We start from the raw sequence: 141,595 nt of genomic DNA, 5'->3' as shown, positions 1-141,595 counted from the left end.
GCGGGCCCAATATGATCGATATCCACTCTACACAGGAGTTCTTGAGTGCTCTAGGTCAAGCTGGCGATAGATTAGTAATTGTGGAGTTTTATGGGACTTGGTGTGCTTCTTGCAGGGCACTATTTCCTAAGGTAAGCCTTACTTCTTCATCGTCCTTTGTTGGGAGCATTCCTCTCGGATACTAAGTGCTGAATTTTGTTGTCTTAACATATGGTGATGCTACAGGGGGCAACGATTTACTGAAACTATAAGTATATCAATCAGAAATAATTTAGTTGCCTGTCTGATCGAGCTTGAGATGATAAACTCTGTTTTTTTATGAGTAGCGGACTCGTCACCAGTAAATTGACTTTCTGCCCTACAGTCAGACTTTCAAGTGTTTCAGAAGTTAGAGGAATTCATGTGAATTGTCATTTTATATCACAATGCATATATATTTGTTTCATGTCAGACCATGTCTAGATACCTATTCAAAAGACAGCGGGAGTTCCTGGTCTACACAGAAGAGAGTTAGCAACATTCAAGGCCTTTTTGACATGTCTCCCACGTTGACACTGGTCTAGGAATGCGGTACCATGTTTAGGGATGCATACAAATTTCCATCAGAAAAGTAGGTTCAGGATCTAGTGCAACAGATGGTGTCCAATTTGAGTTTTCTTTGAACAAGATGGTGAGATGCTTAGTCCAATAGGGATCTCCTTTTATCCTCTTTGTCCACATAAGCTGGTGCATGGTCTTATCATCAGAATCAGATCAGACATATTTAGTCTTTGGATATGAAGTATTTGTCCAACTGTTAATTTAAAGATTAGATGAATGCTGTAATCCCTTAAAACCATAAAATACGGAATTTGTGCTGATATGTTTGTCATTATATATCAGCTCTGCAGGACAGCTCAGGAACACCCTGAGATCCTGTTCCTGAAAGTCAATTTCGATGAAAATAAGCCGATGTGCAAGAATCTGAATGTAAAGGTGCTTCCTTACTTCCACTTTTATCGTGGGGCCGATGGACAGCTTGAATCCTTTTCATGCTCCCTCGCTAAGGTCAGTTGTTGATTAATTTTACCTGCAGTGAGCCTGATGAATGCTTTTTCTGGTTATTCTTTGAATGATGATAATAAAGAGTTGGTCTGTTAGGATCTTATTGGAAGGAGATCGCCCTGTAAAATTAAGCTTGTTTAGAAAAAAATTGATTGCAATTCCTTTCTCTGCCACTTATGTAGCAAACATGATAATAATAAACATTTTAGAGTAGTACTTTTATGGTCAGGGTTCACACTAATGCTAAGCGTTCTGTTTCATTATCATGTATTTGACATTGTCTATTATTAGATTGTAGTAAACTTTTACTGGGCCAAATGGGAGGTGTTCCCACATACCTAATGCTGGTATTTTCGTTCATGTCTACATTAAAAAGGGTAGGAAGAGTAGGAAGTTGCCCCCCTTTTGAGAATTTTATCGAGCAAGAAAACTGTGAGCATAAAATTGATAGTGGCAAGATGGCATATTCTTTTGCAAACTATGGTAGTTGAAAATTATATTAAAATGGATGACAAAGTTTTGATTGAACCAGTTGAAAATGGGTTAACATGTTTGTTATACACAGACAGACCTCTTCCTTGATTGATTAGTTAAGACTTACGGCTTTGGAACTAATGGGTGAAAATGTTGATTTGCATATCAACATGCACTAGTTCATATATTATTCGTTTAAATGGTCAGAATTATCATATGTTTGGTTTATTAGCACTTTAATGTTCGAAGGCTCAGTATGCACAGTTTTACATTCGAAGTATAAAAAATGAAGATTTTAACCGAATCAATGATAAATTAAATACTCTATTAGATACCATTTAACTTATAATAAAATTTTAAAACACTATAATCCCTTAATTTGTAATAGAAATTAGATTATTGTGGAAGAATGGCTACTATTTAAAATAATAACTCATCCATCAATTTAGGATAAAACTTAATTATAATTATTCAATTAAATCAAATACAAAATTAAATATTTTATATTATATAGCATCTAATATATAATATTGTACCTGACTAGTTTGACCGACTTTCAGCTGCTGACTTTGGTTAAAGTAATTTTTAAGTATCCTTTTCCTACACAAAAAATTAATAATAATAATCTATCCATTATTTTTTGACGAAACTTTATTCCTTAATTATAATTAATTGATTATTTAATTTAATTTGATAATTCTTAGGGAAGAATTGCTCTCAGTTACAAATTAAATATTTTTACAATATATACAAGTAAAAATAATAACGCATCCAATAACTTATATTGAAAGTTTAAAATGACAACCCACAATATGTTAATTAGAATTAATTGATTAATCAATTAAGCAATGACTGATAAAGCCTGATATTCAATAAAATAAAAGGCAGGTGAAATCGTAATACAATAAAACAAGCATATGAGCAATTGGCGCAATGCACGGGCACATGACTAGACAGGATAATTTGCCAGAAAGATGGCACACGAAAGGGGAAGGGTTATAGTTACTTTTTTCCCCTTTACTTTGCCATCTACCGACTTTGGGAGATGCAGAACCCACTCGATCTTTTTTAGCTGTGTTTGTGATGTACACAGTTAGCTAATACTTTGAACCTGTTTTTCCAAAATGTAATTGCAGTTTCAGAAAATAAAAGATGGGATTCAACAACACAGCACAGCGCGTTGCAGCATCGGGCCGCCTAGAGGAGTCGGTGACCTTAATCTCGAACCCGCTGCCTCTGGCTTGATGGACAAGGCAACAGGATCTTCTGCTGCCGCATCCTCCTGAGGCCTTTCTGGCTATCAAGTTGCTGGATTATAACGTATTCTGTATATTTGGATTGGTCACTCGTTTGATTTTCAGGAATAGCAATGGAATTCCATTCTTTGTAATCTCTCATTCTCGCCCTAGCTACAGTGTATATTTATCATCTCAACGGTTGAACTCCGAGTTATTGTCCTATGTGTATAAGCGAGTCGAGCTACTTGTACCTTAGAACGGAAGTAACTGAATCAGTTTCATCCAACAGTTGCTTAATGACTTGTAGCATGCTATTGACTTATCTCGAGCGACATTCGAACTCTTATGAGTTCCTATTTCATCGAAATGGACTCAAGCATGAAAGACGACGAAAGCCGACAGCTATTCAAATGAGTTTCGAGTACGAAAGAGCTCGACCTGGATTACAGGCCCCTCCAACCCACAGAACAGATGCAAAGAGCCCGCTTGGAAAGCACTGAAGAGACCGATATGATATGGTGAATGCGTCCAAAATTCGTTAGTGGATGGTGGGTCTCGCCGCAGCGCAACAATCCAAATCAAAAATTACACAAAAAGTTAGCTGAAACTGAAGGAAAAGAAAGGTCTCAGGGCATTGGAAATCCGATACAGCGCATTTACCTTCAAAGCACACAATCAATTTGCAAAAGCAGCGATGCTTTGGACCGATTCGACTCCATCCGATGATGATGACAAGCGATGTGCGATAAGCTTAAAGAGGGTCGAAATATTAAATGAATGGAAGGATGAAAGGGAATCTTGCTGCTTCTAGGATGTCCATATGCAGCAGCAACTATTTAATGGATGGACTGTTTCCCTTCTATCTCGAGCTGAAAGGGACGCATAACGTATCATTTTATCGGGCCTCAGCGCTTGGATGGTTTGACGACTCAAACTATCCGATGGTTGGTGACCACTCGATGACAAGTCCGGTTGTCAATACCATTTTTTGAGATCATCAACCAGAAAAAAGAAAGAGCAGAAATAAAGAAATAAAAACGACTACTCATTGTGTACTGTATAGTTGGCTGTCTGCAGAGTGCATGAGCTAGCAATCCATTTCATAGGCGCTTTTGTTGTTATAAAAACGAACATGTAGCTTAACGGCAAATTGAGCTCCCAGTGGATTTGAAATTCACTAAAAGCAAGCGTACTTAGGCCAAGCGGACACTAAGTCAGCAAGAAAGGAAAAATCTGAAGCAAAGCAAATGGTGGAGGAATTCTCAGAAACAATTCAAACTCTATGCTTTCTTAGCAGTAAAAGGGCCAATGATTCAACCACAATGACTCTACAGAGTTTCTAAAGTTTCAGCCATCAAAGCTACAGTTGCACTCGGAATGACCCGAAGTCCGGCATCGAGGTTAACACTGCATAATCGAAAATCCGGGATAAGACATCGAAGACACGGTATTCCACGTCAGTATCTTTTCAGCTCACTCCGGAACAGATACGATGTTTGGACTTAGCATATGTTCTTGTTAAGAAGTTTCACATAAAGTGGACATTACACTCGATGGATCGAATTTTTTTCCATTTCTCAATTTCCAATCTGTTCATGAGATGATATTCGAGCGGTTGGGTTCACATGGAGGAAGAGACCTTTTTACAACCGCACACACAGTGGACCACTCTGAATTCGCACCCGGGGGACACCACCCCGAGCAGCAGCCTCGCCGTGTGCTCCTGCGTCACGGCGGCCCCCTCCTTCTCCACTAGCACCGCCTCCACGATGTTCTCGTACCCGCCTCCGCCGCCTGCTATGAATGCCACCAGCGCTGCCTGCACTGGGCCGAAGCTCGGGTTGAAGGCCGCCGACTCTGCATAGGACCCTTTATATACCTTCCCTGCAGAGTCCAGCAGGGCCACCCCCGAGGGGCAGCCGCTGTACGGCGCGTGGGATTTGTTCGCCGCCAATAGGGCCGTTGCAGCCAGATCCTTCTCGTCGGTGTGGAACCCATTGGGGAGGGAGTCCCTGGCGAGAGAGAGACCGCTGTCGATGGGCTCGAGTAGGAGCGGGACCCCCTCGGGCAGCAGGTCGGCGGGGTCGAACCGGTCGGGGAGAAGCTGGGAGAGCGGGACGAAGGACGAGGAGGAGGAGGAGGCGTTGCTGCCAACAGGGGCATTGGGCTCGTCTCGGGGGACGAGGATGCGGACGTCGGAGGCGGAGCGGAGCTCCTGCAAGAACTGCCGGCAGTGGCCGCAGGGGGCGGCGGAGACAACCAGGAAGCGGAGGGACGGCTCGGAGTGGAGGGAGAGGTTGGTGAGGAGGAACTGCTCGGCGTGGATGGAGTGGTGGAGTGGGAGGCCGGGGAACTCGATGTTGACGCCGAGGAAGATCCGGCCGGTGGGGCCGAGGCCGACGGCGACGACGGGGAAGTTGGAGATGGGCGGGCGGGCGAGGGACTGGGCTGGCCGGAGAAGGGTAGGGAGGAGGTCGATAACGGAGGACAGGCCCGATCTCTTGGCCATGGATTTGGCCTCGGCGGCCTCGATTACGAACTGGGGTCGATCCATTTCGATCTCAAACGGCTTCCGCTCTGCGAAAGATTGAATCTTTGATGATGGATGGGACAGTGAGAGGACAGGAGAGGACGGGAGGAGGAAGGAAGCGGAAGGGGAAGTATTTATAGAAGTGGTGGAGATCATGATGATGATGATGATGATGATGATGATGGAATTGAATTGAGAAAAGGTTCTGAATTTTTGGAGAAATTATTATATGATGTTCTGATTGACTGTGAATTTTTGTTTTGTTGTAATTTTTTGGGTTCGGTTTTTGTTCTTTCCAACTGGATGGTTTTGTAGTGAAGTGGAGAGGGGAAGAGAGAGAGGTGGAGGTGGTAAGGAAGAAATGCGACGCGTCTCCCCAAAGATGGGAGAGTGCGGGAGAGGGCAATTGGTCTTTGTTTTTATTTTGTTAATATTTAATAATACATGTATATAATTAATGGATCTTTGCAAGCCCTTCAACATTTATTCTTTTATAAAGATTTTGAATTTTAATCCTATGATTTGAAAATATCTATGATTGGAATTTCTGAGAGTTTTATATCTTGGTGGATCGATTCTGTTTGAACTAAATTGGTCGTGACCTATTAAGTATTCATCTATATATAAGTATAAAAGGAAAAAATAAACAAAATAAACACATCACATTAGCATTGAAAATTTTTCATTCAAATAATCTATGTGTAACGCGGTTCTAAAACTACTATAATTGTAAATAAATTTTACATGCATTCCAGACATTGAATATTTGTTGAAAGCACTTCATGGTAGGATAATTTCGACATTGTAGCGGAGATTAGTCATCTTACATATAGGGAAAAAAATATATATATATCATATGAAGTATGAGGGGTACATGGAACCAACACTGACGGTGTTATCGTCCCTTTTGCGACGGATGTTAATAAGATATTAAGCATGTTGTCGTTCTCTTACGTAACGCGGGAATAATCTTCAACCTGTCCTTGGCATGATAACTCTATTTTAGAACAAATTAAATTAAATCACTGTCTTTAAGTTGGCTGCATCTTATTTGAAATCCCAATGAGGATAGGACCATGGCCTTTTCTAATAAGTGGAGAACAGACTTGGTTGGATCCTACGTGTTATATTTTTTGGCCTTTATATGAACCTTTTTTTTTTCTCTTGCAAATTTAGATAAATGACCCCCTTTTTTTCCTTAAGTAAATGAATGGTAAAAGTATATATTTTTCAATTTTTTTTTCCAAATCAAGCACAAACTTTTAAATTTTCTATAAAATCATCATATTTTATATATGTTCCAAATTTTAGCACGCAACCAAACTTTGTCAATTCTTTTGGTGTGATGCTAAAATGGCATTGTCACATCATTGATTTTAATGAAAAAATAAGATGGTAATACGATATTTTGAATTTTTTAACAATATAATATAGCGCATATTGTAATATTTTCATAATACAACGTGAGCTTTTGAATTTTTTATACGCCACAGCATACAATCTTTTTTCCATCAAAAAACTTAAGGAAAGCTGGTGTGGCATCCGAACAGTGTGCCAATGTAATTCTAGTAGGATCCAAATAATTAAATAAATAAATAATAAAAGAAAGAATTACAACATATAAAGCGATTTTTGACCTTTTTCATGAGGTGGTATAATTTTATTCGTTGCCACCGCACAACATTAAAATTTTGAATCGAGGCATCCCCGCCAGCCACTACTTCGAATTTGAGAGATCCCAATCAGGATATCTCATAATGAAATATAATATATAAAAGTTCGTTATCAAGGTCATTTTTTGCTAGATTAAGCTCATACAAAAAAATTTGAAATCAACATCCACTTTATCTACTAGGACATAAATACAAAGCATGTAGTAATTTGCAATTCATGAAAATCGACAATGCTGAATAATTGATCAAAGTTTCCTAAATTTAGAAAGGCACACCAAAAAATTTTCATGGTTTGAGCTCATCGGCAACCTCCATCGAGAGTAGGTGGCTGGCAGGCACACCCTCACCCCTTCTTTGAACATAAACTCAGGTGTTTTTTTATTTTTTTTTCATTTTATTTTACAGAAAGTTGACAATGTGTTATGTGATGAAAGATTCGAAATTTTCATGTCGTATAGTGAAAACAAAGCAAATAGAGTTAAAAAAGAATCAAAAAAATCATGTTGCACAGTATAATTTTTTCCTTTAATTTTATTTTATTTAATTGTTTGGGTCCCATAAAACTAGACATGTAAATGTATGGATGTCATTTCAGCTTTCAGTCCATTTTTTACTTGAAATAGACTGTATGTTGTAGTGTAGGAAAAGTTCAAACTCCCGTATTATATTTTGAAAATATTACGATATGTACTAAAAGGTTCTAAACATCCTATTGTACAATATTATATTGTCAATCTTTTAAAAGAGATTCAGTGAAACAATATTCTGAAAGAATTTTTTAAAAAAAAAAAAAGAAAGAAAGGGAAACAGCACCTCGGTGCTTGTTGGGGATGGGGGCCTCGACAGCTTGAGGTGGTAATCGTTGGCAAAGCCTCCACCTCCGAGATTGAGATCTTCAGTTGTGATCTCAATCTTGACGAAATTTCAGGGGTGGTGATCTCGCCGACGGCCACTACCCTCAACAATGCACCCACCCACAGCAAAGGTCGAGGGTGGTTGTTGGGTCTTTTTATTCTTTTGTTAATTTTTATTTATTGAATATTTTTTAAAAAAATTATTAACATAACAGTGCCACGCCAGCATTCAAATGAATAAATTGGCAGAAATTGAATATATGCTAGAATTAGAGTAAATATGAAACATTATATCAGATTTAAAAAATAAAAATACGTCTTAGTCTCGGAAAAAATTGGAACATACGTGCTTCTTACGGGCCATTTTACGTGCTTTTGATAGGTAATTTACCTTGCAATGCCAAATTCCATAAACTATTCCAAATGCCACTATTGGCCGGGAATCTTCAAGACCATTGACCACTATATCTCCATGTCAGAATATTAATTAAAAACTAGGCTGCCACACTCGTGGTGTCAGGGGTCGAAAAAAAAATTTCTACAATCTTTTGGTTTATCAGATTCATACTAGTGTGTAACTGACACTAATAATAAAAATTACTATTTTCTACAATTTTTTGGTTTATTCTAATTACTATTTTATCGATATAAAAATTATTAAATTTCCCTGCTAATCTTAATTTGCATTTTAAATAATCTAATTAGAAACCATGACCACATATAATAGGTCTTTACTACCTTGATAACTTTAAGTGGACGAACTTTACCTGTAGTAGGAGTCTGATATTCAATAAAAGCATCTTGTTATCACAACCGAGTCAACCAGGCAAGAATTAGTCTCAATCAACAGATTAGCTAAAACTTGTGTTAATAGACAAAAGGACATTTCTAAGATCATAAAGAAAAATATACTACTTAAATTGGAGATACATTGAAATGGTCCTTTTACGTACATGTGTTAGTTTTAGGTGATTTGATGCTTGTGGATTGGAGATAAAGATTTATCTCTTAATGGATTGACTCCATTCAAACCTATATTAATTAGATTTGTTACATTTTCGAATATCAGGTGGTGTTGCTTGAAAAAAATGGTTTGTATACTTACATTAACTAATAAATAAAAAATTGAAATTAAAAAAAATTATTGGTCCCGTGTGTGATATAGATTTTTTTAACTTATTTGCGTTGATTTTAGATAATTTGGTATTTGTGATTGGAGAGAGAGCTTTATCCCTTATGAGGCTGATCTCGCTCGAACCCAAATTAATTTGATTCGTTGAACTTTCGGATATTAAGTGGTGTTAAAAAAATGATGTATACTTGCATTAATTAAAAAAGGTCGAGGAGTGGCTCCCGCGGATGGGAAAATCCAACCCCTCGCTCCCTCAGGAGGACCGGGGTGACCCGTAATAATATTTTATACAATACAATATGCACGTGGATATAACTACAAGAAAATTAGATTTCACCACTTAACTAGATAAACTTTTAGATTAGATAAATTAATTATGAGTCCATCTACTTATACTTTGTGACTCCCTGGATAATTTATGAAGCCTTTTTTTTTTTTTACTTTGAAAAATATTTGGCAGTTTTCCTAAAAATGTCAAAGTTTTGATATGGTTTGTGATTTTCGACGGGTTGATAATTACAACAACAACGACAATGACTATATTATTATTATTATTATTATTACTATTAGATACATTAACAAAAATTTGAAATAAAAGGAGAAGTTAGACAAAAATTTGAAACTTTAAACCTTTTTCTTCTAATACTTGAAAGTTGGGATACTTTTATTTGGTGGGTGGGGGTAAAAAAGTAGGGATAAATTTTTATTTATAAACAAAGTTCGCCATTCCAAATGCAATTGCACCGTACTATAAGGATCAATTGACAGATTGCAAGTGTTCCAAATTATAACCGATACTGCAACCTGAATTCCTCACTAATTTAACGTCAAACACGTGATTCCCATGCACATATTAATGCAAAATTTAATAGTGGCCCAGTCGCAATCTTTAGCTCAATAAAATCAACTCCTTTGATAATTTTTTAAGCTAAAGCGATACTTTTGTTGGGGAGTGATTCAACCAAACAATGAATATAGTAAAGCGAAAGAGAGAATAAAATTATGCACAAGATATACGTGGTAAAACCATCTCCTTACGAAAAGAGATAATTTAACAAGTAAAGGAGACTCTCTGGTGACTATTTTTGAGCATCGGAGGAATACAAAATGATTGCATCGCTTAAATTGTTCCCGATATACAAAATCCCTAGTAATATTTTCTAAATACAATGTTTTAAAAATATTACTTTCCTAAAAGATAAAAATTTGAAAATAATAAAATTGGGTTAAAATTCAACACACATACAGCAACTTCGTCTACAATACATGGACATAATCTATCTATATATTAAGTAAAGTTGAACAAGGTGTAATAAATAGTAGTATAATAGTAAATATATATATATAATTATGATTAAATAGGATTTATTAATAAATGCATATAAATTAAGAGTTTATAAATAAAAGTAATAATAATTTTACTATATAAGTATAAATATATTTGGACGTGCAATATTTTAATTTTAATATATTTTCAAAATTTATGATAATTACGAAATTATCCTCAAAGCTTATGGTATATACTAATTTTTTACCAAAATGGAGAAATGATAATTTTGAAAAAGTTACATCACTAGTCCTTATTTAATATAGTAGTAATATACGAACCAATCATAATTCTTTAAGATATTTAGATATAATTATTAGATATTATACATTATCAAAAAGAAAAATTCTTTATGAAAATTTTGAAATTAAACTAAGAACAATTAAAATTTTAAATTAAGTAAATACAATTATATTAGTAATAAAAATCTACTGCACCGCACGGGCAAAAAATCTAGCTATTAACATATACTTAAGGTTAATATAGATGAAACATTAGATAATTTTTTTTTCCGTCCAGAGTAATGGCTAGTTCACAACTTCACATGACAGAAAGGTGCATGCATATGTATATATTATTATCACTGTCGACAGAAAACGATATGCGCTTTCTGGGAACCTTCTCTAAACAGTGGAGCATCTCAGCAGAGCTTTTTCGGTGCACCGCTAATTGATATTCAAAAACCAGATACACCCCCGTCGACTAATTTAGAATTGAGTTATTTTGTCTCGCTCAGCGTAGATTTTCTCCATTACAAGTAGAACTTATGTACCAATGTGCAATTTCTATTCGTAGTTATCAAATTTCCATAGCTACCAAATCTGTATACGTTGAACAAAATGTGATTTTCTTATCGGGGGAGCACTGACCTGATCGTATAAGTTGGCGGATAGTGGTGGGAATTGGGAAAGTACACAAATTATTAGCATATATTGTCCTTTACGAATTATGAATGGATCTTGATAATTGATATCTTCATGATTTTGAAAAATACGTGCATCCATCGGTATGCATGACCCTTAAACTATTATCACCTTGAAATTTTATAGAAAAGGACATGTGAAGAAGTTGTTGAGTAAAAGCATAAAATTAGTCAGAAAAATCAAATGCCCTCATAATTTAATTGTCATAAAATATGATATCTTCCAAGCTGGCCATGCCCCCAGAAACATGTATGTTAGATCGCTAGCATTAAACAAATGACTCCATTTAACCGTTATGGGTTGAGTAAGATGATTCAACATTTATTTCCTTAATTAAGGTTTCAAAACTTAGATGATTCAACACTTATTATCCTTAATTATGGTTTCAAACTCAAGTATTGTGAATAGAAAAAATGACATATTGAAAGAGTCTTAATTACCCATTAGTGGATCGATCCGACTCGAACCGAGTTAGAGCCCATTGACTTTCCAAGAAGGGCACACCGAAAAGAAGAGACTTTGTTCATTCAACAGAAAGAAAACTTCGGTTGCGTTTGATTACATGGAAAAATTGAATAGGAGGGAAAGAGAAAAATGAAAGATAAAGATCTATTTCACTTATTATTGATCAAAAATCGCTTAATAATTAAAGAAATTTGATTAAATGAAATAAGTCATTTTTCACTTATTGATGTTAGTTACTCACCACAAAACTCTCTAATCATCCTTTTCATTCCTTTTCTCTTTCTATATGTTTCTTTTTTTAATTAAGTACTTAATTTTTAAGTACTTAATTTATCAAACATCACTTATTTTCGTTACATGAAGACTCATAAGAAAAGAGAAATAGAGAGTTTCATGAATGAGAATTGAAGGTAAAATTCCGTAATTACTAATCGAGAGCTGTGAATTGTATTGACCCTTTTCTTAGAAATTGAGTCAAAGTAATTCCATAAACTACACGCAGATTTCCCGACTATATTTTCTCTTTTCGTTATCTTTATTTTATTATCATTAAACAAGTGTCCGCTCAACATCTACATGCTGATGAGAAAGAACCAGGAAATGCACAGTATTAATAATTAATTTTATAAAGTAAAATTTAGAAGAAAAAATATGTCGTTCTGGTGAGACCTCATGTTTAACTAATTAATAAATTGATTAAATATAATTTATTTGCTTTGATGAAAATTATTCTGCAAACTGTCTTCAACAATGCTCCAGCTTGTATAAAATTAAGACCAAAACGTGATCATCTGGACCGTAACCTGAAACTTCGTCGCGTCACTCATCTACTATAATATTAATTCACAATAATAAAAGACAAATTCAAGATACCTAAAAAAGGAGACTTATGAACTCAGTTTAATGATAAAGTTACACAGTATTTTTTATATGAAATACTGACCAAATTTCTGATAAGGACATGTATGAAAACATCCTCTTGCTTCTCTTTATGGTTAGAGTTTGCTGAAATAAGAATCAAGACGACAGCTTCTTGCATGTAAAATTGACCAAAATGGGGCATCAATGATCATATGACGTGACATCCTAAGACTCGCACTTTGTCTAGCGCATATTCCACGGTGGGTTATACTAATGTCCAGCCGCCGAATGCTTTCCAGCGGCGGCTGGAAGCAGATTCCTACCGTCAGATCTCATCTAATAGATCTGACGGTGGAAAATGTAAATCAGCTCCTCATATTGAAAAATTGCCAAAATATCACCGAATTTAATAAAATAAAATCATTTCACCCAAAAATAAAATAAAATCATATTCGTTCGTGTTTCCTTAACAAATCTCAGAAATGAAATGGGTGTCGCGACACAATCAGTTGGATGGTCCAAATCGTTTGCGATGGTCCGATGTCACGCACAAGATTAACTGAAGTAGAACGCGATTCTGGAAGAGGCGAACCTAACTTACAAAGGACGTTACGCACAAGATTAACTGAAGTAGAGCGCGATTCTAGAAAAGGCGAACCAAACTGACAAAGGATTAATTTACTGTCGTAAAACGATCTCTTGAAGGGTGATTCGTCCTCGACATCTATTTCACCGGGAGAGAGAATGTGTAAGCTGTTTACAGGCAGAAATTCAAGTTCGCCAACTCTCATCGCATCGAACCATCGAATGTCAAAATGGGAAAAATTCCTCTTTTGCAAATATGTGTCATCCTTCTTCTCTTCCGACAATCCCAAGAGATGCGTTGAGTAATGGTTAATAACAAATGGCAAACCATAAGAAAGAAATGTTAAACCCGCATTGCAATCCAAGTCGTAGTCGCACTATAGGAAAGCACGTCTCTGCAGGCGATTCTTCAAACTGTACATCTACTATTGTTAAGCTCCATAACTGTACATCATCTCGAACCTAGGTGGATGCAACACTCAGGTCGTTCCCTCTGCGTCATCTATTATGTCCTCATATGAGATGGGTACTCTCATCCGATCCTTGATGGGTTTCGGAGTCTCATCAGCATGGGGGTGCCCAGTTCGATTTTCTACCCGAGGAGAACCATCAGAAGCCTCAGGAAAACCAGCCGGATTTCCCTCTGAGGTTGGATTTGGAGATGCCTTATTCCCTTGAACTGCTGCTCGTACAGCATTCTGCGGCTTAAATTGCCTCTGCAGGAAGATGAAGAATGAAACCTCACAACCGCTGTTATATGAAGTTCAGTATTGATGAAATCTTATCGAGGAAACACATCGAAGGGTAATTCCCTTAAACAAATCCAGAAGATCCACTCATCATAGTCAAGAGCCAGCAAAAGACAATGCAGAATAGTACGAAGTAGCAATGGAAGAATCATCTAATGACCACCTCACAATCTGAGACAGCCTAATAAGATATCTGTCTGTTATCTACTTTGGTATAGGCAGGACAGCTTATAAGTTCATTCTACACAATTTTTACTGACAATTTCCTATAATTTTAGCAACACATAGATCTTACTAAGTATGTGTTGATAAAGAAAAGAATGTAGAGTTCTCAATTCTGAGTGCATGTGAAATAACATTAGCTGAAAGCATAGTAGCATAAGCAGTCGTAAAGCATACTACATAAGATACTTTGGATATATAAACTACGCAAATTCACTTTTCCTTTTTTCTATTTTCCTGCTTGTTTTGCTCTGTTTATTACTTCACTCAAGTACAAGCAGAAAGGAATAATATGAACCTCAAATTCCTTGGCCCTCTTCATAATTTCTCTGTAGGCATTCGGTTCTCTTACTTTGATGATGCCCCAGAGTATCCCCCCACCTGTTTTTTGGCGTTTCCCATCAGCAGTCATCTGACCTCCACAAGCCTGAATTGCATCCACCTGAAATCAGTTAATCTGTTTTTTCAGTTAAATGATAAGTAGCTATTGATTAAAGCTCCAATGAGAGGCCTAAGAGCAAAATTCAAATACATACTAGGGATAAGTCTTACAAGAGATATTCAAAAAGACAGCGGATAGATAAAAGCAGTGCAAACTCATTCTGCCAGACACAAGAACTCAATCACCAAGCTATCTTGGATCTTACATGCTCAAGATTTTAACCTTCTAATTGGAATCTTTAGCAAAATCAGTTACACAGTGACCAATGATATCATTCATGAGCGACCACTTTCTTTGATTAAACCCTAGTTATGATGTGCCGCTTAGGCTTGATGTTAATACAGAGTATATATGAGAAAAATAAAGTCTAAAGTTGCATCACCTCAAGCCAAAGTGTTTTGTGAAACAGAACAATATGTGCTGGCTTGCCTCAGCTCAACTAAGGTCTATTAAAATGACATGTAATGCTTCGAAAAACTCTAGTACAAATATGAGATTCTGAGCCTCAAGCTACTTTGAGAAGACTCTGAGATATTAGTTCCACAGTTAAAAGAATCAGAGCATTATATTTATACATATAGTTCAGGCATGGATGCTGCTGGGACCACAAAACTGGAAGCAAATACCAACACTGAAGGAAAATTGGCAAAGGGAAGAACTGGTTATAACCTTCAGCATCACCACTTAGGAAGAGGACATATGATATAAATATTAAATGAGAGCATGAATTGACTCTTGTGAATTTTTAGATGTTCGAAGACAATAATCCTATGAGGATACCAAATTATCACCCAAGGATAAGATAAGCTGCCCTTAAGACACTCGCTGGTCAATTTCTTAATTTCAGAGAGGATATGGGAACATGTAGATTTAAAAAATAATTGAAAGCACCAGAACGTAGCAGAAAAACGGACAAGCCATAAAACAGAAACCATGTCTACTAAGCACTGAAACTGTGAGGGGAAAAGGCAATAGCAGCAAGAAGTCTCATCACGCATGCAAAGCAGAGAAGCCCAAACGCCACCAGTAAAACCAATCAAAATAGTATACTCTGACATCTTCCTCAAAGAAGTGGTGATACACTGCCGGAAAATTGGCAAAGGGAAGAACTGGTGATAACCTTCAGCATCACCACTTAGGAAGAGGACACATAATATAAATATTAAATGAGAGCATGAATTGACTCTTGTGAATTCTTAGATGTTCGAAGACAATAATCCTATAAGGACACCAAATTATCACCCAAGGATAAGACAAGCAGCCCTTAAGACAGTAACTCACTGGTCAATTTCTTAACTTCAAAGAGGATATGGGAACATGTCGATTTATAAAATAATTGAAAGCACCAGAACGTAGCAGAAAAACAGACAAGCCATGAAACAGAAACCATGTCTACAAAGCACTGAAACTGTAAGGGGAAAAGGCAATAGCAGCAAGAAGTCACATCACGCATGCAAAGCAGAGAAGCCCAAACGCCACCAGTTAAACCAATCAAAGAAGTATACTCTGACATCCTCATCAAAGAAGTGCCTATGTGAATGCATATTATCACATTCAAAGAACACGAGATCACCATACAGATAACTTGCACTTTAAATGCATGTACTCATCATCAATATACCATTAATAGGTTGAACCTCACAGCGTGTAGAAAGGCCATATACTCTACCTCTCTGACAAGGTCACTAAGTGCAAAAACCCCGAGACAACAGACAGCAGTATACACCATGTAGGATTTCTTTTCCCTCAGTCTTCTACAAGTATCAAGAACAAATCTGCAGAAGCTTACCTCAGCATCAGCGAGCAAAACAAGACAAAGATTGGATATAAAGCATATGAATGCTTCCATTTCCTTTGCATTTATCATCGAAGCATAAGGAAATATGGAATAGCAAGAACAATGCCAATGACAAGATCAAGTGTGATTATGAGCTGAAAAAGAAGTTAGCAGTAAACATCAAAAGAAGAGAGGCAATGCCCTGAGACATTTTCAGTTGGGATGTTTCCCATAATTCCCTTAGCAAAACACCACATCCCACAGTTCATGTAGCACTAAGAACCACAGAAAACCTCTGCAGGCAGAGCCCCAAAAAGTATTCAAATTCAAATGCCAGATAATGGCAACATCTCACTGTAAAACACCAAAATTTCAGCTCAAGTCTAAATGAAAAGGCCCGCAGAACCATTTGTTTCACTACCTGTTAATATCTGTGACATTAGGCTCAGGGCCACTCCTCTTTTTCTTGTTCTTCGTCTTGTTCGCCCTCTGTCTGCGGTTTTTGCTTTCCTTCTCTTGCTTTAAACCCTCAGAATCATGAACATTTGACTGCCCAGGATCATTCACAATATCGGGATCAACTAACTCACCCTCCTCTGCATCAAGCATCTCAGTATCTCCATATTCATCCTCTGCCAAACTGGCCTTTAATATCTTTCCTCCCTCCTCCATTGTGAGAAGCTGAATCAACACATAGTTTCGAAAGGCACTAGCAACCTCATCAAGAATAAACCAATAAAATGAGTAAATTCATTGTTATACAACTATCAAGAAACCTATATACATGCATGCATACATACATACATACATATATATATATATATATATGACAAGGAAGCAGAAACGGTTGGAAAAATCACAAATTATGGAAGGAAAAAGAAAAAAGCTACAGATGATAATGGACAGAATGATGATCATATTCGTAGAGAATAGGATATGCTATCATGTCCATATGTGTGAGTTCTTCCTCCTCAATTCTCTCTATTGATTATGGTATCAGAGCCACAACTGGCAATTCTTTTCTCAGCCACACTCAGCTGATTCTTGCCCTTTCAGACCCATGTTAGGCCGTATCCCACCTTGCCAACATCTCCATCTTCACCACTTCTTCTTCTTCTTCTTCTTCTTCCTCCTACATCCTCCGACCTTCCCAGCATCCCTCTCAAATTAAATGCCACCAACTACTACCTATGGAGGAATATCATGACTCCTCTACTCAAGACATATGAGTTGCTTGGCTATGCCAACGGCACCTTACCACCATATCATAAACAACCACTGCTGATTCGACGAAATGAAATTAATTAAAATTAAAAAAAAAAGTCTGTTAAAGTTCGAGTAGCTGGACTACGACATCTAGAGAGATTAATATTAACAACAAACATCATTCAACAGTCAATTTCATCTTAAGCGACCGGTGTCAGCTCAGCAAATTAAAATTATATTGATCTCAAAGCAATATCTTTTCTTCTTTTAAAATATCCAATTCACAATTTAATAATCCAAATCAAATCAGCAATTCATGATCGTAGTAAAGAGACAAATGATTTACAAAACAGCAATTAAAGAAAATTTGACCTATCAGCCACGCTAATAATTTTATGAATAATGCTCAAAATCAGCTAATTTATTCCAAATTGAATTGACTAACAGCCACGCTGCCATCTAATCAGCAGTCAAATGACTACACTACACTGTTGAATACAGTGGGGGACAGTGAAGGTGGAGGGAGTCTCACCGCCTGGAAGGGGGAGGGATCAGCGGCAGCAGCAGCTCAGCTCGGGCTCCAGCAGGGGCAGATCGACTCGACTGGGAGGGCAAGAGAGCAGCAACAGCAGGGGCTCGGCAGGGAGCCGCAGCGGCTCGACCGACTGGGAAAGCATAGAGCAGAAGCAGCTGGGGCTCGGGCTCGGGCTCGGTGGACAGCAGCAGTGGCTCGGGCTGTAGGGCTCGTAGGGAGCCACAGCGCCACAGCAGCTCGGTCTCGACGTTGGGAGAGTGGACAGCAGCAACCTGCCGGCGAGACTGAGTGATAGAGAGAGAGAGAGGGGGACGGTGAGGCCGAGCGGCTGGACTTCGAAACGACGTAGCTTTTAGATTTTAAACAAAAGCGAAACTTCGCTTTTGGCCCCTTTCACCTGACCTGACTGGTTAAAAACGGGTTTCTTCCACCGATTTTAGTGAGTTGACTCGCGATTCCCTTTTTTTTTTTTTGGGGCGGGAATGATTCACGATCCTACGTACATCCGAGTTTACTCAACGAGTTCTTATAGTTTTTATTCGAGCGCCGTCATCTACATTAATTTGAATGCTCTTCGTTTGCAGATTTTCTTAAAGTTTCTATTTATTTCTAAAATTATTTTTAATTCACGAAACGTCAATTAATTCTCAATTACCATAATGCAGTTCACATATTAGATAATTTGATATATGGGGAACATTAGTGGAGAACATATTAGGAATAACCAAATAATGTACGGTTAAGAATAGTTTCAAATTTAATATAATTTAGCGAGTTTGCGATATTATTTTATTATGAAAATAATTTGCGCGAGAGATTTTTTTTATTTTTATTTTTCCCTCTAGTAATTGGGTAAAGATGAGTCTTAAGTAATCGCCGGGCTCACATTCCCTTCAAAAGTTCATGGGCCGCCTCCCATACGTGATGGGAGAGGTTTCCCGGGTTTGGGCCTTCGACTGGACCGAGCCCAAAATGCCATCTCCACCTATACCAATTACGCATCCTGCACAAATTTTACTTCAAGAACATGCATATCATGGGATAGATTTTCTAGAGATGGATGCACGCCCACGTAATCGCATTTTGCATCACTACTCTACTTAGATCTTTGGTATGGCAAGTTAATCAAACGGACAACCTCACTCGAAGATCCAAATAAAAATGAATTTAAAAGAAAACGAGGACAACCAAATTTGGAAAAATGAATTTTGCACTACGGTAATGTAATTTTTATGACTTCTAATTAGATGGAAAGAACCGACGGGAGTTAATTCAAGCGATTCGTGATTTGTTCTCCTTAAACAATGTTTCGAGTTCGAGTCTTGTAAATAGAGAAAATTTATACCGTGAGAGTTTTATTTTTTAGTGGGCGGACCCAACTTGACTGGACTAGTCGGAACCTGTTAGACTTCCTAATGTTAAGGTGCACACAGAAAAAAAAAAAGATGAAAATATTGGAGCTTACTTCCAATCTGGCTAGGAGATAAATGCAAGTGAATGGGCGCTTAATGCACAACAACACCAAATAGACGGGACATTTTAGTTTTGATTCTCATGGATAGAATTTTTTGTAATTCATTATCTTCTTCTTCTTTTTTCTTCTATCAATAAATTTCTCTTATAATTGAATAAATAGGTATAATAAAGGGTGAATAACTAAAAACCATGATTTTTTCACCATTTATCAACTTTTATTTTATCATGAACCTTTTTCTTTTTTGCCGAATAAAATCATGAATTTTGATTTTCTTCACATGTCTGTGATTTTCTTCCCTCGTTGGTGAACTTTGCCTATTTTTCCCGTCAGCAAATTAGACAAAAACTAGGACGGACGACAAACGTTAAAAAGAAAATCACAATCCATGATTTTGTTTCTATTAAAAAAAAATTCATGCAACGATGAAAATACTTAAAAGTTAAAATTCACGATCTTTCTTGGATCATCATAACCCCCATGATAAAATAGTGCGCTGAATGCATGGCGTGATACATAGATATATTAATTAATTAATTTTTTTCTGTTGTTCCGACCGGGAAAATGGCAACTTATCTCCAAAGCCAATGTAGACCGACTCCGAGGTTTCCCCTTGTTTTGGCGGGTCTCTATGCTTCTTCGACTGCCAATTCGGTAAATGCATACTGTTCCTCTGCTCCCAGCTCTGCTCCTCGCATTACCCAGAAGTGGAAGACTATCGGCAAAACTCCTCGTCGACTGGTACTGGGATTCGGAGCCTCTTTCTGGGCCCAGTCCTTGAACATGTCCGCCCCATTTGGCGGGAGCGGGAAGTTCCTCGCCTCTGCAAGACCTTCTTCCTCCATTGACCAGGTGGGTCTCAAGCCTCTACACTTGTTTGTGCTTGCCTCTGCGTATTTTGTTGTTGGACTGTTTGAATTGTCCGTTTTCTTGAAGCTTGATGAATGATGGGTTTGCTTGCAACTCGGAACCCCTTTGAGAAATCAGTTTTGGTGTGATTTCGGCGGTTCTGGCTCCTGTTCTTATGGGACCTCGTACTTTTATGCATTTGGGAGGGACTGAAGATAAAGCTGCCTCCTTTGGGCTTCCTGTCCATAGGAAGTGCCCGTTGATTGGCACTTTTGGAGCTGAAAATGAGGCCAAACGGGGCTGCTGTTGGTATCAAGAATAGTTCGGGATCGTATAGTCTACTGGGATTATTTGTTGAGGATGATTAGAACTTCTGGTTAACCCAAACCCCAACGAATCACCAGGAGATTATGAATGTTGTCATTGTCAATTGCAGATGTTCCATATATGCTATACCTGTCGTAGCAATAGGTACAAATTACTTCAAGAGATATAAAAGATAGTGCTACAGGAACATTAGTTGGTGTTAGAATGTTACCTGGGGTAACTGGGGAGGTAACTAATACTAAGGATGGATACAGAATTGACTCGGAGTAGGCTCTAGTCGGGTGAATCAGAAGATGGGATAGGGATGCTTAAAGGCCTTAGCTGTCTTTCACCTTCATTTTCAGATTATTAAAGGACATTGTGTTCGTTGTCAAGAATCATGTGAATTGTCTTTTGAAACGAGGATATTTACGAGTCCTAAACCTTATGAAACTGCAGGTTTTGAAGAATGTCGAATGGCCGGAGCAATTTCCCTTCAAGGACGAAGATTTTCTGCGTTTTGACGAGTCAGATAACATCCTAGACATTTCAATTGACTCTTCATCATTACAAGTGCTCACTTGATCCGTGTTTCATGGCCTATAACATTCTGTCCAGTATCGACCTCTTTGCAAATCCAGAGTCATATTGTTGAGATTGTCATGAGTTATGATTGGCTCAAGAAAGTCTCTTCCACAAATTTCCTTATTGCAAGTTTAAAGGAATGGTGATTATTTCTAATTTACTGTCGTCTGCCTGTTTAATAAGGGTAAGTACATAAGACATGTCAATGATATTCTATGCAGGTCACCAGATTCTTTATTCTATGAGGCTCCTCGTTTTGTAACACATATTGATGACTCAGCAATTCGTGCATTAACTAAATACTATTCGGAAGTTCTTCCTCCCAGTAACACTCCTGGAGTTAGCATCCTAGACATGTGCAGCAGTTGGGTGAGACTTTTAAACTCTTAAGTGCAGTCTATTTTATCTAAGGTATATAATTTATTTGCATCATCTAATGCTTTTTTTATGAAAAAATTGTCTAGGTGAGCCACTACCCAGCAGGATACAAGCAAGAGAGGATAGTGGGAATGGGTATGAATGAGGATGAGCTCAAGCGGAATCCTGTAATATTATCATGATCTCATCGTCCATTTCTCTCCGGTATTTATATCTTCGAGATAGATATGCATGCAGAGATCCTTACTAATTTCAAGCTCTGTCCTTTTAGGTCCTGACGGAGTATGTTGTGCAAGACTTGAATGTGAACCCCAACCTTCCATTTGAAGATAATTCCTTTGACGTCATCACTAATGTGGTATGAAATTTGCTTTTACTATGAGATGTTTCTGTTTTGATCATCCCCAACAAAGAACTTGCATTAAATTGGTGAGTGGGCAAGGAAATAGGACAGGCCCTTGAAAATTCTTTCTTCGTGATTTTAGTAATATAACATGCACTTCTCTTCTAACAGGAAATTCTTCTCAACATTCATGCAGGTCAGCGTAGACTATTTGACAAAGCCTCTTGATGTCTTCAGGGAGATGCGTAGGATCCTTAAGCCAGGTGGCCTAGCAATAATGAGGTGATGGATAGATTAAATTTAGCGTTGTTTTGGAGATTCTCGTTTACTTTTCTGCTTGTCCAAGCATCTATAGTTCATGACTTACTCTGATGGATTTGGAGTTTTCATTCTCTTCCTTCTTCAGCCAGTTCATCCTCACGAACCACATAAAAAACACATCACTAACTTCTGTTGCATTTAAAATAAAAAATTTGCAGCTTAAATTGAGATGCACTGGAAGAAACCAATGTTTTTCTGCAGTATCTCCGAATACCCTTAGTTGTTCTTACAGTTTGAGAACATGAATATCAGAATGTTTAGTGGAGATGGATGACATGACTACAGTTTTGTTGTGACGAGATTGGTTTTATTTATCCCTTTTCACTCATGCTTTTTCTGTTAAAGCAGTTTTTCGAATCGTTGCTTCTGGACTAAAGCGATCTCTATATGGACATCAACTGGAGACACTGACCATGTCATGATCATCGGTGCATACTTTCATTATACTGGAGGTTTTGAACCTCCTCAGGTGATAACTACTGTTTTCTCAAGTATATACTTTTCATGTTGAATGCCTCATCTTTTTGCTGCTTAAGAATGTTATTATTGCCCATGCATGGAAAATTCCATTAAGTTCAATCTAAGTCCAAGCAATGTTGATCTCCAGGCTGTGGATATCTCTCCAAATCCTGGGCGATCCGACCCAATGTACATTGTATATTCTAGGAAGCTCAATACAGCTTGAGAAGAAGAAGCATCCCTCAGTTCTCTTTCCCTTTTTCTCGGTGGTCCCCCTGTTGTTTGCAGTGAGTACTATGAGTTTCATGCAACTTATGTAATCCAATTGGCCACCATTGTACATGAGACGAGTAACAGATCCATCACCTGGTCATATTATTCTTTGAATTCATCTGTGATATTTCTCCTAAGAAACCTATCGCTGTGGACCTGATCATGTTCCGGGCATGCATCGGGACAACGATGCCAGAGGTTGCAGGTGGGTTCTGTCAATTTTTTTATATATAGCAGGTTGCTTTGAGAGATTACAAAGATCATGAGAACATTCAGAACTGCAGATATTGTTTCGCTCGGTCGGTCAGTACCTTGCTATAAAACCAGAACCTTTGGGTTAACATAGCATTGGGAATTCTATCTCAAAACTCAATCAAAACTACCTTTTACCTGCTTGTGGGGAAAAGCAAAGAAATGAAATAGACCAGGGAAAAAATAAAAAACAAAAAACTATTGCCAAGTATATGTACAACTTGGAATTTATGGGTAATGAGGCTGGTCGACTCGTAAACCTCAACCCAGTTTTAGAGGTCTCGAGTCGTAAACTTCATCCCAGTTTGATGAGGTCGTGCTTTAATCTAGTCTTGAATTCCACCAGTGCTCTTGCAGCTCCTGCATTTGATTGAGGTTTAGCTTGGGCTAGGATCTATATGTACTAGTCCTAAGGGCAATTAGGTCCCAGCGTTTGCTGTCAAAATTACTACAGCTTGCAACATCTTGGCAAGCTCGAGCTCGAGCTGTAAAGACCATTGCTTAGCTCAGCTTCTGTTCAGCTCGAATTTGAGAAAACATCCAACCGTTTGCGAGTATCTAGCAGGCATTACCTTCTGATGTTTTCCGGGAAATTCCAGATAGAAAGATCGGTTTAGAAACAGAAAAGAATGCATGGAATGGTCTCTCATATAATAGAATTGAACACAATTTACATAAGAAACAAAGCACAGAAACATATATACACTGATCGACACACACCCACACGGAAAGAAGCTAAGTAATCCAACCCAACAAGACAAAGAGAAGGGACTATTTTCGAGTGTGCTTCTAGTCTAGACTCTATCTACCCAAAGGATCTTTTCTGAAATCCGAGACGACTTCGATGGTTGTAACGGTTGACTGCTGGATAACTGAGGCCAAGTTCATCTAGCCCACCCTTGCTTGTACCTATGGAAGAGCTCCTCGGTCTGGGCATTCCTGAAGGCGCTACACGCGATGAGGTAGACCCAGATGAGGACCACCACGGCCACGATCAGGATCACGTTCGCTTTCCTCCACTCTTTCCGGAGGTTCCCCAGGAGACCGGCCTTGCAAGAGTTGCAGTTGTAGCAGAGCTGGCTCTGGTCATTGTTCCACACGTAGCAGTCCGTGTCTGCATTCGGGTTAACCGGGTTCGTCCACACCGTCGGGTTCACGTAGCTGTAGCCGCACGCAGTGGGAGGTTTACAGCATCCCGACTGTAGGAGAATAAGAAACAGATAAGAGAACTGAGAAGCAATAGAAGGTTAAGTGACCAATTTTTTGGATTTTCTTGGAACTAACTACGGTACTGGACCGACTGTCACTACTATTTCTAAGATTGCAAGTAATATATTCATATCGGAACAAAGTTAAGCTTCTAAATCAACTAGCAGGGCTTCAGTGGACACAAGGGCGACATGGTAAATGGAAAATCTACAAGCATTCATGCGTATGCTTGTAAACTAGGTGTACGAAGTTCTGATGCTTCAAATGTAATCTTTTTGCCTTTGAAGGGCTCCATTTTCATGGTAGGTGGTTTGACTAGAAAGGTGTGCAAAGAGATATACAGATATAATTATTTATCAGTACTAGGCATATTATTTGGACCATTTGCAAACTTGTCTATCCTTCAGATAAATATTTGATTCAAATAGTGAATGTGTTTCCTGAGGAGGCTTAGGTAGTATCAATCGGCCATGCCAGGAAACCAACTAGGTTATGTATTCGACTCTCATTAGTGAGATTTATCTCGCCCCTTATCAGTAGTCCTTTTTTTTTTTCCCGATGAATGTTGTCTATTACTCAACCATCAGAATATATGCATCAGTTTCAAACAAAGCTGCACAAAAACATCAGTTTCAACCCTTATCGCTATTTAACTTGTGCCTCTCCCTCACTAAAATCAAATTGTATTACTTTTCGGGAAAAAAAAAATAGAAGAGGGGAAAAAAAACAGAGAATCAGAGCAAAGGGGAACTTTTATTTGGATGAGGGAAGAACAGAAGAAAGTTGAGAGAGAGAGGAGAAAACAAAAACAAAAGAACAAAAGAACAAAACTCACCAAATTATGGGTCACTACTACATGTTCTGAAGCTGGCACCCATTAAACATATTCCCTTATTAATCTTCTACAATCAAGACAAACCTTCGACTTCCACCCCCACAAACACCCCCCCCCCCCCCCCCCCCCCCCCCCCCCCACCCTCTCTTGATTAGTCCATCTATCTACTAACAACACAGTTTGAAGTAGAAGGCAACTTCACATGCGGTAGGCGCTGCATGACATCTATTTTGTGTATTGGAATCAATGAGGGACCCAAGCCTTTTTGACTCATTCAGATATCACTGTCTATCAATCTCGTGACAAATCTTCTTAGTTATGGCTGAGAATTCAATTGCCCACCACATAACCTGAGATGTGATGCCATCTAATGCATTCTCATCTCTATGCTTCTTCACTTAATTAAATATAAAACCTAATAATAGGCACGCGCGACACCGCACTTCACTCTAAATTGCTTGATTTGTTCTGTGCCAACCTAGTGGGTTCTACAGAGTATTCTAAAAAGCAAAAGTGGGCACTCTTCATTTCGAGATTATTCCGTTCATTTTTTCGATTACCTTCTTCTTTCTTCATCGTCTTCACCGAAAAGTGAAGAAAAGAAGGAATACATTCCCTGGACATAGAAGCCAAAAGCCCTTTACAAAAGATGCTCAATCTTGCCAGCATCATCAACATCAACCAACTAGAAAGCAGATTCTGACAGGGAAATTTGACGAACCCAATTCACATTTTCTCTCGGAGGCTTACATGGCGGGATATTCATCCCGCATTTAACCCCTCAGCTCAGAAGAACAAAGAAGACAATTAATGTGTTCAATCTTGCACATGTGTCACTTATTGCTCTGCTCTATGCCCACTCTGCTTCTTGCTACTTTGGATTTAAAGCCAAAATGATACCCCTAAACTTCAACTATTTCTCCTGTTCATTATCAGTAAATTGATATAGACCATAACTTTGTGACCATGGCCAAGCCGACGTCCAAGCGGGATTAGTCTTAGTCAACGAGAAAAGTCGCAACTTTGCGAAAACAGAGGAAAGCTCTGTTTTTTAACTGAGCAGAAACAGAGCAAAGGGAAATGGCGACTCTGTGAAAGAGACAGATAGAGGGGCTTGCCTGAAGAGGGGAGATGCGAGCAGCGAAGAACTGATCGGCCGTGATGTAACCCTGGTTCAGCTTAGTACAGGTATCGGACTCGGCAAGGCAGGTCCTAATCTTGACCCAGTGCTCGGAATCGATGAGGTGGTTCCTCAGCCAGGAGGAGAACCCCTCGAGCCGATACTCTCTGTAAGCGCGGCCAGGGACGGGGTAGCTGCCATCGGGGCGGGTGACGACAAAGGCGAAGATGAGGATGATGAGGAGGAGGCCGATGAGGAGGGCCATACAGAAGAGGTAGACGGCGAGGAGGCCCTGCTTGTTCCAGTAGGCGCCGACGAAGCCGGCGAGGGAGACGAGGAGGACGAGGGTTCCGAGGATGACGATGGGCCACCGGAAGTAGTGGGTGCACTGGTTGTCGGCCTTGGAGGCGAGCCATATGCCGGCGGCGATGATGGGGATGGAGCTGAGGAAGGCCATGAAGTTCAGGAAGGCCGTTATGTTATTGCTCACTCCCATGATTCTTGGAGGCTGCTGCTGCAGAGAGGCTCAGAGATCTGTTAGAGAGAGAAGGAGACAGAAACTGAGCAGCGCAGAGAAGGTTTAGAGAGAGAGAGAGAGAGAGCGCTTGGTGCTAAAGCTATGGTACTAGGAAGAGTGAGGGAGGGAGACGGGGCAAGGTGATTTTGTTGGTAGGTGATTTTGTGAACTTCTGCTGTACCGATCGGGAACGAGGTCCGAATCACTTTAGATCAGTATCGAAAATGAACATAATTCAATAATTAAGAGCACCCGCAGTACCGTGCCGTTGTGGTAAAAGTACAATTTTCGCCGAGACGACGACGACGACGATGACAGGGCAATGAGGGGAGTTGTGGGTTGATCCGATTCGATGCTTTGTTTGGGGCAGTAGCTAGGCTTACGGGACGAGGTGAGATAGAGGTGGGTGGGATGTCCAATTTTTCTACCGATTTGATTAGTGTGAGTACATTTTGATGTCGAGCGAGAAGTCAAAAGAGCAGAAGGAGAAGAGGGAACATTCTGGAGGGATGACATTGGGGAAGTTTTATCTGGATAATGATTCATTAAGAAAAGGGAAAGGAGGGGAAGGGAGGAAAGGGGAGGGTAAAAATTAACCACTTTGTATAGCCCATCAAGGGGAACGAAAGGGAAAAATTAGTTTTATTTGAAATAATTTAATGGGTGAAGTTTTAATTTTTTTTTTGAAAAAGGTCAAATTTGATCTTCAACCTTGAACTCTTTTTCTATTTTAATCATAAACTTTTTCTTTGACTGAATTTCATCCTCAATCTTTTTCGCGGGTTATGAGTTCAGTCCTTTCATTCAAAATTCCGTCCATTTTCCTGACATGTATATTCGTCAAATGAGAATGTGCCACGTGCATGACAGATCACTGCTATTCTAAACCGATTGTTATAGAGCAAATTCGATTCTTTTTTTAATCAGACCTGTAAATCGAACTAAAATATTTTCGATTCTTTTAGGATTTCAGCCATCTCTCGGTGCGTGAGACAATAAAAGAGAAGTGATGGCTGAAATCCTAAAAAAACCGAAAATATCTTAATCTGGTTTACGGTTCTGATTAAAAAAGGAATCAGATTTACACTATAATAACCGGTTTAGAATAGCAGTAATCTGTCACGCATTCTCATTTGACGAATATACATGTCTGGGAAAATGGATGGAATTTTGAATGGAAGGACTGACCTCATACCGCGCGAAAAAGATTGAGGACGAAATCCAGTTAAAGAAAAGGTTTAGGACTAAGATAGAAAAAAAGCTAAAGGTTGATGGTCAAATTTGATCTTTTCCCATTTTTTTTTCACCTCCATTTAACCTCAAAACAGAGTTGAAAGAAAATTGAGATTTGGAGAGGAATCAAGATAAATAATTTGTCACTCTCTTTCCCCACCATTAAATTTATAAAACTAAACATGAGAAATTTTTACTTCCCTTCCCTTCCCTTCCGCTCCTTTACCCCAATCCAAACAAAGTTACTTCTTCTTCCTTATCTTCTGCCTAGTTTTCAGTTCTATGATGACAGCAAAAAAACGACTTCGTTCTGTGTCAATGACGATGATGATGAATGACGTTGTAACCGTATTGGACCCCATCGAGTTCGTTTTCATCCCCAGATTCATCATCTTCTCAAAAAGTAAAAATTATGATATTGGCTCTTCGTCAAAAGCTCCTTTGATGATTCATTAGAATTCTATCCGACAAATTATTACTATATTATCTATCTATCTATCTATCTATCTATCTTTAGGATAATTCTGATTATTCTACAAACCACTGTACAAAAAATTAATTTAGATTATTAAAGAAAACACAACACGATGACACACGCTTATTGAATCTCTTTTATCGTACTAAATCCATGAGTCTTTTTAGATTAATGTATTAAATCCATTAGTCTCTTTTATTTCTAAAAAAAATTAATTTAACTTACATGAATCAAACGCTAAGAATAATTAATCACTTTGCCATAGATGGATGGCCAACATGAGTTGGTTCAAGTTATTTGGTGCTTCTTACTCTTAAGTAAGGTTTTGAGTCTTGTGAATAAAAAATAAAAATCCTTGATCGGGTGAGTTTTGTCCTTTAGCGGGTTAGCTCGGCTCGAACCAGGTTAGTTGGAATCCGTTGAACTTTCGAATATTAAAATGCATCTCGAAGAGATTAAATCAATGGAGTAATACAAAATTTTCTTCCATATGACTTTTTTTGGGGGGAAATAATGTGTAAAATGACATATTTTTCAATTTTCTTGAATCTAATAAGTACTTTTATAATCTATCTGTTATAGATATTTAATTTCGCCCTCCAATCGTGCAATAAGAGACCTTGATTTGTAGTTTCACAAGTTTATGAGTCTCTCAATAATGTGCTCTTCATATTCTTGCATTTAGTTTTTAGGCTCAAAAGTAATTAAAAATTTAAAGAAAATGAGATGTGAATATAGGTTTAATGGTGTTGTAGTGATAGAAATATGGCTAATTATGCCCATTGTCCTGTATCTAAAACTCTCCATCCAACTTCTTTTTGTTTTTATTATTTTTTCCTTTTTATATTTTATATTTTAGTTTTTTTCCTTTTGTTTGTTGCATGTTAGACTCATCCTTCAATCTTCCTACTTTTTTTTTTTATCAATACCTTCTCTCTTTCTTTTGTTTACATTAGATAATTGACTAATCTTAGATAGCTACATACTAGGGATATATAGAGTTGTATAAAAGTACTGATTCTTTTCTTTTCAGTATAGTTTTTAATTTAAGTACTAATATCACTGTATAAGGAGCATTTAAAATTTGTATATATTTTCGAGCAAAAAAAAAGTCGTATACTTAATCGATAAATGGCTATATATATAATTTTCTTCATATTTTTATGGTAAAATTCATATGGTATAATAAAGTTGGTCTCTAGTTATTCTATATGAAAACTACAAGATACTATCTAGACTTTTTCTTTCTTATTTTCTTGTTTTCTTTAAAATCATAACTGTTTGCTCCAAATCTAGCAGTGTTTTCATCAATTTTTTTCCCCGTTAAGATGCTGACGAGTCATTCCATGTAATTAATTTCTTGGATAAATGACATGTAAAATCAAGTACTTTCTAACTTTTTTTCAGATTTAATACTTATTTTGAAACTCTTTTTTTTTTGTGAAACCACTACTTTTCAATTTACAAATTCTAATGGTACGTGCCACATCAGGGAAAAGTCGAAAAATGCCATTTGCCCAAAAATTAAATACACGGCAGTGCCATGTCAGCATTTCATGAAAAAATTAACAAAACTGATGACGTGCTGTATTTAGAACACAAAAAGAAACGTCATTTTACAAAAATATTAAAAATACACATTATCAGCTTGGGAAAAAAAACAAGAATGAAAAAGTACGTCATATATCTTTTTGACTTTTCAATTTGAGGGATTTCAAAAGTTTATGTTATTCGCCAATTTCGGGAAAGGGGCGGTGAAGGTTACGTACGATTACGACACCGACCGACCTCGACGGAAGTAGCCGGACCAAGAACGCGAATATGTGTGGGGAGTCCCGCGGCTTCGCGGATTCCGATTATGCCCCTTTTTCCCCACTCGCACCGCCCTACTCGCCTTTTCCGAGAGTCGCGGCTCCCCCCCCCACGTGTGGGCGCCACGTGGCAAACGCGTCATCCCAGCTACGCGCCGCAACAGAGACTCTTCACCACGCGCCATTTTCCCGCCCGAGGCTCTCTGTTTCTTTCCCGCGCTTTCTAGACTTCGACTGGTTTTTTGGGGAGAGGGAAAGCGGACCGGCGACTGGGGACGATGGAGAGGTGGGTCCCACTGTTCAACATCTTCCTCCACTCCCCCACGCCGGAGACTGACGCTTCCCGGTGGCTGCAGGAGTCCTTCAACGCTGCTTCCGCCGCGCCGATCACCACTGCCTCCTTCCTCTCTCTGCTCGCGGAACCCCAAACTGCGATCATCTCCGGCTCGTCTTCATCGTCGCCGATGAATCCTCAAACGAAGAGGTTTGATTGAGCCGAATCCTTTGTGCTTCCGGCAAGACCTGAATAGCCCGACTGTGCGGGATTTTACTGAAAAGAAATGAACTTTCTTGCAGAATCATGTTTATGCAGACTTTGCCCAGCTCAGTTCAGTCGCGGATACTGTCGTTCCTTGCTTTTGAGCACCGGAGGTTCTCTGCTGGGGATTTGTCGAAGCTTGCCCGAGGCATTCTGAGCAGCGATGGGGGGACTGACTTTTGGGTGGAGAGAGCCGCGCGTCACCTGTTCGACGTCGTGTCCCAATCAAACTGTTCACGTGTTCTTAACTCAAGTTCAAACTCTGTGGAAGAGGGTGCGAGAAATGAGTTTGAACATGTTCCGGGATGGCTAGGGAGCATGTTGGGTGGGAAAGGGACGGTCTTTCCCTGGCTTCCTGTATCTGTGGAAGATTGCAAAGCTGGATGTTTAGTTGGTTCATACGACGATGATAATGACGATAGTTTCATTAATTTATCGAGTCAGGGGGAAGAGGATATGGTGGCCGTAGTGAATGATGTGGAGGTGGTCAATGCTGTTACTGATGAGGATGTACCTTTGGACCCTGAAATTCGGGCCATTGCCGAGGATTTGAGAGTTCAGTTTTTGAATTTTGAGTCTACCAGCAGAACCGTGGCATTAGCAAATGAGATTCGTGGACTGTGCTTAAATGAAAGAGCTAATTCTCTGGCCATTTTCGCCTTGATTGAACCTTGGAGAGGTGATGATGAAACCACTTCCATTTTGATTTCGAATCTCACAGATAAAATTGAGGAAGATGAGCTTTCCTGGCCTAGTCAAGTTCTTTGCTCGTTTGTGCTTCCGAAATTTATGTTTTCCGAGGACCCAGCTTCTCGTTTGCTGTTAACTTCAGTAATAGAATTTTGTAAGCTTCATCAGAGGGCTGCTGAGTATGGACTTGTACTCCCTCTTATCCTCCGAAAAGATGGCATTACTAATAACATAGGTGACATAACTTCTCGGGTTATTCGAGAATGCCTGCATCCTGCTCATGTTACTGCTCTCTGTCAAAAGCTCTTTTGCAGCAGGAAAGAAGAGAGGAGATTCATGTGCCTTCCATGCCATCGATGCTTCATTTCAGATGAACTGGTTTGGACAGAATGGACGTTTGTTCTGCTTCAGAATATATTGAATCACAATGTTCATTTTACACAGGACTGTGTAGATGAGATTGTCTCACGGGTTGAGGAGCTATCTGAAAGGTTCTCCGAGTCTTTGAAGTTCGGAAACTTCTTGTTGTGTTTAGTGACCAAGTGTTCTTCCTCACTGGTGTCTCATAAGCTGGCATTAATTAATGCAGTTGGACGTACCGATACTCTCGTGACTAAGCCTGTTCTGTCTAAATTATCAAGCTTATAGTTCTTCTTTGATTTACTGATATCTGAGCTCAGCTATTCTTGCACAAGTAGTGAACTTTTCAGTATCCTTCACATGTTGTAGCGGTATGTAGGTTCAGAACCATTCAGATGTCATATTCAAGATCCAAAATTGACACTTGCAGTAACAAAGTCTTGTATTTGAAGTATTTTTGAAATAGTATTCTTCATGTTTCTGTACTCAAAGAAGAGACATAGCTTGACAACAGGAAGACTAGTACATCGCCTTCTCTTGGAATTACAAATCACACAGCAAGAAAAAGAGCAAAACCATACCAAGCAAAACCGAAAAGAATAAGCAAGTGGAAGTCTTCAAGTAGAATTCTTCTCTAGACAATGACGCCGTTACAGGCACTAGTCATCTTCTTCAAGGACTCAAACCGTGGTTCTTTGTCCAGGAACTTGGTGGTAGCATACAATTTCAGGTAGTCTGCAAAGCTGAACTGATTTGGGTATAATAGCTTCTGAGCCGGAGAAATTATGGCATCCCCTGCAGGGTTATAGAATGTGGCGATTGAGAGCCTGCTTCCATCCTTAATGGTCATGACCCTGTGCAGGGCACTTTTGTACCTTCCGTTGCTGAGAACCTCAATCTGATCCCCCGTGTTCACAAAGATCGCATTGTTCTTCGAAGGCGGTATCTGGACCCACTCCCCATCCTTGAGGAACTCAAGCCCCGGGACCTGGTCATCCTGGAGGAGAAGGATTATTCCACCAGCATCAGTGTGCTCCCGAAGCCCTCTAACATTCTCGGGCTGAGGGCACTTGGGGTATTTCGCCACCTTCGTGCCTACAGAAGGGCCTGTCTTTCCTGAGAAGGCCTTCTTTATGTGGTGCTTCTCCAGACTGAGATTCTCACACATGAGCTCAGAGAGCTTTTCTGCAAGCTCGATCAGCTGAGCTATGTACTCGTCCATTGCCTTGCTGCAAAATGTGATATTAATAGATCAGTATATATGCATATGGATCTAATCTTAAGCTGTGCTCTGATATATGTTGACGGGGGGCCAATTGAGTCCCAGTGCCCAATTTTGGCATAGCTGCACAGGATCAAGGAGGTTTCAACCGATTCAGAGGAACCAGCCTCGTCTATGTCCAGTTCTTTGTGACATGCCAAAAATGCATATTAACCGGTGCAAATATCCTATATTTCACATTATGAGCTATGTTTGTTCACATTTGCCGAAATGTAGAACCCAATAGATGCCATTTATCTGTGAATCATGCCTTGACGGGTGCAATGTGTGTATTGCTTCTGATAAAAGAGTATTTGGTTTACCTGCATGGATTAGGCCGTCATTGCACAAGAAGCTTTTAGAAAGTCAGTCTAATTATCTGATTATACCATATCAGTTATTAAGGTTTTCCTCAACTCACCGGAGATCCTCCGAGAGATTCTGGAACTCATCCATGTTGGACTTTGGCCGATGCGAGATGAAGAAGCTGCTCTCCCAGTCCATGTTCGAGGTACGCCCATTTCCCAAACTTTTCACCACCTCAGACTCGTAGAAGCTTGCCTTCAGGTTGTTCTCGTAGTGGGAGTTCACGAGATTCTTCACCTTCTCCATCAAGTCCTTGTTGACTCCATGGTTCTCTATCTGCAGAACACAGCAAATACCATTTCTTTCAACAAACAGCAACTCGAAACCCAGTGAAAGCACTATTTGAGATTCCCAAGTTGTTCTTTACCTTAAAGAAGCCCCATTTCTCACAAGCATTATGGAGGAGAGCCATGGTCTTGCTCCTGTTCTCTCCATCGAGCTGGCTAAAGTCAATGACCGGGATCTCCATCTCCTTCTTGGGCACTTTAGTTTTGCTCTGATGCTTGCTTTCTTTCAGTTTGAAGTGGTAGCTGAACTGAGAGGGGTATTTATAGGCTTTTAGATCAGACATGGAAATGTGGAAATAACTCTTTTATGCAATATTTAAATTCTAGGCAGCAGTTAGATTTTTTCGAGGAAAGGTTAGTTACCGGTTAACGGTAACTTCATATTCTAAGAGAGAAATTTGTGCCATTAAAGTAGCCAAAATTGTCAGCAAGTCCAAATTCAGTTAATCCATTAATCCAATCCCATGTGATTCCACCTTGTCCAACATCTACTGTTCCTACAAAGTCAATCTCCCTCTCCCTCTCTACCTTGCAAACTAAGCATTGTCTTTTTTAAGATTGTTATGGAAACCCTTTCCTGATTCGGTGATTTGCCTCTCGAAATTGTTGGTCCCTGTCTGTCTCTCGCCCCACCTTCCTTCTCGACAGTTTTCCATCAAGGGAGAGGGTAAGGCGGTACTTCATTGCGTCATTGCTGACTCGACCTTAGAGAAGGCCGATTCTTCTTCCTTATACTGCAAGTTGTTTTTCAATCCCGTTTCTGTCCCTAAAGTTCACGCAAACAGAAACTAAACACCTACGCGGAAACATGGGATAAATAGAGTACTGTCAACTTGGCCTTATATTTTATCTGATGCACATTTCTCTGGGGAAATCTCCTTTTCGATGAAGCTTTTCTTGAATACTATAAATCATTGAGGTCAAGCAAAACTATGGGCAGTTTTGGACCAAACTTCAGCTGTATCAAGTAAATTCCCTGAGAAAAGGAAACCTCGACTGAGGACTAACCTAAGGACGAAGAAACGTGGAAACTTACCCCTCTAGGCTGTAGCCCAGGATTCTTCGGTGCAATGGGGAATATGGGGACTGCACTGCACATAGTATTCGAGAATTCTCGACGGGAAACATAGGCTACGGAACTATGGAGAAGCCGAGAAGGACTAACCATGGATCTAATGTGCAATTTTCTTGTACTAACACGCTTTCTTTTAGGCCTTTTGAATTGAAACAGGGATTGTTTTGGAGTCAATCATCCAATCAATGAAGGCTCTTTCGAGCATGCTTTGACCCACCAACCGGATTTCCGACAAAATAGAATCTATGAGAAATTCTTGACGGTGCTACCCACCGGTTTCCTTTATAAAATGGGGACCAAAGTTTGGTCTGTCTAAGCTGTCTTCCTGATGGATTTTCTTTACTTTGGAATTTCACTTCATAGGTCACGGTAAGGTGCATCAAAATACGATGATTGAGCGATGAAATCACTTGTTTGGACCACAGTTTAAGGAGGGTTAGGCAAAGTTTGGTCTGTCTAAGCTGTCTTCCTGATGGATTTTCTTTACTTTGGAATTTCACTTCATAGGTCACGGTAAGGTGCATCAAAATACGATGATTGAGCGATGAAATCACTTGTTTGGACCACAGTTTAAGGAGGGTTAGGGAGAGGTGGGTTATGGGGGGTTATAATACAATGTATACTTGCGATCCGAACAAGCTAAAGGGTCTCCATGGAACAAGATAAAATCGTGGTTGAACACGCTATGTTCAAGTTCTGAATCCAACGGGAGAGAATAACGCTCGAAAGAATGTGTTTGCTTCAACTTAATTAAATAAGCGTTCAAAAGTAATTACAAATTAGTTATAGGGGAAAATAAATGGGAGAAAGACGGAAATATGAAAGATGATTGTCTAAGTTACTTAATTATTAAGGCAAAAATCATTTTTACTGAACACATAAAAAATCTTGACTTAATGAAATAAATTATTTTTCACTTATTTGTACTTTTAACCTTTTTATAAAATATTTCATCATCCTTATCATTCCTCCCTTATTCTTATAAATTTCTTCTCTTAACCAATTAAATACTTAATTTTTAAGGACTTAATTTATTAAATGTCACCTTAATTGAGAATTATAAAAAAAGAAGAAAAAGAAAAAAAAAAGATGGGTTCTCTGTGGGCACAAAAGGAATTTGCTGAAGGAAACAGAGTCGAATCACTGCATATGCATACAAGGACAGAGGCAACCTGTCCTGTTATGATAAGAAAATCATATTAAGCATGTTCATGGCCACCTCGTATTTAAAATATATGTGGCCTTTGGAATTATGTTCATATGGTGTTTGCGCTTTTTAGCTTTTTTCTTGCAAGTGTTGAGTGGGCAAAAGTTAAACTGCCCTATGCTGCCTAAATTATATGTTACATATGCTATCATTGAAATCATTGGGTTGAAAGACTCGCATGATCGTCACATCGGAGAGAAATAACTTGACGCGGATCTGCCCATTACGTAAAGCAACTCGAATCTACTGCTTATTTTTTTGGGACTAGTACAATAAGTACTACATAATTAACCTCTAGTGGATTGAGAGGGTATGTGTTATAAAAATTCTAGTTGCAAATTTTATATATACTAGTTTAAATGCTCTTAGGTACTTTGATTCTGGACCTTTGCATCACATCTCGAAGAATACCAAGAGACAAAGAACGAATTAACTAAAGCTTGAACTTCGACCAAGTGGCTAGTTGAGTTGCTAGGGGAAGGTCTTTATCCCATACTGTAAGGATTCAAGACTCATTGGGAGTACCTCATGGCCAAGGTCGCACCGACGCCCTTACATGGATTAGTCTCAATATAGGCCGAAGAGAACCTGTCATCTCCGGAAATTGATTGAACTTCTATATGGATGTCACGACTTGTATCTCAATGTAGATGGTAGAATCAGACACGTATTTGTTGGTACACTGACGAGCAATTCTAGAGTCGTTCTACTTCACCATGAAACTTGACAAAGTTCTAATAAAGTTACAACAAGGAGTTAATAAAATGTTTTAGGATGTCCATAATATGTCATATATTGTTAACAATTATTACATGACATTTATTGGCTGTCTGCTATATTACTGTGAGGTAGTATATATAGTTTCAAATTTTTCGTAGTTAACAAGTAATCCTGGATGATCTTTCGGTGCCCTTACTAGGCATAGAAGGCTCTTCGAGTTTGAAGCTGATGAAATTCAATAAGTTGAATCTTGAACTGAAGGAAGAAGTGGATGAAGATGGATCAGGTCCCAATCACCCCCATGAAGAGAAGTCGATTTGCGGGTTGCGGCCCAGTTTTGCACCTCTGGTACTTATAATGGATCCCAACAAATTTAAATTTGAGCTTAATCAACTCACTTAGACGTAAAACTCTTCCAAGCGTGAATTTACTTTGGTTATAAAAGACTCGAATCTGAAATCTTACTTCAGAGAAACATGCATCGAATCACTTTGAACCGCGTTGCTGTCCTCTATTTGACTGCTCTTACTTCCATTTAAGAACACTGACAACCGGCCATTTCACAACTGGGAAGCTGAAACATATATCAATTAAAGAACGGTTAAATACGCTTTGCCCTCCGACCTATCGGATGAAATTAGATTTACCCCCCGACCTTAAAAATTTGGCAAAGTACCCCTACACCTAATTCGAAATAAGCAACGTGACTTCTAGACCGAATTCCGGATAAAAAATATCACATGCTGTTCACATGTCAATTTGAAGAGGGAAAAATTGTCACAAGAGAAGAATTTGTCAAAAATTAGGCCACATATTGTCTTTAACCCTACTTTATACTCCCTGTAGCATAAGTTCTATTAGAGTCGAACAGTGACTTCCTGAGATGCAAGGACAGAGCCAGAAAATGATCTCAAGGGGGGCAAGGCTAAAGTCAATGTATATATGAATGGAATTATATTTAATTTGTCCATATCTAATTCAAACGAAGAAAAAAAATTTAAAAATTAATATAAACGTGTATAAGTTAATTACATGAAGATTAAGGAGAAAATTCAAATGAGAAAGAAGTTATCTATTGCTTGTGGTTGCTCTGAATATTATGCTCAATTTAATTTCTTCATCGTGATTTTCTTGAATTCTAGAGTTTTGCTTTTGAGAATAAGATCCTACAAACTTAAAGTGAAAATCGGGTTTTGACACTCTTAATATTTCATAGATATGTTTTCAAAAGCTTTAAAATTATATAGAAAATATCATATCAAAATTGCCAAAATTTTCTCTAGTCTAATAAATTCAAATTTATTACCAATAAATATTTGAGAAAATATTCTATTATTGGAATATGATTATTTACTGTTCGTCCTTGAAATTTCTAAAATATATAATCTTAGATTTGCAATAAAATCTTCACATCTCTTTCATTCTTTTGCTGCATATGATTCTGAGGTGGCTTTCTTTTCTTGGCGAGACCTGGGGCATTTACTTCGTTCATCATATAATATTATATTCTAGGGGGGTAACTTCGTTCATCATATAATATCCCTGCCGAGACGAACTTCCCTGCACCATCAACGGTGGTCAAATTTTTTTGGTAATCTAAGGCACAAGAATTACATTAATCTGAGGCAGCTGCAAAGGTGTGTATTGGCGGAAATGGGATTTTTAGAAGGAAATTAAAGTATGGCGGTGGAATGGAAAATGATAGTTGGCCAGAAGCTTGAACAATTACTAAGCTTAAGCTGCTCAACAAAGAATTTGACCACCTGGAAAGTAAATTGCTCAATCTTATCTAAAATTATAACCACCGTAACTATGGTGCTTGTGGTGTAGGGAAGTTCGTCTTGGGAGGTCGCTGTTCGACTCGAACGGAACCAGTGCTGCGATGAGTATAGAGGAGGGTGAAGATGATATGTGCCCTAATTTTTAGAAAAATCTAATTTTTGACAAATTCTTCTCTTTTGACAAGTTCACCTTCTTTAAATTGACACGTGAATGGCATGTGACATTTTTTACTAGAATTCTGACCGAAGTTCTATTTAGGAGTCACGTTGTTTATTTTGAATTAGGTGAGTGGGTACTCTGCTAAATTTTTAAGGTCGGGAGGCAAACCTAATTTCACCTGATAGATCGGGGGGCAAAATGCGTTTAACTCATAAAAAAAAAGAAGCAATTTATAAAACTTACTGGAACTGTGAGTAGCCTTACAATCCAGGTTAATAATTAAAAAAAATGTATAATTTTTTTACATTTTAATAATTCCAGCACAATTTTTTTCTTAACTTAAAAATATATAAATTTTTGATTTGACAACAATTTTACCACAACGTCAAATTTCCGTTAATTTGGATAGAATTGAGGCCGCAGAGGGCGCCGACCGCCCCAATCGGGAGGGTGGGCGTCGGTGACCTCAATAAGGGGTGGTGGCTGGAATCGAGGCCTCCACTACCCGGGAATTGGGAGAACCCTCAAATTGGTAATTCTCCCGATTCCGACGGGTGGAACCACGACCCCAGTCATCATCCCCGATTGGGGTTGCCGATGCCATCTCCCCCGATTGGCGTCACCGGCGTCTTTTGTGGCATCGATTCCGTCCAAATTAATGAAAAATTTGATGCTGTGCTAGAATTGTTATCGAAAGTTATATGTATTTTTAGGTTAAAGAAAAAAAATTCGTGTTAAAATTGTTAAAATGTGAAAAGTTAGTTTTTTTTTTTGTTATCCACCCTTAAAATTATATATGATGGATTGGGAATCCATTTTAAAAGAGGGGACTCAATTTTCTAAAATAATTATACATATGCCATCGAAATTTATATCGGAAAACAGGACCATTCCATACATAAATTTTCAGCACACTTCATGAACTTTCATTCTGATAAACGAAAGGCTAATTCAATAGCGGCCTAAAAAATGCATGTGCCAACGCAAACAGCTAGAAATATTGCATTTGTGCGTATAGCGATTGTAGTTTTGCTTAAAAACTACGTATAGAATTTACACAGAAAAAGGAATCGTCTATAAATCTATATTAAAAATAAAAGAAACAAAAGAGGAGTCTCTAAAAGTGGAACCAAAAAATATTTATGGTCGGTATTTTGTGTTGAAATCAGAGCAGCTATTTCACACATACAGATGACTGAATATTATATTACATATATATGAAAAGAAATATATGTGTATATTACTACCCACCTTATATTTATAAATATAAGAATAAATAAAAGGTGGCCAGCAATAGACATGGCATGGCCAACCCTTGCGTACTGTTTGGCTTTTCGTCTTCGACGCTAACACATTAAACAAATTGAATAATCAGTGCAAAGCATTGACCCAAACTAGGTCTGATATGTTTCATATCGAAGCAGGTATCATGCTGAAGCCCAAAAAACATACACACTTCAACCAAATGTTTGCGGAGACATATACGCAGAAGAAATTCGGATTTGGAACGGTTGAGGTTACTATGAGATTTGGAGCCGTTTATTTTAAAAAACTAATCTTGCAGATACATTGTTATCTATTTATTAATTCTCTAATAACAAGGTATTTCATATAAGATTGATTTTGGAACCACTAGATAATCTGCCTTCCATAATATAATATATTACGAAAGATTATCTTCTATACGATAAAACAAGAGTGCTAATGATCTACATACAATTCACTGCGTATTGGAGCATATTGCAGGAGTCAAGGCAATTATTCGCACTAAGAGGTGGATTTCCATTGCAACTCTCTCTATTATTGAACCGACGAACACTCAAATTTATTATCTTATTATGCATCGGTATAATTCGACCCAGCATAGAATATTTACGAACACATGAGGGGAAGATGGAGCTTGATGAATATTAAATTGGAGGCACGTCCCTATATAATATTTTGAATGAGAAACAGACACTCACAGATCCGTCTTCTTCTCGTTCTACAACTTGCTCCTTGTTCTTTCTCTAGTGTTCAATGATCGTATATATACATCTGATAACTGTCAGAAAATGAACCATGATTTCCAAGAAATCCCATAACGATAAAAGAAAACGATAGACTATTTTAATTCCCCACCCCCCCGGCAATCAGATAGAAGAGAAAGAATGGCTGAGAAACAGGCCATAGATTTAGGCTAAATTTCAAGATAGAGCACGATATTTTAAAAATTTTTCATGACATAATACGACGTCAATTTTCCGTCGAATCCTTAATGGAGAGCTGATGCGGCCGATGTTATGAGCCCACCATGCACAACTGGACCTATTGTGGGTCCTGAAATTTTTTACAGTATAGCGCGAAAACTTTAAAAATTTTCAGGGTGTAGCACATATGGTATTAAATTTTTTTCACAATATTGCTCAAATTTTTTTAAAAAATTCACAATGTAACACATATAATATTAAGGATGGGCCCACAACGTTGGCCACGTCAGCTTTCCGTTAAGGAATTGACGGAAAATTAACTTTATGCTATGCCATGAAAAATTTCAAAATGTCGTGCAATTTGGTAAAATTAATATGATATGTACTATGTGTTAAAATTTTTCAAAAATATCGTATTAAACAGTGAAATTAACCTTTTAAAAAAGTGAAGGGTATTTAATAATAACTAATCCCGTGCCCCTCCTTAAACATTTCCATTTGTTTTTGGACTTTTTTTTATGTGTATCCTGCCATTTGAAAGCCCATTGAACCACAACTAATCCATTTCCTTTACCGATTTCCACAGAGTACATACATCTCCTCTCTTATACCACTATTGGTTTCTATACCATGATAGCCTAGGGTTCTTAAAAATTTAATACGCAGTGGAATTGCCTAGGATCATCAATCCTACGAACATGCAGCAACTCACGTAATCGGTTCATTGGGATACCTCGTTTTGCGAGTTGCGATCCTCGCGAGGTAGTCGATGTAGCATATGGTGGCACGGGCTAATCAGGGTTGTCCCAAACCTGCGGAGGAGCTGAGAATGATGGTTGATCATAGGCCTCCTCGCGCCTTGCTCGGCTATGTGTCCGTGGTGGCATGCACGAGTCCAATCGTCATCTTGATCGTCACTTGCCTCTACCCGATCTTATGTTCTATTCCTCTCTCACTCTCTCTATGTTTTTTATTGTGTGGGCAATCGAACATGGGTGTTTGATCAGTTCTCAAGCGCACCTAAAGTCTCATCTCATATGTTATATATAAGAGTAAATGGGCTAAGCCCAAGCGGGCCTTACTTAAGCCCATGTCCAGACTTATCATTGGGCTTAACCAACCACATAGAAAGTAGGTACCAACGTACCAGTTGAGAATGAGGCCTGAGGAGGGACCTAGGACATGTCTAACCCTGCTCCTAAAATGACCATAATGCACATTAAGGTCACTCTGACTTTGGTTATTACCACTATGTAAACGGAGCCGCACTCCATATTAAACACATTGTTAATTACAAAGGCATGTCGTGTCGAGCACAACCCTTATGCTTGACTTGTGTCTCTACATGCTGTCCCTTTACGTAACACCCAAATGGCTATTACCTCATCAATTACATCTTATACTTGTAGTATCTCATCCAAAAAGCAAGCATTCCTGAGTATCATACTTGTATCCCATAGGCCAATAGGATCTACAAGTATTCTAATACCCGACGTGACCCAAAGCCACATCACAAAGCGTTTAGTTTCTAGATGATCAACTAGAATGATCTAAGGGGGCGATTAGTCTGAACCAATATTGATCGGCGTAGATCCTGTATCCCATATGCACGTCCCAACTAACTATTCATATATGCCCAACATACATATCTATTGAACCATAAAAATCACCCATGGAATGTCAAAGCATAATGTCCTAGCTTCATAAGTTCATCTACATATGCTCAAGATTAAGAACATATGAACACCTTACAGCACTAGAAGTACCTGATTCCTCTTTGTGATAGCGTTCATGAATCACTTCTACGTTGTCCCATTCAATGCTAACCACCTACATTAGCTCTATAAGTCCGGACCCCGTTCGATGACCAAGGCAAGCCATCCCACTTACGCAAGAGACCCTCAAGCTATGACTTTTACATGATGAAGTGTCAAGCTTCATCAACCGGTTATGAACATATACTTTAGGCTCAAGTATTCATGACTTATACCTTCCGCACGTCCAAGTATATCCAACATGTGCATAAGTCACTTAATTGATCCAATGAACCTTATAAAGGCACGCATCATAGAAACTAGTATATATGTTCGATTAATGAAAAATCACACGATATCCATAATCGAAATGTCAAGGCATAAATAGTCTTTCAGGCATACTATACTGAATTGGCTCATACCAATTACGAGATTGGCAGTACCAGTGGACCAAATCCAACAGTATTGGGAATAGTTGATATTTAGCTAGCGTGCTTCTCAAGGAGACGTTGGTTGTTGTGGGTCTTTATCGGTGCTTTGTACGTCGGGTTTATTCTCTTGTCGACGTAGTTACTTTATTGAAATTGAGAACATGTTATCAAGGTGCGCTAACATGTTGTCATTTTACTACTGAATTTTATCGAACATGTTGTCAATTGCATTAATAGATTTTCATTTTGCTACTGAAGGTTGCCAAAAGTGTTGTCAATTCGCGTTAACATGTTGAATGCCAACGCATTTACTTCTAACGACGTTTTTTACATCGCCTTATTGTTCACATTTTCTTGAATTCTTTTTTTGCACCGGCTATTGAACCCAAAATAGTTGGCATATGAATGAACTCCCTTTTAAAATCAACTGAGCTCTCTCCCCCCTCCCAACAAGTGCGCTTCTTGGGGCTCAAACTTATGTTATTCTCCTTAGGAGTGGAAGTTACTTACCACTCAACCAACTCTTTATGATTAAATATTATGAAATTTAAAATAAAGAAGTTGAAAGATAATTTTGTCCATTTGACATTGTTCTCTCCTCTCTATTTCCCCACCACGTCAATTTCTCCTTATTTTGCTCACTCCTCTCTCAACGTTCTATCAAACTAAATTTGTCTCTTTTTTTTTTAAACATAATCTTTAACTCTCAATTATTTTTCTCACCATTAATTCTTTATCTTTTTTTTAATCAATCAATTCATCCACGAGAGTATTGGGAGAAAATATTACAGTTTTTGCGTGGTATGCGTTAGTAGAATCTAGCCAATGTATATATACATTAAAAAATATCTTTTAAGTTGAGGGGTATAGCTGGAATTGGGGAATGATATCAGATCTGGTCTTTGCCCCTTGGTTTGGTTTGCTTCGAGAAAAGGTGAGGGCAACGGCAAACGATCATGTGCATCCACCCGCCCGATCCCATAACCCAACGCTTTGGCGGTTAGCTTACCTTGTCCTTAGCAATCTTATGTTGTTTATATATTTTTATTAATGGCAAAAAAAGTTTATTTATTTATATTTTCATTTTACTTATTTATTATAATAATGAAAATACCATGTTTCAATAAAAAAATAAAAGACAAATAATATTTTTTCACGTGGAAATCACAGATGATTGAAATGGGCCCATGTAAAGTGGAGCATGATAGAGTTATGGACCTCATGGTCGAGACCATTCCGATCGAATGGGGTACCATCCAAATAGAATTGTTTGTTCCTTTTAGAGTCAAAAGAATTCCTTAATTGTTTGTCCTGCAGAATTTTGGTTTTAAAAGGAGAGTGGCTTGATTAGTTTGTAAATGTGATTTTAAAATCACAACTTTAACTTAATTCTACCCACAACAAAATAATATAACTTATACAAAGTCAAATAGTGAATTTCATTTATACCGCTCTTTTTCAAAATCAAAATTTGATTTTAAAATCTTATTTTGAAACCAAACGCATCATAAAAGTATTTTAAGTTGGATTTCCTTGTTCTTTTGTTTAAACTTAGCATGACAGTATGAATATAGTTTGACGAAACTATATTATAACCGATATAAGAACGACCTAAATTTAAACATGTAAATGCATTTCCGAATATTTTTATAGGATAGTTAGTTAGTATTCTTGACATTTATTTCTTCTTAAATTGAATATACTATAACCATGTAACAAGAGAGAACGCCATGTTTTCTCCTTTTCGATTGATACAAATCACTCATGTAGATCACAATGAACCTGACTCATGTAATAAGTGAGCGAGCACTAACATTACGTAAAACGAGCGCTCAAAACCTTTTCCGTCGGGTCTAATGCCAAATTGATTGGGGGCGCTCCTCTAGTGGCTTTTACATTGAGATTTCTTTTTTCATTTCACTCGTACACCACCCGGTATACTTAAAAGACGAATGAACCCCTACTAATTCAGAAGTCCTATGCGTTGAGATTCTTATACGTACCAGTGCATTTCGTGGGCTTTTGTCTAGTAATGAACATAAAACTGCTATCTAATGCAATGGCACTTCCCCTTGACCCATAATGAAGAGGTTCTAATCCGGTTCTCTTTAGAGGGTAACGCGTCATCCTTATTCGTTTTTGTGATAGCTTACTAGACTCGTCAACCCCCTTTATAATTTGAAAAAGAGTAAATTGAGTAAGATGAATAAAAGGAGGCCCCCATTTGGGCTTTTCTGTGGGTCGGAGGCCCAGTGGGCCGTGCCTCTGAAGGGGCCCAACTGTTTGATATGATCTGCTGCAGCCTGCAGCAGTACGAGATATCATCGCTCATCAGAAAGTGTTTTTTTTTTCCCCTTATTACTTTTTCCTTAAAAAAGAAAAACCAAATTAAGTAAGGGGGTGGAGGGTACAGTCAACAGTTGACCTCTGCAAATTTGTTATTTAGAATTTCCAGACAGCAGACCGCACACGTACGTCAGCGCCCCGCTGCTCTGTCGATGCGTGTACCAGACGCGCTCCTCTTAGAGCGTGGAAGCGTCAATGTTGGCCCCACTTCGATTTTCTCTTTTTTCTTTTCTTTTAATCAGTATACCCTACTTCGATTTGGACAGGGTAACGAGTTAGTAATATAATAAATTGATAAATATACTCACTCTTCCCTTTTCCCGCTAAATTTTCCATACGGCACCCAAGTAATTAGAGTGCGCCGCAAGTACGCAGCGGCAAATCAAGGGATTTTGTATGCAATTTTCACTAACAATTTTTTTTTTCATTTTTAATTTCTATTTACTTGGTCATAACGTCTCTTATAATTCTTTAAAGAAAGTTCTTTAATTACCAAATAAGGAAAAAAAATATTTTTAAGGTGAATATTTGCAAGTGGACTTGTTTCCTACTCTAGTTGCTCATTTATGGTTCGCCCATTATTTGTTGGATCCATACTGGAACAACTCAAATTTAAATGAATACCGTTGGCTTTTTCACCGACTTGAGTTCATTTTAGATAATTCAATACTTCTTTTTCTTAAATAAAATATAGGATACGAGTTTTATAATTGAAGAAAATCCATGACTGTGGATCGATATGGGTCGAACTTAAATTACTCGCATTAATTGCATTTTCAGATATCAAATGATGTACCCTTGAAAAAAAGCATGTATACTTAAATTAAATAAATATATAAAACAAATAATTATAATTATTAATGAAAAGGAAAGGATGGACGAGCTCTCTCTATTTGGGGAGGATGGACCTGCTTTAAGGTTTTACTATAATTAAGCATTACTAAATTTTATTCTTAGTTTTAAGAATAAAACTAGTTATGTAGCTTGAGTGTTGCGCGTGTATATATATATATTTGCTTTTGAACAACTTTTGTCGGGGTGTGGCTTTTTCTACACCTTTAATGGCTAATCCACCCCATTTATTAATGATTAGACAAGAATACCCTCTATTTAATAAGGCATTAATTTACTTTCCCTCTCTTCCCAATCTTCTTTTCCTTTCGTGCTATCATGCCAAAATTAATCTCATATCCTTTCCTCTTGCACAGTGATCAGCATGTTGGGAGAAAATGTTTTTTAAATACCATAAAAAACAAATAATTAGTACATAACGATGCCTTTTCAAAATATATATATTTCATGAAATTTGTTCATAAAATTATCTTTTCCTAGAAAAGATGGAATATTGTTTCTGAAAGTATATGTAACTATGGGATGGAGATTATTAATACCTTACTTTTTTCAATATTAATCTTGTTTAATTGATAAAAGATTAATAGTCCATAATTTTCAAGAAATTCCTTCATTAGTGATCGTGAATGATTGATTTTTTTTTTCAGCTTTTTCGATCTTATCCATAAAAGCAAGTCTTATAAAAAAAGCATTTTTTGAAAATGAATCGCATATGTGAGAAGAATTTACTATTTTATATGTAATTTGCTTTTTTATTTAGGAGCAAGGGAACCAAGAGGGGAGAGGGGCGCTAATTTTGTGAAGAAATTAAGGAGAGTTTTTTTTCCAGCTTATTCGATCTTATACATAAAAGCAAGTCTTATAAAAAAAAGCATTTTTGAGAATAAATTGCATATGTGAGAAGAATTTATCATTTTATATGTAATTTGCCCCTTCTTTTAGGACCAAGGGAACCAAGAGGGGAAGGGGCGCTAATTTTGTGAAGAAATTAAGGAGAGGGAAGAAAGGAAACTAATATCTTAAGAGTCGAGGATATCTACCCCAAACATTTGTAAATGGAGTGTATTAGCTATTAAGGGTTTGGAAATAGCCCCACCCTTTTTGTAAATTGAATTATGAAAATAAGTAAGATCAAAATTAAGAAACGTAATCGAGAAGTTTTGGGAGATAGGTTGTTGCGTGGATTCGGAAGTTTAATGTAAGATGACACAAGGGTGTACTCATGATGAGAATAATTTTAAAATTTTTATTGATATATAAAGATATTACCTCTATTTTAAAAAGATAATTCTAATTCAAAATGTCCATAAATTGCAATGGTCTAGATTTTTATCCTTATTAGGTCGGACTCTGCACGTTGCAATGGGACTGAAAACAGTTTCTTTTAATAATATGTTAATCACATTACTTAGATTAATGCAATAGCTTTTATAGAGACTCAAGTTAATGATAAAAATAATTTATATACAAAATATTTTAAATCTCTTAAGAAAGTATAGTAATCCATGTTTAAATCAAAATGGTATAAAAATCAACGTTTCTTCCCACTTAATCTCAAATTTTCAATTATTAATATTTCGTATTAGAAAATCCTGTTCACAATATATTAATATTAGTAGTTCACCAACCTTCATTCTTCCGTAGTTTCACATTTATTGATTAATATATGTAATCCCAAAAAGCTTACTAATTCTTGTAAAGACGCGAATATACTTAAATTTTTGGTTAATATTATTCGTCCACAAGATAAAATTTGTATTTTATTATTACATATAATTTCATTTATATTTTTACATTATTGTTATGTAATTAATCCAATGCTATGTATTTTTAGTAAATGATGTGTAGTTTACTTACTATTCTTCCATTGTACTCACATGATTTTGATAACTTTTACTATTGTTTTAGTCATATTAAGATAAGATAAATCAGAGCTGGAATTGAATGTCATTAATAACGGCTAGCTCGAATATATTAAATCTATATGGCACCGTTTATATTTAGGGCACTAAAAAAGGATATAAATGAAATAAGTAATATAATTAACAAATCACAAACTCATGCGAAGGAGTATTTGGAGTATCCAACGCTAAAGTAATGTTTCATGGAGTTGGAGAAAGTTGTTGAACTTTAGAGATATTGCTAGACCAAAGGCTAGTTATGAAGTTGGGGATGGGTCTAGTATTTTCTTTTGGCATGATAATTGGAGTAAACACGGCCATTTATCTGATTATTGTTCCAATGGTATTCGATGCTCTCCATAACTCCAGTCTAATTCGATGCTCAACAGTGTCATAGAGAAGGGCAATGGAGGTGGCCAAGGTGTACTGATGGTCAGGCTCTGATTCTGCAATCCATCATTCCCAATTGTGTTTTTTATGCAGCAGAGGACACGGTTCTTTGGGGAGGGACAGACATATATGTCTTGGCTGATGTGTGGAAGAACTTGAGGGGTAGAAGGCATAAAGTGGGATGGCATAAACCTGTTTGGTTTCCTGGGCATATACCTTGGATTTCTTTTATTGTTCGGCTATGTATTCTAAATAGGTTGGCTACTAATTTGAGAGGATTTTCCAAGGCAAGGATTCTGCTGCTGATATACTGTTTCTGCAGATTACAGAGCTGGTGGTGCGAGGGATGGTTGCTGCTTTACCTTATTTTTCGTAAAAAGTTGCGAGTAAAATTTTGGAAGCTTCAATGAAACCACGGATAAAATTTTGCAAGATTTTACGGATATTTATAGTTCTTTCATGTACATTTCCAAATAAAAAGTGGAAGTTAGCTATTTGAAAATTCCAATGAAACAGTCAAATGTAGGGCATGCAGTATTTGACATGATATGATAACACGACATATATACAATATGGAGTTAAGCGGATTTGGGTTAAGGCTAAATGTGTTTCGTGTCTAAACCGGTCAAACCCGTTTAGACACGGTAAATAAATATGTTTAAACGGGTTCAACCCTTATAACTCGTTAGACTAATTTATATTATGTGTTATTGTGTTAATATATTTGTTTTACATATTGTATCAATTTATAGAATAAAATACACTAAAATCATCTAAATTTGTTTATAATCACTCGTTTATGGTGCTTTTATCATATCAATCATGTAGTAACGTGTAATTAAAGTTAATAGTGTCATGTCATGTAGGTATAATATGTACCTAAAGGTAATAGTGTCATAACGTGTAGGTAAGTATACATAAACATCTAGACACGCTTTATTAAACCGATTAGACGTGCCGTATCCAAGTCAACCCGTAAGTAAACGTGTCGTATTTGTATTTGAAAATCTTGACATGTTTATTAAATGTGTTTTGTTCGGGTTTAGAGGTTTTGACACGAACCCGTTTAGACACGACCTGTTTAAACACATTGCCACCCCTAGTTGAATGTAACTTCGAAAGATTTTTTGGATATTTATAGTTCTTTAAAAAAATAAGTGATATGTACATTTCAAATAGAAAGAGGAAGTAAGGCTATTTGGAAGCTCCAAAGAAACTGTTGATTGAACTTTTGAGAGATTTTTTGGATATTCATAGTTATTTGAAAAAAAATGGTCAATACGTATATTTCAAATAAAAAAAAGAGGCATTGATCTAAAAGGCAAAAAAGAGGAAGTGAGGCTATTTGGAAGCTCCAAAGAAACTGTTGATTGAAATTTTGAGAGATTTTTTGGATATTCATAGTTATTTGAAAAAAGAAAGGTCAATACGTATATTTCAAATAAAAAGAAAGAGGCATGATCTAAAAGGCAAAACAGAAGATGACAATGAGGCCCGAACCTCATAACCAAAAGCTAAAATGTGCGTTCTCTACTTCCACACCAACATCTCTCTCATTTCTTTTATTTACATGGGAGACTTTTCTAATTTTTGTGTTTTTAAAAATAAAAAGAAAAAATTTTAAAAAACTTATAAACTTGACTTCTGCCCTCCTCGATTTGCGGAGGGATCAAGTTTAACGCTTTACTAGTAGATGCGTGTCCTCAAAATATAATAAGGATATGAACTGCCGGGGATGAACACATTAATGAGAGATACTAGAAGAGTGATCTATAAGAAGTTGAAAGTTTACCTCTTCTATAAGGAGTTGAAAGTTTACCTCCAAGACTATTGTGATGCTCTCCCATCTCACTTTTCAAATTTTATATATTTATATTGATTTTTTTTGTAAATTGAATTTATGAATGTTAATGAGATCAAAATAAAGAAACATAATCTAGAAGTTTTGGGAGATAAGTTGTTGCGTATGTGCGTACTCGAATTTCATCTCGTCAAGGCTCGCATGCGTGCGCACGATCGCACGGCTTGAGAGTATCCACTTTCACAAGGAACGCAAATAGACGGACCTAAGAAGGAGTCGTCACAATGAAAGATTGAGAGAGAGAGTTTGATGGAATGATTTTCACATTAATCACTATGAGTGTTGTACATCAGTATATATACAAGTAATTAGAGGATAAGAGAGAAAGATACTATACTAACTGACTATCCTATTTACATGGTCTGAGGATTTCTCTGGTACAACAACTGAATCAGTTGAAGGAGAAATATCTGAACTGATTCCGTTAATACTCCCCCGCAAACTGGGCGTCGATAAGGATCAAAGCCCGAGTTTGGACCGAAACGACTGAAAAGAGTCTCGAGACAGTGACTTCGTGAAGATGTCAGCAAGCTGCAATGAAGAGGGAACATAACGGGTAATGATGTTGCCTAGGGCGACCTTCTCCCGAATGAAATGATAGTCGATTTCAACATGCTTAGTTCGAGCATGGAAAACTGGATTGGCAGTTAGGTGCAAAGCAGAGATATTGTCTGAAAAAAGCAAAGACGGCTGAGATTGTGAAATGCCAATATCTCGAAAAATGAAGGAAACCCAGGTGAGCTCAGCTGCGGCAAAAGCGAGAGCGCGATATTCAGCTTCAGCAGTCGAGCAAGCTACGGTAGGTTGTTTCTTAGCACTCCATGAAATACAATTAGCTCCAAGGAACGTACAATAACCCGTTGTTGAGCGACGGGTAAATTTACAACCTGCCCAGTCCGCGTCAGCAAACGCAAAAAGGTCCAAAGAACTATTGGAATGAAACTGAAGTCCAACATCGAGAGTGCCCTTGATGTATCTCAAAATTCTCTTAACTTGCTGAAAATTTGTCAAAGTGGGAGCATGCATGTGCTGGCAGACGGAATTAACAGCAAAGGAAAGATCGGAACGCGTTAAAGTGAGATATTGGAGAGCTCCAACAACACTTCGGAATGTAGAAACATCACTGTAAGGCTTGTCACCATCCTTAATTGTAGGAGGCTTAGAAGCCGAGGGTGTAGCAATCGGCCGGTAATATTCCATAGAAGTGCGAACAAGAAGATCTGTGGCATACTTGCGTTGGGACAAATGAAGACCAGCGGAAGATCGAGTCACTTGAATCCCCAAAAAATAATGAAGAGGGCCGAGATCTTTCATAGAGAACGCATGACTCAGACTGCGAATGAGAGAGTCCAATAAACAGGATGAATCACCGGTAAGCACGATATCATCGACATAGAGAAGTAGTAGAATAGTGTGGCCCTGATGATGATAAATAAAGAGAGAAGGATCAGCTGAGCTGCAAGTGAAACCATACTCATATAGGAACTCACTGAACTTTGCAAACCAAGCCCGGGGAGCTTGTTTAAGACCATATAGCGCCTTGTGAAGATGACAAACAAAATCTGGCCGTGAAGAATCCCGAAAGCCAGGGGGCTGGTCCATGTAGATGGGAACATCAAGAGACCCATGGAGGAAAGCGTTCTTGACGTCAAGTTGGTGAATAGGCCAGTCTTGAACAACAGCCACACTAAGAACAATGCGTATTGTGCCGGGTTTAACAACCGGGCTGAAGGTTTCAAAGTAGTCGACACCCTCTTCCTGGTGAAAGCCCTTAGCAACAAGACGGGCCTTAAGTCGATCTAGAGTCCCATCAGCATTTATCTTAGTCTTGAAGACCCACTTACAACCAACTACATTCATCATAGGTCGACATGGAACAAGATCCCATGTTTTATTGCGATGTAAAGCATCCAGCTCCTCAAGCATAGCACTCTTCTATCCCGGATGCTTCAAGGCAGACTTTACAGTGCGGGGTTCAAGAGGAAGAGAAGAGACAACAATGTTAGCATACTTCGGGTTTGGTTTGATAACCCCTGCTTGAGATCGAGTCACCATGGAATGCTTGGAAGCTGAAGATGTAGCACCAATAGTAGCAGCTTGTGACCGAGTCACCATGGGGTGCATTGAAGCCTGAGGTGCTGAGCCAACCATAGCAGGAAGAGTAGTGGAGCTCTCTGAAGAAGACCCCATAGCAGGAGAAGTAGAAAGAGCAGTAGAGCTCTCTATACGTGACCCTGCATTTGAGTATGAGACAACAACAGATGAGGGTGACAGAAGGCAAAGAGCTTCACCTGAGCCTGGAGAAAGTGGGTCAAGTGGAGGATCGCGACCAAAATGAGGGGTTTCTAAAGGACTAGCAAATAATCGAGCTCGAGTATGAGCCTCAGCTGGTGATATACATTGTTTTGCAGTTGTAGAGGCTAAGGGATGCTCCCGGGATTGAGCACCATTAGAGGAAGACAAGTCCAACCATTTGACAATTTCATTCTCTGCTTGAGCTGCCTCCTGAGACATATCAGAAAATGGAAAACAAGTTTCATCGAAAATAACATGGCGAGATATATAGATGCGTCCCGTAGGTTGATGAAGACAACGATATCCCTTGTGTTTGTCACTATAACCAAGAAATATGCATGGAAGAGAGCGCTTGTCAAGCTTGTTCACCATGTAACTTCGAAGATTCGGATAGCATCGAGAACCGAACACCCGAAGTATGGAATAATCTGGTTGAGTTCCATAAAGAGAAAGATAAGGACTCCGATCACCCAGCACAGAAGATGGCAATCGATTGATTAGGAAATTCACCATTGTAAAGTCTTTTACCCAATAACAGAGCGGCATAGATGCTTCAAACAAAATAGCTAGACCAAGCTCCACAATATGGCGATGACGACGTTCAGCAACCCCATTCTGTTCTGGGGTACCAGGACACGACATTTGATGATGAATACCACTGTTGGCTAGGTGTAACTCAATATCCCGACCAATAAACTCTCCACCACCATCAGATTGAAAGATCTTAATTTTTTTATCAAACTGATTTTCCACTAATTTTTGGAAAGAAACAAATACACCAAAGAAATCCGACTTCGTCTTTAGAGGATATAGCCAACCATATCGAGTAAAGTCATCGATAAGAATCACATAGTAGCGATACTTCTGGACAGACAAAACAGGACTCAGACCCCAAAGATCACAATGAACTTTCTCGAGTGGAGACTTAGACCGTCTATCAGACAAAGAAAAGGGTAATTTAGAGCTTTTACTGAGTTGACAACTCGTACATAACGACCCAAACACCTTATTCAATGAAATCAAGTTCTTCTGCTTCAACTGCTGCAGCACTCGATTGTTGGTATGACCAAGCCGACGATGCCACGTGAGTGAATCAGCAGATTTATTCCTCTGTGAGAAGAAAACAGCAAGCTGTGGATCCGTGGTCGTGTAGAACCCATGATTAGTTGTGCTCGTCAAGAGAACCCTGTTCGTCCGTGTGTCCTTAACGGAGAAACCAGAAGAGTCAAATTCAAAGTAGCATGGGAAGTCACTGGTTAGTTTGGAGACTGATAAAAGACGCTTCTTTATCTGTGGAACAACCAAGACATCTTGAAGTGGTATTTGACAGGATTCATCACCAAAAATACCATCCCCAATATGAGTAAATGGGAGAGAAGTACCATTCCCGACCATAACACCATCTGAACCATGATAGGAAACAACATTCGTTAGATTACCTGGAGTATCAGTCACATGGACTGTTGCACCGGTATCCGGATGCCAGTCGTCATCCTGTGAATCAGAGATATGCAGTGCAGAAAAAGCACGGGGTACATCAGCTTGATAGCTGTTATCGAAGCGTGAACGACACTTCAGAGCGCCATGGCCAGGACGCCGACAAATCTGACAGGTTATGGTGCGAGGCTTGGAGCCAGAAACTGAAGCAACGTTCTGCTTTGGAGCATAACTACGATGATGTCCATCAGAAAAACGATTACCTTGCTGCCCATCAGAGACACGACCACCTTGATTCTTGGAATTATAGCCTCGACCCCGAAAGTATTTGCCTCGATCATTGTTGTTGGACTGGCGAGAGTCACCTCCTTGTTGAGTGATAAGAGCTAAGTTCTTATCAGGAATGACTACAATGCGACGCTGGTTGCGTAGCTCGAAGCTTTGAAGTTGCGAGATCAACTCAGCATAGGATGGAAGTGGCGGACGGAACATAGTTGTTTTGAAGGAGTTATAGCAGTCACCAAGTCCTTCTAGCAGCCGAAAAACCTTCATAGTATCATTCACTGGTCTACCAATCGCCTGTAACTGGTCACAAATGGATTTAAAATTACTTAGGTAAAGAACAAGAGTAGACTCTTTCCTGATATGCTGCAGCTGCATCAAAAGGTCGAATTCGCGAGCAATCGAACTCTGTTTGAAGTGAGTGATGAGAGCCCGCCATACTTCAGCCGCAGTGGTCAATCCAACAGCATGGCCAAGAACTTCTTCCGATAGTGTGTCGATAATCCATGATTTTACCAGTCGATCAGTACGTACCCAAGAAGTGTAGTCTGGGTTCTTGACTTCAGTTCCATCCCGTTGCACCATCTTCGCAGGTGTGACTGTTTCTTCGTTCAGGAAACCAAGCAGGTCTGGCTCTCGACCAAAGACGTTATTTGTGTCTCCCATAACAAGTAATTGTTTTCTGTAAGTCTGAGAGTGACAAAGTTTAGCTACATTAATCGTAGCAGGGAAAGGGAAAGTCAAGTGAGTGTTCTGATCAGCCATGGGAAAGGTCTTAGAACCCTAGAAAGCTTTGATATCATATTAAATTTACATTGGGCTTATACGGACTCGGGCCCATATCCACTTAAAAGCTCAAGCTGATAAGTGGTGGTACCCAAACCATATATATTAACGGAATCAGTTTAGATATTTCTCCTTCAACTGATTCAGTTGTTGTACCAGAGAAATCCTCAGACCATGTAAATAGGATAGTCAGTTAGTATAGTATCTTTCTCTCTTATCCTCTAATTACTTGTATATATACTGAGGTACAACACTCATAGTGATTAATGTGAAAATCATTCCATCAAACTCTCTCTCTCAATCTTTCATTTGGTATCAGAGCCTAGGTTACGCGTATGCGTGCCTACGCGCGTGTGAGCACCCACACCACGCCGGGCCCAGTATGTCGAGTGCAGCCAAGAGTGCACCTCATGTTAGTGTCCCCCCTCGCTCGAGCACGGAAGATGAGTCCGGCTCGAGGTCAATTGTTGAGGGCGGGTGTTTAAGGGCACGTGACAACGTGTAGGCAGAAATAGACTACACGTTGCACGTGAGGGCGAGTGTTGAGGAGTAAAAATGAGATAAATCCCACATCGGAAAAGAAAAGGAAAATCCATGGGTTAATATATGGCTTGGGTACCACCACTTATCAGCTTGAGCTTTTGAGTGGATATGAGCCCGAGCCCGTATAAGCCCAATGGAAATTTAATAGTCACTACTTGTTTACGACTCAAAGGTCGAGAGCCAGTGAGTTGCCCAGGTCTAGGGGTAAAGAACACATCTAGTTCACTAAGGCATATGGTCTTGTGGAACAAGTTCCGAGATCGGGAGTTCTGTTACATGCGAACCTATATCCCGCACGTCCTGTCGGTATTCTAGTTTGTCTAGGGTTTATCGTTCGTTTGCTAATTGCATGAATTATGTTATGCTTATCTTACTCGATTTGACACCGTAAATTCGTTCAGAAGCGATCGACTAGGACTAAGAGCCCGAGAGAGGGGTAAACTCTTGTGTCGAAGGTTCGACTCGTCATCCTTGCGTCATGGTTCGTCGAGCCATGACGGCTGGTTCCCCACGCGAGCTAGAATCATGAAATGCAAGGCTTACTCATCCCTTGGGAGAGCAGAATGACTCGACTGGTTGAACACTTGAACTATTCGCTCGCCGATCGGCATTACATGAATAAATATATAAATAAATTCCTCACACTGTACTCTCAAATAATACAAATTACATCAAGCAGATCCCAATTGGCTTGCGTTCGGTCAATATTTCGCTTGCGCTCACCGTGAGTTTGGAAGACCATAATATAAATTAATGTAATACAGACTCATGAGAGCCATGTGCTAGGTCCGACCAAACCGGTGGGTCCCAGGAGAACCAAATGGTCCTTGAGATGGCCACGGGATCTATCGAGCTCTCAGATAATTGTCTAACCTCGTTTGATACACTACAACCTGATTCATCATCCACTTGGATATTACTCAGATAGAGACTGGTGACTCAAGGTTGGACCCCATGTCGTGCTCAGGTCGAGCGCACTTGGTGTATTGGAGCGTTGGACCCCGTGATAGATGGTTTAGGGTGTTGGATCTCGTGTTGATTGTGTCACAGGGTACGGGCTCGACTCGAATAAAAGCATAATAAAACAGACAAGTATTGAGTTAATTGTTGAGTATACGTGATTATCAAGTTATGAACCCAAGTAGCTTGGCAGGCAAGTTTCTGTTCTAAACATACAAGTCATGTTTGAGCACATACAATTAGAGAAAATAATAGTAGGTCATCCATGAAGGAATGTTTCATTTGGCCTTCGTTTAAAGACAAATCGAAGGACACGAGGTCCCTTTCTCAAGGATGAGAGTGTGTGGATACGTTTTAAGTTTATCTGATAAATGACACCGAGAGATTAACGATTATGACCGAAGTTTGATTTTTTACTTAAAGCCTAAGCCTAGAGTTTAGCCCGCCCGTTCCCATGTGTTTAATTACGTCTGATATGTGATTACTCTATTTGTTGTTTTATTACAGATAAACCCAATCTAATGCACTGACTTAGGAGGTGGGGAAAGCGAAACATCACAGGGGTGTCAAGGTCTCTGCTCATGTCCTATGAAGAACCAGATAACCTTTCACGAGTTTCCCTGCTCGCATCTCTAATCCATACTCATAAGCGCCCAATCTATGTTAGAACGATCGAAACACTTAAGTTGGAGAGAGAGGGCTGTGCAGATGACAGCTGCGCCCGCACAGGCGGCCCATCTTTTCCCGTGTCTTGGAGTGTTTCGATCATTCTAATCCTAAGGTTGTCGATAAACCAAGAACCGATCGTCGTATTCTTGCTATGGGAAAAGTTTTTTGTGAAAGGAAATCGAGACTGTATGATATGGACCGTCAAGGTCGATAGCTAAGGTCAACCGATCCCTTGGACCCATCAGGGTCGCGTGGACCTTGAGGGAGCCGAGAGATCGGTCAATCTACCCGGAAGTGGTCCAAGAAGAACTCCCATACTCTGACTCGAGCGGCCTCAAATTAGGCCCAAACTTGAGTGAAAACACGCGAGTCCTTCCTAGATGTCCCTGCTACGCGGACTAGGTATCTCGGAGTTTTATTAAAAATTGTGGATTTGAAAAAAGACATAATTATCAGTTCGTGATTCATCGACTCGATTACAAGTTAATGGCCGATTCGTGCAATTTAGTTAAACGTCATGTGAATTAATTAACCGAGTGGACTATCCTAACTACTACACGTGTGAGATTGATTAAATTAATGAATTGTCGAATACTTTTGGATCTACAGGTTTCGAATGAGCGAATCGGTTATTGTTGAACCGTCCAATTTGAATCCTAAGCCCCGTCCATTTTAATTATTGAAAATGAACCGCGTGCAAATGTCTCCATCAAAGCAAGTTTGGTGTTTTGGGCTTTTTTGAAAAGAATCTATTTAAACCTTTGGGATGATCTACAAAAATCTGAGGAAAATATGGGAATGACCTAAAACCCGTACCTATCGGCCAGGTAACGTTCATGGGAACGTCCCATGTGTGATGGGGCTGAATACTTACTCGGAAAATATTGGGGACTGATTAGTAATTTTTGAGAATTCAAGGATTAATCTGTAATTTTTGAAAAATAAGTTAGGGAATCACGAAAATAAGTTTTCTAGACTGAAAAACACGTTTTAAGACCATTGGTGTTGTTTTTAGTCAATTTCGAGGCTTGGAAGCACCCAAAAATCACGTTTGATTTGTTAAATAGATAGAAAGTTTGGTAAACATTTTTATCCGAAATTACAGCGCCTAGAAAAATCTGAAATTTTTTATGGAGCCTTCAAATAACATCAAGAACATCTTGTAAAAATTTCAGCTCGTTTTGAAGTTGGGTGGTTCACGAAAACTATCAAAATCAGATCGAATACACCGGAAAGACGGGTAAATATTTGTTATCTAAAGATCCAAAGCCTAGAAAAATCTGAAATTTTGTGTAGGACCATAAAATACATCAGCAGCATGTGATAGAAATTTTAGGTCATCTTGAAGTCAAGTGATTTTTGAAATTTAGGGTTCGAAGGAAAAACATTTGAAGTGAGTTCGAAACACCCATTCAGTAATCCAACAGTAAATACACGCACATTAAAATCGATATTTACATACAAACAGACAAATACCTAGAACATAAAAATTAAGTTGGATCGGGTCTGCCTTATCGCCCCACAAGTATTGTAAATAAAAAGTCCTAACTTTTTTAAGTCGGGGGTGTTATACCTTTTTCGGGTGAGTTGGTTGAGTACTCGGAGTAGGTAGGAGGTACAAGAACTGCTTAGCACGGAACTGAACATAACAGTAGAGCTGAGAGGGCTTTCGGGTGATCGTTAGATTCGCAAGCCTTGCGGGTGCAAGGGCTAGTTCGGTGGGTCTATGACTTGCAAGAAAAGGTAAAGGAGAGAGGGGGAGGCCATCGAAGTGGCCATTCGATGGTCAGAATAGCCGGTGCACACAGGAAGCTAAGAAGGCTCGTCGGGCGTCGAGAAGAGAGTCGGCTAATTTCGAACCTCCAAGAAGGTTGCAATGGATCTCAGCCGGTGGCTTCCTTGTCACGGGGGAGAGTGAGAGTCATAGGTGGCCCTTCCACGGTGGTAGGCACGACTCGCCTTGTCGTGGAAGGAAGAGGATCGGATTGTTGCGGCGTGGGGGATCTCGGCCATGAGGAGAGGCAATCAAATGGTCAGAGGCTTGAAGGATGGAGGGAGCTTGAAGCTTGAGAGCAAATGAGAGAGTTGAGAGTTTAGAGAGAGTGGATTGTGGAGAGTCTTTGCTTCTTTCCTTCCCTCCTCCTTTTGTATTGTGATTTTGAAAATAAAAATGAAAAGAATGAAGAGAGGAGAAGAGGTGGGCTACCGAGATTGAGAGGGGGAGGAAGGGAACTGGATTTAAAATAAAGTAAAACGAATCCCAAAATTGTTCAAACAAGTATCCCGTGACTCAGCCACGCATAAGCATCCGAATGTTGAGGTCGAAGGAACTCACATAGAATGATTTATGTCCCGTTTGAATTGAGGGTTACTTGATTTTAATTTTAACTTTAACTTTAAGTCAACACATTACACAACAAAAATACACATTTTCCAATTCAAAAATTTTAACTTTAACTTTAACTCAACACACTACACAACAAAAACACACGTTTTCCAAGTGAAATTTATAATCACATCTCATTTGTCCTTTTCCACAATCAAAATCAAAATCAAAATCAAAATCAAAATAATTTTAAATCTGAATCCAAACGGCCCCTTAATCATCGAGGCTAAGCAAAAATGGAAGCTGGGTAAGGCTACGAGGGACTGTATGGCAGAAAAAGGGACGATTGCCAAGCTGTTGAGGTCGTCGAGGTTCGGTTAGGTAGAACTGAACTGGGCTCGAGTTGAGCTATTGTTCGCTGTTAGTCATGGCCGTCATCAAGTCTCCAATAGGCTACAAGGGAAAAGAGACATGGTAGACCAGGCAAGAGCGAGGGATGAGAGATCAAATGATAGACAGAGAGAGGGAACGGGAAGATAACTTAGCTGTAGAGAAGAAGTCGACGGTGTTGAGAGACTCGTCGAGAGGTGGGGCCGAGATGAAGCTGTTGCCTTGGAGTTGTGAGATAGAATGAGCTACGTATGTCACTTCTCTTTTTGTTTTTGCTTGCAGGAATCGAGCCAGGAAGAGAAAATAGAAGATGGTGATGTAATGGGGGATGGAAGGAGAAAAAAAAACGAAGGCAAAGGATGTTGTGGAATCTCCTATAGATGTTGTTGCTGCCTCAGTTGCTTATCACACCCGAGGGTTGAGGGAGAGGGAGCAGATGAAGGCTGAGCTGCTGGAGAGCATCCAAGATGCGTTCTGCTCGAGGCGATCGATCACTGAGTAGCAAGTGGCTGCTTACGGCTGTTATTTTTTATCCAGCGAACCACAGAGGGAGCTGGTGTCTTCTGTGCATGTTGAGCTGATGGTCGTGTTAGTAAGGGAGAAGGGAAGTTGAGTTGGATTTCCTGAGCTGCTCCCTCAGTTAAGGGGAACTGAGAAGGGAGGAGAAGGAGGAGCTGTGTTCTGGTCCGAGAGATCTAAGTGGGGATGATGAGGAGAGGGAACTGGTGATGGAGCCATTGATGGTTGTCATCAGAGCCAGAACCAGAGGAGGGAAAGTGATGGAATGTGCTGCTGTATTCGAAGATAGAGGAGAGGAGAAAAAGACGAAGTTGAATGGTGGTGAGCTCGAATGGTGAAGGTGACTGAGAAGAGGAGAGGAAGCTGAGATCATCACCTCATCTTCCTGAAGCTAAGGACAGAGGTAAAAAAAGAATAAAAAACGAGGCTGGTTGCGTGCATGGATGGATAGGAAATTGAAGAAGAAATCCTCTAGGCTAAGAAGAGGATAAGAGAGTGAATGGGCTGGATGGTGATGGTGTGTTCTTGTCTGCTATCCTTGCCCGAGAAAGAGAGAAATCTCCTCGAGAAGCTCCAGGATTGCAGAGGAGATGGCGTGTAAGGGAGCGAGGCAGTTGAGAGTGACTAGAGTAAGACAGGTGATAGGCTTCTTAGCTTGGCCAATTGCAGGTCATGGGGAGTAGGCTTCAGCAGAAGGCTGCCGAGCTCAAGGAGTTTGCAGAGAAAGAAAAGAGATGCGGAGAATTGGAGTTGCAGGCTGTTGCAGAGAAAAGAAAATGAAGAAGGAGATAGAGTTGTTCATCTGATCACGAAGTTGATGGAGGCAATGGAGTAACCGAGCTAGATAGGCTGCATAGCAGGGATGATCGCCGAGTAGGGGATGGGCCTCTCACTCTGAAAAACCACGCCATCTGCATCAGAAGAATCAGAATAAAGAAAAGAAAAAAAATGTAAATGGCTGGTCAACTTGCCTGGAAGCAAAGGAGGAATAAAGGGGAAAAAAATCAAAGCCAACTGCAACCATCAGAAAAGGAAGAAGAAAGTGCAAGTGGCAAGGGGGGTCGGCCACTTGCCATGAAGCCGACCCTTTTGTCAAATAATTTTTTTTTGTTTTTCTTTTATATTAATATTTTTTTCATTCACTTGTACAAGCGTATTTTGGGTAAAATTCAATTTGTCAGCATTGATCGAAATTCCGAACGAATGTTTCGAAATTAAGAAATTCAACGAATAGTAAGCTCCATGAGAATTTTGATTTGCGTCGACGGAGATCGAATCTCGATAAAAATCTATATCGAATTCTTGTCACGCGTCGATAGTAATTGCTCGATTATTTCCAAATTTTTCGTCCTTTTAATGGGATGTCAGAAAAGTAATCCGGGACTATTGCTGTGTTCAAAAAAATTCGATGATCAATATTATGTGGAAAAATATTTTTCAATCCCGAGTATCGTCCCGAATTTTGAAAAAAAATAAAAATTGATGCGCGTAAGGCCTGAAATCATTGTCTTTTCAACTGGACATCCGAAAAATAATCTGAGACCATCATTGTGTTCAGAAAAATTTAGGAGTCGATATTATGCAGAGAATTATTTTTTTGGCCCTGTGTTTTGTCCCAGATTTTGAAAATTGAAGTTGATGCTCGTAAAGTTCGAAAACATCACTTGAAGTAATTTTTCTAAAAAAAATTTCAAATTAAAGTAAAATTTAAAAAATGCCTCAAATTCAAAAGCTGTGAATGCTTGGGCAATTAATCAAAAATACTTCTCTCCGATGGATGACAAAAATGACAATTTTGCCCTTCCTCCTCGTGACCATGCTAGGTTGTCGGTTTTGCATTCTTATCGCACTGTGATCCTTCGTGTCGCTCTCGGGGCTGTCAGGTTGACATGGCCGACCCGACTGTGAATAGTAACATGATGATTGCCTGGCGGTTTTCTGTTACGGTTTAAGGGTCGTCGCTAGAAGTGCTGTCGATGCTCTCTTTTGGAGCCGATGGACCAAAACGGGATACTGACATAGACAAAAGGTAACCAATTCCTACAAGTTACTTGTATTAAATTGTTTTTCACATGGATATAATAACATCATTTAGGTTCTCCTGCTAGTAACTGATTTGATTAATTCCTTCATTTTTGATGCAGGGATTGGATAGCGCTTTGGAGTTAGTTTGTCATGGTGCACCACATAGATATTGTTGCAGGTAACCAATTGTTACAAGTTACTTGTATTGAATTGTCATTCACATGGATATAATAACATCATTTAGGTCCTCATGGTAGTAACTGATTTGATTAATTCCTTAATTTCTCATGCAGAGACTGGATAGTGCTTTGCAGTTAGTTTGTCATGGTGCACCATATAGATATTGTTGCAGGCATGTCTTTACTAACTTCATAAAGAAATTTAACAACACCTCAGAGTATGAAAGAATATTCTAGGTCTGTATTAAGTTAACAACACAACGTCATTTTGATGAAGTAATGAAGATGTTTGAAAGGATGAATAAGGATGTTACACAGTGGTTGAAGGACATCCCCACAGATAGGTGGAGTATGTCAGCCTTTGTTATTGTGTGCAAGAATCAAGCAGTGACAACCAATAAGTGTAAGCAGTTCAATGGGACAATCTTCAAGTATAAGGGTAAGCCCATTATTACAATGCTTGAATGGGTAAGGATATATATCACTAGCAAAATAGTGAAGACACATGCTTTAATTACCAAGAGCCAATTATCGATCTGCAAACAAGTCCAAATTAAGCCCGATAAACTGCAGCAGAAGGCAATCTATTGGACTCATCACTGGTCAGTGGATCTCAATTGGCAAAGTTTGGGGTAACATGTCCTCTCCATTCAAAATGTGCTATTGACTTGAAGGAGATGACTTGCTCATGTAGATCTTGGGAGTTGCTTGGCATTCCATGCTAGCATGCCGTTGCTTGCATGAACCAAAATGGTCAAAAAGCTGAAGAATTTGCCCATAGTTGGCTAACTAAGGAAACCAACGACAAGATATACTCCCATTATTTCAACCTTGCAGCTGGTGAGGCATTTTGGGGGAGAACTAGCTTTGACCCTATCCGACCTCCCATTATAAAGAAAAAACCAGGCAAACGAAAAACCAAGAGAAAGAATGCACCAAAAGAAAATGCTAATCCTCACAAGATGAAGAGGAAGTTTGGTCCTCCTAATTACTCGAGGTGCAAACGGGTTAGACATAGGAAGAATAGTTGCAAGGCTAACTTAGGTTCATCAGTTGTTGCCATTGAAGAAGCAAGACCATCTCATGTGCCAAGTGATGGGGACTCAGCTGCTGCTGGTGATGGTGTAAATGATGCATCAGCTGCTGCTTAGAAGGGACATTTTGGTCATAGCTCACCTCAATCAGCACAACCCTAAATAGAATTGTCAGCACCCAATTTTGATCCAACGACTCAAGATGGGCAAAATCGTCATTTTGCCACCCGTGAGGGAAGTATTTCCGATTAATTACTCGAGTATTCACGACTTTTTGAAAATAGCAATTTTTCCTAATTTAACACCAATTTTATTATTTTCAAAAAATAATATCATTTGTGACGTTTTCAAATTTCGCGTACATCGACGTCAATTTTCAAAAATCCGGAACAAAATTCGAGATTAAAAATAATTTCATCGCATAATATCGATCAACGAATTTTTCTGAGCACGATGGAGGTCTCGAATTATTTTTCCGACGTCCGATCAAGAATACGAAATTTTCAATTTGTACGCGCGTCAATTTCGAAAAAAAAAATACCAATGCTGACTTCTGACCATTGCCTTGCCTTCCTTCTTCTTTTTTCTCCTTTTCCTTTCCCTGCCACCCGTATTTTCTTTTCTCATCTTCTTCTTCTTTACTTCTTCCTGTCCCCGACTCTTCTCTGACTGAGCTTCTTTCCCGTGCACGCAAGCTTGGCACGCCCGCCTCCTCTCTGCTCCTGTACGGTCATGTTACTGCTGAAAATCGCAGCTTAGCTTTCGATTTCGTGCACGCAAACGCTCGATCTCTCTCGGCTCGGCTTTCGATTTTGAAAAAAACCCACAGCTCAATCGGTTTTTCCTCAGCTCGTCACCGCAAAGACCCCGGCCCACAGCTCGATTTTTCGAATGCTCTCAGCTCTCGGAACTCACGGACTCTCTCCCTCTCTCTCTCTCTCTCTCTCCCTCTCTCTCGTGGTTTTAAAGAAACCCGCAGCTCATAGAGGAAGAGAAGACGGCAGCTTGATTGATTTTCGGATCCCTCAGCTTGCTCATTCTCGGAAAAAGGCGAACACCTTCAGCTCCGCGATAACTCCTTCGGCCCGAGGTACCGAGTCGCGGATGCGGCTTCACGCCGACTCCTAGTTGGTTCCAGGTGCTGGCGAGATAAGTTGGGCCCTTTCGGCGCGCGAGCCACCCTCCGGCAGGACGCCAGGAGTCCTTGGAAGTCGGAAGTCGGAAGCCGCCGCGTCTAGCCATCACGGCCACCCCGAACCGCTTCCCTTCTTATCCCTCCCTTTCTCGCGTTTTTTTTTTGCTAATCGGTCAGTTTCTCCTCTCCGGGCCAGCACAGGTAGCAGTGCGGCCCAGCCTAGCCTTGCGGCCCATTCGGCCCCGGTCCAACAGCCCGTGCCGGCCCTGCAGTGCAGCCCGTGTCCAGCGGCAGCCCGGCGGTCCACTTTTTATCATTTTCCAATCAGTCCTTGAATTTGCCAGAATTTTTCAAACATCCCAAGGAACTTTTCAAGTTGTTTCAGTTTAGTCCTGGGGCCATTTTTCGCTTTTGAGATCAGCCCGAATGTTCAAATTCGTTTCAAACAAGTCTTGGGACATTTTCAGCAATTTTTACAGTCCCCAAATTTTCCAAAATTTTCAAACCAGTCCCGAAACTTTATCCGAATTTTTAAATCAGTCCCCACTCTTTCAAAATCGTTCAAATCAGTCCCTGGGCAGTTTCAAAAAAATATCCAACCCTTTTATACTTGGATCCCCGATCGACAACATATATGCCCCGTTTAAATATTTTGCTTCTGTAATTATATGTATGCAACATGATAATACGTGCTCTTTGCGTGATTTGCCGTTTCCATGAGTTGGTGCCGTTTTATCGATTCCGTTAATATTATGTTTGTGTACGTTTGTATGTGTTTATCATGATCATAGCGGCACCGACTGTGTAAATTTGTATGATTGTCGTGCTTGACGTGATAATGTGCTATTGATCCGTGTTTAAACGCTTTATTTTCTCGTTTTAATTGAAACCTCACATGAATTGGTTTAATCATGCAAACTTGACCTAAAATTATTTTTTAAATCCCAAGGTGGTCGGGAATTAGGATTCGCATCGGACGGTCCATCAATGATCGGCTCGACAGTTTGAAACCCGCATATTTAGAGCATTTGACAAAATATTAATTAATTTAATTAATAATTCCACTAATGGGATAATTGGGATGTTCATGAGATTAATTAACTCACTTGGCCTTAATAATTTTGCACGAATTGGTAATAAATCGATAACACGCGTCGATAGGTTGTAAACATGCGTTCGTGCCCTTCTCAAAACTTGCAAATTTTATAAAAATCGAGACACGTGGTTCGATGTGACATGGATGTCTAGGGAGGACTTGTGCGTCTTGACTCGAGGCCTTACCTGATTTTAGGAAACTCAGGTCGGGACGTGGAAGTTCTTCTTAGATCACTTCCGGATAGATTAACTGATCTTTTGGCTTTTCAAGGTTCTTGACAACCCTAGAAGGTCCAGGGGATCGGTTAGCGCCAGTCACAGGCCGAGGTGGCCCGCACCACGTAGTCTCTCTTTTTTGAAAATAATTTTCACCTCAAGGGCAAAATCGTCTATTTGCAACTTAGCGATACCCCTAGGGTTAGAATAACAGAAACACTACGGTATCAAGATAGGGATGGGCTACCTGTCTAGGCGCAACTTCATCTGCATAGCCTACTCTATCCGACCGATGATTTTTTATTATTATAGCATAGTCTCGGGTAGTTAGTTCGAGTGAATTGGCTCAAAATACAAATATCGGACAAATTATGTACTTGGTTAAGACAAAAACGGGCAATAGCGGGATATGCACTAGGTTCTTGGATTCATGGGCTGAATACATGTTTCGTAATAATCTGTAACAACCGTAGTGTCACAACATAGAACAATCTTAAAAGCCACCCACAAACACAAAACTTGACAACAGACGTCACCTACGTCAAGTTCTCGGAAAATAATGCCAAATGCGAAATACCTTCCCGAGGCGATCCCTGATCGATTCAAATCTTGCACCCACTTTGTCTGCTTTAGGGTAGGATTTGCATGCCAAGATACCCCGGTTAATAATCGGTTAATTCACGTAAATTCGGCAATAACAAAACCCCATTGTTTGTTTATTTGTGCCCGCTTGTTACATTCTTGCACTTGTTTGTTATGCGGATTAAGCCCGATCCTTTAGGACACGATTCATAGGGGGTTCAGCGCCCAATCGTAGATCACGGGATCCAATCCCCCTAACACTGAGCGCGCGTCTTAATTTCAATTCAAGTCTTTTCAAACCACACGGTGAGCATAAGTGGAATAATAACTGAACCCGAACCGACCGAGATTTAATTGTTGTAATTTGCATTTTTATTTGAGAGGACAATGTAAGGATTTATGTTGTACATTTATTCATATAAGAATCCCGGTCAGAGGGTGGACGGTTAGAGTGTTTCTTCGAATTTACGGTGTCAAAACGCTTCAGATGAGCGGAACTTAATTAAGCGGTAATTAAATTAAAATGGCAAGCCTAGACAAGCTAGAGTATGGATAGGGCATGCGAGATATAGACTTGCATGTAACAGAACCCCTGAATTTGGAACCTCGGGTTTCGCAGACCATATGCCTTAGTAATTAGGTGTACCCATATGCCTTAGTAATTAGGTGTACCCCGTACCCCTAGACCTAGGTAACTTGTCGGCCCTCGACATTCGGGTCGTAAAATGGCAAGTGGCGACTCCTTCTCACGTGCGTCCGTCGCGCGTCCCCGGGAAGGTGGACACTCCCAAGCCGCATTGCATAGGCGCGCGCACGCGTGCCCCAACGAGATAAAATTCGGGTGCGCACAAGAATGACCATCACACTACATCTCACCATGAAAAGCTAGCTGTCCGTGTAAAGGTACATAATTTCTTAATACTAATCCCCGGCCCACCACGCTCCGTGCTAGGTATTTTAACGGCGGACGACCCACATTGATTTTCTGGTCTCGAACTCGTGACCTATAGGACTTTCCTGAGCTCTGATACTATCTCGTCATGAAAAGCTAGTTGTCCATGCGAGGGCACATAATTACAATTTTATTTTTCTATTTTATTTCACGATGACATTATTGAGTGAATTAATTTTGTCATCCTAATTTCATTTTACTTGATGTATACGCTCCTTGGCAGTACTTTCCCTCTGTAGATGATCTTGCCAACATGCAGGTTAATCCTCCAAGTGGAATTGTATTCAGATCACCTCCAATAAGACCTGTCATGATGCCCCCTCAAGGAGCTTCTATTATAAGGGAAACCATTCAAGGTGCCAATGTTGCAACTACCGAGAGGTTTGCAGCCTTTATGAACGCAGGAGCACCAAGGCCTCCTCAATGATGACAATTGGTTTTAGGCTGGGATATAAATGGTGCGCACAGTGGCGACTCCTTCTCACGTGCGTCCGTCGCGCGTCCCCGGGAAGGTGGACACTCCCAAGCCGCATTGCATAGGCGCGCGCACGCGTGCCCCAACGAGATAAAATTCGGGTGCGCACAAGAATGACCATCACACTACATCTCACCATGAAAAGCTAGCTGTCCGTGTAAAGGTACATAATTTCTTAATACTAATCCCCGGCCCACCACGCTCCGTGCTAGGTATTTTAACGGCGGACGACCCCCACATTGATTTTCTGGGTCTCGAACTCGTGACCTGTAGGACTTTCCTGAGCTCTGATACTATCTCGTCATGAAAAGCTAGTTGTCCATGCGAGGGCACATAATTACAATTTTATTTTTCTATTTTATTTCACGATGACATTATTGAGTGAATTAATTTTGTCATCCTAATTTCATTTTACTTGATGTATACGCTCCTTGGCAGTACTTTCCCTCTGTAGATGATCTTGCCAACATGCAGGTTAATCCTCCAAGTGGAATTGTATTCAGATCACCTCCAATAAGACCTGTCATGATGCCCCCTCAAGGAGCTTCTATTATAAGGGAAACCATTCAAGGTGCCAATGTTGCAACTACCGAGAGGTTTGCAGCCTTTATGAACGCAGGAGCACCAAGGCCTCCTCAATGATGACAATTGGTTTTAGGCTGGGATATAGATGGTTTTTTTTTTGCCTAGGTTTTTGGCTAAATTGTACATGTTGAAGACAATGATTATTATATGCCTTAATGATGCACTACTGGTTGTTTTTGATGTTTTAATTAGGGAGTTCATTCATTTAGTAAATTCTTGAACCACTTGACTTTACAAGATGAATGATTGGTCTCCTTCAAATGTTATATGTTCAAGTTGGTCCATTTTGTAATTGAGGTGACTCGTATCGACTTAAGTGTAATGACTTTTTTATTAGATTAATATTTCTTCTCGCTAATTGTTTCGGTTGCTTTATTCATTTTGAAATTTAATTAATATATTCTCACATAGTAATAACAGTGCACGACAGATCTTGGACCTATATTACAACAAATTTGTGTTAAAGAGTGCTCAATCTGTTCATTAAGGGTATAAGGACTATATTGATGTAAGGGCATAAGGACTATATTGTTGAAAAAAGGAAAAAAAAATCGATAAAAATGATTAAAAGAAAGCTCAAATAAAAACTATAGACATAAAGACCTTTTTGGTACACATCAATCTGGGCCTCTAACGGAGTTTTAATGGCAATGGCCTTAGGGATGGACTTGATGTGATCAATGATCAAATTGATGTGACCAAGGACGAAATTGATGCGATTAAGAACTAAGTTGATGTAATCATGGACGAAATTGACGTGACCCTATACCAAATTGATGTAACATTTTTTCGTGGGGACTCACTTGATGCAACTTGAATAAATTAGGGACGAAATTGCTACTCCATCTTAGTTCTGCTTATGGTTGGGTGGGCGTGGGTTAAATCGTGGCGGGTGCGCGTGGGATTAGAATTGCTTTGCCCACTACCGCCTGACCCCACCGAAGGACCGTCGTGTACTTTCACTCTACACATCAGCCCCTTCCCCAGCCTCTCGCAAAAAAATAAGAATGAGAAATTGCCTTCTCAGGGGCGACTCACTCTGTTCGTGTGAGTGAGAGATTGAGAGAGCACTGTGAAGAATTGCCGGTGAATCTCCGCCACTGCCGCCGTTTCTCCAGCTCCTCGCCGGCGTCGCCCTGTCACCGCTCCTCACTTCTCCGCCGGAGTCCCCTTACAATGCGGATGCGCTCCTCCGCGAATCTCCTACTGCTGTTCTCATGCAGCATCCTCCTCTGCTCCTCGGTTTCTGTCCTCGCCGCGGAGCTGTCCGGCGAGTCCATCTCGCTGGCGGAAGAAATCAATGCCACTGCAGCTGAGCTGAACGGCACCATGCCGAGATCCGAGAAGGACAGCTTCGCCGACATGATCGATCGCGCTCTGGAGAAGGAGTTCCCTGAGAATGAGCAGAACGAAGGTCCGTGCTAGATCTGCGCTAGTTATTCGCTTTCGAGTTGCTATTGCATTTGTTGCCGCTCTGTGGCATCGGATTGGATCGCTGGCTTAGGGTTTTGGGATGGATGCCTTTATGTTATCGGCTCATTTCGACATTACACTTTTCTTTACCAAATTGTTTGAGTTTGAAGTGCTTTAGCCGAATTCTGCGCTAAGCTTATCTGATCTCACTGCCTAATGAACTCCTTCCGGAATAGCTACTGAGATTGCTACTTGTCAGGCTGTGGAAGCTCCTTGTTACTGTTACAGAGTTGGTCGGTTGCAATTTCTATCATCTGTAGTCTTGGATTTGAGTCTTATACTATGCTGTTTATGCACAGCCTTGAAATCCATAAGTGGAAATGGCGATTGGTTTTGCTTTTTTCCATATTCGTGGGTTTTAGGAATCCAGAAGACTAATTGCTTTCTTTTCTTGGCTCATGTTTACAAAAGGAAAAACAAAATTGGGATAGCACCGAGAATTTGGATTGATGAAGAACTCTTGGAATCTAACTATTTAATGTGATTTACTTGCAGCTGCTGATGCCGGAAGTTTCAACAATAGTGTTGCTGGGCAGCAGGTTTCTCTTCTAATGCTCTTTTATATTGTTGCTGTCATTGGCCTTCCTTTAATGCATCGAGCTGTTCATTTTTAATTTTGGCTATTGATGCCTACAAGTAAGTTTAGAAAGTAGATAGCTGGACAACTTAACTGGTTTCTAGGATAAATGGATAGAGAAGCAGAAACAAATGGTAGAGAATTTAGGTAAATAAATTGAAGTCGGAGAGACTTGCTCATGAGAGTGAAGCGGGATGATGATTTAGTACTTCTCAAGTCATCAAACTTTAACTATGATGATGCTCTTAATATAGGAAGCATAAAGAGAAATTATTCGTTCTTTGACAAAGCTCCTTTGTGTAATTGCCCATTCTGTTAGTAAAGCTGATCTCCTCAGTTCTCACTCATAGTTCCCTTGAGATTATGTATGAGTAGAGCCTGAAATCTGTTAGAATGCTTCTTGATGTTATTCCCCTATGCTTGAAATCTTGAATGATTGTTATGCCTTCTCATCTCAGGCAGTGTTGGAAACTGTTGCTAGGGTGAAGTCCAAGAAAAATGAAACCAAGGAGGAAAAGTATGTTTCTATTCTACAGACGAGTTGATAGATACTTTGAAATTTTATATGCAAGGAGTAAATAATTTGAGTTGTAAAGGAGTTAGCTTCTGCTGTAAACAAGTTGATGAGAACTTCTGATCCATTTGTTGAATCTCATGATAGGTCATTCCAGCTGCACACTGTTTTTAACCTGGACAACGATAATCGTGCAGAAGACACTCCAACATTGATTGACCGGAAGGTAAGTCTTGTAAAAGCAATTGTTACCTATACATATCTTTCAGAATAATCGCTTGTTGGAAACTGATCTTACTGGGAATGTAATTTTCAGGACAATGTCTTTATCATATCCAATCCAAAATCAAAGTACCCTGTTCTACAGTTAGATTTAAGGTTAGCATACAGTTTGCTTTTTCTTTCCTGCGTCTTTGGGAGTTATTTATTTCCGCGTCTGAATTTTTTGATCAAATGTATCAGATTAATATCGGATCTGGTCATCGTGATTGTCTCTGCGACTTGTGGTGGCATAGCATTTGCCTGTGCTGGACAACCGGTACAAAATTTAAAGCCTTGATTAGTATGAAATGCAATACTGTTTGTGTTGCCTTTGATCATTTGAAACTTATTGGCAGTCATGTCCTAGTACCTTAAGCAATGTTTCCAAACTAAAAATTCCTGAGCTTGACTGAAATTTTCTTCTCATCTCAACATTCTAAAATTGACAGGTTATTACTGGATACCTGCTTGCGGGCTCTTTTATTGGGCCTGGGGGCTTAAGCTTTGTTAGTGAAATGGTACAGGTAAGCTGTTTTTTTCTATCTAGCACTGGATTTTTCCTTTCACATTATCAGGGTAAGCAGTCCAGTTTTCTTATTAACTTTGTACTTTTATTTTCATCTAAGATCAGACTTTGTGGAGTTTCATTTGTGTTTGTTGCTTATTCAAAGTTCAATATTCTTCTTTTTAATGTCTGTTCGCTATGACTATTTTCTCATAGGAAGAAGCAAATAGTATATAGTATATACTATAAATGGAAATCAGGCAATTTTTGATGTACAGATGTAAAAGAAGATTAAGTACTTTTAATGTGGGAATTTTGTGATCTCTCTCGGACCTTACATTGAAAGTGATTCGGGATGTTATACTTTAATTTGAGACATCATGCTTAAAAAAAAATAAAAATAAATAAATAAATAATTGATGCATTCATGGAGTACCAAAAAGAAAAAAAGATTAAAACTTGTATAACCAACATGCAAGGATGATGATTGCATCTTTTCTGTAGCTTAGAGTTCTTTTTGACTGGTGATTCTCATATGCAATTTCCTTTATTTGATTGTCTTTTGCTTTATGTGTTGCCCCTTTTTTTTTTCCCTTTCTTGGGCACTCATCAGTGTGATGGTGCAGGTTGAAACAGTTGCTCAGTTTGGTGTGATATTTCTTCTTTTCGCATTGGGCCTTGAGTTCTCCACGACCAAGGTTGGCTTGTATTTATCTTTCCCTACTACTTCCCTGTCAGCTCTTCTTTACCAGTCATTCATCTTATGCATCGCAGTATGGTTGTATAGCTGGGATTGATCTTTCTACATTATATTTGCAGCTTCGTGTTGTTAGAGCAGTTGCTATTCTAGGAGGCCTTCTCCAAATTTTTCTATTCATGTGCTTGTGTGGGATTACAGCCTCGGTATGTTTAACATTACTTTTAAGCTGTCTAAATGATATACGTTTTGAAACTAAATCACATCAGCAGAATAAGATATATATTCTGGTCATATATGTGCTAGGTCTCATCAAATGTAGCATCTAAAAGTATGTATGTTCTCTTAAAAATTATTTATCGTAGGCTGACCACAGTTGGGTTGATTAGAACTGATGAAATAAATGTCTTGAGCTTAGTCTTTGTATAAGGGAAGGTTGCTAATACATTATTAAAATGGCATAGTGTTTCGTTATCAAGTGATTTAGGTCAGTTTGTCTCAAGATCTGTGATAATACTATATTTTTTTTCTGCTGTAATTCCGATTTTTCCTGTGTTATTGCAGAATTTTCCTATTGAGTTTGTTGCAGATATCAATATCTGATGTCTGCAGCTGCATGGTTTTTGCAGTTATGTGGAGGTCATCCTTCAGAGGGAGTGTTTGTTGGTGCATTCCTTTCAATGTCTTCAACAGCTGTGGTGATTCCCTTTGTGCAATCTTATCCTTACTTTACATCCTTCCTCTTTCTCATCGTAGGCAAAATCTTGCGGGCGTAGCTTGTCCTGTTACGTTTTTCTGGAAAGCTGATAGAGAAAATATTTAAGCTGGTTTATATGTTTGTGCTGGAAAAGGTCAATTATCTATAAGTTTTTACCGTGTTTTTGAACGTAAACCTAACTTATAGGGACAATATGCTCCTCTCAATCAATTCTGTGGACAGTTATGCCCGCGAGAGGATAAGTAATATTTTCTAGCATTATGTTTTTTGGCATGGTTACATGCTTTGGTGAATATGCTGAATATTAGTTCTGATATAATTGTACTTTTTACTATTATTGACTTGCAGGTTTTGAAATTTTTGATGGAAAGGAACAGTATAAATGCCCTTCATGGTCAGGTCACAATTGGTACACTTATTCTGCAGGTATAGTTTTCCTTGTACATTCATAAGAATTTTCCTAGCAAAGTATTAGATCACTTCTCAAAAAGAATAGTAATATGATTTTGCCTATGGTATAACATTTGGATATACTATTATTAAGTTTTGGTCTTTGGTGTATTATAGGATTGTGCTGTGGGATTGTTATTTGCTCTACTTCCTGTTCTTGGTGGAAATTCGGGTGTACTTCAAGGAGTAATATCCATGACTAAATCGTAAGCTAAAAACCCAAAGAGCTGTCCGTCTTATATATATATATATATAAATTTAATTTAGAAGATAATCTTTTCTAGTTCAGCATTTTCTTCCATGTTCCACATTGCGACAGCAGTCATAATTTTCAGTGATTTTATTTATGTACTTGCAAATGTTTCACTTGAGGAACTATCTTATCCCTAGTCAAGGACTTACTTGGTATAAATGCTCTTCTTTGAGGGGATATTAAATGATCTAACAGCTTTTAAAAAGCAAATTTTGGCCTTTAAGTAACAACTTTCTTTCTTCATGCAGGCTGGTGGTTCTCATTATGTTTTTGGCAGTATTATCGATATTGTCGCGGACTTGTGTACCCTGGTTTCTCAAGCTTATGATCAGCTTATCAACACAGGTAAAATTACTTGTCAAATAATATCAGAACAGTTTATTCTGTCTTTAGTTATTTGACTCAGATATACTTTTTACAGACAAATGAACTCTATCAATTGGCATCAGTGGCCTTCTGCTTGCTTGTGGCTTGGGTATGCTCATTTCCTACTTTCTACATTTTTTAAGTTTAGAAATGGCGTTGGATCCTAGGCAGCACATGGACACTTGGTCCCATCTTCTTTTTTGGGCAAATACTTGGTCCCATGTTTCATTCACTGCTGTCTTGGAAGTTCTGTTTCTACAGACTTAAGCTCCCTGTGCTGCCACTTCACCTTGCACAATGACATGCAATGAAGTGTTAATGTGAGGTATAACTTGCTTTTATTTATTTTGTTCCAGTGTAGTGATAAGTTGGGTTTGAGCCTTGAACTAGGTTCATTTGCTGCGGGAGTGATGATATCAACTACTGATCTAGCTCAACATACGCTCGAACAAGTACGGTTTTTTTCCCCCTTCTGGCTTTGCAGTCATATGTATGTTTCGTAGCAAATGTTTCTCTATTGTGCTTGTATGATGTTTTATCTTGAAAATCTTTTTCATGATAGTGCACGTCACTTTTGATCATCTATTTTTAATATCATTGTCATGTTTATGGGCTTTTTGATGTAAACCTGTGTTACCCTTGACCTCTGTTTATTCGTTCTTTTCTCTCATGTCTGGTTGATTTTTCTCAGGTTGAACCCGTCCGCAACTTCTTTGCTGCTCTTTTTCTTGCTAGCATTGGAATGTTGATACACATTCATTTTCTCTGGAACCATGTTGATATCTTACTAGCAGCAGTTATACTGGTGATTATTATAAAAACCATTGTGGTTGCTGCTGTTGTCAAGGGATTTGGATACAACAACAAGACATCACTTCTAGTAAGATGCCTAAATTATGCCATTCTTCTCATTGCAAAATTAGGTATTAGTCACATCTCTGAGAGGAACCTTTTGATTGTGTTGTCATTGTAGGTTGGAATGTCTTTGGCCCAGATTGGAGAATTTGCTTTCGTTCTTCTCAGTCGAGCATCTAATCTTCGAATAATTGAGGTCGGTGGTTCAATTACTGAAATAGTTGCTGTTGTAGCTTTGTGTAAAATTTCAGTGAATCAATGATGTGACATGTACACTAGGTATCTCTTCTTCCTCTGTCCTGTTAGTCGATGACAAAAAAGTGTAATATTATGATGTTTCATGCAGGGTAAATTGTACCTTTTACTGCTCGGGACAACAGCTCTCAGTTTGGTATGCATTTATTTCTTTTCTTCCCCTTAGTAATACAGCATATAGAGGGGCATCTCTTGATACTGTTTCTGGCTTGTTATTGCTGGATTATATGTGAGGAATGAATTCAATGGTAGTAATGTATGAAACCCGCGGACATGTCTAACTAGAAATCCTTCCTGAAAAAATAAGTAGACTGCTGGCTTTGTATGGTACTGAGTAGATCAGCTCTTCTCTCATGGAGCAAATTAGGCCATTATTGATACTGTTCTTGAATTTAGATTTGTCTTGTTCTTTCTTAATACACCAAGCCATTATGCAGGTGACAACTCCTCTGCTCTTCAAGTTAATTCCTGCTGTTGTGCACCTTGGGGTGCTATTGGGTTGGTTCTCGCCCGATGCTCCCAGCGAGGTAATAAACTGCACCCACTCACTTTAATTGTTTTTATGTTTTCTTCAAAAAAAAAAAAATTTCCTCGTAGTGTTGGGAATTTTTCCTTTTCCTTTTGTCCGTGGCATAACAGTTGCTGAAAGCACAAGCATATGAAGGTGATGCTCTCTGTTTTTTTTTTTCTGGGGTTTTAATATGGTTTCTCCTACCAGATGGGATATAAAGGAGATAGCCTTCGCGCAGAAAGTGCTAAGCGAATTACCTTCATGGTCCAAGGCTCTCATGATTCATGATATTAATAAAGTGCATGAATTGTCCCACCCGAAAAGAAAACAAAAAAGAATTCAGCCTTTATTTCCTGATGGGATTCTTATACATTGGGGGACAGGTGTCTAAGACTGCGAAGGAGGTCGACTGAGTGAGAAAACAGTTTTCTATTCTATCCCAAAGCTCTTCCCAACTCCACTTCCTCCCGGTACATATAGATCCACGATCAGAGCCTCAGTGAAAATCCCAACAAAGTTTTACCACGTAGAAAGAAAAAGCTACGAAGGTTGTATATGATTCACAGGCAAACACACCTTCCCCCCCTCTAATTTTGGATGTTTAGGTCATCATTTTACTCTCCTCTGATGGCCACTCTGTAATATATGTTGTCCATCTTGTAATCTAGCTAGGAAGGATGAGTATCATTCCATTGTTTTTTGACTTCTCCAATTGTTGATTGATTGATTCTTTGTTTTTGAACAATCAAGTAAGTCTTACTTCTCAGTTTTGTTTCGTTTTGCTTTGGTTTCTTCACTTTAGTTGCCTAACTTTTTCCTTGGAGGAATGTCAAAAAGGGCGAGACCGGCCCTAAGAGGTAAGGTTGCGATGAGCAGTTTGTGGACAAGCTTGCATTCTTCCATATCCTTCTTGTTCTCGATATGTGTCCGACTTTTATTCACACATCCACATGTTGTCTTGATCTGCAAAGAGACATTCACTAGCTTTCAAATTGTGCAAAAGGAACCAAAAGGTGCAAAGGCTCTAGAGATGAAACATTGCCAAAAAGAATGTGGACAGCTTTTTCATTGTTAAAAAGTCATTTTCGTCCGGCAGTTTTCCAATTTTGAGATTCATTGAATTATCGGTGATTAGCATGGGGATGGGAACTGTTGAAAGTTGTATCTGAACTTCAACAGTCTACCTTATTCTAGTAATTTGCTAGGAAATTTGTATACTCTACCTTCGATTTGATTTGGTGGTGATGCAGTGTTTTTTGAAGCTTTGATCTCTAGCTGAATATTAAAAAATTGCTGTAAATTCTGACAGTGGGGGCCCCTTGGGCGGTTGACTTATATATGTTAAGTACCATTGGAGTGCTGCTATTAAAAGCTTAATGTCAAGTATCTACCCCTCCATCGCCTCTCTAACCTGCGATCCAAACAAGCTGACGATATAGAGTATGACAGAGTTGTCCCGGGCTTCCAGTACTATACTGCAAAGATGGACTTTACATGAGAGTAGCCAGAAAGGGGATAGAAATGGACCTAGGAAATAGATTCTGTTCGGATTGTGGGTGAAGGATGCATGGTACCACCAACACCAAATTTGCAGAGAATCAAAATTTAATTATTTTAGAAATCATGCGGGAGAATACTTCATATTTGACAAGCAACTGTCTTTCCATTTGATTATCTTCCCTATGTCTACCGATATGGACTCGAATAAGGCAAACGTTTCTTATTGCCTAGTCCTCTAACTTGTCTCCTCTCCAAGCATATTAGACCACCAAGAAAACTAACTGCAATCACTCAAAACTGGCAGGAGAGAAAAACGCTACGGTTTTTGTTTCACGAGATGTTTATACACCGTTTTCTTTCTTCGATTGAGAAGTTAATGAATTTGATTCTCATAATGTCCACTTGTTCCTTCTCCTACTTCTATTATGCCCACCAGAATCCCTTGTGACCCAAGATAAAAGATCAATAGCTTTTCAGTTTCCTGACAGTGTAGAGTCAGCACTCGGTCAGAGAAACCAAAAAAAGGGAAAAATAAAAATAAAAGAAGATTAATCGGAGGGCTGGCCCAAGCCCTGTCTTTGGATTAAAAAGACGTACGTACGTGTTTACCCCTTCCTGCAATCTAATTGGATTGGCTTGACTCAGTTTATTTAAGAGGTTGCCATGTATTCCTTGGTATGGTGCCACGTCGTCAATTTACCATCAATTTGATCGACAAAATGTGGTCCTTATATTCTCCAAAAGGACAAGAAAAATGTCGCACCATCTGCATCAGTAAGCTAGCCATCGCATTCGTTACGTACGTGTTGGTTGGCTCTACTTATGTTTATTATGTGCCTTTCACGGAAAAAGTGCAGAAAGAATCTCCATATCCATGCAAAATCTTTGCTTCTGAATGAAGCTATGGAGACTCGGATTGTCTAACCTTGTAGAGAAAACTGATTTTTCTTTTTCACCCCCAAACTTTGCCATTCTATTTATTTATTTTTCTGTAGTAATTCTATCAAAAAGATATAAAAGAAGCCATTAGTAAATATATGTTGAGAGATTTTTACTTTTTAGTGGGTTGACCTAGTTCGAGCTGGATCAGTCGGGCCCTAGGTTCTCAGATACCAGGTGCATGGTGAAAGAAGAAGCCATTAGTAAACTGACGCAATGACAATAATTTACTTGATCACAAAGTGCTTTTAATAAATTTCAAATCTTTGTGCGTTAGATAAAGCTTGGCTATTTAAACCTTCCAACCATGCTCATAATTGCAATTTCAGGATTTTATGTATGGCTTTTTAAAGCTAACGATGAAGACAGCAGATGCTACAATATAGTACCTCTAATATTTCATCTCGCTTTTTTCTTATTTTTTGGTGCGACTATGAGTGTCCTAGCGTATTGGTCGAGACTCATTCAAGTATCGGCATGGCTGTGGCTACAATACCATCTCTCCTTTACAATCTAAGAAACTAGAGCTAAACAAATTTGACGAGGCATGGCAAAATCGCTGTTTTCCGGTTATATTTTTTCACAGAACAAGTTCATGGTGCATACTAAGAAAAATCAAAAGGGTTTAATGCAGTGAGAAGGTATAAACTTTTAGAGTCCAAAATAGTCCTAAGGTCAAATTGCAGCATGCACGATCGAATTTTCTCTTTTGTTAAAGAAGGATCCCGTGAAGCCGACCGTCAGCCCTATTACCGAATCTGCAATCTATCACCGGTTAATACATAGGTTAATTTCTAATTGCTGGTTGTGACAGTAGAAAACATTTTCCTAATGAGAGAACTGTTCAGAAGAATAACGGCAAATTTGTTAAAAATTGATGGAGTAGAATTAGTGTACATCGAGTTGAAGATAGCAATTAATGTGGCGATCAATTGATCTTGCGCGAGCTTGAGCTTTTGTGCGGATGCTATATCGTCGACAGTATCTTGATTCTACATGCATCATCCCTATTCTTCATATCAAGAAGCACAAATCCTTTGATCTCTACAAAGTAATGCTCATCGATCGATCTTTTTTTTTGAAAATCATCATTTGTCTTTGCCCATAACAATGGTTTTGGTTTTGGAAATGGATGACATATCATATATATGATTGTTCTCCATCACAATTGTAATTAGGTCACCCTAATTGAACCAATAAAGAGACACCCAGTAGCTGCTGCTGGTGCATTCTTCCTTCCTTCTAAAGGCCCTGGAGGAGCAGCAAGACTCAGCTCCAGATCGGGATCCACAGCATTTGATGGCTCGGGTTTGATCCTACGGAGATGTAACTTCTGCAACGGACTGATGGATCCGAAGAAGGGAAGTGTGGACGAGATGTTCTGTTGGTTTAGAGAACGAGGATAATCGGGTTTTTGATTCCTGGTAGTGTCGTTACTCGTTACCTGCATATGCTCGAGAAGAGAGAACACTTTTCAATTACGAAGGATTGCCAAATCACCTGAGAAATTGGAGAAGTTGAACTATCAAGAAGATCTGCGAGGACTATTTAAGCTCCACATGGTACAAAGCCTATTGGTCGAGCTAATTTGTCCAGACGATACAGATTCCATTTGAAATTTAATGGCATGGAAATGATTCACCGAGTATAAACTAAAGTGGTTCGTTTTTACGTCTATACCATTTGATTCCATTGAATACGATTTTGAGAGTAAGGTATAAGTACCATATCGAAGAGGCTGGAGCGGCGCTTCTTCTTGTCGAGGCACGCCTGTCGGAGGAAGTACTTCTGGGCGTGGCTAGCAACCTGGGTAGGAGTCCGGGTGGTGACGTAGTTCTTAGAGATACCTCTCCAATCTCCCCTCCCAAGCCTCTTAAGCCCTATCAAGAATGTCCTGTGCTCTTCCTCTGTCCATGGAACTCCTAAAATATCATTTCATACATCCATACCAAAAAAACATTTGAAAGTCAGCATCATTTCAAAAGGTTAACCATATTCGGAAAATTGTTCTTGCAACTATGCCAACTGCTGCAGCGCACCAAAACCGAAAGAAAACTGTCTCTCTATACAAGGGTTCGCTAACGGAGAACTTTCTCAAAAGGGTCCTAATTCTTGTTTTCAGCTTTTTCCAAAGAATGAGATGGATGGTTTCTGGCTTCTCTTATTCCTCTTGGACTCGAACAATAAAATCAGCAAATTTTCCATATAAATACGATTTCTCCCTCGTAATGAGAATGAGAAGCCGGAAATCTTTAATTATTTTTGTTGCCTATTTTCAACCAGCAAAGTTTCTGACCTTTTCTCTTGTCTTGGGATCTGCCGGCGAGCCCATCTGAGAGATACCCGGCCGGGATCTTATTGTCATCGGAGTTGGAGACATGAGAGGGAGACAGAGAGGCCAAGCTGAAGCTCTTCTTCATGTTGTTGGCAATGGCAATGGAGGAGGAGGAGGAAGAAGGAGAAGGAGAAGCAGAAGGAGTAGAAGGGGAAGCTGAAGAAGAATTAGAAGAAGAAGAAGACAAGTCAAGGTGGACTCCAAAGAGCCTAATCCCACAATTATTGCTAGGAAAAGCAGCTGAAGAAGGTGAAACAAGAGCTCTGTAACTGCTGCAGGTCCTGGAGTTGTGCCCTATGTTCCCGCAGTGAGAACACTTCCTGCCCATTTTTGCCCGAACACAACCCACACACACAGAGTGAAGACTGAAGAGAACAGAGATCAGAGAGAGTGAGGGAGGGAGAGATGTTTGGTGGGTGGGCAATGTATGTATATATGAATATGATGATGATGAGAGTGGATTGGTGCACTAAAAGAGAGGATGATTGGCTGGAGATTGTTTGTTTGTTGGTTTGCTCTCTCCAACTTTTTCCTTATTGGGCAATGAGAAAGGAAAAAATAATACACAGATCAGTGAGTGAGTAGGCAATACAAATTATAGACAATCTCTCTCTCATCCTACTAAGAAAAGGAAATGCCTTATCTTTAAGGTTGGTTGTGATGGATTTAGCACCTTCAGATTTCTCTCCTTTCTTTTCTCCCTTTGGGGGCTGATGGGATGTTGATTTCTGTTAGATTGGTACCCATTTTCTGGTTGAGACTCTGGGAGAATAAATAGAGGCTAATGTACAGCTTTAACTGTCCGTATTACATATGAACGAATAGGGTAAGAGTCGCTGTATGGATGACCATCCGCTGACGAATGCCATGAAACTTTAGAGGAAAGGACAAGTTACTGGAGAAAGGAGTTCAATGTAGTGACAATTGTCCTCGACTTGGAAACAAGAAGTCCTGAGTTCGATTCCCAGTATTGGACTTTCCATGTTCCTTTTTGTCCTATTTCTTATCCCCACTAGAGCCTTGAGTTTGCCTTAACTGGGGTAAAAAGGGATGAGCAAGATATGATCGATTTTAGTCTCAAGAGAAGAGTAGGATTATAAGAGGAAAACTAGAGATCGTTTTTGTAGTATTATGGTACAGAAAAAAGAAGAAGAAGAAGAAGAATTAAGTGACTCTATAAAAGAGGCTTGCAGCAACAAAACTTAGATAATCCTATCTCACAATAAAGTGAGTTTGGGAGGCAGAGGAATAATCAACATGATTTCTACAATTAGCAAAAAGTTTGAACTGATAAATTGTAGTTCTCAATCTCTTTATAAATCCATGAATTTCTACATTCTTTTTCTGTGTAAGACGACAACATACTCAATTTTGTTAGCGTTTCTTTATATCATGCGACGATATAGGATTATAAAATAATTCAAAAGTTGTCATAGTAGAATGAGTTATTTACATATTCTCGACTCGACTCTCTCATAATGAAGGTAGGATTCACACTATATGTAAAGAAAATGGTATATGCTCGAAAGGGCATGTAATTAATGGACCATTCATGCAGCTCATCTTATAGCTAATGAGAAAAATGCATTGTTAGTATCTATATATGTATAGGTTATTAATTTAGACTCTCCGATATCGTGCAATGTGAGATCTTTATTTGTTTAATAAGAGCCTTCCACATAGGCTTCTTGAGCAATTATGTAGCTTATGGTGAATCGTCCCTTTGCATGCCCTATATTAATGCATAATGTTATAATAGTTTTTTCTAAAATTAACTTCTTCCACTCAATAATTATAATACGATAATATTTATAGATATGTTATTTCTAGAAATTTTAGTGATACTCACAGGAAATTTATAATAACGAACGTTACACTCGATATTCAAATAACACCTCCATATATAAATTTTCTATTGAAAATGTATTACTGTTCTAAACTTCTAAAATGATAAAAACAAAAATAAATAAATTATAAGACATACAAATCTCGTATTATTATGTTATCGATGAAAAAAACTAATATATATATATATATATACACACACACACTGAAGTTTCTACAATACAAATAAGAGCATAAAACCTATATGCAACATCTTTTTATAGCATAAACTTCTTTATAAATACTTATAATATATTTTGGTGTAGAAAATTTTCAAGTTTTTTTTTTACATGAATCATTTTTTAGAGAAGAAAATTAGAAATGATTAGCTTTATGTAAAAGCTAAAACTATTTAGGTAATCCTACTTCTACTCTATTGTGATGATCATTTATTTTGATTTCTTACAAGGATCGAGAATTTATGTTTTCACACGAACGGCACTGCAAGTATTTCGAGTTGCACGGCTCCTTCAATTTTAGTTCTAAATTTATATCCTATTAACTTTTATGAGTTTATTTTTTTCAAAATATTGGTTAAAAATATAAAATGAAAAGTCCGTGCAACGCGTGGACTACGTGGCTAGTTAGAGTTATTCCTTCGTTCATAATGAGTGTTACGACCGCAACCTCTCAGGAATTTTAAGCGTAATCGATCAACAAGGAGGAAGAAGATCTTGGTTTTGTTTGAACTTTGAAACATAGGTCAATGAACCTAATGAGTAAGAGGAAAAGAAGAAATAAAGGGGATATATGAATTATTTAGCATGTGAAACTAGAATCTAGAAACATTTGGTTGTGATTTAGACATCATTTTAATTTGTTAGACATAATCAAAGAGGATGTAATACAGCAACCCACACTTTTGTATGGTAATAAAAAAAGTCCCTAGTTCAATACTCTTTGTGGACCACCTATGTCCCTTTATTTTTTTCGGCTATATACCCTGATATCCGGAAGCCCAATGAATCCCGACTAATTTAGTCAAACTGGGTCGGCCCACTAAAGAGTAAAACTCTTACAGCGTGAATTTTCTCTATTCATAAGACTCGAATCTGAGAGCTTATTTAAGGAAAACAAATGTCGAACCGCTTGAACCAACTCACGTTGGTTCGTATCCATTGACTAGCTATTAGAGTTTTTTGTTTTTTTTTAATTATTGTACTAGACCCATGGACATCTTTATAACTGAAAAAAATTTGTTAGACATATATAATATTAGACAACATGAAGTCGTCGCCGTAATTCATATCCATTGATAAATCCTGCTGCAGCTACACAATCCCTTCCTGCGTGCCATACAAATAAGAATAAAAATAGAAGTAAATGAAAAACTCACATCATAATAATTGCATGTTGTTATGTTACATATGGTACAACACTGCCCACCCGATCTTTCTTCATCGTCCAAGATAGATGTCTATCTTCAACTTTGACAATAACCAATACTTCAATTATCTTTTAGTTCTTCTGTTAGGATGAGTCCTGGTCCACTTAGCAATTTCCAAATATGAAAACTGTATACCGAAATGGAAAGTAATAACAGTAACAATAATATTATAAAGATAAAGAATAAGGAATATGGTTCGACATATTTCGATATCTCAGCCAACTATGTTTTTGTCTCGTCTGTGTGATTTTTGATGTATCAGCCAACTTGTGGAATATCTTTTGCCGTTCAAGCATACACATACATATACGTGTGTATACATAAAAATCTAAAAAGACAAAATAGGAACCAATTATTTTGTCTTCCGAGGAGCTTCGGGCATATGATTAATTAACCTAGCAAAGACACGCTGAGAACAAGTTGAGGATAGTTTTATCCCTCCAATGCATCAAAACCACACAAATATATATCAACTGAAATTGTTTGTATTATTGACACAGTTATCATTGGTATCACTATGATATCCATAATTCTTTTATGTTTTTTTCCAGCAAATTGCATTTAAAATATTAAAAAAAACCCCCCTCATATTCAGGTCCGACACCTATCTAGAAAGAGCAATATCGTTTTCAGAATCATAACGCGGATTACCGAACCGATGAGTTTAGTTAGTCTGCGCCAAATAAATATACGGGTTTCCGTACAAGGGCAGATATTTGTATTCATGAACTACGCAAGCTTCCGATAAGCATCCAACAACATTTCGGTTTAAAATTAGTTTCACTTGGTGAGGGTTGCGATAAATTGACGAGACATTCTGCTGTGTTGGGATTTTTATTCTTTTTGTAGGAGTTCAAAGAGGTATTGGATTATTTATATAGCTAGTAATTAGGTGACAAGTGAACTTACAATTGACTGAGTTTTCTCATGCCACGCATATGATAAGATTGGTTCACATTCCTCTCTTCTAAGAGGATTTCCGTATCCCGGCTTAACCCGGCTTAACAACAAGCAATCCAAGCTAGAGTAGAGCAATTGAATATATAATATGTGGGCAGCACTTCACAAGGATTCCTATCGATGGGCCCCTTCTTTTATATGTAGGCTAGTGAAAGATAGTATTCTTAAATAAAGGATCGAATCAGATTACGTAATTTAATTGATTGCAAGAGAGAGTGTCATGCCACAAAAAAATTATCCAATATCTTTTGAAGGACAGAGAAAGATCACATCATTCAAAGTATAGCATTTTTTTTTTGTAATGTATAGCACTTATTCCATTATTAAATGGAGTTAAATAAACCAACGTGGGTTGGTTTTAACGTGCTTGTTCTTCTCAAATAAGATCTTGAGTTCGAGTCTTGTGAATTGAAAAATTCATTCTGTGAGAGCTTTATTTCTTAGTGAGTTGACATAGCTTGACTAGATTAGTTGGAGCCCATTGGGTTCCTGGATACTAAGGTGCACACAAAAAAAAATGAGTTAAATAAGCATTAATCAATAATTATTGATTTGGATTGGTACAAATGGTTTAACAACACTTGCCCTTAAATAAGGTCCTAGATTTAGTCTTGTGATTGGTGAAATTTCACTTTTGGGGAGTTTTACTCTTTAATGAGCGGACTTAATTAGATCAAACCTAGCTAGATTAGTGGAAACCCATTAGACTTCCATATATCAGGTTGTACATGTTGGAAAAATAAGCATTAATCAATAGATTTGGATTGGTACAAAATGGTTTAACAACACTTGCCCTTAAATAAGGTCCTAGATTTAGTCTTGTGATTGGTGAAATTTCACTTTTGGGGAGTTTTACTCTTTAATGAGCGGACTTAATTAGATCAAACCTAGCTAGATTAGTGGAAACCCATTAGACTTCCATATATCAGGTGGTACATGTTGGAAAAATAAGCATTAATCAATAGTTAGCCATGAGTTTGTGCGTCATGTGGGTTTCATCTGTATCTATGTATATTATAAAAGCTAAATCGATGTGTCATGTAAATGCCACGTAGGAGGGAGGAGGGCTTGTGTCACATGACATTCGTGTGATAACTAATAAGAACATGACAAGTGGTGCAATACCAAGATGCCACGTCGCAATGAAAAACAAAAAGATTGGAAAATCACGAGTCACATATTTACGCTTTGCATTTGCATTGAATTAAATGTAATTATTATTATTTAGGGTTAATTGCACCGGTGGTCTAAAAAGTTTCATGAATATTTCATGTTGGTCCAAAATATTTTTTTGGTAACTTGTTGGTACAAAAAGTTTCAAAACCGTTTCAATGTAGTGCATTCCGTCAATTGCCCATGATGCCGTTAACATTTTGCTGACATGGTGGGTCCTATGTGTTACTTTTGTTACGTAGAACCAATCATAGTGCGCCACGTCATTCAAGAGGACATAAAATCTAAAAAAGTCTAATAAAATACAGAAAAATACCAAAAGTATAGAAAAAAATTTTAAAATTTTAAATTAAAATTATTTTAAATTTAAAGTTTAAAATTATTTTTAAAAGTTTTTAAAATTTAATTTTTTTTAAAAAAATTTTAACAGTTTTTAAAATTTAAAAGTTTTTTTAAAAAAATTTAAAATTTGTTTTAATTTTAAAATTTTAAAAATAATTTTTTTATTTTTCTAAATTTTGACTTTTTGTAATTTTTTTTATGTATTTTTATTGGAATTTTCAGATTTTATACCCTTTTAAATGACGTGGCGCACTATAATTGGTTATACGTAACAAAAGTGACACATAGAACGAGCCATGTCAGCAAACTGTTAACGGCGTCAGGAGCAATTGACGGAATGCACTACATTGAAACGGTTTTGAAACTTTTTGTACCAACAAGTTATCAAAAAAATATTTTAGACCAACCTGAAACATTCATGAAACTTTTTGGATTATCGGTGCAATTAACCCTATTATTTATCCTGAAGAGATGTTATCACTTGACCAATTCCTTAAGAAAGAACCTTTTTTCTTTCTTGAGGTGCTCTGCTTCAAGCATTCTATTCGGTCGGTTTTGATGAAGGCAAGATTGTTGAGAAGTGGCTCGAGTGTCCACACATGCAGCGAAACCGCACTAGAACTTTATCTTGAGATTAGGAGACATGGAAGGAATTACAAACTTTATACGTCAAATCATGTGAAAATCTTCCATTAGGCAAGTATTGAAAATATTTATTGAAATTATAACCACATCTTTCATTGAAAATAAAGTTATCAATTGGCATGTCCTTTTGAGTACCACAAATAGGACGTGATAAGTGACGATTTCATGCTGCCACCGAGAGATTGGTTGGGGTAGTTCTAGACTAGAAATCTAAGTAATAAAGCCAAATTAGAGAAGTCCTCGGTAATCACATGATAAATATATGCATTCATACAACAACTTAATATTCTAATATATTTCCAATTGCTCTTGGAAGGTAGACCTTACACGAATAACACAAAAGGATGGAGCAAAAAAATTTTCAATATGAAAGTTCATATTTTATATAAATTGTTATGATTCATTTACAGTAAATATTTGATATTGCAAAAACTTAGATATAATTTCAACAATTATTATTTTACTTATCTTTCTATTTTTCCATGAACAATATTATTTTACATCTTGACTGATATGGAGATGGAAGTTAAATTTTACAGGGGAGTAATAATTCTTGAGATTAATCTTTTTGTTATTTTCTCTATTTTTTAAAAACTTTTTTCCCACTTTAAATCATGAGAGTATATTCTTTACTCACTCTTACTTTTTCAGTTTATTGTTTATATAATTTTTTTTTATCATCCTAATACTGTACAATGATTATTTTCTTAATTTGAGCAGCTAGCCCCCCTGCATTTGCACGGGCCTTTCATCTGGTTTGTGTAATTCGTAAACTATTAGATTAGTTATGCATATTATGATAACTCATATGTTAAACTCATTTGGAACTATGTGATAAATCAATTATTTCTAATTAAGAGATTCAAAATTGCAGCTTTAAACTTTTAGCATAAGTTAATGGATGAGTTATCATTAGTTTAATGAATGAGCAATAATCCCTCCATAACAATTATATAATTTAATTGAAATCAATTAATTCTAATCAGAGAATAAATTTTTTTATTGTAAGTTATTAATGAATGAGTTGTTGCTGCCTTTTATTTTTATAACGAGGGTGTTCGGGTTCTACCCGACTAATCGCATAGTCCATGTGAACATCTCGTAAGCTCACGAGATAGGCTAGTACGGCTACAGGCAGTCACACTCTTTAACCGCTATGTCAATCCTATTTATTACGTTATTGCTGTTTATTTTAAATGTCATAAATATAAAGTATTTAATTTCTAACTGATTTAATTGAATAATTGATTTATTCTAATTAGAAGTTGCATCCACAAGTGACACCCTACGGATAGTTGAAAATGTTGAAATTTCTACGGTAAAACTTTACTTGCATTGTAAGAAGAACCTCGTTTTAAATTTCTCACGTTTGTCACTGTTCGAGCCTCGTTGAGGTATCAGCATTTGGCAAAATGGCAGGAATGACTAAACGGTAGATGCCGGAGACAATTAGAGGTGGCGGATGGAAGACTTCTTCTCCCACGATCGAAGGGCAGCGAGCATCATGTTAGAGAAAGAATGAAGAGGGATGCATAGGAGTAAATGATGAAGACGAGGGGAAAAAAAAAAAAGGGTTTAAGCATTGTTTGATGAAACAACTAATCCGCCAAATTGATACATAATATATGTTAATGGTCACTTAATGTTAAGTTTCAGAATATGAAAAATCGGTGAATGAGAAGTTGATTTGGTCAAATAGGAATGTCTAAATATGTGGCGGCATTCCATGAAGGTTAAATTAATATTTATGTATAAGTAGACGAACCGACCTGCGATTATGGGTGTGCTAGGGGTATTGTACTTAAATGATTTTGTTTTTATGTTAATATTTTTATTTTGAAAATTTCAAAGTAACTCAAACTTTCAATGAGTAGGACGCTTTTTCTTCTTTAAATACAAAAGTCCTATTCGTCGGGTACATGCAATCTTAAATTGCATTCGTTGAGTTATGCTTTTACGATAAAGTAAACTCCCGACCAACATGATCATGTATAGCTGTGAAACCACTTCCCATAACTCTTCGTAAAAACAAAACGTTATTTTTTTCTTCGACTATATTGATATAATGAATGACATTACGACCCACTCGTCTATAGTTCAATGTACTAATACGATCCAACCCTACGATGGACAAAATTCTTTCCATAATCATGAAGAATGGCTCCCACTCTCAAGTTGGACTTGTCATGCAATCATGCTGCTTTTATCAAACCCACACATCAGAATATTTAATATCACAATGTTACTCATTTCTCTTGGAAGAGATTTTAGCTCGTCAATTGCAATGTTACTCAATTTATAAAATTATTATATTCATTATTTTTTTAACAACGAGGAGTTTATTATCCCCATTCTCATGAACATCCACAAGTTGTCACTTGAGGAGTTTAAATTCACTATCAACTAGTCTTCTAACGCGCGCGATGCGCAGGCACTCGCATGATATTTCTTTTGAAAAAAAAATTCTAAAAATATTAATATCATACAACTTAATTAGACATGAAAAACTTAAGAAGGGTATATGCATGCTTTGAATCTTTTCAAAAAAATATTCGACATAAAAAATTAATATCATGCAACTTAATTAGACATGAAAAACTTAAGAAGGGTATATGCATGCACAAAAGATAGACCAAATTCACGAACAAATTAATTAGATGTTCTAAAAAAATTGAGTATTTAATGGCGCAATCTCGACCCATTCATTTGAGTAAAGGAAAATAGAGGGAGAGGAGGGGATTTCGTAAACATCTCCAATAAAAGAATGATAAGTTTCTATTTGGCCAAACAGGCATACACCCCCAAGTCCAATTATTACTTCAGCAATTACAAATCATAGATAGATATGTAGATTTGTAGAACCTACGTCGTGGTTTAACGATGGAGCAATTGTGAAACTCTATGAAGAACTTGACAACTTGACGAAGAAAAGAGACTCAATTCCTTAAGTGGAAACATTGAAGATAATATATATTAATATGTGAGATTCGGATAGGACGATGTGAATACTATAAAGTCATATGTAACCAAATAGTTTTATCTTAGAATAAAGGGTTTCCATCTTATCATAAATTTAATATATACACCACATGTTATCGCTTGAATAAGCCAGAGTTTACTGGCTGGCATATTGCCCAATAATAGAATTACTATTCTGATTGACGCAGCCGCAGTTATTGCCATATCAACTCATTCTATTATATATCTTTTCGACATCGAATACCGGGGCGTACCAGAACGCCATTTACTAGACGGACCATTGGGTCGTATTAGTAAACAAATGAATGCCGTATCAACTCATTCCACGATATGCACGTACAAACCGACGGATAGTTTAGTTGGATGGGTTGAATTGAGATAAAAGATTTGCATTATTTTAGGAAATGGTCCCCCACCCATTAGCAGCAGCAGCAGAGGTTGCGCTTGCAGGCTGTCCAATGGCGTCGGAGGTTTCCCCTTTCAACCATACCTAACCCAAAAATAGAAATCTAACAAATTGAAAGATATTGTAAGTCAACACCAAAACCATCTAACTCTTAATGATTATTAAACAAATTTCCGCCGACCGTAGTTTTTTTTTATATATGTTCCAATGACACAAAAAAAAGAAAAAAAAATCCTGTCCGAATTCTTTTATTTTAATAACAAGAAGTTTATTCCTTTTTGAACTTATAAACAGTAAACAATTACCAAATCCCTTGGATTCGGATTCGGATTCGGATAAGTATGTGTAAGCACATATATGAGTGGCCTCATTAAAAGTTACCCGAGCAAGGGGATTTAAACGAACAATCTCATTGACTCCTCACGAGACAGGCAGGTTCTATCCCGCTCGCATTTCTTAGTAAACATGATCTGAATCAACTAATAAGATGGAAGAGAAGGTGTCAAGAGAGAAGTAAAAGAACTTAATTATGAAGCAGTGCCGGGATATTTCAACGTAGAGTCCCGCCTGCCGTTCTCGCTGTGCTGAGGAAAGTCGAAAGCATCAACGGATGAAAATCAAAGTATAGCAGTCAAAATGAGATGAATGATCAGCATGGAGAATGAATCACAGGCTCACAGTTGATCATTTATTACAGTGAAAAATGTTGCATAGCGAGTTCTATATCGATAACTGAAAAAAGGTGAACAGAGCAAAGGGCCCGTTTCGCTTAGACTATGATACATATACAATAATGAGTCACAATCAGTTCAGCGGTGAGCTGCTCGGCTAACATATGGCATGTCAACATACATGAACGAGCTCCGAGAGACAATAGCCTGAGAAGATTGGAAAAGTCAGCTGGGTTGGCTCAGACTCAAAACAAAGCTGCCAAACTGCAAAGAAAGAGCGTCCAAAGATGATATCTCAAACTCAAACATACTGTTCACTTTCATTTGGTTAAATAAGTTATCTATGTTCTGTTAGATGACTCGACAGTAATATAAACTCATTTCTTTAGTTACTAGATATTCCTTTAGCAGTTTTAGGATGTCTAGTGTTGGTACCTTGATGTAGAGACTAAACTTAGTTGTGCCTCAGGAGCCACTCCATTGTCTGAACTTGCATATTCCACGTCGATTTTCAGCAAAAGAATTGTGAATGGACCGCAGCATCTCGCAAACAGCAGGAATATGTCCCAACAACTCATGTTGTTCCTGCAGCATTAGTGTAGTTGTTTTTTGAGGATAAACAATCAATAAATTAAGCGTTTGAGCATTTCCGATGGATGTTTCAAGAGATAGGGTTCTCAATAATACCACTTCCGCAAGACGCTCCTCAAAGCTAGCATGAGTAGGATCAGAAGGCAAGAATATTTTCTGGTAAGCTGTCCTCAGGCTCTTCATCTACATCCTCGCCCATAGAAAGACAGGTCTTATTCAAAAGATTTCCTCTATGTAATGTGAAAACATGTAAATGACTCAAATGCTACAACAGACATCATCCACCACATAAAGCAGTCGAACACGGAAGTAAAGGTCTCATGTTTTTGCGAAGAGATAGTGCAATGTTATCCCCATGCATGATGATCCTCGCCTGTATATTCCGATTTCAATTAGTTTCCCATCTGCTCACATTAAATTAAGCTCTAACTCTTTTTATTGATTAAGATACAGTTTGATGCTCGGAATAAGCCAAACTATATAACGTCTAAATAAATCAATTTTTAACCACATCAGACCAGAATTTTCCTTACTTTTCTGGAATATTCTCTAGGGCAAATGAATGTGAGTATGTTACAGAAAAGCTTAGATATTATCCACTTCCTAAGGGAAATAATCAAAACTTTCTCGAGGATGTATAATTTGGTCACGAAACCAAAAAGTATCAACAGAGTTTGACATCTCTACCTTCACAGAGCTTTCAAAAGTTGTACGATGCTTAAAAGTCCTAAGAATTCTTAAAATTCGCACCTAATGATGCTTAAAAATCCTATATCAAGATAAAGGCAGGATATAGAAATTCCGACTTAAACCAACAGGAGATTTTCCTCATCTTTAGTTGATATTAGTGGCTCATAGATTTCTAATAGAATCATCATTAAAATCTTTAGAATCAATCACCAACCTCTGTGATTGAGAATCCATGACGCCGAAGACCCTCAAAATTTAAACCTCGAAGCTCAGCTCTCTCTCCAGCCACCATTACGTACTTGGGAACATCCTGTGTAATCTGCGTAACCATGAAACCTACTTCAGGAAGTTATAACATTTTTCTGACAAATGGGTCATGTGGTTAGGACTCCACTTTCATTTTCTTGAAAACACAATATAAGGTCATGAAAATGGGTGCCCTCTAGAGATGTGTTTCTGCTGAAAGCACAAAGCTTCGTCCTCGTTTTCTAGAAGAAACTGACGAACAAAGATAAACAATCGCAAAAGCAATAAAACACATTAGCAGGCAGACTCTCAAGAACCAAACAGCTGACAAGGCGTGTTCACCTAAAATGGTCCTGAGGTGTTTGGTTGGTAGCAAAGGTATAACCTTTCTTTTAAGTAATTATGCCCATGTTTATCTTGTCCATAGGAAAAACTTAAGGCAAAGCTGATATATAAGGGTCAGGATATGCAGAAGGATTCTGTACCACGGAACCACCTCCAGTGAAAGAGAAAGAGCCAACATGACAAAACTGATGGATAACTGTGGCCCCAGCAGTGTGCACATAATCCTGCATTATTATGCAATCACAGCAACTTCCAATCAGATAATTTAGTTAGGTCCCAAGTCACGGTCAAAGGATACTTAAGATACTCATATAAGTAAATTTGAATAAGGGAACTTACCTCTACCACAACATGGCCTGCCAAAAGAGTATTATTCGCAAAGATGTTACTGTTTCCAATCTTACAATCGTGTGCAATGTGACAAGATCCCATGATAAGGTTGTTGTCACCAATTACCTTGTCATTGATGCTCGTCAGAATTAACAGCATAAATGGAATAAATGAAAATGAAAGTCCACTAATTGCAAGTTGAAAATAAAAGCAGAGTCCTACTGTTTTGTCGCTTGATTTTGAAGAACGATGGATTGAGCAATGTTCTCTGATTTCATTGTCGTCCCCAATATCAAGGTAACACTCATCCCCTGTCTAAGAAAACAGATGAACTCACTGGTTTCCAGTTCTTAAGAGGGAAAACCTTTCTTATAAAACCAAATGATATACACAAACTCAATATCCAATGACATGACACTAAGCACAAAGGTCTAATGATGATAATGAATCACAAAGATGCTATACAAATGATGCTAATTAAAGTCCATAACATATATTCACCAGCCATGTCCTCGAGCAATGATTATAGCGACTCCTCTGCATCATATTTTAATTAGCATAAAACATTGATACAGACATTAAACAGATCTTCTCCCAGATAGGTACCAATCTCAACAGACTTAATTTAGTGAAAAGATTTACTACAGCACACAAGAAAATCTCTTTAAGGGCATAGAAATGCAAAGCATGCCATTTTACATCTTACATCAGTTCTAAGACTAACCTTATACTTCATGTCTTGGCACTTTACACCAACAACAGCATAGTGCCCAATAATATTATTGCAACCAATAACCGTTCGCCCCGGAAGATCATCTCCAATCACTGCGCCACTGCCTGACAATTTAGCACTCTTTATCTATAAAAGTGCATCAAGATAACCACTCCTAACAATTTTCCATACAGTCTAATACTAATCAGTCTATACTAATCAATTCTATCTGCAATCTTCTTTGGTACTAAGCAATAGAAAGTTCTCAGGAAAAAATCTCCAAAGAAACCAGGACCATTCCTATTCAATTCTGTACAATTTCCACTCTGTTCAAATTAAATGTGGCCTTATGAACTCACGTCATCAGAGTGCAAGAGATCCCCAATTCTGTGTTTCCAAAGATGTGGCTTCCCGGGTACAGTTTACATCCATTTCCAACCTTTGCAGAAGGCCCAACTGTACAGAAGGGACCAATTGAAACTCCCTGAAACAAGTAGTTCCCAATAGCTTTTTCACAAATGTTGTAGAGACATACAACTAATTTAAATGGGCATGTTATGATTCAAAAGCCGGACTTCTGCTTTGCTAAAACTTTGAAACTTTCATCCCTGAAAGCTTATATTAACTCACAGTGAACTGGAAACAAACTAACAGCCACAACTCATCAAAGAACAAAACGGTTTCACTTCGACAACAAACTCCATTAATTCCCATAACTCAGCTGACATGACTGGGAAGGTATCAGTAGATGCCAAGAAAACAAATTTGTTTCTTTTCTATGTTCTTACTCTGTTTCAAGAGACAAAAGTCTGAGAAACAGTACGACAATTACAAGACCATAAATGCCTGTGTTCTATCATCCGGAAGCTGCTTGAGTGAGATAAAAGCAAGAGGAAGAAGAACCGAGGAGGAGTCACCTGACCAATGAGGGCGTTTGGGTGGACAACTGCAGTTGGGTGAATAGAAGTGGGGTTAGCCTCTTCTGCTCCTTTCTCCGAAACATCTGTCCACAACAAAGACCAATCCGTCACCTCTCTACCGAAACAACACAGCAACAGAGAGAGAGAGAGAGATTACAGGAGAGGGTTCTGTTGGTGAAGAGGAGGCGAAGAGAAGGGGAAGACAGTGAGCCCCGGTTTCTGAGGAGAAAGCTCATCTTCTCCGGTCACCGGAGCTTCAACTGCGGTCCTCTTGCTTTGCTTCCTTGTCTCTCTCAGTGCAGAAACAGAAGCGAGTCCCGGTTTTTTGTGAAATTTTACAATTTCAGGCCTAGGATATCAACTTTGATGCAATTTCGTCCCTGACTTTTTCATCATGTAAATCCACACCTCAAAGTTTTTATTAGTTCCATATTGTTCCCGATCCACGGATTTTGTTGTCGGAAACCGCCCTGCGATGCCATGTCTCTCGGTGTGTACGTTATGCAATTAATCACAAGAAATGATACAGTTGACACATTATACTCTCAGCGTGTGAATTTTACATTCAATGCAAGAGTTCGAAATGACTGTGAGTAATTCGTGATCAAGATAAGTCCATATAGCCTCGGGCAATGGAAGGAGAATACCTCATAACCTTATCGACAACGAGATACATTATGCAATTGCTTTTTTAAATCATTCAATCATCTGAAGATGGTTGAATGGAAGTTCAATTTCAAGCCTATACAATGCATTGAAAAATTTCAGCTGGGATGAGGTCGGCTAACAAAGTGCAACGAAAAATAGATTTCGAATTCTGAATAGGTGGACTTGAAAAAATTTGATCTACTTATGTAAACATGATTGTTTTAGGAGCAAGTTTGTTCACATGAATATTAGTTATCGACATGGATCAAACATAAACATTGATTGCAAAACAATTCTTCGACTCTCCGTCATTTAGGATCTCCTGTCCGCCCCGATATATCACAGTGGATCATGACTCGCAACTGTTAGGATCCACCTCTCTTGATATGAACCAAAGGACGCCAGTTTAGCACTTTTGTCTATCCACCAAATTAGTCCCTCCATAAACTTTCTGCTAGATTTAGACCCCTTAATTTGAGAGTTATCCTCGTTTTGTCCTTAAGTACCAATGTCCCTGCATCTAGATGACAAGACGGCTGAAACTCGAAAACACAACTTTAACTAAGTAACTTCCGATGAAAGTGACAGAAAAGTCCTGCTGGAAGGAAGTTTCCTAGTCCCTTTGGCCTCACCGGAGTCACTTTACGATTGAATGATGAGACGAGCGAACTGTCGCATTGGTTTGGTCAGCTTTTTATCCGATAAAGACTGCTCATATGAATTTGCCCCCAAATTCATCTAATAAAGGTCTGTTGGTAGCAAGCTTGATAAAACTGGGGAAGAAAGGCAAGAAGATGTATTGCCATCACCAGACTCTTCGCATAAAAAGCTTCTTAATTATTCTGCACATTTAACCAATAACAAATATCGATACCAACCTTGGTTCGTGGAGACACGGCATCTCTAAGGCTACTTCACTGGACATTTACAAGAATCTGCTAGTCCACCTACAAAAATCATATGCTACGTTCCGGCTAAAAAGTAAAGCGAACTCAACCGGCAAGTGCTCTTGCTTCCTCTCCTCCATACTTGAGCCACCACCTTTCAGATAAGTTCAATCGCTTTATATCCTCCATATTCAAACGTGTTTGGCATTTCTCTGCTCGTCGCCTGAGGAATGATATCCTGTTTTTGTTGCTGCTTTCGCCCTTCATTCACATATTCTGGTACCATGACCGATTCACTTGTGCATCTCCCTCATTCACTAAAACGCAGTGTCGTCTTCTAACATTCGAAGCACCTGAAGCAGAAGGTGAACAAGAAATTAATAAGGCAATCATAAGAATGAATGCGGAAGATACCTAAATGGTCATGATGAGAGTTCAGATGATATATCCAACCTGAGACATTCGAGGTCTTAGGTTTGGGTCCCGCCGAATACATAAGGAAGCACACTTCAGCATCCTGCAGACCTCCTCCCCCTCAAAGCAGTTATTCAACTTTGAGTCGATCAATTCACTTATCGCTCGTCTCTCTAGCAGAGGCCGTGCCTGTATATCACAAACTGACTCTTAAGAAAAACGAACATGTATTTGAACATAAGAATAAAATCAATCTAATATGGATTTCTATATTCTAGTTCGCTTCTCAAACTTATGATCTTTTTCCGACTCATACCCATTCAGAGAGGCACTGCTGGCCCTTTGGCCGGTTTATGTCCATGGCCTTTCGTCCTGTCACGAGATCCAGTAGTACTATCCCGAAGGAATAGACATCAGCTTTTTCCGTAATTTGACCACTTTGGGCATATTCAGGGGCCAAGTACCCAAAGGTCCCAATCACTCTCGTCTCAACTCCCGTGTCTCCGTCCGGCTGCCACCTTGCAAGCCCAAAATCTCCAACCTAACAAGGAAAAGAAAAACATTCAGATCCTTTTACTTTGTAATGAAAAAGGAAACAAAGTTTGCATCAAACTTTGTGACAGATATATAAAATGATATAAGCATTGAATGGAGTACCAAAGGTTCAAAGTCATGAGTGAGGAGAATATTGTTTGGTCGAACATCTCGATGAACAATGCAACCCACTCTGCATTCTTCGTGAAGGTATCTCAAACCTCGAGCCGCCCCAACCGCAATTTTTTGTCGGGCAGGCCAATCCAGAGGATCACGGTTATCGCATCCTGAAAAGTTTTTTTTCACTAATTGTGGTCAAGACTCGAAACATTCTTTGACTTCTTAAGTTCGCAGATGAAAATTAACAGAAGAACAGCACATCAGAGCGCATGGTATGCAGGTTGCAGAATACTAATTGCCTATCCGACACACCACAAGACTATAATTGATTGCAGAAAAGACCAAATTAGATGTGAAAATATCCAGCTGATCTTAAAGCCCTACATATCTAGAAGGACATTATATAAACCATAAAGGAAATTCAAAATTTGATAATCAGCCATAGTCTGATCAAGAACCGTAACAAGCATTCCCCAAACTTTTGGGGATTGTAGCCTTCTTACCATAAAGATGGGAATCTAAGGACCCGTTGCATATATACTCATAAACGAGTAGTCTTCTTCCGTCCTCTATGCAGAACCCAATCAAAGTGACAAGATTTCGGTGCTGGGCACAGCTCAAGACCTCAACTTCTGCGCAGAACTCTCGGTCGCCCTGGGAGCTCGCCAACTTGTGTTGTTTGACAGCAACAACCTGGGAATCCGCTAAAACACCCCGATGCACTGATCCATACCCACCTTCAGCCAAGAAGTTTTCCTGGGAAAATCCATCAGTTGCAAGTTCAAGCTCTGAGTAACTGAACCACCTTGGAGGGTTCCCAAAAACGGGTGCTTTGTGCTGACAAACCGAGCAGAGTGGAGGTGGATTCAGAGGGATATTCCTTGAAAGTAAAGGGATTACTTCCCTGAGGCTTCTTCGAGTTAAGTGATCGTGTTCGCTGTCGAACTGTGGTAACTCATCTAGCAACTCGTTACATTCTAAAAGGAGAGAGTTGTCTTTTGGTTTAGGAAAATTTAAAATTTCCAGAAGGTCTTTTGAGAGCTTGCCAGCACCACAAGACCCAATGATACCTTCTATCCAAGACCGGAAGTCAGGGGCTGCTGAAGCCAATCCCACCTTTCTGCTTTCAACATCAAACTCGCATTCGCATTCTTCAGGCCTCATGATTGTTATTACATCACCAAACAAATTCTCTTTCTTTAGCTTTCGTGGATTTCGGACATGAAGTATGGAGAGTTCCCAGGATCAGAACTTGATATTGAGGATGCTCTGGCATCAGTGGCAGTTAACGGGGACTCCTGCTCATGATCATGTTCGGGACTACAAGCGGGAGTCACTGCTGGTCCTCTGATCGTACTTTCGTATTCGAGCAGATCTGAGTTCGTGGGAAACAGGTCTATTTCCACAGATGGACAAGTCATCACTTCTTGATCAAGATTTGCTGAGCCAATCAGATTCAACCGGAGGACTTTTGCTTTTGATCGCTTCATGACCACGACATTGCATTGCAGGTCGTCCATGCAGGTCTTTGCCTCGTGCTTGAGTCCTCTGCCGGACAAATGAAAGAAACAAACTGTTAAAATGTAAATAGGATACAATTCCTTCATCGAGCTTAAGCTTCGGTAGCAACTCAAATCATCTAACTGCGACAGTAGTGATGGAAATAAAAGAAACTAGTTGATACCGTGTGAGATATTTAAATTGACGCCCCAAATTTAGCAAAAACATGTATATCAATTTACATTATAACTATTACTTGTCCAGAATGACCCAGCTCGAATTCAGTCGTTTTGCTTCAGCAGCAACCACTCCTGACGAACCGCCATAAATAATCTTCAGTCTGACCTTTACCTGAAAAAGGAGAGTTTCAATGAAGACACAGTTGATGCAGTGTTTGATCAACCGGAGGGGAACCGATGCAGAACAGATCGAATCAAAATGAGTTAGCAGGTAGAGCCTCAGAATTCTAAGGAGATGAGAGGAGCGTCGACCTACCTTATCTGGATCATAAACACTGTGAAGCTGATACATGATGTCAGAGCACGAATTTGTGATATCATCCTTCTGATCTAAACTGATTTCTGGCATGGACTGATAATGATGGTATCCTGAAGTGCAATCACTCGTGAATCTTGCAAGGCCCCACATCTTCTTGCCTGATAAGAACATGTACGCATTAAAATCAGAACAAAATTACAAACTGGAGGCAATTTTTATGGCAATATTTCTGAGGTTAACGAGTAAGTAAAGAAGCCCACAATGAAATTAATTGCAGTAGGCAAGATATAGATTTCATCTACTCAAACTTTGTCAACTACTCAGACAACTTCTCATTGCACAGGACCACAGGTAAAGCTGGGAACTTTCGAAGGAAAAGTCAACCGGGCTTCCATGGCAGGACAAGAAAAAAACTGATCTTGGAAGGTCAGTTTAGTTTTGATAAGGATGTCGGTTTAGTATCAATTGGTAAAATGCCATTTAACATTTCTTTCCTGATCTACTTGAATACATAGAATTTTTCATTAGTCCTTTTAGCCATGAATTCTCCAGTTCCGACTCTCATGTATTATCTATGCAAGCATTAAACCCCATAGTCTGTACATGAATATCAATAGCAAATTAAAAGAAAGTTACAACTTTGACAGCTAAAATGATCAGAAAGATGCTGAAACCAAGGCTCCCAAGCCGACATACCATTGCAGCTAGTATATAAGTATACGTTTGTTAGGGGATCGATCAAGTTAAATTCAATGGATTGTTAAGACGTAAACGACAATGAAGTAAATGGCAGGAAAACATTTTACTTGAGGAATGAGGAGGAATGACCACGAGCAGCTTGATGCTGTCACCTGGCTGAACGACGTGGGTGAGAGCCCACGACAAAGCAGCTCTCGGAATCTCCCTGGAAGCCTTGACAGCAATCACCACAACCTTCCCTTCATAAGCCGACGTCGACCCTTTGCCCTTCTCCTTCATCTCGAACACCCCGAAAAGATCAGCCATGAAGAAGAGGATCACAGACCCGCCTCAGGGTCAGCCCCACCAACCTTCTGATCCACGAAAGGCTCCATTTTTAATGCTTTCTGGGGAAAGGGAAGCAGAGGAAGCGTTAGGCTGAGTCCCCACACATGTTTTTCATGTAAAGGTTTTAGCTTTTTGGACGGGAGGAAGGGAAGAGGAAAGCTTGACTCCGGCAAGCAGAGCTGAAGGTGCCAAAGTAGAAAGACAAGAGAACGAGGGGGTCACAGGTAACGACACAGACACACTGATCCCCAAATTGAAGAGAAACATGAAAAATAATAAAGTGAAATGATTCGAATGATTGGAGATTGATTGATCGCATTCCCACTTATTAAATGATGATGACTTTATTAATTGATTTCATTATTATCTTTTAATTAAAATTTAAAAGCAGGCAACAGTATTGATAGATTGGTTGAGCCAAAATGAACCGGAAACCTGAGCCGACTCGCCCTGAATATTCAGCTCTTTTAGAAACCGTTTCAGCTGGATATCGATTATGATGGAGTCGGGTTTTGTACCTCGGGTCTTGGCCTTTCTCGATCCGTGGTTGTTGGCCTTTCTTGATCATGCGTGTTTGAGGTGATATGATCTCGAGCATGCAAGATTCGATATATTCCGTAGATATTTGATGTGAGATTTTTCTAAGTAAATAAGGAAAGATAATATTCTACGCATATTTTGAATATGAAATGTCTACTAAACAATTGAGTTGCTTAACCGTAGCTAGGAGCCGGGCCTTGCTTCTGGTGTGGGGCCCGCTCAAAGGGCAGGCCCGTCATGAGGTTCTATGTTCATTATTCGGTTTCAAGTACTAATTAGGGTTTCAAATTTTAAACACAATTATCTTGACTGGTCGATTCTGTAAAGTGGATCGTTACACGTAGGGGGGAAAAAAGTAGGAATCCGTCAGTTTAATAAAAAGAAAGAACAACAATACCTAGCTAGCAGGAGTAAGAATTTTCTGTTTTTTTGGGAATAAATCTGTTTATGACATCCATATCTATATATATATATAAATTTGACTACGCCGTAATAAATATGGTATAATAGTAAATATTTTACTAATACATAGATTAATATGTTATAAACCAATTAAATAATAATGCATATTATTATTATTAACGAAAATAAAAAACTACTAATTCAAATCATTTAATACGAAAATAATAAATATTTATAATTATATAAATAAAAATTAAATAATAACACATATTATAATAATTAGTAATAACATATATGAAAATGAAGAAAAAATTCAAAGTAGTATTAAGAAGAATTCAAATCACAAAACTTGACTATGCCATAATAAAAAAAAGGGTTTGATAGTAAATGTCTTAATAATATGTAGATCAATGTGTTATACAAAAATTAAAGAACAATACATATTGTTGCAGTTAATAATAGCAAATATGAAAAATGAAGAAACTACTAATTAAATCACTTAATTCGAAAAATATGAATATTTGTAATTATATAGATAAAATTAAATAATAAAACATATTACTATAATTAATAATAGCTTATATGAAAATGAAGAAAATATTCAAAGCAGTACTAAGAAGAATCTAAATCAAATATTGTCATTTTAATAGCAAACAAATATTCATAATTGTAGAAAACTAAGAGTATTTATAATTATATAAATTTAAACTTATTGAATAAATTTTAAAAATTACAGCTATTATTGCTATTTCAATAGTAAATAAATATTCATAATTTTAGAAAATGAAGAATATTTATAATTATATGAACTTAAACTTATTGAATAAATTTTTGAAATTTTAGCTAAACTTATAATTGGTCAATTAAATAATCTCTCACGGAAGTAATTGAGTCATTTAGTTAAAATTATTCAAATCACGAACCTCAAGATATGAAAATAAACTATAAGCTAATATCAACTATTGTCTTAATTGCTAACTTCCCATGGCAATATTTTTTTTTATAAAATCCATGCAACGCACATCATCAATAAACTAATGAGATTTATCCAAAAAAAAAAAAACAATAACCTAATGAGAGTATATTTTGAGAAACAGAGTTTCATTATATTATGTCGATCAATTAATAATATGTGGGTTCCTCGCTATAAAACATGTCAATGAAAGTTGTTCAAATGGATGGTCTATTTATGGAACCTTTTGAAAGCCGTTGCACATGAAGGTCCCCTATCTGGTCACACGATGCCTAAAGCTAGTTGCCCCGTGTCGGGTCTGAGTAAACTATGAGTGCATAGTTTATACCACATATCATACAAACAAAATATTTTAGGTTCGATTTTCATTAATTAGCTTTTTATTTTCATGTATTGGATTTATCGACTTTCCTTATAACTAAAAAAAGAAGGGCCATCGATTGATTGAAGTGAACAATCGATATCTCTTTTATTGAGCTTTTCCATTAAGAACATCAGAAATACAAGTCCACATTAACATGATACTGAGTAAGCAATATTTGTTGTCGGATTTCCGCTGCAAATTTATGTCCGAACTTAAGTTCTTCTTATCAGCTGTAAAATGCTCGAGTAGATTTTCTTAAAGGTATCCTCCATACCGTCGCGCCATGATTCTGAAAACAAGCTAGCATGGACCCTGATTTTTATGTACTTGAAACATTTTGGTCGGGTACGTGAGGGCGCAATTAAACCAAGAAAAGAAAAAAAAACAAAAATAAAATTAAAAATTTTCGGTTCAATTCAATTGTAAGCAATTTAATATAGTTGTACATTTTCTTCCCTTCTTTTCTCAATTTCATCACTGCAGTGGTGCTTTTTTTGGGTGCATCATTTGATATTCGGAAACCTAACAAGTCTCGACTAATTCAAGTGAGGCCATGTCTATCATTAATGGCAAAACTCTTTTAACATAAATTTTTCATTTAAAATACTTAAATTTGAGATCTTATTTAATAAAAATAAATATCGAATCCCTTGAACCAATTCACGTTAGTTCGCAGCAACCGCGCTTTTAATATAACAATTCTTCATGTCACAGAGCAGACTTTTGGAAATTGATTGGACTGGGATGCTCAACTATCTTTTTGTCATCTTTGACCTCCTCGTTGAATTCCCCTCCAATTTCTCCGCTCCTTCTGCTTTGATTACTTCACTATTAGCTAGTACTAGGCTACTAGCCAGTGACAAATTGAACTCCGATGATAAATTTATGTTAACATTTGCATCTAAAGACTCCGATGGGCAATCAACAGTATATACGGTTTGTCAGGATTGATTCAACGAGTGTCTACAATGATAATGATAGAAGTACTTTACACTTCTCGTACAGATTGTTCCTTGACATATTCTTTTTTTTTTTTTTGGAGGTGGGTGTAAGTTACGCTATGGTACGATAGCCATCGCACCAACGATGTAAAATGCATTGCGAAACTAACCTCATCTGCTCCATCGAGAGTTTTACGAACCCGTAACAACTTCAAATTACACCTCCAAACAAGAAGTTAGTTAAACCGGCCATAACCAACTATACATTGTAGTTCATGATTTTGATCACTTTCATCCCCTAAACTTCATGTGCCTGGAATTAGTTCTGCTCAGAGCTCGATTGTCTCTGGCGCTCCAGAATCCTGACTCCAAACAACGAGAAAAATGGCTCTTGAAAAGTTGTTTTGAATATATATTGACGGTACCCCTGATCATATACATTTCAAGACCTAACTTGAGAGATATATTCAAGAGAAGAAAAATTATCGTATAGGATATCATTGGAGGGGAAGGCAACGAATGATTGTTTCAGCTTTCAAAATGTGTCCCTCCGCCTTTTGTCATTTTCAGCTGAATGTGGTATTTATTCAACGGGGGTTGGTCTGATGACAAAACCTACCAGCTTGATATATATAAAAATACCAGCTTTATTCAACGGAGGTATTTAAATGTCAATATAGTTTGGCAGCTGGAAAGCTGAAACATACAAAAGGAGCTCTATGAATATATATATATATATATATAACTTAGGATTCCTCACTTGTCTCGACAGAATCTTGTAGGTCATGTTTTACTTTGCAAACGACCTAAAAAATGCATTGGGAGCCGTCCGATTCTTCAAACCCTGTAAAATACATCGGTTAGATTGCTCGAACCCGTTTTAATTAATTGTCTGTAAATGTTGACTCTGGAAAAAAAACTGTCACGTGATAGAATGCACCATGAACCTTAGTATATTTATCGAATTGCACATGAAATATTGATCGGGGGGTCGGTTCATGATTTTGTGCAGGCTGGTAGAGCATCGACAATCCTGAGGAATTATCGGAGTTGGCGATACAGGCACGTGATTGGCATAGGTGTTGATGGCCGGTAGACTTTCTCTTTCACTTGCTTTTGTTTTGCTTGTATTCTAATTAAATTAGGTGAGAGTCTGCTACGAGGTGGAATCCAATATGTGCAAGATCCTTAAAATTCTCTAATTAAGCGAACAAACTGGTAAGTGTTTCAAAAGGAATGGATAGGTACAATTTTGTCACGCCATCGGTAGGATTTGCGATGGTCAAAGAAGTCCCATCATGCTTGAAATAATAGATTGATCGTCCTTTCGATGAATTTTCGATGCCCGGGCTTTAGGTCAGATTTTTTTATTATTATTTCCCGTAATTTATTGTCTATCTGCTAGAAAAAATGAAAATGCTTCGTCTTTGCCTGGTTCAAATCAAGACCATGATCCTGTAATGCCAATATCTCTCCACAGGTTTGATCCAGTAAGGCTCCAGTTAACCACAGGCCGGGATCGGACTAGCCTAACCGGTCCTCTCTTGCTGGGAAGACTGGTGAATGGTTGTACTGACATCTGAAAGGGGATTGCTCACGGGCACATATACTAGAAAACGGACTTGTGAAAACATATAATTATATTTTTCGATTTCAAATAAGTGAATTGAACCAGGGTTTTTCTGGAAAACATATATAGTGAATTATCACCAAACTGAACTCTTACAATAAAGGGAAACATTATAATTATATTCACCCAGAAAAAAAAAATTTATTCTGTTAAGCAGAAAATTCTACCATTCATATCATGAACAGTTCATGAGGGCTTGTCTACTCTTGGATCAACACTTGGGTTGGACACTACGTTTAAATGAAATGATGAAGTCCACCTCATGATCTGTGGATGACATAAATGGTAAAATCAGTTTGAGCAGGAATGTGTGAAGAGAAAAGGGATAAAGAGCACGATAATAAATATATGGATTGGTTCAAGTAGTTTGACACATATTTTCCTTAAAAAAGTTTTAGGTATACCTATAAAGTGTTGATTGTGTGGCAATCAGTTTCAATCCCTATAAGGAGGAGAACAAAAGTTCAAGTCCTAGGAGCACATTTGTTTGGAGGGAGGGTAATCTTTAATGCTTCACCACCCGATTAGATTAGTCTAGACCCATCGGGCTTAAAACACCTGATATAAGAGAAGAAAAGGGATAGAATTGAAAATGGGATGGCGAATTCTAGAATCCATTTGATTCATCAAGAAATCAGAATCTACTCCTATGCTACTATTTTTAATCCACGTATGTTGTACGTCGCTTGAGAATGTAAATAGTTTAATAATATAGCCACAATTATATAAAATGGAGACATAAAAAGAATGTAAAAAGAATAAGAGTGATAAAAGAATAATCAAATCAATCCCAAGAGAAGTAGATAATTACCATCTTCTCTTTAAAATTTATTTTCTATATGAATTAAACATATTGCACGTCCATTATAATTTTAGATCTAATTCAAGCTGCATATATAAGTGATATGTTTTCAACTTATTAATGCACAAATATTCTAATATAAAAGAAATATTGTATTAGTAAAATATGAAAGACGGAGATTATGCAAGTTTCTTTAAGTAATTCATAAATAAGAAAATGTTCCCATTTCATAATATTGATTGAATGTATAAATTTAAGTCATTTACATTATTTGTATAAATTATGGTCGTGGTTTTTTAAGGTAAACTGCATTATTTGATTAAGTTAAGAAATAAGAAGTTCCTTTTCTAATTTTCAAAATAGGATTTGTAATTAATTATGGACTTATGGAGAAAGGGATATAAAAGAGAGGCACAGGCTCTCGGCATGTAATTAGAGGTTCCAAATACGATTCTTTCATGAGTCTCTTTTGTAATAAAAAAAAGTATGAATTTATTATAATCTAGTCTTTTTTAATATATTTTCACAAATTAAATCAAGCTAATAGTATATTTATTTTTATAAATTATTTTCTATTAGTTTCATAAGTATTGTCGTACCCATGAACATTTTTTCTTTTTTCTTTTTGGTGTACCACTTGATATTCGGAAGCCTAATTGTTCTAATTAATCCAGATTTGAGTTCGGTCAGCTCACTAAAATGTAAATCTCTTTCAGTTGTGGATTTTCTCCATTATAAGACTCACAATCAAAACCTTACTTAACGGGAATACATTGAACCACCTAAATCAATCCCATTGGTTTTAACCTTTAACATTTAACTGATAGACATGTTATTCTAATACTTAATATCATTTATGATTCAAATCCTGTAAACTAGGGTTTTATTATACTAATTTATAATATCAATCTTATCCCCTAATATTTTCTGAACCGGTTTTTAGAAAATTATGCTTTAACTTATCTCTTATCCTTTTCTTAGCTAAAATAAAAATATTTACATCATTCTTATGTTTTTTCAAAAACTGCACATATATGCTTAGATGAATTTTGATTACAAAAACCTACAAAAGATAAACTATGTAATTTTAATTTTCAAAATATGCCTTTCTGTAATGTTTCTATGGTAAAATTTCATCTGCATAGGTGGTTTATCTTCAGTATTTCATATTCAATCCATAAATCGAGAAGTTATATGTAGAATGCAGGCTGATCCAATTAGGTTTGATCAATATACTGAAGTATCTAGAATTTAAAAATAACTTGAAAATGTTCAGATTTTATTTTTGCGAGTTCAATTTCATGCTTAATTTGACATAATATTTGCTTAGACGAGTCAAATATTAGTAAAATAATTAACAACTTATAATGACCACATATATACAAGTAATGTGCGGAATATTTATGTTACACCCGCCCATAACATGTGATTTAAACAAATCATCGTAAAAATGTAAAGTATAATACCATATATACTCAGATATTTAAAAAATTATAAACTGATAATTTTATTCATGAAATGATATTTATAAAAAAAATTTGTAATCCTAAATTGAATTAAATGACACTCCATATAAATATCGATTATAATTACAAGTAATATATTTAATATAATACCGTCTTTGTAACATTTAAGTTAATTTAATGCATTCTGGACTTTGGAACCATTTGACCCAGAAAAATATATTACATTGCTAAGCACATATTTGTGCTTAGTTTATATGGAAAAAGATTTTTGTTTTTATGTTTTTTGATGAGTAAACTGAGAGTTTATATGGAAATAGCTAGTTGTCTATATCAAGTAAAAATTTATTTCTTATTTATCCCTCTAAAGGAATTATTCCCAGCTCTTTTCAGGTGGAATTAAGAAAAGAAAAGAGAAAAGAAAACCAATTAGCAGCTCTTTGACAATGTATGACTTTGGGAATTCCAATAATTTGTTTAATTGACACAAATTGTGACATGAATTTTGCAGATATTTCGATTTCAGAAAATAATGACACTATAGTTTCAATCCTTGATCCAGAAACGCAAAAAAAAAAAAAAACAGAAGAAGAAGAAGAAGAAGAAAGGAGCTAACAATTATTTCCTTCTTTTATTTTAAGAAGAAGATGACAATTTCCACCTGACTCCAATAATACAGAAAATTTAGTATAAGTCCCATATACTGTCAGTTTTAACTCAACCATTTTACCCAACGTCTACGTAATTTATTTACTTATGTCAAGTAAATTATTGAAAAAAATTTATGAAATTTTATTTCAAATATATCTCATAAACTCTAGTATGAAATTTATAAAATTAATTAGCTGTGCCTTCCCTAGTCAGTTAAGTATGAAGGCGCGGTTGGGTTGTTCATAGCATAATCGAAAATGGCAGCCCGAAGAGACAATACGACCGTTGCGGTCACCGGCGCCAGGCCGAAGCGGGAGGACTGCGGCCGCACCAAGCACGACTCCGCCTTCTCCGATTGGAAGGTACGTTCGCCGCCCTCTCTCTCTCTCTCTCTCTGTTCTCAGCTCGTCTGCTCATTCTTGAGCTTCAGTAACCTCCTGGACTTGTAGTTGTATATCAGACATTGGTTTCGATTCGTTCCGATCATCGTCGATCTGTAGTAGTATCAGTTCCTTTCTCCCTGAGCAATCTGGACTTTGACGATCTGAGCTCGATACGAGCTGCTGGTCTGAGCTGAGGTGACATTTCTAAAAGTCGAGCTTGAAGATGTCAAAAGTTGAGCTGATTTTCGTATTGTTTATAGATCACTTTAGCTGATTCCTCTCGGTAAGACCTCGATTTCGGCCGATATGAGCTGATCTTAGCTACGGGGAGGTTTCTGAGGATTAGATCATTTTTGCCCCTTTCTGCTCTGTTAAGCAGTTGCTCAACTCTATGACTATGAGATGCCAATTTGCTGATCTAGCAGCTATGAGGAACTTGCCGGTACTTCGAATATGAACTTTGAAATTTGAAATTTTCTATCATAAAGAAATCGAGCTTCGAGTGCCGACATCTGGTATTTTGTTTTTTGAGAGCCATGTTCAACGTGTGTTGTGTGAGGATCGTATTGATTTATTTCTCTGCATAATGCTTTCGACTTCCCATATGCAAGTTCTACTCAGACAATTTGGACATTGATTTTGACCTGAATTGCTATTTTTCTGCTCTAATTTGTTGCACTCACGGGAGAGCTCTAGCCTCTCAGAGAAGTATTTAAGTGATTTCTGCTCCCGTTCTTGTGCCGGAAACATATATGAAAAGTTAGATGTATGAATTGAACTCGAAGGTGATATATATATGTGTGTGTGTGCATCTTTCTTGTAGGCTCTTATCGGACCTTCTGATTGGGAAGACTATTCCCTGGGGAAAGAAGGATCAGCGAGATATAGAGTTCACAATCTTCCTCCAAGTTCAAGTCCGGGAGTTTACGAGCTTGGCATAGCTGTGACTCGCACCAAATCAGCGCGAGAGACCAGAAAGCTCAACCCGAGCAACATAATCATTGTTTACACCGGTCAAGCTGATGGTGTTAGGACTAGGCTCCAGCAATATGGCAGGTCAGGTGCCCATTTGGGCAACTGCTCCTCAACTGCTCGTGCAAATGATGATTCTCAGAGCACCGTTTCTCACAAGGAACTGGGATTGTTTAGAGAAATATTGTCGAGAGACTACTCTATTGTGTTTAGATGGGCTCCGGTGAGCTATTTTCTCACGAGATAATGTCATACTCTTCCTATTCAGCAGAATGACTTATTACTTTTCTTTCTGGTTCTGGATGCCGAACAGATGAATAACAAAGGGGATGCTCTAGGAATGGAAGCTGAGCTACTAAAAACATTTGACTATGCCTGGAATAAAGGTAGTAATGGTGCACGCCGACCCCATGATATTCTTCAGAAACTCGAAGAGGCTTCTTCTACCGCATACCGTGTCTCCCGTACCTCAAAGAAGCTTCTGCCTTTCCTTCAGGAGAAAGGGGGCATTAGGATCCATGGCAGATTACCTCTTGACACCAAAACCGTAGCTCATGCTGAAGAGGAAAACAACTTCTTTAATGGGATTTTCAAGTTTAACAGATCAAACCCGAGAGTAGTTCTAGATAGATCCTGCTTTAATGAGGACGAAACTGGGTTCTGCGGGGTATATTTGGGCAATAGGAACATATGCAAAAGGCCGCCAGTTAAAGGGAGAAAGAGGTGTGCTGAGCACAAAGGGATGAAGGTAAATGCGCGGCCATGGTCCGAAGTTCCTGATCAACATGGTATAACGGATCCTGGTCTGAAAAATCTAACGTTTCACGTGGAGAAGGTTAAGTTCGGTTCGGTCAGTCTCTCTGCCGGTGAGAGCTTCACTTCTTGTGGATTTATCATGGGAGATGGGTCTTCTTGTAAAAGGCCACCAGTACAAGGGAGGCAAAGATGCAGTGAGCACAAAGGGAGGAGAATTGTGACACTCAATTCCGTGTCAAGCAGGAATCAAGAAATAAACTATGTGCAGAATAAGGGTCATAACATTTCTGAGAATTTTCAAGTCGGGAAATTGGGATTACTATATTCATCGGAGACATGCAATGTAAGAAGCAACACCATGACTGTATGCGGGGTAAATTATGATGATGGCACTTTCTGTACAAGGCAACCAGCTCGGGGAAGAGTAAGGTGTGAGTATCATAAGGGAACGAGGGTCAGTCGGGCCAAAAATTATGTTACCAGATAAAGCTGAATCATCGATAAATTCATACATGCTTCAGGGAATACTTTATTTCGATTGTCTGGAAGAGGAAGCTGATTATGTTGGAGGTGTGGATCAGTGAGTGATCCATGCTATGTCTGTCTGTTTACTGTCACTTTCTATTGAATATGTAAGCAGTTAGTTGTTTTCTCTTTAAGACAGTTAAGTGTATGTCTTATTTGTTTTGTATGTTGTATTTAAGTTTGAAAGTAACTAGCCGTAGGGGCAGTTACCAGCAGTTAGTATGTCTTCATATGTATGTGTGTTGTATCAGACAGTGAGTTGATGCCTTTTGATGAATGAAGAAGTGTTCATCATCTCTTCCTTTTTTCTTTCCTTGTTCTTCTGCATGTTGAATTAGAGTTACTGCACTAATACAACAGTGTAGAATTCTTGTATGCACAAGAGACCATAGATTTTTGTGTGCATTTGAGTGTTTAAGAAATTTATACACGAGAGATTGAGAGTTAACAGTGGTATCAGAGCGTCAAAAAGGATCTTAAGGGCTGTGATAATGGATGCAACAATGTCAATGCCAAGTTTCTTGAGCATTACTCCACCAATCTTTGATGGAGAGAATTACCAGACATGAGAAATGAAGATGAAGGCTTTAATGGATGGTGCAGACCTCTGGGATGCAGGGCTTGAAGATTACAAAATTGCTCCCTTGCCTACAAATCCAACCCTCAACCAAATCAAATTTCACAAGGAAGAGTTACCAGAAAGACCAAAGCTAAGTCATGTCTTTATTTTGTTGTTTCCCCCGCTATTTTTACAAGGATAATGAGGCTTGATTATGCAAAAGCCATATGGGATTATTTGAAAGAGGAATATGAAGGAGACGAGAGGATAAGAGGCATAAAAGTATTGAATCTATTGAGGGAGTTTGAGCAGCAACGGATGCAGGAAGGACAAGAAGTGATGGATTATGTGGATAAACTGGTGCGGATTGCTAACAAAGTAAGAATTATGGAATCCAACATAAGTGATGAAAGGTTAGTCCAGAAGATCTTAGTGTTAGAACTTGAGAAGTTTGAGGCAACAATTGCCTCCCTTGAAAATACTCGGGAACTTTCAGACCTCAAGCTTTTTGAGGTTCTCGGTGCTTCGCAGGCTCAAGAACAGAGAAGGATACTGAGAAAGGAGGAGCCAGTAGAAGGTGCCCTGCAAGCGAAATTCAAAAGGAATGCAAATGAGAAGGGAAAAAGTGGCAACAATAGAAGAAGTATGGAAATGATGCTGGTAAGTAAGAAATACCAGCACATGGAATCATGAAAGGAAGTGGAGTTCAGGACCTTGCAAGCATTGTGGAAAAAAGGGTCATGCTCACTTCAAGTGTTGGAGAAGGTCGGATGTAAGGTGCAGGAAGTGTCACAAGACTGGTCACATGGAGGCCATCTGCAAGGATAAGTACACTCAGCAACAGGAGAATGTCACAATGCAACAAATATTGAGATAGAGCAACTCTTTGTAGTTACTTGTTTTACTTCAAATGCAGTAAAGGATGGATGGTTAGTTGATAGTGAATGCACTAACCACATGATTAGTAACGAGACCTTGTTTAGAACACTGGACAAATCTGTAAAGTCCAGAGTAATGATAGGAAATGGTGAGTTCATAGCAGTTGAAGGAAAAGGAGATGTGATGCTCGAGGGTCCAGCATGCACCAAGTTGATTTCTGGTGTGCTATTAGTGCCAGAAATAGACCAAAAGTTGCTAAGTGTTGGGCAGTTGGTTGAAAAAGATTACAAAGTATTGTTTGAGAAGGGTCAATGTGTCATTGGTGATGCTAAGGAACATGTTCTGTTTCAAATTCCCATGAGGGAGAAGTGTTTCTCATTCAACCCTTAAAATAAGAGACAAGTTGCTATGTCTAGTCAAGAAGAAAAGGAGGAGATCTGGCATAGGAGGCTTGGACATTTCAACAGTAAGGGAGTGATGTTCATGCAGCGACATGGCATGGTCGAGGGATTGCCTTCACTACACAAAGAGTTGAAGAACTGCAAAGTATGTTTAGAAGGGAAGCAGACGAGATTGCCCTTCAGGAAGAATTAATGGCTCTTGAAAAGTTGTTTTGAATATATATTGACAGTGCCCATGACAATATACATTTCAAGACCTAACCTGAGATATATTCAAGAGAAGAAAAATTATTGTATAGTATGTCATTGGAGGGGAAGGCAACGAATGATTGTTTCAGCTTTAAAAATGTGTCCTTCCTCCTTTTGTCATTTTCAGCTGAATGTGATATTTATTCAACGGGGTCGGTCTGATGACAAAACCTACCAGCTTGATATATATAAAAGTACCAGCTTTATTCAGCGGAGCTATTTAAATTTCAATATAGTTTGGCAGCTGGAAAGCTGAAACATACAAAAGGAGAATTCCTCACTTGTCTCGACAGAATCTTGTAGGTCAAGTTTTACTTTGCAAAAACCCTAAAAAATGCATCGCGAGCCGTCCGATTCTTCAAGCCATGTAAATACATCGGTTAGATTGCTCGAACATGTTTTAATTAATTGTCTGTAAATGGTGACTCTGGAAAAAAAAAACCGTCACGTTATAGAATGCACCATGAACCTTAGTATATTTATCGAATCGCACGTGAAATATTGATCGGATGGTCGGTTAATGATTTTGTGCGCATCGACAATCCTGAGAATTATCAGAGTTGGCGATACAGGTACGTGACTGGCATAGCAGTTGATGGCCGGTAGACTTTTTCTTTCATTTGCTTTTGTTTTTCTTGTATTCTAATTAAATTAGGTGAGGGTCTGCTACAAGGTGGAATCCAATATATGCAAGATCCTTAAAATTCTCCAATTAAGCGGACAAACTGATAAGTGTTTCAAAAGGAATGGATAGGTACAATTTTGTCATGCGATCGGTAGGATTTGCGATGGTCAAAGAAGTCCCATCGTGCTTGAAATAATAGATTGACCGTCCTTTCGATGAATTTGCGATGCCCGGCCTTTAGGTCAGATTTTTTTTTTTAATTTCCTGTAATTTATTGTCTATCAGCTAGAAACATGAAAATGCTTCATCTTGGCCTGGTTCAAATCGAGACCACGATCCTGTAATGCCAATATCTCTCCGCAGGTTTGATCCAGTAGGGTTCCAGTTTAACGCAGGCCGGGATAGAACTAGCCTAACCGGTCCTCTCTGGCAGGGAAGACTGGTGAACGGTTGTATTGACATCTGAAAGGGGGTTGCTTACGGGCACATATAATAGAAAACGGACTTATGAAAATATATGATTATATTTTACAATTTCGAATTAGTGAATTGAACTAGGGTTTTCTGGGAAAACATATATAGTAAATTATCACCAAATTGAACTCTCACATAAAGGGTAACATTATAATTATATTCACCCAAAAAAAAACATATTTATTCTATTAAGCAGAAAATTCTACCATTCATATCATGAAAATTTCATGAGGGCTCGTCTACCCTTGGATCATCACTTGGGTTGGACACTACGTTTAAATGAAATGATCAAGTCCACCACGTGAACTGTGCATGACATAAATGGTAAATCAGTTGGAGCAGGAATGTGTGAAGAGAAAAGGGATAAAGAGCACGATAATAAATATATGGATTGGTTCAAGTAGTTCGACGCATATTTCCCTTAAAAAATGTTTTAGGTATACCAATAAAGTGTTGGTTGTGTGATAAGTAGCTCCAATCCCTGTAAAGATAAAAATACAAGTTCGAATCTTAGGGAGCACATTTGTTGGAAGGAAGAATAACCTTTAATGCTCCATCACCCTAATGGATTAGTTATGGCTCATTGGGCCTAACACACTTGATATAAGAGAAGAAAAGGGATAGAATTGAAAATGGGATGGCGAATTCTCCAATCCATTTGATTCATCAAGAAATCAGAATCTACCCCTATACTGCTATTTTTAATCCACATATGTTGTACGTCGCTTGAGAATGTAAATAGTTTAATAATATAGCCACAATTATATAAAATGGAGACAAAAAAAAGAATGTAAAAAGAATAAGAGTGATAAAAGAATTATCAAATCAATCCCAAGAGAAGTAGATAATTACCATCTTCTCTTTAAAATTTATTTTTTATATGAATAAAACATATTGCACGTCCATTATAATTTTAGATCTAATTAAAGCTGCATATATAAGTGATATGTTTCAACTTATTAATGCACAAATATTCTAACATAAAAGAAATATTGCATTAGTAAAACATGAAAGACGGAGATTATGCAAGTTTCTTTTAGTAATTCATAAAATGTTCCCATTTCATAATATTGATTGAATGTATAAGTTTGTCATTTGCATTATTTGTATAAATTATGATCGTGGTTTTTTAAGGTAAACTGCATTATTTGATTAAATTAAGAAATGAGAAGTTCCTTTTCTAATTGTCAAAATAGGATTTGTAATTAAATTATGGACTTACAGAGAAAGAGATATAGTGCAGTGGCGCAGGCTCTTAGCATGTAATTAAGAAATTCCAGATACGATTCTTCCATGAGTCTTTTTTGTAATCGGAAAGAAGTGAGAGTTTATTATAACCTAGTCTTTTTTAATATATTTTCACTGATTAAATCAAGCTGATAGTATATTTATTTTTATAAATTAATTTTTGTTAGTTTCATAAGTATTGCCATACCCACGAAATTTTTTTTTGTGTGTACCACTTGATATTTAAAAGTCTAATGGTTCTGATTAATCTAGATTCGAGTTCAATCAGTTTATTAAGATGTAAAACTCTCTTAATTGTGGATTTTCTCCATTATAGGACTCAAAATCGAAATCTTACTTAATGAGAATATACATTGAACCACCTAAACCAATCCCATTGGTTTTCACCATTAACATTTAACTCATAGACATGTTATTCTAATACTCAATATCATTTATGATTCAAATTCCTGTAAACTAGGATTTTATTATACTAATTTATAATATCAATCTGATCCCCTAATATTTTCTAAACCGGTTTTTAGAAAGTTATGCGTTAACTTATCTCTTATCCTTTTCTTAGCTAAAATAAAAATATTTACATTATTCTTATGTTTTTTCAAAAACAACACATATGTGCTTAGATGAATTTTGATTACAAAAAGCTAGAAAAGATAAACTATGTAATTTTAATTTTCAAAATATGCCTTTATGTAATGTTTCTATGGTATAATTTCATCTGCATAGGTGGTTTATTTTCAATATTTCATATTCAATCCATACATTGAGAAGTCACATGTAGAATGCAAGCTGATCCAATTAGGTTTGATCAATATACTGAAGTCTCTGGAATTGAAAAACAACTTGAAATTGTTCAGATTTTATTTTTGCAAGTTCAATTTCATGCTTAATTTGACATAATATTTACTTAGAAGAATCAAATATTAGTAAAATAATTAACAACGTATAACATGTGATTTAAACAAGTCATCGTAAAAATGTAAAGTATAATACCATATATACTCAGATACTTAAAAAACTATAAACTGATAATTTCATTCATGTAATTGATATTAATAAAAAAATATGTAATCCTATATTGAATTAAATGATACTCCATATAAATATCTATTATAATTAGAAGTAATATATTTAATATAATATTCCGTCTTTGTAACATTTAAGTTAATTTAATGCATTCTGCACTTTATTTACTTATGTCAAGTAAATTATTGAAAAGAAAAATTTCGAAATTTTATTTCATATATATCTCATAAACTTTAGTATGAAATGTATAAAATTAATTAGCTATGCCTTCCCTAGTCAGTTAATACACAGGCAAAGGCGCGGTTGGGTTCATTGCAAAATCGAAAATGGCAGCCCGAAGAGACAATTCGACCGTTGCGGTCACCGGCGCCAGGCCGAAGCGGGAGAACTGCGGCCGCACCAAGCACGACTCTGCCTTCTCCGATTGGAAGGTCTGTTCGCCCCCCTTTCTCTCTCTCTCTCTCTCTCTCTCTCTCTCTCTCTCTCTCTCTCTCTCTTTGTTATCAGCTCGTCCGCTCATTCTTGAGCTTCGGTAACCTCCTGGACTTGTAGTTTATATCAGAGATTGGTTTCGACTCGTTCCGATCATCGTCGATCTGTAATAGTATCAGTTCCTTTCTCCCTGAGCAATCTGGACTTTGACGATCTGAGCTCGATACGAGCTGCTGGTCTGAGCTGAGGTGACATTTCTAAAAGTCGAGCTTGAAGATGTCAAAAGTTGAGCTGATTTTCGTATTGTTTATAGATCAGTTTAGCTGATTCCTCTCGGTAAGACCTCGGTTTAGGCCGATATGAGCTGATCTTAGCTACAGGGAGGTTTCTGAGGATTAGATCATTTTTGCCCCTTTCTGCTCTGTTAAGCAGTTGCTCCACTCTATGACTATGAGATGCCAATTTGCTGATCTAGCAGCTATGAGGAACTTGCCGGTACTTCGAATATGAACTTTGAAATTTGAAATTTTCTATTATAAAGAAATCGAGCTTCGAGTGCCGACATCTGGTATTTTGTCTTGTGAGAGCCATGTTAAACGTGTGTTGTGTGAGGATCGTATTGATTTATTTCTCTGCATAATGCTTTCGACTTCCCATAGGCAAGTTCTGCTCAGACAATTTGGACATTGATTTTGACCTGAATTGCTATTTTTCTGCTCCAATTTGTTGCACTCACGGGAGAGCTCTAGCCTCTTGGAGAAGTATTTAAGTGATTGCTGCTCCCGTTCTTGTGCCGGAAACATATGTGAAAAGTTAGATATATGAATTGACCTCGAAGGTGATATATATATATATATATATATATATATATGTTTGTGTGCATCTTTCTTTTAGGTTCTTATCGGACCTTCGGATTGGGAAGACTATTCACTGGGAAAAGAAGGATCAGCGAGATATAGAGTTCACAATCTTCCTCCAAGTTCAAGTCCGGGCCTTTACGAGCTTGGCACAGCTGTGACTCACACCAAATCAGCGCGAGAGACCAGAAAGCTCGACCCGAGCTACATAATTGTGGTTTACATCGGTCAAGCTGACTGCGTTAGGACTAGGCTCCAGCAATACGGCAGGTCAGGTGCCCATTTGGGCAACTGCTTCTCAACTGCTCGTGTGAATGATGATTCTCAGGGCACCTGTTCTAACAAGCAACTGGGATTGTTCAGAGAAATATTGTCGAGAGACTACTCTATTGTGTTTAGATGGGCTCCGGTGAGCTACTTTCTCACAAGATAATGTCATACTCTTCCTATTCAGCAGAATGACTTATTACTTTTCTTTCTGGTTCTGGATGCTGAACAGATGAATAACAAAGGGGAAGCTCTAAGAATGGAAGCTCTGCTACTAAATACATTTGACTATGCCTGGAATAAAGGCAGTAATGGTGCACGCCGACCCCATGATATTCTTCGGAAAATTGAAGAGGCTTCTTCTGCAGCATACCGTGTCTCCAGTACCTTAAAGAAGCTTTTTCCTTTCCTTCAGAAGAAAGTGGGCATTAGGATCCATGGCAGATTACCTTTTGACACCAAAACCGCGGCTCATGCTGAAGAGGAAAACAACTTCTTTAATGGGATTTTCAAGTTTAACAGATCAAACCCGAGAGTAGTTCTAGATAGATCCTGCTTTAATGAGGACGAAACTCGGTTCTGCAGGGTATATTTGGGCAATGGGAACATATGCAAAAGGCCGCCGGTTAAAGGGAGAAAGAGGTGTGCTGAGCACAAAGGGATGAAGGTAAATGCGCGGCCATGGTCCGAAGTTCCTGATCAACATGGTATAACGGATCCTGGTCTGAAAAATTTAACATTTCACGTGGAGAAGGTTAAGTTCGGTTCGGTCAATCTCTCTGCCGGTGAGAGCTTAGCTCCTGTTATTTGTGGATTTATCATGGGAGATGGGTCTTCTTGTAAAAGGCCACCGGTACAAGGGAGGAAAAGATGCAGTGAGCACAAAGGGAGGAGAATTGTGACGCTCAATTTCCGTGTCAAGCAGGAATCAAGAAAAATATTATGTGCAGAATAAGGGTCATAACATTTCTGAGAATTTTCAAGTCGCAGACATGCAATGTAAGAAGCAACACTATGACTGTATGCGGGGTAAATTATGATGATGGCACTTTCTGTACAAGGCAACCAGCTCGGGGAAGAGTAAGGTGTGAGTATCATAAGGGAATGAGGGTCAGTCGGGCCAGAAATTATGTTACCAGATAAAGCTGAATCATCGATAAATCCATACATGCTTCGGGGAATAATTTATTTCGATTGTTTGGAAGAGGAAGCTGATTGTACCTCTTATAAACTCTGAGAAACACATCTTAAACATTGACTGAGTATCGGATATAAGACATTCGGAAGATGTTTTTTCAGATCACGTTATCCTTTCTGTTTTACGGTTGCTTCAAAATCTACATTGTTTACAGTCTCTTGGCTTTTATCAACAATCTTCTCCTCTGCACATGTTCCTGGGGAGATTCCACCGTATATTGTCCCGAATGTAGATGGAATCTCTTTATGCTCAACTTAACGTGCAAGCACTAATCCCGAGGAGTTTTTTTTTTCCGATGTATACAGAAGTATTCAGAAGCCTATCCCGTCTAATCCAATTCGAAATGGGTCGGTATACTAAAGGGTAGGGCTCTCACAACGTAAATTTTTAGATGCGAGTAGTTTTTTTATATGCATTAGTGTAGAGCGCTGACCCAGATTATATTATCATGAAAAGTAGAACGTTATGCCAGCGTGGCAGTTCCGCCAGCCCATGAAGTTTCAAAAAATGACCCCAAAACTTTTTGAAAAAGTCTTATAGTCATCTGTACAAACATATGGGTTAACATATCAATTCATGAACCCTGAATTAGACTTAGTATAAGCTATTAGTGCAATTAGAGATATTATAGGATATCTTAGGATCTTGTTTAGTGTAATTTCTCTTTTTCTTGAAAATCTAGGGATTTGTTTTTACGATTGTCTCATAACAGGAATACTCAAGCAAGGACCCCGTTGGTTCCTCTTGACAAAAATTGCAACGTGGATAAAGATTTGTGAAGAACAAATCAAGGTTTGGAAAAAACAAAAAGAGAATAATTTCATGAAGTTTCTTTGAGTGTTCCATGAAACCATACATACCTTCATATCACTGAGTCAAGCCATCCATTAGATTGTACATATTATAAGTTTGGTGCTGTGTGTAGTTTTTATGATGACAGTGACTTCATTATGCAAACGAATTATGAAGGTACATCTAACATGTATAATGGGCATGCTGCATACATGAGAGCAGCAGCGTCGTGTTTAGAGAATCATGAAGTGTCTAGGGTTTTATATATTACTTTTATGAAAATGACATTGATTGTAGCCATAAAGATCGCATGATAGCAGCTGTTGGGAAGGGAATGCTTGGCCAAATAATAACGCAGCGATTAATCTTTCTTCCCCTACTAATGTAATCAAGATAAGAACCAATCAAATTAACCAACAAGCAATAAATAAAAAGAAAAACACCGAGAATTTTTACGTACCGCTTGTTTAATTATATTATTATGATTAATAATAGATAAGAAAAAAATATAAATAAAATCATTTTTTTTTCCAATTGTTCATTCCCGGGAAAGAGGAAGAAGCAGATAGAACAAAGGCCTCCTCCTTCCGTCCGCTCTTCCCGAAGTGAGCCAATTGCATGTAGAGATATGTAGGGGCTTATAGTTTTATTGGTTGAAACGTATCGCTCATAACGGTTATATTGTAGGTTCGAGCCCTACTAAGGAAAACCCCAATGTGGGAAAAAACCATGAGATCGACTCTCCATTATCAAAGAAGATTACACAATGTTTTTTCATCAAGGGCAAATCTTTGAATCACCAAACTCAAGAGACACACTCTCTTAGATCACCCAAATATCAAAATTCGTCACCGACAACGGGGTGGAAGTCAGTTGAAATAACACTTACAGAGCTCGAATAGAAATTCTGATTGTTTAGAGTTCAGCCCCACGTGTAGTGAAGCCGCTGCCAAAGTTTCGTCCCGATCGGAGTTCGTTTGACGTTCTGATCGAGGGTTGATCTAGCTCTGGTCGCACAGGAAAAACTGTTTTGTTCTTCTCTGTATTCTGCCGCTTCTATTGTTCTGATCTAAAGCCCTCTCTACTCCTTGCTCAGCTGTTTTGCTGAAAAATTAACCCTCACAAAGGTGAGTCATTTGATCTATTAAAGTCCGATAAAAGCCTAACACGATTTGAACCTAACCGCAATAGTAGCCTGCACTAGAAAAACCTTGGATAATTATTAGACTGGCCCATATAATAATTTTGATAATGAAATTGTTGACTCTAGTTGGTATGATTACGGAGAAGCATTTGTAAATAGTTTGTTTGTAGATTCTAACACAAAAACATCTGTAAGTAGTTTGTCAGTAGATTCTGATTAGGTTAATAAAAATTTTCTGAAAATGACAACTCCTATTAAAAAGGAAGAGGCAGATGAAAGTCAAACATTTTGATCGAGAACTAGAAAAAGTTTGGGAGAAAACCAAGACCCGTCCATTCAATGGAAGTTTTTGTACTTATGCGTGACTAAAAATTCAGTCACGGCATGTAAGAATTTCCCTTTATGAGTAAGATGTACGTCCCGCCAACTAATCTGCATCTTTCTTTTTATGATAATTATTGTCTTTATCGTTATAAAAAATTTAAAACATAAAATAATTTTTCAATAGCAAATTTATATACGAGAGGCAACTTGAATAGCTATGTAGTCTACCCCATTATCTGTAATATATATCTATAATATTATATAAATTATAACGTTAAAAAGCTCATCCTTTGGTCTCACGTTCACATCCTTAAAATACCCTTACCTTAAACTTCTATTAATATCAGCTGTTAGATTGAGGTTATGACGATAATGACATAGTAAATAATAATAGGATATTTGTAGAAGAACTTTCAATTTTTTTTTAATGTTCTCTTTATAATATTCTCTTTACTTTTATGAATTTTATTCTTTTTTCTCTATAACTTCTTTAAGTGCAATCAATACTAGAGAATGATACGATATCTTTTTAGAATAAAATCTAAATGTTTTAGAAATTATTTCGTGCTCAATATATGAAGATTAGCGCCCATGTGGTATTAGGTATAGGGTACACAGGACCAATTACCCATGGGTTGCTATGGGGTAAAAGCTTATCGGTCAATAATTGTGTGATTGTAATTTATACAATACTCAATATAACACATAATCTCAACATATAGTAATAGTATTAATTGTTAAAAAAAATCTGAGATTTCTTATATGGCATATTGATTACTATATGTTATACAATGTAGAAACTAATATCTGCTTATTCTTTGTCCATATTTTATTTTTAATAGTTATAAAGTTATGTTCTATTTTATTAGGTCATTTTCTCAGTCAATATTTGTTAGGCTATTAAAATATATGAAAAGAATTTATCTTATATTCTTAATAAGAAACAAACTATTATGATATATCAGAACTTATTATATAACCAACCTGTGCACCGACAATTATCTGGTACTCAAAATTCCTTTCTAACATCTATTATTATATATATAACTTACCCAAAAAACTCCATTATATTTATAAAAAAAGTAATTCTCAATAAACCACATGTATAATCAATTTAATAAATTAATTTTCAAACAAATAAGAAAGTCCCTCTCTCTTAACACCCACATAAGTTTAGAACACATATATCAGTAAGAAAAGAAAAATATACTTGAAGTTACCCCTTATTGAGCTATTTTTCTTTCTATACACGTATAACTTGATTTTACATTATTACAATTTTATTTATGACGTTCAATCAATCGCTATTATTTTGTTATAAATTACTATTATGATATATTCATCTTTAATAATTTTTATATTACCACACATGGCACGTGTGTATTCTCCTCTATACCTATGAAAAGGAGAGAAAATACTTCAATAATCAATTAAGAATATGAAAAAAGTAGCAAAAATAATGATTAAAAAAATGACTAGACACATAATAAATTATGCAAGATTAATACTCCTTATCAAGCACCTTGTACTTATATGGGGTTAAATTATATTATGTCCAGTGAACTTTTAAGGTGTTCATGAGAGTCATAGAGAATAGTCAGTCAAAACGCAAACACCTTCATGATTAAAGGAAAAAAAAGTATCTACTTGAATTATAATTGTTCTATGAACTTGTAGAGTAGTGGAAAATAGTCGGTTAAAATTAGGATACCTTTTGTTATTAAAAAAAGAGAAAATATAAATAGTCGGCCGACACTCGGACATCCTTCATTATTAGAATAAGACAAAAGCGTGTGGTCAGAATATAATTGTCATGTGAACTTGGAAAATAAGATACTTTTCATTATTAAAAAAAGTAAAAACACATAAAAATACAAGATGGAAAATTTTATAAAATACATATTAGATATTATAATTTTTTCCAAAAAAAAAAGAAGTGGGTACGGGTGGGAAAATCCCACCCACCCACCACCTCTAATATGCGGACGTCAAATAATTTCTTTATATAATACTAACAATGTAAAAAGAGCATTTCTTACGTAAATATTTTATTTAATTATTATCATTTTAATTAAATTATTATTTTTTCTGATACTTATGATGTTAGTTAATAATACACATAATACAGTGCATAGCGCGAGCATGACATCTAGCTGAGTGTAATGTTCATTATTATTTCCCTTAAGTATCTCTAAATTTCTAAAAAATACATGTCTATAAATATTATTGTAATGTAAAACACCGAGTGTAAAAAGTTAATTTCAGAAAATTTTATTACATGTCTATATATTTATTGTGATGTTTTTATAAAAATTAAAATAAAACAATTCATATGGTAATTGGTTTAGTTATGCAAACATACTTGATTTCCAATTAAAAATACCACATATTCATTTGAGAAATTCATTGGTAAAATAACTAAAAATAAATTTACTATAATTGTGTTTTCAAACGTTACTTTTAATACCATAAGTTGCGCATCTAATTTTTATTTTTTATTAAAATTATTAAAATGCGAATATATTAAAAATAAGATGCTTCAATTATAATATTTATATTTATCTTTATATGTTTTAGTAGGATAGATATTATTATTATACTAGATTATTGAATCACACTACGCACGGAATTCTACATAATGTTGATGTGCAATATTTCTTTTTTACTCTGTTTATCTGCACTGAGTTTACATCTGCGTATTGTTCACACTCTAATAATATTTTTTTCAATTATTTACGAATAGGTGATTTATGAAAGAAAATAGAAGTTTGAGGGTGAGAACAATACATGAAAAGAGTTGGAGAGAAAATAGAAAAGGAAGATATAGGAGCAGAACTGCCAGAACATGGGATTGGGAAATGGGCGAGCAGTTTCTGGGAATAAGAGCGGGGAAAAAAATTAAGTGGATAAGAAAATTTTTCCATTAACTTCTTTCAGACTGAAAATGAAGGGTATATTGAACTTTTTATACAGTTTGTAATTATAGAAAGACCCCAAATCCTCCCTTTATATAATAGTATAGATCATAAATTCATCTTACATATAATTCATATAATGCATAAATACAAGAGATGCGGAGGACGATTAGCCGTAGGAATTGCTCAAAGAAATCTATGTGGAGACTCTTGTTGAACAAATAGAAGTGTTTTATCACGCAATAATGAGGAATCTAGATTAATAGTATATATAGATATATAAAAGGATAACATGTTTCTTCAATTTCAACATTTCAAAAATATTCATATACCTTCGTAACTTTTCTATGCACCTTTTTGGCTCGCAATTTTTAGTAGCATATTTTCATTATATATATATACACATATATACATATACATATTGACTCTTTTCTATTCATTACTGGTTTTCGACATTTTATTGCCTCACATCTCTCTCGACCGAGTTAGCATTTCATCACATGTATGTTTGCTCTATTATTATTTCATCGATTTATAGTTTCAAAATTTCGTTGCACCGTATGTTCATTTTTAACGTCTATTATCCCAACAGGTTCTTACATTTTTGTCTCACCGCTATGAATCATGTGGTTGTTTTCAAAACTTTATGTTTTCTCAATTTTTAATTAAAAAATTAGCCGCATCCTTCGTAAAATTCTACCTTTCTTTTCATATTTTTACTCACACACTATTGGTAGGCTATGTTAATATGAACTTTTCTCATACACTTTCGACTTTCTATTCATCATTCATTCTCAACATTCGGTGCCTCACATTTTCTATCGTATATTGCCTCAATCAAATTAAACTTTCTACATCTCTTTTAAAGTACGACAATTTCCAAACTATTTTTCCATTTTTTTTCCTTTTCACCTTTGGTAAATTAATAGTATTATTATTTTACGGTTTATTCAACAGATACGAATGCCACCAAACATTACATCTTTTTCATTGCATGGCATCCTTTCATTCGTTTTAAATGAAAAAGTTATTTACACGTACTCTTTCTCATTACTTTTCAATTTCAATGCACCATTTCATACTTCTTCACTATAAAAACTACATAGCATATTATTTCTAATAGTTATTCACTTTGACGAACACATCAAATATAAAATAACTTCTCCATTCAGTGCTCACGGTTCCTCGCTCCCATTTCCTATTTACATTTGTATTTTTTTATTTTCTCTTTCGGTTTTTAATTGCTTCTCCTTTTAATTATTCATATTCTTTAACTTTACTAATCGTTGGAAAAAATTCCCACATTCTTTCTTTTCTTCCATAATCTTTTTTATTTTTTTCAAGTTTCAAATACCAACTTATACATTTTTTTCTCATGACCTTTCAAGGTATTATTTCATACTTTTTCACTATAAAAACTATCTAGCATGTTTTTTCCCATAATTATTCACTCTGACGAACATATCAAATATGAAATAATTTCTTCATTCAATGCTCATTGATCCTCCCTCCTTTTTCCTATTTACCTTTGAATCGATGGATTTTCAAAATTTATATTAAGAACTTTTAAAAATTATTTTATAGATAGATATTTTATGATGAGTTACTGATATATATATATATATATATCTTGTGATTAATTCCTTTCGAAAATACCAAAGAAATTTAAGTAATTTTTTGATGAATTTTTCAACATTTATATTAATTTATTTAAAAATGTATTTAAGACATTATGTTGCCGGTAATTTGTTTCAAAGTCACAATGAAATCTTTTATGAGATTTTATGGATATAAAAATATGCATTTGGGAGAATAAAAGTAAAGAAAGAGAATAAGGGTTTCAATGAAAAGTGATACTATATTATTAATTTTTTAAATTTTATTTTGTTTTCTCTTATCTTAAATTTTTTCTTTTCTCCCTATTCTTATTATCTTCTTTTTCTTCCATCCACAAACATCGGCTACCATTTTATCCATTGCCACTATAGTGCTTACCACCACCACTTACTAACATTAATGTTGCACTAGCTTAGAGTCCTTATGTTGTCGATGTCCTCCCTTCACAAACTCTAGGTACATTTTCATTATTGCTCATCAAGGATACGTGTTTAAAAAAGGAGGGATAAGTTGCTTTAAAGTAAATCTTATCTTGATTATATATACAACTTATTAGTTTGAAGCTGAAATTAAATTTACTCTTGTGCTTAGGCGGGATCTAAAGTGTATTTTTATAATTTTTATTTTAGTTATTTAAGTATAAATTATAATATATAGCATGAATTACTAAAACAAATTTATATATTCATAAAATTGGGTTCGATCAACTTTCTTCCAATTTTCTTTCTATGACACTCAATCCTAACCCTTAAGGTCTTTAATTTTCGGAATTTTTTTATTCATTTAGGTTGGGTTTTTCTAAATTTTCAAATTATGTATATCATTGCAAAACTATTTGTGAAAATAATATTTCTCTTAAGTCTTAATTATTTTGTAAAATTTTATTGAAAATTTAAATTCACTTCTCCATTTTTTTCTTTAGAATATTGTATTGAAATGAAAGATCAAGTCATAAAAATATATCAACTGAAAACATTTTCTTGAAATAAATTATTTTTAATTGCATCAATTTTATTTTTTAAAGATCATTTCTATTATTTTAATTGTACTAAATTTTAATTATTCATACATTAGACTATGCACCAACGGTACACGCAGTATGAAAAAAAAATATAGTGCAGAACGTTGCCTATGTATTTTCATCATTATATACGATTTGTGATTATAGATAGTTGTGCTATTATTAAAAACTTAAAAAATTGTGATAAATTTGAAAAAAAAAATTAGTGAAAGAAAAGAAAATTAACTTAGGTTAAGATAGAGATAGAATGGGTGTGGAAGAGAAATATGTACAAAGTAGAGTGGAAAATGACCACATGTGAATTGATAGGAGAGCGAGATAAAAGATATGAAATTAAAATTTGAGCAGTTTTATAGTTTTATTATTACCTTCAGTTTTACTATTTTTCAACCAACTAAAGAGTAATGAGATAGTTTCATAAAATTATACAAAAAACTGATACATATACTTAGATATAATGATTTGTCATTAGTATGTTAATTTTGTATATATTTTATATTATAAATATGCAAATACTATTAGCAATATATATTATTATATACATAAATATGTTTTCATTGAAATTAATATTATTTATTTAAAATATTAAATTACATGAAATATTTTTTGTGAGTATTATTAGTTACTTTTAATAATTTTTATTTTAAATTTAATATTTAAATACCCATGGGATTCACTTGTAGATTTCCATATGCCATGTTTACAATGTTTGTGACATGTTAGAAAAATCCGTTTAAATTGACAGGAAAGTAATAGCATGCTAGACGTGATGCAAAACTCATAATTTGTAATTTTTTATGCAACTAAAAAATTCGTGCTAGAAATAATAAAAAGGGGCTTTTTTTTTTACTTTCTTTTGCGCTCATCAACCCTCAAAGATATTTATTACTTTTAAATTTTATTATTTATTAATTAAAATAAAAAAAAAAAACAAATTTCTTACTAAAAGAAAATACTATTAATTTACTTATAATTTATCTGTTTCTTTTTAGAGTTTTTTTGGTTTTGAACTCATGAACATTTTGTGGCCCATTATTTCATGTAACCTTTTACGAGATTTTTTTTATTGTTCGAATATATGTATTTTAACCTTATTAAAGAATGTTTTACCTACAATACACGTATAAATTCACTAGTATATATATATATATATAAGAAATTATGGGTGGTTCTATTCCTAAGGGTATCTTCACTTTCAAAGAGTATTCTTTTTGAAGATTTTTTTAAAAAAATTGAGAACGGCAAAAATATGTTTTAGATTGAAATAAATTGATTTTTCCATGAAAGTTTTCTTATCCACTATTCCAAAATATACATACATTAGAGAAGCTTTTAAAAAAAAAATTGTTAAAGACATAGCTTTTACAATTTCATGAACTGGGTGCGCTTCCTGGTAATAGAATTTGTATTCTCCTCCTCTTTACGGAGGATAAAGCTGCTTATTACTCGACCAACACTTTGTTAATATGTTAGAGAAGCTCTTTTTTTATTATTTAATTCTCCAGCTTTTCATTTGTCCATTATTTCCTTTTTTATTTTGTAATTTATGGATTTCCTTTTTTACTGGTCTTTTCTATTTATAATTTATTATCTTTTAATTGTGATTACTCCATCTGTTTTCCCGGGCCCCCTCCGCCAAGTAGAGGGAGATCCGAGAAGAGGAAGAGGAGGGACAATAGAAAAGCCGAGGGATATCGAGTTTTTGGTCCAGTAAGAAGTGAAGGATATAAATAAAATGACATTAAATCTCACTAATCGGAATTGATCTAACTGAATTTCGAGGGGACGTATGCCACTAGACACAAGGAATTGTCTAAAATGTCCATAATGATAGGGCTTCATCTTCAATTCCTATTAATATTCCAAACAACATAACATCAGAACAATGTTCTGGTTTTCCTGGTCACAACAACATATCAAAACATTCGGGTTGTGATCGAGCTGTGCATTGGCGGGAAAACCTACTTTAACCAAATGGGACGTCATTAAGAATATCAAGAGGCCAGGTCTAAGGTTAGAAACGAACCGCCACTCAAGAATCAATCACCAACAAACTATTTACCAGACTGCAAGAAAAAAAATGTTTCCGGCTGTCAGATTCTAATTATTCTCATAGATGATCAGTTTCGAAACAGGTATGAATGCAACAATTATTATTTCCGGGAAAATGCTCACCGCGAAACTATTTATTGCAGTCCAATCGTTTACACCCTTGCAGGACTTGAGATATTGCATTCATGTGAACAAAAATCAACCATCATTCCATCTGCTAATCATATATCTAGTAGACACGAGCTTTTGGAGGGAACGATTCGACTTCATCGTCTAATGTGTTCATATGTACAGGCCTGTAATCTAGCCGGACCTTTTCATTGTCCCAGTATCTGCAAAAGTGGGTGTATATTATTAGTAAGGAATCGAACATCTGGCAGCACCGATAACTGAAAGAAAACTCACCAACAAAATAATTCTATAGTCTTTATCACGTATTTGATGTTACACATGGAACTGCATGTAATTCAATCTCTTTCCTTGAATTTGTTTCACAAGGCGTGGCCATATGAGCTTTCATGAGAAGGCTTCTGCCAATCTAATTCCATCCCCATGAACTTCATTTGCATTGACAATTCACTCCAAGAAAACACAAATTTCCTATGGTCTCATCATAATATAATGCTAGTCCGATATGCGGGTTCCATACTTAAATTTGAGAAGATATGAGATGATCAATCAAGCAACTTCCCTACAAACTGAAGCTAAGTAGTCATTACTTAAGTGTCCTAAAATATCTCAACCAAATAACCTATAAAAGCAAATCACTCACTCTTTACGCTGAAGCAGAACATTTAAGTCATATGAACAGATCTAAGGAAGCCACTATCACAAGCAAACAAGCATGCAACAAGGCTGAGCTTACAAGAAGAAAAGGTGCTTACCCTAATGAGTGCTTCATCCAGTTTTCGTCATCCCTCGTCTGCGAAATCAGACCAAAACGTTCCGTTACTAATAAATTAACACCCCAAGGAAAGGTGGCAAACATAAAAGAATCGACAGATTAAATTTTAGGAAGCTAAACCCACCGTAAAATCTTCACGGGCATGCGCTCCTCTGCTCTCTTTCCTTGCTTCAGCAGAGTGCATCGTGATGCTGGCGTTAATTAAAAGGTTTTCCAGCTCCAAGGTTTCAATCAAGTCAGAGTTCCTGCAGGTAAATTCACAGTAATCTTTATTATAATACAGCAAAAAACCCTATCATCGACATCTTCTTCAGAGCAATATTTACCATATCAAAGTCCGGTCTTTCAATTTAACATCATGGAAACTCTCCCATGCCTTGTCAATTAACTGACAACCTGAAAAGAAAAAAGCCAAGCTCAGCTACTTAAGTGTTTTTGTTGAGGGGGAATTGTAAGCTGGAGGGGCAGTGAATAGGATAAAAGGAGAACTTACCTTCCTCTAACGTCTCTTGTGTACGGAAAACTGCAGCATTGTTTTGCATCACTCGTTGCATATTTAGTCGGATCTTTGAAGTTGGGAGTGAGCCATTGGAATTCCTAATCTTGTCCAGCCAAGAGATGGTCTTCTCACCAGCATCCTTCTCCAGAGGCTTTTGTTTCTCACCTGCGAATGAAGACATAAGTTAAATCTCTGACAAATTCATCTTAATAACTTACCAGAAGAATCAAGAGATTGAAGCTCGCCTGGCCTGTGAATCTCCGCTACCCTATTAGCACAAGCTCGTCCGAAAACAACAATGTCAAGGAGGGAATTTGCACCGAGACGGTTAGCACCATGAACAGATGCACATGCTGCCTCTCCTGCAGCCATCAGTCCAGGAACTACTGCATCTGGATCATTACCTTTGATGGTAACAACCTGGAAAATGAATATTTACCATTAGGAGATTGATACTTATGTAATTTCCTCAAAAATATAACCATCTTCTTTTCCCTCAATGGTCATCAGTAGTAAAGGTATTGAAGATAATTGTACAGTATGGTCCTCAATTTAGAGTAAGGGAAGAGAGAAAAGAGCACTAAAACCATCAGTAACCATTTGAAAAATAGAATTTGTACTATTTAGGTTGCTTTATTTTATTCTTAATAAGAAAATGAATCAAAATTTACAAGCCCCAAATTTAGTGAGAGCATTCAAATCATCTCGGGGGGAAATTAGAGTGGAAAACCAAATATTGAACAAGATTTGACTCACCTCCCCATGGTAATTCGTTGGAATTCCACCCATATTATAGTGCACAGTTGGTAGGACTGGGATAGGCTCTTTTGTCACATCCACGCCAGCAAAAATAGCAGCAGTTTCTGAGATACCAGGAAGCCGCTCCTTAAGTACGTCCGGAGGCAAGTGATTCAAATGAAGATATATGTGGTCCTTCAGAGGTCCTGCAAAATCAACAGCAATGTCACAATTAGAAAAATGAGTGACTTGGGATTTGAAGACATACAATCACACAGATGCTTAGTCTTAGCCTTCTAGAGTCAGCTTAATGGCTGGCACAACATAAAAGGAAAAAAAGAAATTAAACAGGATTTCTTGGCGAAGATGGGGAAATAAGCTCTTTTTCTGCATATATGCCTCTTATAAAGGCCCACCTTCTGCAAGCATAAAATAAATATGAGACCAGTTCCACAATCATCATTCTTGCATATTTGATCCTTGAAGTAAAACATACCTACACCACGACCTTCCCGTATCTCCATTGTCATGGACCTTGAGACAACATCTCTTGAGGCAAGATCCTTGGCAGTAGGGGCATAACGTTCCATGAACCTCTCACCTTCACTGTTCCTGAGAATACCACCTTCACCTCGAGAACCTGTATATAACAATAAGATCAATACTGCTCTGAATGATCAATGAATTTCAAGCACGAATAGGTTGAAATTTATTGAAAAGAGAGCCCGCAATATTCCACTGATCATTAACTTAGAACTACCCACCTTCTGTAATGAGGCACCCAGCACCATATATTCCTGTTGGATGAAATTGGACGAACTCCAGATCCTGCAAACAGATTGCCAATAAGAACAAATAATGCACAAACATATTCTCAAGAAACAATGAATTCAGAAGCAAGAAAACACACCTGAAGAGGCAGGCCAGCACGTGCAACCATTGCATTGCCATCCCCGGTGCATGTATGAGCTGATGTTGCAGAAAAGTATGCTCTGCCATAACCCTACAGGACAAGAGGGGAAAATTCTAAATGCCATTGCTTTTTGGAAGCATGAAACCAAAAGACTAACAGCATAGTAGGTGGAATAAAAGAAAGTAAAAAGGGAACTTTATAAAGAAGGAACTTTTTCCCACTTCTAAAAATAAGTTTTCTACTTAAAAACCAAGAAAGTGGGAAGGAAAAAGGGAATCCCCTGAGGATGCCACATGGACACCCATGGGAATATGTTTTTTCATCAAGATTCATCATCCGAAGAGTCGTAATAATGACTAGTTCGAAAACCAGGAGTAGGCTTATGTGGACCATTTAAACAGTACCCCAGTTGCTAGAATTGTTGAAGCAGCATGGAATCGATGTAGAGTGCCATCCTCCATGTTCAGTGCAATTACTCCTTGACAGCTACCTAAGTAACATAATAAAAAAATCAGTTCACTCATTTTATTCTACTTTTGATTATTAATTGCACATTATACAAAACTTCCTCCATTCATCACACATAAATGGGCAAAAATTAATGGTACATATAAACGAATAATCACGGGATATAAGAGCAAGACAGACATGCAGAAGTGCAGATTGATAGTATTTTTGATGAATTGTACAGATTAATAGCTAAATGGTTTAATAAAATGCTCGAAACAAGAACTTAATATGGAAAAGACTAACATGCCTCATGAGATCTTTTTTTCCTTCTATATATTTAGATATATATAAATATGAGAAGAATATGCTTTGATTCATCATTGCATGATAAAGACATCCATTTCTATACCATTCATTGACTTCTGCTATGATTCTCCAAGACTTCCATCCACCTTCTCACACTAGCTCTTGCACTCTCTCTACAGTAGAAATGGATGCTTTGAAGCATGATAATCCAATGGATCAATTATTATGATGCCAATAATTGACAGTGGAGATCCTCTCGAAAGAGTCAGCGTTTACATACCATCACTATTCATCAATAGCTCCAACGCAAAGTACTCCACAAAGAATTGTGTATTATGCTTCATAGCTTGACCATAAAGAGAATGCAGCAATGCATGTCCTGTTCTGTCTGCTGCGCACGCACAACGATATGCTTGTCCACCTACAGCAATAACAACATACATGAACCTAAGTGTTCTAGTTCGATCTTTGTCCCCTAATTGCAGATTAAATTCTTCAAATCTGTTTTACCTTTTCCGAAGTTAAGGCTCTGACCACCAAATGCACGTTGATAAATCTTTCCATCTTCCGTTCGAGAAAATGGTAGCCCATAATTTTCAAGCTCAATCACTGCTTTAGGTGCCTCTCTACACATGTACTGAATTGCATCTTGATCACCTGTACAAACAAATTTTGTTGCCATTAAGCAGAAGGAAGATGGGCATAATTTATTCAAAGAGATATCAAAATGAGCATTATGCTCGTGCTTTAAAAGACCAATATGTTTCTGAAACACACATTTAAATTAAACTAACATTTAAGGGAGGCGCTTTCATTACTCAACATAAAACCACCAGCAAAACCCATGCATAGCAGATTACCAGATAAAGATACAGATGAAAGATTAAAGGAGAGATGTCCAAATGAAACTTCTGCAATGCTGACAACTGCTTATGTAGACCAACATTACATTCCATTTCTCCATTTCTAGATAATATATCAAAAATGATACCTAGCCAGTCACTCCCCTTTACAGTATCATACATGTGCCACCTCCAGTCATCTTCAGTCATGTTTCCAAGCGCAGCATTTATACCACCCTATACAGAGGTTTATGTTCAGAGACGCAAAAAAGCAAAACAAGAAATACCAGACAGACAGTAAAATGGAATCAATGCTTAGAAGGCAAATATTTCAATACATTATCCACAAGAACTAACAAGGAACAGTGACAGCATGGAATAATGTCAGGCCTAGTTAATAAAATGACCACACAAATGAATATGGTGATCCAAGACTCTCAGTATAGCCAACACAACAGAGTCCAATAATTTAAACTTATGAGCATAAAGACAGATCCAGATTATGTTCATCTTCCTTCAATCATAAAACATATTAGATGATCCCAAACACATGACTATCATGTGAATTGCAAGTAAGTCCAGAAACTGCTACCCATATGCTGGGAAGCACTCAGTTGCTACACTCCACATACATATAAAGACATCTATGAAAAGTAATTAAAACACTATAGCCAAAGCTTTTTTCTGATACCTGAGCGGCCACTGTATGTGAGCGAGTTGGGAAGAGCTTGGTGATGCAGGCTGTGTTAAATCCATGTTCAGAGAGTCCAATCGCTGCTCTCAGGCCAGCGCCTCCTGCTCCCACAACAACTGTATCGTATGTATGATCAACTATGGTGTATGGGAAGCTTGCTGAAGTCTGCCAAAACCAGAGAGCACATTGTTTGAGAAACTTTGATTGATGAAAGAGAAGTTAAAAGCCAAATATTTCCCTTGAAAGTGATCCAAAAAATCAGAAATCTACATATATTATAGTCCAAAAGCTAAACAGAGATGTTTCTTGAGCTCCAACAATAAATGACAAAAATATCTCAATTCGAAGCATCCAAAGCCATAACAAACTCAGAAGCTCTTGGACCCAATAAAATGAGGAGAGGAGAAATTCCTTCACCATGATTCCTGACTTTCCTCATCATCAATTGAAAGAAGAAGCAAAAATCAAAACTTGAAGGAATAAGAGATGCCGCCTGGCCGCACAAGTACAAGTATTGAAAATAATCAGGCAATGCGATCTACACATTATCTAAGCCTAACAAATCCACCACCTTCCTTGCAGCTCCAACAATTGCCTCAGCTTCAGGAGAGCCAAGAGCAACAGTTCCCGACAAAATAGCAATGGGGAGAATACAGTTTCCAGTTAATGAGGGGTCAAACAGCACAGACATGAAGATGAACCGTGGCAGACTCTGCAGCGCCTACAGAATCACCCAGAGATCTACAATTCTATCGAAACGGAATGAGGTGGGAAGGAGGATGATTACCGAGGTGGAGGAGAAGAGCCTGGAAACGCTGGATTTCAGGCTCCTCGATGCTCGAAGGCCATGAACACAACGCCACATCTTGATGCGGGTGCTGCTGCAGATTCTACTAATCACTGCTCCTCAAGAACTAGAGGCCTGAGACCCAAGATAACAAATTATTCTCAAACCACGTTTCTTGGACAGTTGACAGGTAATCAGTATTCAGCTGCAGAGCTCAATTCAACTGATCAGAGCTGTGCTAAATCAAAATTCAACATGGGAATGGCAACTTAATCAAATTCAAATCGACAGAAAGCACGACTTTTCACCGAAAAACTTCGAGGGCTCCTTCAAAGTTCGAGACTTGACCCCTTAATTTAACCACATTTGATTTTTCTGAAACAACAATGCACAAAGAAATCGAAAGAACTAAATGGGTTTTTTCACGTCAAGGAATTCAGAGGGCCGGCTTCATCACAATAATCAATTCTCAGATACAAATTTGAGCTTTACACTCGATTGGTATGATCAACGTTCGTTCAGTAAGATCAATGTCAGAAGGGAACAGAGGGTAGCAACCGAACCGTTTGATTGGCAACTTCAATGGCTTCACCAAGGTTGGAGTCTCGGAATTCAGTGGAGACCATGGACCTGAGGAGCTGAGAGTGATCCACACGCTTAGAAAGAGAGAGCGAGAGAGATGGGGGCAGAGTTTGAAGGGGAGGAGTCGGTGACGAGGAGCCGCCGCCGCCGACGGTGAAGAGCTGCCGACGAATTTAGTGGGGAAGACTTTGAAGGGGAGGGGTGGATTGGGGGAGGAGAGAGGAGAAATGGGAGTGGAAATAGGAAAAGATGTTTTTGTGATTGCCCCCTAAATTCAGGGGAATTTTCTGAAAGTGCCACCCCGTAAATTCTTTTCCACTACAGCCCCTAGCCATGGACAAATAATAGCTTCTCAATTTGGTCCATTCTTTCACTCATTTTTGGGACAATAATGGTGCGTTTAATTTTAGAGTTAAAGTAAGTTTGATTTTTATTTTTATTTTGATTGTAGAAAAGAACAAATGAGATGAGATTATAAATTTGACTTGGAAAATATGTATTTTTGTTGTGTAGTGTGTTGAGTTAAAATCAAAATTATAATTCTAAAATCAAACTTACAAATCAAATGGGGCCTATATAGTGAGGGGCGGCCAGAAACTGTCGCTTAAAGTGGAAATCGCAAAATGAGGCCCTCCATTTATTCAATGAAATTAATATTAATATATAGTTTCATGTAAATTTAAGTTTTCCAACTTTTTTGAGATGTAAAATTACTTATTAAATCTTTGTAATCAATTTGGTCTAACATTTCTTTTTCAATTGATAATAAAGCCAATCTATTTAATCTTTCTTGAGACATTGTAGATCTTAAGTAAGATTTTTTATTAACTTTGAAATTTTTCTTTCAGCCCAAACTATTGTCATAGGAATTGTTAACATTATTCTATAGACAATATAAGCATTTGGAAAAGAATCAAACCTTTTTATATGATCGAGTGTGTCGCTTGGAGTATTATCTTCTCCTTGTATGATTTCTCTTGATACTTTCATTCCGAAAATAAATCTAAACCATTTATGATAAAATTACCATTATGTCTTAAGGAACATACAAGATTAAGGCATTATTTCTTTCAAACTTTCACGGTCTAATGGCCTCAATTTTTTACCATTATATAGAAAACCAAAAATATTGCATACATTTGGAATTGTTTTCAAATCTAGTTAGAAATGAAGAATTAGCTTGGTTTACTATATATAAAAAAATAATTAATTCTAAAAGATTCTTCAATATATTTTTTTTTGTTTTATTATTAATATTTTCATGGGAAAAAGTCACTTTTGGTCCTCAACCGTGGTTGCTTTTTCATTTCCGTCTTAAACCTCTTTGTTTTTTGTTCAATTTCATCCAAAACGTTATAGGAATAATGGAATGATAGATTTCTTGTATTGTAATTCAGATTTTACCAATACACAAAGAGGACATTGGATGATTGACTATTAAAAAGATCAGGAATAGATGAATTAGAGTTAAACACCAGCTTCATGTTTTGGTTGACGATTATTAATGATTCATGGACATTATCGATTACCAAATGCTCTAAACAGACCCATGGACTACGGAACGGTACCAAACTCAACCCATCCGATATCGATTCTCAAGTTAAGATAGAGCCGCCATGTTTAAAGTTGGTAAATGAATCAATGTAAATTGCAATTCAAGAAAATCACACAAGGGTAACTCTAGTTACCGATCTTTAGTCGCTATAGAGATTCCAAACTCGATGAGAGACTTGATTGTTCAAATCATGGATATTTGCAATATATGTGCTCTTTGATATCAGTCAACAATAAATCGAAAAATAAAGAAAAACATGACTATCCAATACTGACGACCTCGGGAAATAAAATAAATAAGATAGTCAACAGTCATTATAGCAAAAAAACGTTGCTGCAAAAAAAGTTCTGTTCGTGCAGAAAATTGAAGAGCAAGGAAGCTCATGAGCAATATGCTCATATTGACTGACTGGGACTCTCTTGTCTCAATGGAGTTGGAGTCGATGTCTCTTTTGGTATTCAAAACAAAAAATTTCTCCACCTTCATCCAAATTGAGTAGGCAACGAAAACCCACATGGAGATATAGAGAAAATTGAGGAGCGAGGCAATCGGTGACTTCATCGACGGAATTATGCCCTCCTTCGTCGAGTTGGACATAGAGAGCAGCGGCATCGACAACCCTTTGGCTGGGGAGGTGGAAAGAATTCCTAAAGAATGTATCAATATATGATATGAATGCGAATCTTCGGCAGAGAATGGAGAAGTGTATAATACTGTAATTGGATAATAAAGAAGAAACGAAAAGGCGCAACCGTGTGTAATAAAAGGTAAATTGTTTTGTTTTATAATATAAAACTGGACGAAAAGCCCATGCAGATGTCGCATATATGTATTGAAAAAATAATGGTATAATTATAGGGATATATAGGCATCATAAAATTTAATCGTGACGAATTTTTTTCTATGAAGAAGTTAATTTCAATCTTCTTTTTCAATTGTGGCAATTTATTTTATTAAAGTTTATTTTTAAACTATGCTTATGTAATATATATATATATATATTATATAAAATATAAAAGACTTTTCAACTTCTATAACTCATAATATTTAGAGTTTCATGAGTAACGTGGTACGATAATAACAAGTTATTTTCTATATAATGATTGATAAGAATTTCAAAAGTCACTTAATCATAAGCATCTATATCCTTCATGATACCATCCCATAAGTTGCTTTAGCTTTTATAATTTGTTTTGGGTGAAATAACTTATATAATTTATATAGATGAGACGTATCATGAACAATCTATAATGTTTAATTCAATTTAACATTTGAACATTTTAAAAACGCATTTACTGCCAATTTGTAATCCTTACGTAATTCACCTGCGTTAATAATTAATAGGGGGAGAGGCGACGTTCTTTTTCTGAGTGAATGTGTGGGTCAACTTGATTATGTAATATAGAGTTAGAAAAAACTATCAGCTTCAAAAATCATATTGCCATCTATTTGGTCCTTTAACGATTTTGCATTCAATATGGTCCTTCAAAGATCTTATTGCCATCAATTTGATTTTTCAAAGATTTTTACCATCAATATGGTCCTTTGAAAATCATATTACCATCAATTTGGTCATTCAAAAATTTTTGCCATCAATATGATCCTTCAAAGATCGTTCTGTCCATCAAATTAATCCTCCGTTAAAAACAACATTAGTATTGCTTAACCCCGTCAAATAATTTCCATAAAAAATAAAAACAAAAAAAAAATATATCTGCTGAAACAAAAAATCGGCAATATTTCTCACTCCAATACATATTGAATAGTAAAAATAGATTACTGCCTTATAAAAAAATAAAAAATGAAAAAATAGTAAGTTCGGTCGAATAAAAGGAAATAGTTAATAATTTAAAATAAAATTCCTTATAAAAGGAAATAAAAGTCCTTCCAAATTGAATAAATTTGAAAATAAAAGGAAAATAATTTTCGGTCAAATACAAAAGGCAAATAGTAAGTAATTAATCATTAATTAACAAATCAATTCCAATGTGCCTTCTTTCAAGGGAAACAATAAACGACTGCCTTATAGAAAATAAAGAAATGAAAAAAAATAAATGTTCGTCTTCCAAATTGAACAAATTTTAACATAAGAGGAATATAATTTTCGGCCGAATACAAATAGTAAATAGTAAGTATTTAATCATTAAATGTCAGAGTGTTATTAGTTTAGAAAGAAAATCAACCCATTCAAATATGCTCATTTAACAAAATATAAAAAAGGAACTTTAAGGAAAATAAAAGCAGGTTTTATTCTTTCGAGGAAAACAACAATTGACTGCCTTATAAAGAACTAGAGAAATGAAAAAATAAATAAATACTTGGCTTCCAAATTGAATAAATTTGAAAATAAAAGAAAAATAATTTCCGATCAAAAACAAAAGGTAAATAGTAAGTAATTAATCATTAAATGAAAAAGTGCTATTAATTAAGAAAGGAAAACTATGGGCGGGAATTTTTTAGAAGAATAACAAAGAAACAAATAATAAATTGCTGCCTTTCGATTTGAATAAATTGGAAAATAAAAAGGACAAAATTTTATGATCGATTAGAAAAAAAACTAGACAATAAACGCATGAATAATAAATGCCAGCCTTAAAATTGAAAACTCAACTATATATACAAAGGCTCACACCATAAATAAACCCGCATTATATCTAAATTTCGGACTCAGATTCGGATTACATCTAAAATTTGGCTTATATCTAATTTTATGATCAGTGATTTCAGCTATGAAGTACCTAAATAAGTGAGTTCTCACTAATTTCAACAAATTTTCAAATTCGATCATTTGGTTTAAGTAAGTGTAGTTTAATCATGGATTAAATTAAATTTTTTTTTGTTCTCTTTGATGATTATGTAGGAAAAATGCATCAAGTGATAATCAATATTCCTTTCTTGACGAACTATCTCTAAATAGAGAGGATTGTAAAATTGAAGTACGTGTGTCTAGACTATGGGATACTTCAAATAAAAATAAACAATTAATCAGTACAGACATTGTTTTGATTGATGCGAAAGTTCATGAGTCTCTACCTATAATTTTTACAATACTCTATATAACTAAAATTTAGTTGGGTGCTTAATAAATGCTTAAAAGAAAATTTAAAAATATGAAAAGGAAAATCAAAAAACAAAGATAATAATTAATTTTTTTAATAAATGCAATTAGTGAATCTAAATCCCTGCTCACTATATAATAATTCAAAGAAAATAAAAAAGAATATGGAAAAAATTTTAAAACAAAGAATAATAATTAAAAATATTTAATAAATGCAATTAAATGTACCTAAATTTCTTACTAAATACAATTAAGAGAAATTTTTTGATGTAATTACTTAATTATATATAAGTGATAAATGTATATAAACGATTATATTAACGTGACATTATAAAAATTGAGCCTAGCTTATAGAGATTGAAATAAAAAATTTGATATTCTTACGAAAACTAATGAAGTATATATATATATATATATATATATATTTATCATAAAAACCAAACATATATATGTACAAGCATATTGAAAAGTACTAAAATTTAACATGTATAAAAAGTATGTAAAAAAAATAGAGTTAATATACATATGTATAATGTC

At 37.3% G+C, this 141,595-nt stretch overlaps 12 protein-coding genes and 1 pseudogene across 23 annotated transcripts in view; 5 read left to right on the top strand and 8 right to left on the bottom strand.

The window, feature by feature from the left end:
• The window catches only part of LOC116195742 (thioredoxin-like 2, chloroplastic), a 4,483-nt gene extending 1,418 nt beyond the window's left edge, over positions 1-3,065 (top strand). The window contains exons 2-4 of the mRNA XM_031525068.1: positions 1-131; positions 883-1,047; positions 2,655-3,065. The exon at positions 1-131 is cut by the window's left edge and continues 52 nt beyond it. Of these exons, the coding sequence (XP_031380928.1) occupies positions 1-131; positions 883-1,047; positions 2,655-2,804 (446 nt within the window). The 3' untranslated portion in view covers positions 2,805-3,065. The remainder of the gene's footprint in view (positions 132-882; positions 1,048-2,654) is intronic.
• An 898-nt stretch (positions 3,066-3,963) lies between these two features.
• On the bottom strand, positions 3,964-5,478 carry LOC116195741 (cytidine deaminase 1-like). Its single transcript, XM_031525067.1, has one exon. It carries the CDS (start codon positions 5,440-5,442, stop codon positions 4,378-4,380), a length of 1,065 nt encoding a protein of 354 aa, XP_031380927.1. The 5' UTR covers positions 5,443-5,478; the 3' UTR covers positions 3,964-4,377.
• Positions 5,479-13,218: 7,740 nt separating this feature from the next.
• Positions 13,219-18,416, bottom strand: LOC116196724. 5 transcript variants are annotated; one of them, XM_031526592.1, is made up of 5 exons: positions 18,035-18,409; positions 16,718-16,977; positions 16,189-16,294; positions 14,376-14,504; positions 13,219-13,822 (listed from the first exon to the last, which is right to left on the bottom strand). In XM_031526592.1, the coding sequence occupies exons 2-5, from the start codon at positions 16,966-16,968 to the stop codon at positions 13,586-13,588; spliced, it is 723 nt and encodes a 240-aa protein (XP_031382452.1). In that variant the 5' UTR covers positions 16,969-16,977; positions 18,035-18,409; the 3' UTR covers positions 13,219-13,585. The 5 variants fall into 5 exon arrangements, with proteins under 5 accessions (XP_031382452.1, XP_031382451.1, XP_031382450.1 ...); XM_031526591.1 differs by having other exon boundaries at positions 14,376-14,519; positions 16,718-17,013; positions 18,035-18,407; XM_031526590.1 differs by having other exon boundaries at positions 14,376-14,519; positions 16,718-17,005; positions 18,035-18,407.
• A 1,599-nt stretch (positions 18,417-20,015) lies between these two features.
• LOC116196280 lies at positions 20,016-23,286 on the top strand. Its single transcript, XM_031525927.1, has 8 exons — positions 20,016-20,363; positions 21,126-21,193; positions 21,473-21,620; positions 21,716-21,796; positions 21,901-21,987; positions 22,169-22,254; positions 22,642-22,762; positions 22,901-23,286. Exons 1-8 carry the CDS (start codon positions 20,076-20,078, stop codon positions 22,976-22,978), a joined length of 957 nt encoding a protein of 318 aa, XP_031381787.1. The 5' UTR covers positions 20,016-20,075; the 3' UTR covers positions 22,979-23,286.
• Positions 23,287-23,899: 613 nt separating this feature from the next.
• Positions 23,900-27,421, bottom strand: LOC116196281 (tetraspanin-2). Of its 2 annotated transcripts, XM_031525929.1 has the most exons (3): positions 27,220-27,421; positions 26,440-26,975; positions 23,900-24,476 (listed from the first exon to the last, which is right to left on the bottom strand). In XM_031525929.1, exons 2-3 carry the CDS (start codon positions 26,935-26,937, stop codon positions 24,162-24,164), a joined length of 813 nt encoding a protein of 270 aa, XP_031381789.1. In that variant the 5' UTR covers positions 26,938-26,975; positions 27,220-27,421; the 3' UTR covers positions 23,900-24,161. The 2 variants fall into 2 exon arrangements, with proteins under 2 accessions (XP_031381789.1, XP_031381788.1); XM_031525928.1 differs by lacking the exon at positions 27,220-27,421 and having other exon boundaries at positions 26,440-27,201.
• Positions 27,422-30,504: 3,083 nt separating this feature from the next.
• LOC116197751 lies at positions 30,505-32,364 on the top strand. The gene is made up of 2 exons (XM_031527986.1): positions 30,505-30,961; positions 31,054-32,364. The coding sequence occupies exons 1-2, from the start codon at positions 30,756-30,758 to the stop codon at positions 32,351-32,353; spliced, it is 1,506 nt and encodes a 501-aa protein (XP_031383846.1). The 5' UTR covers positions 30,505-30,755; the 3' UTR covers positions 32,354-32,364.
• Positions 32,365-32,489: 125 nt separating this feature from the next.
• Positions 32,490-35,156, bottom strand: LOC116197752 (1-aminocyclopropane-1-carboxylate oxidase 1-like). Its single transcript, XM_031527987.1, has 4 exons — positions 35,016-35,156; positions 34,060-34,227; positions 33,748-33,968; positions 32,490-33,294 (listed from the first exon to the last, which is right to left on the bottom strand). Exons 1-4 carry the CDS (start codon positions 35,145-35,147, stop codon positions 32,700-32,702), a joined length of 1,116 nt encoding a protein of 371 aa, XP_031383847.1. The 5' UTR covers positions 35,148-35,156; the 3' UTR covers positions 32,490-32,699.
• Positions 35,157-70,122: 34,966 nt separating this feature from the next.
• Positions 70,123-77,341, top strand: LOC116196866 (K(+) efflux antiporter 4). Of its 2 annotated transcripts, none has more exons than XM_031526779.1 (20): positions 70,123-70,545; positions 71,100-71,143; positions 71,640-71,698; positions 71,843-71,921; positions 72,012-72,073; positions 72,158-72,233; positions 72,406-72,480; positions 73,088-73,159; positions 73,281-73,364; positions 73,788-73,856; positions 74,225-74,302; positions 74,444-74,532; positions 74,828-74,924; positions 75,001-75,054; positions 75,302-75,397; positions 75,637-75,825; positions 75,919-75,996; positions 76,147-76,191; positions 76,493-76,582; positions 76,950-77,341. In XM_031526779.1, the coding sequence occupies exons 1-20, from the start codon at positions 70,308-70,310 to the stop codon at positions 76,977-76,979; spliced, it is 1,704 nt and encodes a 567-aa protein (XP_031382639.1). In that variant the 5' UTR covers positions 70,123-70,307; the 3' UTR covers positions 76,980-77,341. The 2 variants fall into 2 exon arrangements, with proteins under 2 accessions (XP_031382639.1, XP_031382638.1); XM_031526778.1 differs by having other exon boundaries at positions 70,124-70,545; positions 76,774-77,341.
• Positions 77,342-80,022: 2,681 nt separating this feature from the next.
• Positions 80,023-82,066, bottom strand: LOC116193479 (transcription factor KUA1-like). 2 transcript variants are annotated; one of them, XM_031522194.1, is made up of 3 exons: positions 81,302-82,050; positions 80,731-80,927; positions 80,023-80,449 (listed from the first exon to the last, which is right to left on the bottom strand). In XM_031522194.1, exons 1-3 carry the CDS (start codon positions 81,666-81,668, stop codon positions 80,180-80,182), a joined length of 834 nt encoding a protein of 277 aa, XP_031378054.1. In that variant the 5' UTR covers positions 81,669-82,050; the 3' UTR covers positions 80,023-80,179. The 2 variants fall into 2 exon arrangements, with proteins under 2 accessions (XP_031378054.1, XP_031378055.1); XM_031522195.1 differs by having other exon boundaries at positions 80,365-80,505; positions 81,302-82,066.
• Positions 82,067-91,725: 9,659 nt separating this feature from the next.
• LOC116193641 (probable acyl-[acyl-carrier-protein]--UDP-N-acetylglucosamine O-acyltransferase, mitochondrial) lies at positions 91,726-95,939 on the bottom strand. Of its 3 annotated transcripts, none has more exons than XM_031522383.1 (11): positions 95,779-95,939; positions 95,619-95,704; positions 95,061-95,185; positions 94,714-94,822; positions 94,212-94,304; positions 93,999-94,115; positions 93,800-93,883; positions 93,283-93,387; positions 92,475-92,561; positions 92,223-92,372; positions 91,726-92,051 (listed from the first exon to the last, which is right to left on the bottom strand). In XM_031522383.1, exons 1-10 carry the CDS (start codon positions 95,855-95,857, stop codon positions 92,253-92,255), a joined length of 1,005 nt encoding a protein of 334 aa, XP_031378243.1. In that variant the 5' UTR covers positions 95,858-95,939; the 3' UTR covers positions 91,726-92,051; positions 92,223-92,252. The 3 variants fall into 3 exon arrangements, 2 of the variants coding, with proteins under 2 accessions (XP_031378243.1, XP_031378244.1); XM_031522384.1 differs by having other exon boundaries at positions 91,726-91,994; XR_004154325.1 differs by lacking the exon at positions 91,726-92,051 and adding an exon at positions 92,655-92,751 and having other exon boundaries at positions 92,353-92,372.
• A 1,110-nt stretch (positions 95,940-97,049) lies between these two features.
• LOC116196707 lies at positions 97,050-101,539 on the bottom strand (annotated as a pseudogene).
• A 7,664-nt stretch (positions 101,540-109,203) lies between these two features.
• LOC116195776 (protein EFFECTOR OF TRANSCRIPTION 2) lies at positions 109,204-119,970 on the top strand. Its single transcript, XM_031525113.1, has 4 exons — positions 109,204-109,376; positions 110,221-110,592; positions 110,683-111,498; positions 119,697-119,970. The coding sequence occupies exons 1-4, from the start codon at positions 109,272-109,274 to the stop codon at positions 119,808-119,810; spliced, it is 1,407 nt and encodes a 468-aa protein (XP_031380973.1). The 5' UTR covers positions 109,204-109,271; the 3' UTR covers positions 119,811-119,970.
• A 9,525-nt stretch (positions 119,971-129,495) lies between these two features.
• LOC116197336 (succinate dehydrogenase [ubiquinone] flavoprotein subunit 1, mitochondrial-like) lies at positions 129,496-136,665 on the bottom strand. 3 transcript variants are annotated; one of them, XR_004155025.1, is made up of 19 exons: positions 136,427-136,665; positions 135,864-135,998; positions 135,074-135,241; positions 134,532-134,619; positions 134,051-134,197; positions 133,821-133,961; positions 133,189-133,274; positions 132,782-132,874; positions 132,636-132,699; positions 132,368-132,511; positions 132,288-132,290; positions 131,890-132,077; positions 131,379-131,553; positions 131,128-131,298; positions 130,961-131,030; positions 130,759-130,879; positions 130,615-130,652; positions 129,854-130,062; positions 129,496-129,744 (listed from the first exon to the last, which is right to left on the bottom strand). XR_004155025.1 is itself a non-coding variant. In XM_031527445.1 (18 exons), exons 2-18 carry the CDS (start codon positions 135,939-135,941, stop codon positions 129,960-129,962), a joined length of 1,878 nt encoding a protein of 625 aa, XP_031383305.1. In that variant the 5' UTR covers positions 135,942-135,998; positions 136,427-136,665; the 3' UTR covers positions 129,746-129,959. The 3 variants fall into 3 exon arrangements, 2 of the variants coding, with proteins under 2 accessions (XP_031383305.1, XP_031383306.1); XM_031527445.1 differs by lacking the exon at positions 129,496-129,744 and having other exon boundaries at positions 129,746-130,062; XM_031527446.1 differs by lacking the exons at positions 129,496-129,744; positions 132,288-132,290 and having other exon boundaries at positions 129,875-130,062; positions 136,427-136,664.
• Positions 136,666-141,595: the final 4,930 nt, after the last annotated feature.

Source organism: Punica granatum, chromosome 2 (genome assembly GCF_007655135.1).
Source record: "Punica granatum isolate Tunisia-2019 chromosome 2, ASM765513v2, whole genome shotgun sequence".
In the NCBI taxonomy this organism is placed as follows: domain Eukaryota; kingdom Viridiplantae; phylum Streptophyta; class Magnoliopsida; order Myrtales; family Lythraceae; genus Punica; species Punica granatum.
This window is presented reverse-complemented; position numbering and strand designations above follow the sequence as displayed.

Excerpts from the sequence above, each read along its gene's own strand:
- LOC116195741 (XM_031525067.1), bottom strand. The coding sequence starts at position 5,442 with ATGATCTCCACCACTTCTATAAATACTTCCCCTTCCGCTTCCTTCCTC.
- LOC116195776 (XM_031525113.1), top strand. The coding sequence starts at position 109,272 with ATGGCAGCCCGAAGAGACAATACGACCGTTGCGGTCACCGGCGCCAGG. Across the intron at positions 109,377-110,220 it reads CCGCCTTCTCCGATTGGAAG|GCTCTTATCGGACCTTCTGA; the intron begins GTACGTTCGCCG and ends TCTTTCTTGTAG. Across the intron at positions 111,499-119,696 it reads ACACCATGACTGTATGCGGG|GTAAATTATGATGATGGCAC; the intron begins GTAAATTATGAT and ends ACTGTATGCGGG.
- LOC116193479 (XM_031522194.1), bottom strand. The coding sequence starts at position 81,668 with ATGGGCAGGAAGTGTTCTCACTGCGGGAACATAGGGCACAACTCCAGG. Across the intron at positions 80,928-81,301 it reads ATCCCAAGACAAGAGAAAAG|GAGTTCCATGGACAGAGGAA; the intron begins GTCAGAAACTTT and ends ATGATATTTTAG. Across the intron at positions 80,450-80,730 it reads GCTCCAGCCTCTTCGATATG|GTAACGAGTAACGACACTAC; the intron begins GTACTTATACCT and ends GAGCATATGCAG.
- LOC116196724 (XM_031526591.1), bottom strand. The coding sequence starts at position 16,968 with ATGGAGGAGGGAGGAAAGATATTAAAGGCCAGTTTGGCAGAGGATGAA. Across the intron at positions 16,295-16,717 it reads AATGTCACAGATATTAACAG|ATTTGTTCTTGATACTTGTA; the intron begins GTAGTGAAACAA and ends AAGCTTCTGCAG. Across the intron at positions 14,520-16,188 it reads TTAGTGACCTTGTCAGAGAG|GTGGATGCAATTCAGGCTTG; the intron begins GTAGAGTATATG and ends AACTGATTTCAG.
- LOC116193641 (XM_031522383.1), bottom strand. The coding sequence starts at position 95,857 with ATGAGCTTTCTCCTCAGAAACCGGGGCTCACTGTCTTCCCCTTCTCTT. Across the intron at positions 95,705-95,778 it reads CACCAACAGAACCCTCTCCT|ATGTTTCGGAGAAAGGAGCA; the intron begins GTAATCTCTCTC and ends TGTTGTGGACAG. Across the intron at positions 94,305-94,713 it reads GCCAAGACATGAAGTATAAG|ACAGGGGATGAGTGTTACCT; the intron begins GTTAGTCTTAGA and ends CTGTTTTCTTAG.
- LOC116197336 (XM_031527445.1), bottom strand. The coding sequence starts at position 135,941 with ATGTGGCGTTGTGTTCATGGCCTTCGAGCATCGAGGAGCCTGAAATCC. Across the intron at positions 134,198-134,531 it reads AAAGGGGAGTGACTGGCTAG|GTGATCAAGATGCAATTCAG; the intron begins GTATCATTTTTG and ends TTGTTTGTACAG. Across the intron at positions 131,554-131,889 it reads CAACGAATTACCATGGGGAG|GTTGTTACCATCAAAGGTAA; the intron begins GTGAGTCAAATC and ends TTCATTTTCCAG.
- LOC116196866 (XM_031526778.1), top strand. The coding sequence starts at position 70,308 with ATGCGGATGCGCTCCTCCGCGAATCTCCTACTGCTGTTCTCATGCAGC. Across the intron at positions 75,055-75,301 it reads TCTGCTTGCTTGTGGCTTGG|TGTAGTGATAAGTTGGGTTT; the intron begins GTATGCTCATTT and ends ATTTTGTTCCAG. Across the intron at positions 75,398-75,636 it reads CTCAACATACGCTCGAACAA|GTTGAACCCGTCCGCAACTT; the intron begins GTACGGTTTTTT and ends GATTTTTCTCAG.
- LOC116196281 (XM_031525929.1), bottom strand. The coding sequence starts at position 26,937 with ATGGGAGTGAGCAATAACATAACGGCCTTCCTGAACTTCATGGCCTTC. Across the intron at positions 24,477-26,439 it reads CTCGCATCTCCCCTCTTCAG|TCGGGATGCTGTAAACCTCC; the intron begins GCAAGCCCCTCT and ends ATTCTCCTACAG.
- LOC116197751 (XM_031527986.1), top strand. The coding sequence starts at position 30,756 with ATGGAGAGGTGGGTCCCACTGTTCAACATCTTCCTCCACTCCCCCACG. Across the intron at positions 30,962-31,053 it reads ATGAATCCTCAAACGAAGAG|AATCATGTTTATGCAGACTT; the intron begins GTTTGATTGAGC and ends ACTTTCTTGCAG.
- LOC116196280 (XM_031525927.1), top strand. The coding sequence starts at position 20,076 with ATGGCAACTTATCTCCAAAGCCAATGTAGACCGACTCCGAGGTTTCCC. Across the intron at positions 21,621-21,715 it reads TAGACATGTGCAGCAGTTGG|GTGAGCCACTACCCAGCAGG; the intron begins GTGAGACTTTTA and ends AAAATTGTCTAG. Across the intron at positions 21,988-22,168 it reads TTGACGTCATCACTAATGTG|GTCAGCGTAGACTATTTGAC; the intron begins GTATGAAATTTG and ends ACATTCATGCAG.
- LOC116197752 (XM_031527987.1), bottom strand. The coding sequence starts at position 35,147 with ATGGTTAGTCCTTCTCGGCTTCTCCATAGTTCCGTAGCCTATGTTTCC. Across the intron at positions 34,228-35,015 it reads CTGGGCTACAGCCTAGAGGG|TTCAGCTACCACTTCAAACT; the intron begins GTAAGTTTCCAC and ends TACCCCTCTCAG. Across the intron at positions 33,969-34,059 it reads AGAAATGGGGCTTCTTTAAG|ATAGAGAACCATGGAGTCAA; the intron begins GTAAAGAACAAC and ends TGTGTTCTGCAG.